The sequence below is a fragment of the Chlamydotis macqueenii genome, chromosome 1, assembly GCF_036417535.1.
Source record: "Chlamydotis macqueenii isolate bChlMac1 chromosome 1, bChlMac1.mat, whole genome shotgun sequence".
Taxonomy (NCBI): Eukaryota; Metazoa; Chordata; class Aves; order Otidiformes; family Otididae; genus Chlamydotis; species Chlamydotis macqueenii.
This window is the reverse complement of record NC_141556.1, coordinates 89664362-89786257: the sequence shown is the minus strand read 5'-3', so window position 1 is coordinate 89786257 and position 121896 is coordinate 89664362. Positions and strand designations below refer to the sequence as shown.

Here is a 121896-nt window from a genome sequence, read left to right as displayed (position 1 = left end):
CAAAATGAAACAGCCAGTGGAGCGGACAGCATACCCTGGTGTAAAGTTGGCTCCTTTGGAAGAGGAGCGAGGCGAGGGCACTGAACTTGTCCCTGTCCATCTGGGTGTAGCTGGTGTTTCTAGCCAGGTGGAAATGCAACACTATGAGCTGAGGTTTGCATGGATGCTGCTGTGATGATGGAAATCCTACCTAAAAGGGAGTTGAAGACACTAGCTGCCCCCAGAGCGGTCTCAGTCTTCTGTAGCTCAAGCATCAGGGACAGTTTGAGTTACCAGGTTAACACTTGGGGAAGTTTCTCCTCTGAAACTACTATGAAACAAGGGGTGGGAGGTATACAGACAGCATGGCAGGTTCTGTCTCTCCTTCTCCTCAGGGATGATTTCCATTTCTGAGTGAAGCTTATTGTACTGATCTAACTGAAGACTGTCTTTGATTTTACCCAGGTTGCATGAAGAATTAAAGATGGCAAAAAGTGATGATGGCATACGCATCTTGCAGGGTCTATTAGTCTTTGGGAATGTGATCATTGGGGTAAGTGAAATGAAACAAGTACAGGTGGAGTCTTCCTTCCAGCATGACACTTCTGAAAACAGCAGTTCCTAGCCATGAAATCCCTCTTCACGTGTGAAGTCCACACATAAATAGATCAGTAAAGCATGAGAGGAGGGGTGAAGGAGAGCTGTGCTATCTGATCAGTTGAGTGGGGAGGGGACAGCAAGGGCTGATTCACAAGACCAATATGAGTTCTAGTGGAAGAGCCCTTGCAGCTGACAAACATCTTTCCAGCTACCTCCCTCCATATAGTGATGGAAAAGGTTCTGTTAATTCTTTCTTAACATCCTCAAGTCCTGGGCCTGACCTCTCAGGTCCAGGCTAGGTGAGTTTTGCCTGCAATGCTTCTGTGAAGGCATGGTACAAGAGATTGTAGAATTGGGCAGAGGAGGAGTTGAGTACCTTCTGTTTGGCAGGAAGTTAAACGAAAGAAAAGCAGTCTCTGTCTCTTTCTGTCTCTGCTATTTCTTTGGGGAAGCTTGAGCTAATGGATTTCCCAAATTTGCCCTTCTCAGATGTGTGGCATTGCCCTCGCAGCAGAGTGCATCTTCTTTGTGTCGGATCCCCATGGTCTCTACCCTCTACTGGAAGCCACAGAAAATGATGACATTTATGCTGCTGCCTGGATTGGCATCTTTGTTGGCTTTGCACTCTTTGCTCTGTCTATCCTTGGTATCATTGGAGTCATTAAGGCCAACAGGACCTTGCTGCTGGTGGTAAGTGTAGCAAAGTTTGTCCATTTATTGTTAACAAACTGAAAAAAATTCCACCTTAGTTTCCCTGCTCACCTTGGTAATCACCCACGGAGCAAAGACAGCTTTCGTTAGTGATAAGGAGACAAAGTTTCTTCTTCCTGATGGCTGTGGTGTTCCACAAGGTGACTCCTGTGAGGACACAGGCATAAGAAGCCCCCAAACCAGGCTGAGGGAACTAATGGTCATAGCCATCATGGAGATTTAAGCTGACTGACTTGACCCTGACCTTGCTGCAAAGCAATGCAGAAGCACTTGTGCAATCAAATGTAGCTGAGATGTGGTTTAGATCCTTGTTTCTCCCCACCCCTTACGGCCTTTCAGCTGTCATATACCATTCAATTTAGGAGCTGATAAGCAATGACTTCTGTACAAGGCATTAGTATGTGTTAGTATACCAAATATGGGTGTAATTGAGAACATTAGACATCTGCAGGCGGGCAGAAATTACAGGGGTGGGGACAGAGAGCTTTGGATAAGCCAAGGGCAATGTTAAGATGTGAACAAATCTCTGCACAATTTCTTGCTTAGTCCTGTAGGCTGGCAGTGGTGAAACTTAATTGCATTAACAAAGGGTAGAGTCAAAAACTCTGGAATTGGCTCTCTCTTGGATTAATGTGGGATGGCAGGGTGTCTGTTTTAAAAAAGATACACTTAGAGATCTGAACTCTTGTGACAGGGAATTTGCCAGCAAACAGCTGAGGGAAGAGAATTCCCTTAAGTCTGAATTTTGGTGCCTTGGCTGAAACCCATGTGTGTGGTATAGGAGATAAGACAGAGTACAAGGGGCAGAAACCGGGGTAAGAAGGAAACAAATGCCTTGAATCTGAGAACATTATAAAATGTGAGAGGACAAATAGAGACATGAAAACGCCAAAGGGAATATGGGAAAGGTTAAAGGAATTTTGCTGAGAAGGGAAGAAAAAGAGTGAAATAGATTATGAGAGGTGATCCTCAGTATCTATTTCATGAAGGATCTTTGTTCACAAAGTAGGACCGCTGAGGCAATCTGACAATGCAAAAACAGGAGGATCTGACCAACGCTTTAAATTGCATCTTCTGTTTCCCCAAAGTACAAGCTCTCCTGCTAGGAGTGAACTAGTTTTTGCTGAAAAGTTTGTAGCTGGCAAGTGGAAGTGGAAGGAAGAGATATGGCACAAGCATAAGTTGCCAGTGAGATGCAACAAAAAAAAAAAAAGGGCAAATGTTATGCTAGGATATATCAGGCAAACTATTTTCCATAGAGATAGAGTGGTATTAATGCCATGAGGTTCTGAAATCTTGCCTGTGAGATGGAGAGCAATGCCGGCCATACACCTTCAAGAAAACAGATTGCAAACTGAAACGAGCACAGAGAAGAGCTATATGAATGTTCAGGGTCATGGAGAGGACTGAGGCGATTATGATAGCCTAGCCTCCTTTGCCTCAAGCAGGGTTTCAGGCTTAATCTTGAAAAAACTGCTTAAATGTTTCTCCAAGAGCTAACTCTGCTGTCTGTCTCCCACAGTATCTTATTCTGATGCTGATCACTTTTGCGTTTGAAATGGCTTCTTGCATCACAGCAGCGACTCACCGAGACTTTGTGAGTACTTCTTTCCTGATGTATTCTTGCAACCATGCTGGGAAACATTGCAGTTCTAGAGCACACGGCAGTCCTGTTCAGTGTACTAAATGGCCTGTGTGGTGGTACAGTGTAAACTCAAAGGACTACTTCTCAGTCTTTAAGACCCCACAAGGAAAGTTTCCAATACTATTATTCTAATAGAAGAAATAACTTTGTTCTTTTTAACATAGTTTTGTTATGTTTAACATTTTAAAATGTTTGCAACCTTGTAGTTAAGGAAATAATAGCGTGGGTTAGCTGAATCATCAATACAGTGTTTAGTCTTTCAGCTACAGACTGATTAATCTACCACACATGCAGAAGACAAATCTTCAGCATTGCTCCAGGCAGCATTGCTGGTGAGGGAAAGATTACGTGGGTTATTGGAGATATTGGTAAGGAGGGAAATTACTTGTGGCGCTTTAGTTCCAAGCAACGTATCAAATGTGACCTATAGCTTCTGCACGTCTCCTGTGATCTGACATCTGGTAGAACCTCCTTAAGAGTCGTGCTCAAGATCTACATCTTTGTTGCTCCTGCTCCTCAAATCTTGGTCTTTATACTCTTGTGTGTAAAACTGGGGGAAAAGCAGCCTTCCTGTTTTCCAGCAGGACATTGAAACAAGCAAACAAATCCACTCCAGATAACCCTGTATTTGCTTTACATGGCCACTTATTAACATAGTTCCTGCATCTTCTCCGTTTGGTTTGGGTTTTTTTTTTTTCTGTAGCTCACTCCAAATCTCTTCCTGAAGCAAATGCTGGAGAGGTACAAGAAGTCAGAGACAGACAATAACAATGACAAATGGATGACTGAAGGGGTCACAAAGACATGGGATAAACTCATGCTTCAGGTAATAATAACACTGAAAACTCTCCCTAATTACGAAATGCTCTGCAGCCCTGGAATTTCAAGTCCTTCTTGGGGCGGCTCACTAATAAAAAGGACGCCTTGAACCTTAGAGAAAGTCCTGCCACACTCCCCATTTTGCTCATTTATCAGATGGCAGACTGTCAAAGGCAAGGAACTTCAAAAATCTCTCCCATAAATCTGTGGTTAATGCCTAACCAGCTGTGTGCAGGGTCCAGCTATGTGGAGGGCTGTGTCCTGGGCCCATAAAGACCATTCCCTTCTCTCGCCCCACAGAACCAGTGCTGCGGGGTGCGGGGCCCCTCTGACTGGCAGGAGTACACATCCGCCTTCCGCCTCACATACAATGATGCAGACTTCCCTTGGCCACACAATTGCTGTGTCATGGATGCCCGAGGGTCTCCCGTCAACCTCGATGGCTGCAAGCTTGGAGTCCCTGGCTACTATAACAGCAACGTAAGATCCTCTCCACTTTTTCCAGTATGTTGGTCAAAAGGACCTTGCTGGAAGGGAAGGAAGCAGTGAATAGCCTTCCTCCTCCACCATAAGCTACAGGTGTTCAAAAGCTTTCTGAAGGTGAAGCAATGCCTGTAGGGTCCTGGGCATGTTGCTGAACACAGGATAGGTTGTAATAAAGGCGTTCCTGTTGGAGAGAGAACTAGTAAGAAAACTGTCCCAATGACACCAATAAGAAGTGACATGTCCAACATATAGATGGACAGTAGGTAAATCAAACGTAGCCCAAAGATGCATCCATACAATATGAGTGAGCAAGTCAGCAGTTCTCCTTCTCAAGGTAGAACTTTTCAGTAGACCAGCTTGTCCCTTTCAAACAGATTGCTGGGTGCCGAGCATCAACTTCTGCACTAGCAAGCATTTCTAGAAGGAGTTCAAGCTTCTGAATTTGCCTGCAGCTTCTTGATTCTGGAGGTCAACTTTGGTTGTCCGTGTTTGGTTATATACGTATACTTGGCAAGTGGATGGCACAGGAAGTTGTCCTTGAAGTGTCTGAGATGGGTCTACTTTGTATTTGGAGCTAGAAACAGGTAAACTATCTGCAAGTTGTCAATAAGCAGTGTAGCTCCAGCTTGTCTTCTTGAGACCCTATGAGCTACCCAAATTGCAATAGGAGAGGAGCGTGCCACCTCAGTCTCTCTCAGAGGTGGATAAGCTTGTCACCTTGTGGTACAAGCTCAAAGCTGATGTTGATTGATTCATGGTTGTCTTACAGGGTTGTTATGATGCTATCTCTGGGCCAATGAACACACATGCTTGGGGCGTTGCCTGGTTTGGTTTTGCCATCCTCTGCTGGACTGTGAGTACTTAATATTTGCCTTTATTTCCTCTTCTCTCGCTATTCCACACCCAGTTGGGTGGAGGTGGGTCACAGGACTGACGCATTTAAAATGTCTGTAGATTATACTTATTCTTCACCAGTCTGCCTGTAGCCTATTCCACTAACAGGGCTACATTTACAAGTTCCCCTCCATTCTAGCTTCCACAGGTGAGGAGTTAGATGGCCCTTCCATCTCAGCAATGCAACACAGCAAACACAGCTCATAGGTGCTTGTTTGTGAAGGGTGTTGGACCATCTAAACAGTAAACATGACAGATAATTCAGTTTCTAGTTCAAATACTTTGTAGGAGTGTTTAACCACTCACGGTTCAGCAGCTTCGTGGCAGATAATCCCCAGCAAGCTGAGTGATCCAGTAAAATAGTTATGGCTGCACATATCTTCTTTCTTCACTGTGAAGCTTCTTTGCAGATAAAAAGCTTTAAGCTTCCTCTGCCTGAACAGACTTTGCTTATCAATAATTTCTGTTGCTCTCTCCTACCTGTAGGACTAAATGAGGCTGGGAGAGAGGTGGGGAGAAGGAAATGGGGAGCAGAGAAACTTAGTAGTCTTGTCATTTCAGTTTTGCGTCCTCCTTGGTACCATGTTCTACTGGAGCAGAATTGAATACTGAAGGCCCGGTGTCCTCAGCACTGTCCTAAAGCACCATGTGAAACTGCATTCGTTCGTCTTCTGCTCCATTCCTCTTGTGCCATGGAGGATTTGAAGTTTTCCCACTACCTCCCCCATATATACTTTTGCCTCTTCAAACACTCGCCACACAGAGGTGATGACTCCAGGAAAGAATCTTCTTGTCCCTTCCTCGCCCCTTGTTCTGCAGCCTTAATGCCTCCTGGCTGAGGCACAATCCTTCTTTCACTGTGCAAGAAATCCTTGGAACATAAGATAAGAAGTGATGTGATTTGTTCTGTGATGACATCAGAAAGGAAAATGTCCATATACCCTTGCTCCAGAAAAATCTCTCCCTAAAACTCGGCTGAATATGGATGATAATGCTGAAGGCTCAGGCAAGGGCTATGTGAGCAAAACTGTAAGCTCCTCTGGCCAATAAAGATGGATGCTGCAAGGGAGAAGACTGCAGACCTTTTAATAAATTTATTATTTAGCTTCTGGTTTTGGTCTCTGTCATCCCTTGCCTTAGAATAAGGCAGATTCTCTAAGGGTTAAAGTATGTCAGCAGTAAAGACACGTCACAGATAAAAAGTCTGTTGCTAGTCAAGCCCGATAAAAGGCTAGCTCACTCCTCAGCAATATGCTGCCTATATTCAAGCCTACCTCCTGTCACCACTGAAACTGCTGCGTGCACTCCTACCTTCAGAAGTGCCAGTCCAGAAAAGCTTCTCTTCCTAACAAGGGACTCCTTCAAAAAGCTGTTATGTACTTCACACAAGATTTCACGCATCTATGGGCTAGAATTTGTGCAGAATACAAGGAGTCCTGTGCTGTAGTTGGCTTTGTGAAAGTGGCTGTCCCACATCCCTAGATTCTGTTTCTTGCTTCAGCTATCTGCATGTATATGGTCATGTCCTCTGTGTACTTCCACATCCCCAGATCAAGGGGGACAAAAGGCAAATAATGGCACTGAGTAACACTTGTGAAAAATGCAAGCAAGGAGCTAACTGAACCAAATCCAGCCCTTGCATCAGCAGTTACAGTTCTCACTCAGCTCAATAAAGGCTATTTACTTTGGCCCAGACTGAGATGATGTCTTTCCTAGTGAACAGTTCAGCAGTTACATGTGTTATGTGAAATATGCTCCTGTATAGTGTTTTAAGGTGAAGCCTCTTCCTAAAGTTTACTGGTTCAGGTCCTGATACTTGGCCAGCTGCCTTGATTCTTTGTTTTTGTGTATTCACCAAAATACTAATTAAAAAGAAGTGGAAGTGAAATTCTTTTCTTGTTCAAGATTGTGTGTTTGGGAAGTGGAGATAATAAAGGGGCATCTGAGGCAGTGCAAAAGCAGGTTTTAAAGTCCTGTAACCCTGTCCTGAAGATCAGAGCAGAAAGCACCGTGATGCACAGTGCTACAGACTTTGTAGCTGAGTAGTCCCTGGGAAGGGTACCGGGGGAGAGAAAGAGGCAGCTATGAGGGTGAACAGCTTGAAGGAAAAACAGGTCCCTGCAACATAGAGTGGTTTTTCTGTATCAGTGTACCTTCAGAAAGGAAAACCCCCATGGATCAGCCACTCCACTTGTTCAGTGGGGTGGTGACTGTTTCGGAGAGCCTGAAGTCTAAGAAATTTCCATAAGGAAACTAGTCTTCAGCAGTTTTTTGTGAGACTCGAGAACAGGGATAGACCACGGAGACTGTGTGCGGAAGGCATCTGGCCTTGGTTTTTAATTATTTTTGTGTGTGTGCACATATGTTGCTGAAAGCTACAATAATACCTAAACCTAAAGAAATCTAAAGAGAATCAGTGTCTGCCTAAGTTAGGCAGCAATAGCAAAGGCCCAGTTCTGTGCTACTTACTGTGAACTGCAAATCCTTGACAAATGGAACAGCAGAGAGCAGGGAAATAGGGGAGGAGGACAGCTTCTATCCTTGCTTGGCCAAACCCCTTCAATACCTCCTCAGTCACGGCAGCTGCACACCTGTGTAAAGGTCTCTTGCTCAAGTTCTTTCTGAAACTCAAGTAGCTCTGCAAATGGGTGAAACAACTGGCTATGGGACTTTCTAGAGACTAGCAAGGCCTTCTGCATACACATGTGGCTGTAGATATGCCCTATAGAAAACTTTATGACTACAGAAGCAGGTAAATTCAAATATTATTTTCCTCCTCTGGCCTTTTGCTTGAGACCCAGAGGTCTATTCCTTCCTGCTACACCTAAATGTTGTGTGATTATAGCACTGCACTCCATATAGAGAAAATGCTGCAGGATTTTGCAGAAGAAGAGGAACCGAGACTGCTTTGAACAGACTATTGCGGTATTAACTGCTCCAACCAGTTGCAAGTGATACCATTGACCTATTGCATAAATGGCAGTTTAAGCCAATTAAGTTTGCATTCTTCTAATTTGCCTTCTGCTTCATGAACCTTTCCTTTACATGGCACATTAGGATTTATGTTTTGCAAAAATAAAAGTTGTGCTCAACAAATGATCCGGGCAATGCTGGATCTATGCAGAAGTGCCGCAATGCAACCACAAAAAGCCAGCTTTATCCGCCTGAACTAAGGAGGAAGAAGAAGACTGGACTGATGGCAGAATTATGTCGAGCAGGCTTGTGAAAAATTCTGCATAGCTTTTTCTGGTTTTTCAGCTTCTGAAGGCTGATTCCAATCTCCGCAAGTTCCCTACCTGGGATGCCAGAGGAGGGTGAGGAAGGACTGGAGTCCATGACAGGAATGGTGGTGAACAAGTTCATGTGTTGGCTGAGGCTTGTAAAGAAATCCTGGTCATTCTCAGCTGTTTGGATTGCTGCCTGAAAGTATGGATGTATGTGGTCTTCAGACTAGGCAATACGCACAGACGCATGAAAACTGCTGGACTAAGACAGGATGAAGAAAAAAAAATTGCCTGGGTGGAAGCTGTGTGGTTTGTTTGCAGATTTGCTCTGTGTATTTCTTCTCTGTAGGTGTGAATTTTCACAGTTCTCTTCTGGCAAAAAAAAAAAAAAAAAGTGTGTTTCAATTCTCCCACAGAGGTACCAAATGTGTTTTTAGATTATTAATTCATTGTAATATTCCCAGCTCTGAGAAACTAGAGTCTTGCTGAGAAACATCCTCTGTTCATACTTGACAGAGAAGTGTGGCCTCCAAGCCAACAAGAATCCCAGACTTATCTGCTCCCCTCCCTTTACATGCATAAACATAGCCTGATGTCTTTCACATTGTTGGATGTTTGTGTCTGGCAGTAGCAAAGGTCTCTGTTCCTTCAGGCTATGGGGCTGCCTTTGTGTATTTTGTGCCTTGCCCCTATTTTTCCAACGGGCTTTCCTACCCATTTATCCTTTCCCCTCACTTGTTCTTCTTCTGTATGAGATCTCTTTGCACACACTCTCCTAGTCCCTGTTTCTCCTTACCTTATGGGTTCATCTATGATATACAATGCCCATTATATGCTGTGCTTGCATCTGGCAACCCACCTCACTACGAAAACCAGCAAGCAAGCAGGCTGTTGGTGGCGTTCAGTATCCTCTGACTCAGATGATTTATTCCCCATTCTGCTCACTGCCCTGGCATCTTAGTTTTTCACATTCCTCACAAGAGGGACTTGTGCCAAGCAAGTGTTTATTGGGACCAAGTACGACCTAAAACTAGCTCATAAACGAGGCCTCCTTCTCCCACCCCTTGGCAGCTCTGCCCTCTTTGGCAACTGGGGAAAGCCTCTGCAACGTGTGGTATGCTGGGAACCTCCTGCAAGAACTCTCTCTGTAATCTCAGGCATCTATCTTTAGGAGATCCTGCTGCATGAGGAGTTGAGGATGATTGCTGAGGGTTTATCCTCTACAGGAAAAAAAGGTGAGGCTGTTTCTGACTGTGTTAGCTTGCACACAAGGTGAAATTCCAGCACAGGCAAGGTCATCTGCAGTTCTTGCACGCTCGCTAGTTGAGATAAGCTCTGCAAGAGAGCTAAGTGATGAGCAGTGAGCTGCTCTGGCTACTCAGGGCTGTTACTGACTGTGAGTGAATGCAGGACTGGAAACCTCCCCTCTCCCTATTTTTTCTGAGGCAACGCTCACCTTTAGCAGGGTACTGTGGCTGGCATAGAGGCTGGAGAAGGTAAAGCCAAGCCACTTTAAATAACTCCTGAAAATAACCAGCCTAGTATTTTTACATCTCTCTTCTGCCTCCACTGTCTGCCCACTGATGTTTAAAGCAAATTATCTCACAATACAAAAAAAAAAAAGTAAAGCAGTTTGTGAGCACCTATTTTTTTCTGATATAAATTTCTTCCTGACTCTTATGAAGGAGGAGTGATAGAAGTAGTTACCTGATATTTTTCAGACTGGTCTTATGGATGGGTTTTTTTTTCCTTTTCCCTTTTTGGGTTTTACTTATCTGGAAATTTTCCCTGTTTAATAATCATCATGTGTGTTATTCACCTTTCTGCAGCTCTGGTCATTCCCACGTTCCTGTTCCTTGTGGTTCATTCTTAAGCAGCTACTAAGTTTTCTTTGAAGTCATTTCCTCTCACTGAATTCAAATCTTTCCTGGTCTTTTCAGATAAGGGATTTAAGTGATAGAGAGATATGTGCTCACTGTAGCAGATGTGCTATGGGAGAAAACAGGTCCAGTTTTAAGATGTATCTGGACTCAAAGTGCATCACATAATTCCTATGAATTTTCTAGGTTTGCAAAATGTAGTTCATCTCACACTGCAGTTTGAAAATAAGATACGAGAAAATAGCTACCCTTTTTTATTCTGGAGTGAACCAAATGTTCTTGTTTTAACACTTGTGCTCTAGCTCACTTTTCAGGGTATCAGGACTTTCCTAGTATCTCGAGAAGAGATATTAGGAAAAAATTTTTTACAATGAGGTTGGTAGAACACTGGCACAGGTTGCCCAGAGAGGTGGCAGATGCCCCATCTCTGGAAACATTCAAGGTCAGGTTGGACAGGGCTCTGAGCAACCTGATCTGGTTGGAGATGTCCCTGCTCCTTGCAGGGGAGTTGGACTAGATGACCTTTAAAGGTCCCTTCCAACCCAAACTATTCTATGATTCTGTGACTTGGCCAGCCCTGAGCTTCACAGTTCCTATTCACTTCTAATCCTTAGCTCTGAAACTGTTCATCCTTCACCCTTGCAGTGAGACACATTCTTTTAAAAGTTTGTCCTGCTTAGACAACAGAGATTTCGCTGTCTTTCTCTATCTTGGCCATTATGATACTTCTTTTTGCTGTTGTTGACACCTTGTGCCAGCTTGGCCTAGTCCCCCCACTGGGCTAAATTTCCTTCCATGCACTGCGTGCCTTTCCTTTGCTGCCAGTTGACCTTTAGCTCCATCCAGTGGGATACCAGCTATACATGCCTTGTGTCCCACAGCTGCTGGACTGCTGTGTTCCAAGGAGGATGCATGAGACCCTGGTATCAAATGCTCTTTGGTGATGGGTTAGCTTGTTTCCTGGTTAACAGTGACTTTGGGAACTTGCTTAATCCTGGTTTTGGTTTAGCTGAAAGTACTCAAGATGTTCTAGCTGTTGCTTCTAATACAACCTACACAGATATTTTTCCTGAGTCAGACTTTCAAACTCATAGTGATGGGAAAGCAGGCAAAAGGAAGTGTCTGAAATTGTGTTCAAGCACTTCCATGTGTTTACCACCCTGATTTAGGGCACAGTGCTGAGTGGAGCATGAATAGATCTTGCAGTGTGCCTTTTGCTTGATTTTCATGATCACAGGAATACTGGGGGTGGGGGCAGTTTGATATTCTCTTTTCTTATGGCTGAGTCATTGCTAGACTCTGTGGCACAAATAATACAAAAATACTCTTTCTCATACAGCAGTAGTAATTGGCTATGGCTAACAGCAATTACAGAGGTCAACAAACATAGTTTTCTCTCCCACTTTGTGTGCCAGTTGCCATGGTAAGCAGGAAGCACAACCCAGGCATTTTCCTTAAGGGAAACTGAAGTCATGAAGGAGGTAGGAAAGGGAGTCAAGCCCTGAATTCAGCTGCTGAGTAGGGGGAAAAAAAAAAAAGTATTTAATTTAACCTAACGATTCATCTGTTTTTTTAGGGAGAACAAAGAGCAGGCCAAATTGCAGGTATGCCTACTGAGGCTATAACCACAATAACTTTTTTTTTTCCCCCAGGGTAGAATAATGGATAGATACTAATAATACTCACTTCCACCCTATAACTCAGAATTTGGATCAATGAGAGCACTCCAAGAATCCAGAGAACTTTTTTAAGTTTTTGCTTGTCCTTTACAAATCAACAGAAGTGCATACACAATGCACCAAAGGCTTCGTAATAACTTCTCTTGTTCCAGCTTGGCTTCCCCTCTACAAGCACTGGGATTCCAAAGTATTTCTCTACTCTGCTCTACGTTGCTCTACATTATCACAGGCAAGGCAGAATTGTGCAGAAAATGTGCTAAATGGGGGGATGTGGTTGTGCATCACTGAAACTTCAGCCTGGAAGAACTAAAAATGGTAAGAAAAAAAAGATGAAGTTTTAAAGCATTTCAGATAATGCTAATTCTACAGAAGTCTCCAAGCTCTCACTTCATTTTCAGAGCAGTAGCCCTCATAACCTCTAATCAGAAAAATGTGTTATGGGGCTCTAACCTTCATCCCCATAGCCAAAACCCAGACAAACACAGGTTAGTGCCCTGGCCACTCACACAACAAAAGAAGGGCTCAAACTCCATGTCAGAGAAAGACAAAAGCATTTGCACTGCATTCATAAACCAAATCCAGGGAAAATAAAATGTTTCAAAATATCACTAGGGCACAGGTCTGTTTTTATAAAAACTCCAGTTTAATCTCATGGCTGAGACCTGGCAAAACATCTTCTTTTTGTTGTTGTTGTTTTTTGTTTGGTTGGTGGGTTTTTTTTAAGTAATAAGGCACAAAGGCAGGCAAGTCCACACAGAGAACAAAGCTTAACAAAAATACAATCCGTCAGAGCTAGCAGGAGAAATAATCACAAACCAGGGCCAGTGGGATGGGTACAGTCCTTTTCACAGTGTCTGATTTCCAGCCCTTGCCTTGACCTGGCAGCAAATAGCATTTCACAGGGGACAAGTGCCTGCAAGAACAAGATCTAAGGTCTGGGCTGCTGCACTGAGCCCTCAGGAAGCACTTGCCTCCTGCCATTCTTCCTTCCCAGGGCTATTAAATTCCTGCTCCATCTCCAGTTGAACGCAGTGGCAAGATTTCCATTCCTTCCTTGGAGCAGAATTATTTATTACCAAGATTTTACATTGCTTAGGAGCAGGCAAAAGTGAAACCAAATTGGGATCAACTGCAGCTTCTCCCCACCCCCAGGAGATATTTTTTTTTTTTTTTATAGATGGAGAGAAGCAAAAGGGACAACTGCAAAAAGCAGGCATGCCTGAAAGTTAATATATGCACCACTAGATTGTTTGCATTTTCAAGGACTGGGGAGAAGCTTGTGGGGGAAAGCTAAATCGGTGCTTGCACTCTGGTCTGCCCTGATCTCATCCCTCCTCTCCCAGGATATAATCTGGCTCAGGAAGGCGGATTCAGGCCTTCTGCCCACCACAGATTAGCCAGAACTCATTAACTTCTCCTCTGTGGGCAAAAAGCCAGTTGATCTCTCACCCTCAGTTGCAGCGTTAAACAGTTCCATACATTAGCCCAAGTTTCACAGATGTGCAGGATTCTATTTAGGCAATTCCTTCATTTTAATTACATTTTCTTTTTAATATATTTATATAGAATGTTCTTTTATATATATATATATAAATTTAACACAATATTCACCACTACAGGCATTTCAGAATTCATAAAGAAAGGAAAAAAATACTTTGATTGCACCATTTGGACTCTGGATGAGGGAGAACATTGCAGGGCTTTATGGAAGCTCTATAATACAGACCTAAATTCCTCTGAAGCGCTAAAGGTGAAAAAATAAGTGCTTCAGTCTTTCTGAAGTGATAGCATGGGATGGACAGCTCAGAAGAATGTGGTTTATAAGGTAAAATACAATTGTAATTTCTGTTTATCCTCCCAGGAATAAGGCAGCTCCCCCATGAGCTAACAATATCCGTGTCACTCCTTTCCATCAGAGGATTCCCATCTTTGCCAGCCCAACCATTTCACTCTGAGCTACACTTAACAGAATCTGCACAAACCCTCTGACTACATGGGAAGAATAAGCGAAATTTAGTCACTTGTCTCCCATTGGTAAAAGTCCACAAGCAACACATGCTGGAGATACCATATAATGACTGAGACTGGAGCCATCTGCAAACTTGGGAATGGTCTCTACACACTTCACAATCTCAGGAGAATTGAAACGCACTGCAGGGTCCCTGAAATGATACTTGCAGAGCTGCAAATGATGTGACAGTCTGTATAGGAAAGTCCTTTCCATAGTGCCAATAGCTCTCCTGCACACAAAACTTCAAATTCTGGGCCAGACCCATCTCCCATAAATCTGATCTATCCCTCTCTGCAATGCTTCACAGAAAACAAAACAAAACAAAACAAAACAAAACAAATCCCAAAACAGGTAAAAAAAACCAAAATCCCTTCTTAAAATCTCTAGTGTTGCAGGGTTGTGCTGAAGGGCAGGAGTTTGGTACCCACAATATACCACTGCAAAACCCTGAGCTTCAGAAGAGCTTCCAGTCTCAGGTGCAACCTGCTACTGCAGAGTGGCAAAAGACAACCTAAGGGCTCTGAAGCAAAGATGAGATTGGGTTTGACCCTGAAGCTGACCTCTGGAATGGCTTAGTGAAGCAGGATCTCAGGAAGCTCCAACCACACAGTCAGCACCAGTCAATGGGAGATGGCTTCCGTCTTCTGTCTCTGTCCAACAATCAAGCTCTGGTCCTTGAAGCTGACTGCAACTATGAATATCAACATGGATCTATCATAAAACATTAAAAACTCTGCAGAAGTCTGAGTCTGGAGTTGGGAATGGTGACAGCTGTGCAATGGTGCACCTTGCAACTAAAGCAAGTACTCTCAGCTCTGAAGCATGTAGGGCTTTATCTCAGCCCTCTTGATGCAAGCCCACTTGTGAACATAAAGCTATAGTGATGTCCCTGCATTAAGCACGCTTGGCTCTTGAAAGTCTGATACATCAACTGAAAGGTAGAGATTAAATCGTAGATAGAGATGGGATCAAGCTACAAAACAGAAGTGTCATTACAGAATCTCTTCTTAATTAAAATCTAGGACCTGGATCTGAGTTCAAATTCTGAAACACTCTTAAATTAAAAGTATAGTCTGTATACAGATTTTAGTTGAGGGTGATCTTTAATATTAAGTAAAGACTTCTAATAACTTTTTCTTGCAGGAGTTTCACCACTTATGCCAAAAGTGCTATTACTTAACTGGAACACTGTTAAGAGTTGAGACAGTGTATTATATACAAATTGCCAGACCTCATTTCTTGTTCATAGATCAGCTTATACGAGAATAAGGAGGGGGGGGGGTAGGGAAAGAATGGTTTTAAGGTGCCAAGGTTTCATCACATTTTCTTTTTCTTTTGATACATTACTTCATGAGCTTTGCTGACTCTGTTCCAGATGCCTTGGCAGTCAAAACTTCTAGGAACTGAGAGAATATAAATCCCTGCCCAAAGTAAACTATTTTGTTGATGCCAAAAAAAAAAACCTGGGCATCATTTCCACAACGTTTACTTTCTCTAATGCCTTACTACAATGCCTCATATCGCACCTTCCCAAGTCATTTGCCATTAACCCAGCCGTGGGGGTTAAAAGCTTTCCCATGAGGCAGTAAAAAAGGAATTTGGGTGCCATGTAAATGCAGCACAGAGCTGTGCTAACTATGAGGAACATGGAGGGCTGACAATCCCCTAGTTTTAATGGGAGGCTGCACAGGCACCTTATGATGACAATTGTCATGAAGCTGCATATTCTGGACCTGCCATCCACGGCTTGCCCAGGTAAAGCACAGACATCTATGAGAGGACATGGACCCAAACAAGAACTCCAGGCTCTTGACTGGTGTAGTATTCTCCCTCAACAAAACTGACAGCACGGACTTAGGTCTCTGCTCTGTTCCCTCTTATATGGCGTTATGCACAAACAAGGAGTACAGTGGGGAGGATTAAAGACTGCAACTGCTGACAAGGAAAAGCCCTCTTGTTTTTTCATGCTCTTTCAGATAGGGTGGGTGAAAATCCTGCTGAAGACATAATCCTTGCATTTGTGCACCCAGAACTTCTCAGAAGTACTCTGGCATCTCTCTCCTTTAGCAATCAAAGAGTGCAGAGAAAGCACCGTACAAGGTCTGGGCCCTCCAGTCACAGTGACACTAATTAAGTGATACAATCAGTACAGACCAGGAGCTCATGTGTTTAGTTTCCTAACAATGTGAAAATGCCAGTACTTCAGAAAAAAAGCCCTAAACATACATCCATTGGGAAATTCCGACTGACACTCATTGTGGCGGCTATAGCACTTCCTACCAGATGCTCAGTTACTGCTTACACTCTAGCCCATAATACCCATCCGAGGGCCCACAGACTCAGACATCTCCACGAATGACAGCCCCTGCAAACACCATTACAGGGAGGATCTCAGTGCTGGCAGCAACACCTGTGTTCCCTTCTCCTTCATAGCTACTAGTGACACTTAAACTGCAGAGACAGCATGAGCTGTACCTGACTTTGCAACCGCCCACGGTCACACACCAGGCAATGGATGAGCCTGCGGTAAACGTAGAGTTACAGGCTTTATAAAGGAAGCTTTAATTCTATCCCTGTGGCAGCTGTTGCTTATAAGAACGTGTATTTGCCTGTAACAATAATAGCCCTTCAGGACAGGGTTTAATTCACTTCAAATCCCCTTCTCAGGACACTGTTCAAGATCTGTTCTGCAGTCTCACAAATCATCCTCTTTACCATGCACTTAATCAATCTGAAAGCACTGAGGGCCAGGGAGGTGACAACCAGCCGTGCTCTCCCAGAAACAGTGTGAAATCACAAGGAGAGGTGGTTTAAAGGAAGAAGAAGCACCTGGGCACATGCCACACAGTGGCAATGAAAGACCAAGGGTCAAAGATATGTCAGTCACGGTGCAACAGAGCAATAGCCCAAGGACATGCAGATTAGAGGATCCTCTTGCTTTTCTCTGCTGTCGGCAGTGTGGAGCATAGCTGGAGATACTTGCAGAGGTGTCATCTGGCTTTAAGCAATGATGAAAATAGTTGATACTGGCCTTTGTTATAACTGTATCTTTGCTTTCATTAATACCAGCCTGACAGCCAGCTGCACACTCACTCCCCAGCCACACAGATCTTGTCTGCCCAAGAAAGGTGTGGCTGAGCACAACAAAACTCATGACTAGAACGTGGAAGATTAAAAGAACAACTAGGCGTTTCCTTTCCAGCTACTTTCATCCCAGCCCTTGCACATGCTGGAAAGGGCACAACTTGGATGCAAGGAGAGAGCTGGAGGCAGCACCTTCAGGTTGATGTTTGTCACTGGAACATCTTGGGGTGTTTCACACCCTGTACGACTTGCTCATGCCAGCTTCACCTTCCTCTTCAGCTATCCCTGGCCTCCTGCACTGTTTATTTACACTGTCTAAATCAGACAACAGAGATGGATAGGCATGGTCCTTCACTGGTGGCTGGGAAACAATGGAAGGAGGTCCCAAACATGTGGACTTACCTCCTCAGCAGATGTTATGCCCCTGCACCCTGGTCTGCAGTGCTTTGGAGCAGTGTTTCCTCCCAGCCCTATTTTCTAATTATACTGATATTTATTTTTCCTTTTTTTTTCCATAGGGAGGATGAGATTTTCACAGGGCTTGTTAGACAATAAGTACGAGGAAATGCAAGTTCCCTGGGACTGGCTTACAAAAAAAAAGCAGACAGTGAGGGACTAGGCAGGAGTGAGAAAGCGAAGGAAAAGCAAGACAAAAAGTCTATGACCCTCCATAGCAAAATGCTTTGCAGGAAACGGTAAAGGATTCAGGTCCATTTTGAAAAAAAAAAATAGTTATAACAACAGCAAAATGGCAACAGAGTTGGTCTTGGACACTCCCATCCCATCCACCAGGGAAAAGGAATAAAAGAAGCAGTTGCTATTCGATCTGCCTCCCACTTCGTCCATCCAGAATCACAGAGCGCCTCTGGGGCTGGTAAAAGCAGCTGGTAGAGGTCTCCAGTCTCTGGCCATTCTTGGGGATGGTCATTTTGTTCCGCAGCGTCACCCCCTCAGGAGTTGTCTGCGAAGTCTCAGACAGATCGCCACAAATGGGGCTTGAAGCGGTGGTCTGAGTGGGGCTCCTTATGGGTGATAACAACACCCTAGAGTCTGCTGAGGAGGAGGGGTGGTCCATAATGGGGAAAGGGGGACTGAAGAGAATCAAACTCTGAGGCCTCCCGGGCCTAGATCTGTAGGAAGGCTTGGAGAACCCTGATGGCCTCTCCATCTTTGAGGATTGTGGGTTGTCTCCAGCTGTCTCCCCCTCAGAGGTGCGCTTTCGGCGCAGAACAGGGGCATCCAGAGCAGGGTAAGGACTGGACTGAGAGGGCTCCAGTGAAGAGCCAAGGCTGCTGTGCCAAGGACAGGCTGAGTCCTTTTGAGCTGGGTCACTGTTTTCTTTCTCTGCTTTGGCTTTCTTCTCTGTCAGCGGGCTCTTGGGGGCCTCCAGGTGGCTCCATGGCACCCATTGAGTCTGCCTGACGGCCTGCTTGGCTTCTGCTTCCTTCTTCTCAGCTGGCAGAGCAGTGTTCTGAGCCTGCAAGGGCTGCGGGATCTGGGTGTACTGAATCTTGGGCGGTATCACGGGCACCGCTCTAGCCTGGCACATCTTAATCATGAAGGAGGTCCTGACCGCCGACACACTGACAGGGGCAGAGTTACGACGGCCAGTGGTGGCATGGGCCACAGCCAGGTAATCCAAGTCCAGATCCATGTGGGCATTGAAATGAGACCCCCAGGGAATGCCTTTACTGGCAGCAGGGCAGGCAGTCAGCAGGGATGGGACAGAATCACTGGTTTTTACTTCCTTTTGCCCGCATAGCAGGTTCCCAGGGGCAGAGGGCATGGATAGGCTCTCAAATGTGAAGAAATCTGGGGCTGGAAGGAGTGAATCCAAGTTGAGGGATGATGGCCTAGTCTTTACTTTGCGAGGTGTTTCTTCACCTTTATTACTCAGCTGTGACTCAGTGGCAGAGCACAATGCTTTGGTAACAGTCTCTCTTCCCAGGACAGTGTCCTGAGACATGGATAACTCCTCCTTTGTGTTCTTCACCTGTGAAGAATTGCCTGGGCTATTTTGGTATGGTAAAGACAGCTCAAGCTTTGAGCTCCAAGGGTTTTCTTTGGTTACATCCACTTTCTTTTCTTCTGACTCTGAAACGGAGATTCTGGAGGGTCCTTCTTTCTCAGCTGGTGCTTCCTGCCTGCTGAGAGGGTACCTCAGATCCTCAGGTTTCAAGGGTTCTTTTGAAGGCCTTGTGCCATTCTCATCTTGCTTAGCTTTGCCCAAACTAGAAAAAGAGATGGGTTGTGTTTTGGGTAGCTCACAAGTCACTGGCACAATGTCACTGCATGGTGGCTGCTGGTCAGTGGCGTCTATGAAGGAGAATGGGATAGTCCACAGACTCATCACCGTGTCTTTACTGTCCAGGGAGAGGCTGCGACTGAATCGTGGTCTAAGAGAAAGGCCTGTCTCTGCTTTCTGGTTCTGTGGCTGAAACTCCTGTATGATCTTCTCCTGAATGTCCTTAAAGGTGGGGGAATGGAGTGGGCTTGTAACCCACTGGTGATCCTCCCATGGCTCCACAAGTTCTAAGCTCTGCACATTATCTGTCCAGGTATCCTCATCATCCTGGTCACCAGCATCATGGGTTCTACTAACAGCATTGCCCTCCTTCAGCTCCTGGATTCCAGCTCCACTCAGCGCCTTGGAGGAGAATGTGTCCCTTTCATAAGCAGTCACTATCTCAGGCTTCTCCCTCTGAGACTGGACTCTGGTAAGTCCATCCTTTTCCCTCTGCAGCTGACAAGTGTTATCTTTTTCTCTCCCTGACTCTGAACATGCTCCTTTGGAACAAGAAAATTCATCACTTGGGGCAACCTCATTAAATTCTGTCTGACTATGAAGTTTCCAGTCCAGGGGAGGAGTAAGACATTCACTCCTGCTGTCCACCACTGGGTGGTGGTTCTTTGGAGCAGCTGTGCCAGTCAGAAGAGTACTCAGTTTGGGTAGGGCTGAAGCATAGCTCTGCTGTGCAACCACATCAGACTGGCAGTTGTGGAGACTGTCTTGTCGTTCCATGCCAGTGGCACTAAATAAAGGCACCTGAGTTTTTGTCGGTGGTGTTCTGCTGGCAGATTTCTGCTCAGACAGTGTTGGACTGTTCCCTGGGCTAGAGGAAGAATGATCTGTTTGTACTGAAGAAGAGGATTCAGAAATTGGGCCTGTCTTGGGAACAGGCAAAAGCAAGAGCTCCTCTTCAGGTTCAATAATTTTCAGTTCCTGTTGTATCTCTGGCCACAGCGGTTCTAGAAGGGCATTCGCAGGGTCCTCCTCAGTCTGAAAAACAGAAGAAATGCCATGACCTGTTGGCTCACAACTTACCAGTAAATACCCCTCCATTTTTCTCAAGCAGTCCTCTTAGAATAGAGAGGCTCCTGGATGAACACACTCATGGGTATAGAAACACAGACATGCATACTGCTACCAGTTCAAGGAAGAAAATACATCTATAAACAAGTGGATTTATGGAGGAGATGGTCCAAGGTGCAGCCAAAACGAGGCCTGGACAGATGTACTGAAAGAGTGAGGTGAATGAGTAGCTGAAATGTCTCAGCCTGTTTCTCAGCTCTTCCCATTCAGGCTTGCTTGGCTTTGCCAGAGGGTCTGCATTCCCAAATTGCACCTAAACCAGAATGAATAATCTATTCAAGAAGCTATGCCAACAGATCTTTAAGTAGCTGTCCAGAGGTGAGTATCACTGTAAGAAACTTGGTGAAAAAGCTCTGCTAGAGATACAGAGGAGGCAAAAATAACAATAAAAAAAAATATTGTGTAGAGAATGGAAGAAAAAAGGACTGTTCGTGCAGTCCAGGACAAAAGGGACAGAAAAAATAGAAGGGGAACTCAGAGACCATGGGTCAAAATGCTCAGACATCTGGACAGTTCCACATCTGGAGAGTCTCAGAGCAGATAGATTGTACTGATTGCAATCGTATAGTTACAGGAAAAGAAGACCACAAGGGGACAGTAGGTAGTTGTATAAAGGTAAATCGCCACATGGTGATGTGGACATAAGTGAAATCAGTACATGGTCAGTTCTTGACCCTGCTTAGCCTAGGTCGTAGACTGAGTTTTTGTGACTACGAACACACAGTAAAACTTTATACAACCTCCCAGTCACCATCATGACATCATTCTTCATCTTTTTTGTCATGCCTTCTTCCTTACCACATCTCTTAAGCGTGACCCTTCTTCTGTCTTAGCCGTCTCAATCTCCTGCTGGCCACAGCTGCCTTCCGAGGAGACATCCTTAGTCTTGAGCTGCCCTTGTTCTGCCTTGTCTGCAGGGAGCAGCCCCGTGTGAACCTCTGAGGCCGGTGTTTCTTCCAAGGTGGGACTCTGCTCTGAGGACTGCCGGGAGCTGCTGGTGCTGCTTGTGCAGCTGCTTTGCCCACATAACGTCTCCTGATTTCCTGCTGCTGGCTGTGGAGTTTCTAAGGACTCAGGTTTCCTGGCTACCGTCAGCTCCTCAGAGTGAGAGCCTGGATCAGAAACACAAATGAATGATGAACTACTTGTGACTGAAAACATGTGACCTGAGACAAAGCCATGCTGTTTCAACCCAATGCCAACTAATAAAGCTAAAAAGCTCCCTCTGGGCACAACTGGATGTTGCTGGGAGGCCACTCACCTCCCTGGTCTCATTGCTGCAACAAGCACCAACTCCATCTGCTACTGCCAACACCCACCCTGCTACAGATTGGTCACTTTTGTGCCACAAGAGCAGGCTGCAGCAACCTCCATGCCACTGAGCTGCAGGACCTGACAGAGGCTCTGCATCCCCCTCCTTAACACACTTTTACCTCTGGATGCTTCCACTGGTAGGGTGGGCCCTGGCTGTTCCTCCTTGTGTTCCGGCACCTGCTCTGTCCTCGTGTGGGTCCCTGCTTCCAGCGCAGAGGGGCTCGTGCTCTCGACCACCAGGGAAGACAGCTCCTCCAGGCTGGAGAGGGAAAGCTTCTCCTTGGGAGGCACACGGCACGGGGTGCTGTTGGTGCTGATGACCGCCGATACCCGCAGCGGGACAGAGACAGCAAAGGGCTCTGAGATGTTCAGGGCTTTCCTCTGGTGACGAGGGGATGCCTCCAAAGGAAAGAGGCTGCTTGGGAAGCCTGACTTGGTGGCTGTTTCAGAGGTGTAGAACATGCGGCCACCTTTGGGGGAAGTCTGCTCATTTTCAGCATCCTCTGCTGCCCGGAAGACCTTCAGCTGCTCAGGAGGTGACTTTGCCTGTGGTGTCCGGGGAGGACCCTTATCCCCACTCAGCTCTGAGCTTCCTTTGGCCCCCACGGCAGATCCTTCCCGCTCCCACTCATTCTCCTTGCTGAGGTCATATGAGCTGCCTGTGCCTCCTGTCCGTATCTTCATCACCGGAACAAAAAACCCTCCAGTAGTCACAGTGCGTTTGAATCTGCTCTTTTCATCCTCCCCTAAGAGGTGAGAAGAAGGGAGGGAGTCAGTGGGAGAAACAAAGCATCAGCAAACAACCTCCTCTGTGAGAAGCCCTCCACAGTCCCTCTAGGGATGAGTCTTGCCCTGGTAACACCCACATTTCCCCAGAGAGATGGGGACAGCAGGTATGGAAGACCTTTCAGGCTCCAGCCCTGGGGCCTCCTTCAAATTGGGCAGGCAGGGCTGGGTGGGGTTCCCTCCAATGGAAATCACCTAAGACTTTTATTAGAGGCCCCCCTCAGTCAGATACAGCCAAGTCAGCCAGCATACATTGCCCATGAAGATCACAGCTCCGGGCTTTGTTGGATTATTGCAAGCACTTTTCACTGCTTTATACTTTTCCTTATAAATGGGAACTTTGTGCCCAGAATAACCAAGATTGAAATCAAAGCAATCCCACTGCTAATAAAGATGCAGCTTGTCACAGTGGTGACTCTCAGGTGAACAAACATAAAAGACACAGAAAAATGTTAAAAGTACATGCACACAAAGGTGGGGGCACATATCAGCAGCCATGGCACAAGGATACAAAGATACACAATACTGCGAGATAGGCAAAGAAACAGCCCACCGCATCCATGCAGGCACTGGGGAAAACTGAGAATGCAGAGGTGCACTTCTTCGCCCTTATGGTACAGGTTATTGATGTCTCACCTTCCACTGGCAGGGAACAGAGAGAGTCCATGCTCTTTGCCGGCCGAATAGTTGCTTTTTCTGTGGAAAATGAGTTTTAGAAACAGGCTTCAGACCCTGCAGCTTTGCAGGTTTCAGCCCATAAAGACCAAAGGCTACATACAGATGGGCATGCCAGGCAAACATCAAAGTTATTTTCCATTTCCAAGCATTCCCCCCTGTGTCCACACCACATGGCTTATTACCCACAACACTTGTCCACACAGCTGGGGATCTGCTAGCACTAACAACAGCTTTGCACCTGCCAGACATGTGGAGAGCTATACTTAACGCAGCCAGTCAACACCATCTCCACTGTGAAGTGGTTAAGCATCCCCAAAGCTGTTATGCGCCACTGCCCTCTGCCATCAAGTCACGCTATTGGTTGCAGGGACTTTTTAGTTAAACTGACATAAATGCCTTCCCACCTTTCATTCCTAATAGCAAATGTTAGGTTATTTTTATGTGGAGCTCCCAGCTCTTTTGCTGGCATGACTATACCCTGCCTCCAGCAAGCCCTCCGGGAAATCTATGAGGGCAGTAAGAAACTTATTTTCCTTGTCATCCTTGCTGGACTAGCTTGTTCAGAAAAAAAGCTTCCATTTGTCACCAAACACTCTACAGATGTGTTCCTGAGAGGTTTTGGAAGTGTGTAGCTGTTACCGCTCTGAAAAGGGGAGATGGGGAGGAATGTAGCTGGCAAGGAAGACAAGTTAGTCTCTGGTAGCCCAAAAAGGGTCCGTGGAGCTCTGGAAAATGTCCGGGAGCAAAATTTGCTGTTTACAATATTTCATAAAGTAGGTAAAGCAGAAAGTGAGCAGGCTTGTTGGACCTCATTTGTTTATATAACTAAGGCTTCTGGGACCTACATGAGCATAGGAGAAACTCCAGCTACTTTTTGCATTTATGTGGAGTCCTGGCTACTTTTTATGTTCATATGGTATGATGTCTTGAGCACTGGCTCCACTTTTCTGGAGGAACGGAATTTAAGCTGTGGAGCTCGCGTTTCATGTGACTTGCAACTTGTGCACATGGACACAAACTGTGTTAAAGGATGTGCTGAGTTTCAACAGCAGGTTCATCTGTTTCCTCACATTAGGCTGTAAGCAGAGAGCACACAAAAATACAACATGGCAGCTCCTCAAAAGCACTACTTCAGTGCCTAAATCTCTGCACACGGTTGTGCGTTTGTGTTTCCTGGTAGTGAAAATGTCCAGCCTCCTGTTACTCAGTAATGTGCTTGGAGCAAGACTCGGCCCCTACAATCACTGGGCTCCAGTCATTGTTGGTCATCCTTGGGTGAGCACTATTTTGGGTCAGAGTATTCCTTATCAAAGTGAGAAGGCGACCCCATGATCAAAATAGGATGGAGAGCTATTTTGAGGTCTGCTACGGGCACCCTATGCGAGGCCATCTGTACATCCAAAACACAGGGGAAGGCAGGGGTCCAAAAAGAGCTGGATCCAGCATTGGGCTTCACACTCACTTCTGATCCAAATACAGACTCTCTTATACATGGTGGTAGGCAATGTTGCCAACATTAACTATTTTATTTTAAGTCTTGCAATGTTTGGTACTACTGCTCCAAACACCAGCTCCTGGAGTCATGAGATTGTCTAAAAAAAATATCTTCATCTTCTTTTTAAAAAGTAAATCTCTTGTCTTGGAGGTACTAAAAAAAATCCAGGACTTATACCCAAAGCACTTCTTTATAAACTCAGGGAAAAAAAAAAAAAAAAGGTATACTTTATTTTTAAAATTGTGATTACTTTTAAGTCAACTTCTTGATTTTTAGAACTTGAGTCATCTTTTCTGAACACTGGCAATTGGCACTGCCATGAGATTTTCTAGGAAGCAGAGTGTTTAAGAGATTGCAGCTCAGGAGAAAAGAGCTTGGGATTACAGCCAGGAGAAAAGACAACTTCTCTCTTGTAAATTCTGCAAAAGTAATAGCTTCTCCCAAAGTGCTGAGAGCCAGGAGTCACAGGAACTCCTAGTGTCTTGTTTTTCACACTGAACACAGGTGGTTCCTTAATGCCCTTTAGTGGAAGGACAGCTCGGAAGGACAGCCATTCACCCAGTGCCATGTAAGGAACATTAGGAGCCAGAGGCTGGCTGGGCTGGAAGAGTGGAATAATCCAAACCTACATAGCATTTCCTAGTCCCTAAGCTTGACAGCTGGGCAACGGGAGCCTGTTTATCACATACCAAAATGGAATACTTACTGTAGCTGTCTGGCATATCCTCCTGAAAGGGAGCTTCTCGCCATCACATCAAAATTAGATGTCGATGAAACCAGGCAACAAACACAACGCTATCAGACTACCTCAAGTCTAATGGTGTTAGTGTCACATGGATACAGGATGCCCCAATGCTATTGATATCTCAGGAGAAAGATGCAGAGAGAAATACTTAGCTGAAAAGTGTGTTCTTACCAGAAAGCTTCTGTGCCCTTACGAAGACACTCCCATTTCGACTCAGTTTAGACTTTGATTCTGAGCCAGAGCGGCCCAAGTTAAATATCGACTTCCATTTCTTGGACTTGGTAGATAATTTTCTCCTGGAAGGAAAAAGGGCTCAGGAGGTTACCAAAACCTAGAGACTTTTGTCTTTTTAATATCCCACAAAAGCCTCTGAGCTTTCTCCCATCAACACTGTCTCTCTTTTCTTCTCACATATCTTTTAATTCTAAGGCATGCAAGGCATAGCTACACAAACAACTCTTGCTTTTCTGTAAGAGATTTATATGTATTGCTGATTTAACTGGGTTATGGATGGAAAGACACCTAAGTCGATTCTTCAGAGAGTTGGATGTGGCATCATGCTACAGCAACTGTGGTTGACTAAGCAGTCAACCATGGTTGTCTCCAGGAAGGAGACGTTTCTGAGGCTAGAACTATCTCACAATATAGTATAGGAAAAAATTGTCTTTTTAACAGACTTTAATGACAAAATGCAAGGTAAATTACAGAGAACTGATCTAACTGGTACTATTGCTTGCTGCACAAAGCTATCCTTTAAAGTTGACATGTCTTATAGCTTTTACGAACTTGCAAAAATAAAAAGATCCCTTAATACAAACTAGCTATTAATGCTTCTTAGGTCAACATTAATTTAATCATAGGTGTTACATGATCATATGCAAGCATAATGTACTAACCAAAAAGGAGGAGGCTTAAGGGAATTAAATCAATTTCCTGTAACTGTCAGAGGAAGTGAGATACCAACTCACAGTATCTCTTTGGAAACCCCAGCTTTAAACAGAAAGAAGCTGCTACGCCTGAAGCCAGTTTTCTTCTGTGTGTATTACTGCATGAAGCTCTGTTTCAGTTCCTTCACATATTCATTCTGACTCCTCCTTCAACCTCCCTTCTTTCGGAGAAAGAACCCTCTTATCTCCCTCTTTCTCCATAATGGGCAGTTTTGCTTTTCTTTCAGATCAGTACTCAGAAGAGCACAAATGAGTCCTACAGACTGAATTAATGTCTTGGGAATAAGACTGTTCTCGTCAAGTGAGAAAGTGAGAAAGGAAAAGAGGGGCAATACACCCCTTTGTCTTAAGCTGGTTATCCTCTTGCCAGTATCCCGTTAGATGGCTCCTTTTTGCTTTAATATATCAAGTCCAAAGAAATATCTTTGTTCCGGTGCCTTATGGGTCAGTAGATTAACGAGCCTCTGGCTGCAGAGGCTATAATCTTTCAGAACCAGGCAGTAGAGTGGCCATATATTAACAGATAGATGGACCAAGAGATAAATACTTATGCTGGGCAGCAGTGCCAGCAACTACAGCAATCTCAGCCAAAACAGGACTCTTCTCCTGGCATACACATAGGTGCTATAGGTGCCACTATGTAAATATTTTTCCATGCTAGGAGTGAAAATTCACCATACTGCTTGGCTGTGAGTGCAGAGGAACCCGGAGAGCGATGAAGCTGAGCAGGTCTATGCCACCAGGTGCGCCGTGGACCAGCCTCCAGCAGGTGGAACTCGTAGGAGAGCTGTGTCCAGACCTGTTCCTCGTTCAGCCTATGTTTAGCCAAATCCTGAGCTGACACAAGGATGCAAAGACAATGAATCCTTCCTGCAGGAAGCCTGTGAGGTTCTGCCCCAATGGAGGGATGAGAACTAGTGGAGCTGTGAACCCAGCAACTGCAATGCTTCTCAGGAACAGCTGTGCCTCTTCTGAGAAGGGCACAGATTTTTCTCTCTATGGTGGCTGTAGATTTATGCATGCAGGTGTGGGAGTATCATGCTAACAAAAGTCTAATTCCCAGTCATGCTGGGGAACCTGCATTTTTTTTTTTTTTTTTTTTTGGTCTGCACTTTACACTCCTCTTGGCACTTACTTGCTGTCGGGGAGGTCAACAACTGTGTGGAAGAGAGACCCAGTAACAGGGACAATTTCAGGCAAGCTGTTCTCTCTCCTCTCTTTCCGAGCAGGGTGGGAAGCAGACAGACTCCGTGCCTGCGCTTCTTCCAGGCTCACCAGTTTCATTGGCAGAGAGGCTGAGGGGAGGGTCAGGCTTTTCACAACTGTTGCACTTTCTGAAAAGTAAGAAAATACATTCCAGCGTGGGGTGAGGAGAGACAAGAGCAAAAGCTTCATGTGTCTATTTGACTGGAACATCTCTTACGAGGAGGGAAAGGAGCGGCACGTGCAGGGAGAGAGGCTTTTTGTCAGATAAATCTTCCACCTCCCCAGCAACTTTATCCATCTGAGTGCATTCCCAGCAGGGGCCACACTCGCCAGCCAAAGACTGCATTGCACAGACTTGCTGCATCTGCTGTAGACGTTTTCGTGTGAAAGAAGCATCTATGAAATCCATCAGGATTCACACATTCCCTTTTCTCCTCCCTCCTTTCTTCCCTCCCCAGATTTTGGAGCAGTTCAGTCCCTGATCCAAACCTGGTGCCTAATTCTTTCTCTCACTTCCACATCTTCCTCCTTGTTGTGTTCCAGGAAGGGAGTCTGTTCTAAGCATTACTTTAAATTCCTAAGGCACTGCAGGGCTCTGGAAAGCAGTGTGACCAACAGCCCCAGGAACTGAAGGTCTCTGTTTACATGGGCAGTGGCAAAGCCAGCCTCCCATATGCCACTCCAATAAAGCCCTCTCCTAAACAGACCACCTCAAGGTGCATGAAAGAAGCACAGGCTGTGGAGTCCACTCAGTACTTGGCCCTACTGCTGAAGCAGGGTGCAAGCTACTGCCTGCACAGTGGGACTGGGTGAAGGGGCACTTTCCCACTAAGAAATCAACTGTGACTAACAGCATGTTCCTCTCTTGATTCAGTGGTGTTCAGCACTTACCAAACTTGGGCCAGTTTTGGGCCAGTGAACTGCAGTACAACCAGAAGCCTTGGAATGTACTAGCCAGTGGTTTTCTACAATGCTTAAGGCCATACAGGAGCAGTTCCTCACTCTGTGCCTTCTGCCAGGTCACAAATAAGGGCATAGGAACGGCACCCACACCAGCAGTGCAGGGGTGTTGCAGGTCGAGCAGGGCACCGCACTGGAAACACAGGCTTCAGGGACAGGCTTAGCAGAGAATGTCACATGCTAAGGGAAAGGTGGATGGATGAGCTGACATAGGGCTGGAAAGCAGAAAGGTGGTTAGACCCTCTCTTCTGAAGGTATTACGAGTCTTGCCAGTGTGCAAAACAGAAAGATGCATATTTCTGAAATTATGTGAGGTCACTGTGGATCCAAGCCCTACCACTTCCCAGACTTAAAAGCATTTTGACAACAAGCCTCTCACCAAATAACAAAATCAGTGCCTCTGAAAACTGTTGATGTCCTAGGAAAAAAAATAAATCTCTTTTATAAAATGTCCGCAGGTACAAGACGTAAGTTTTTAGACCACAAGCTTAAGTTTTATCCTGGAAGTGTGGCCTCTGACTTGAGTGGATGTGGTGGCTGCAGGGCAGGAATCATCAGTATGAGGAATTATAACTGGGGGGGCCTTAGAGAAGAACTGAGACTGTGGCTGACAGGCTTAGAGAGAAAGTTTAGACTGGGATTGAGAAGCAATCAGGTGGAAAGGGTTAAGCAGGGGCGAGATCAGGCAAAGATGAGCCATAGGGCAATCTGGGAGCACACTGAAGGAGGCTAGCAATTCAAAAAGAAAATGTTGGAGATAGGGATGAAGATGACAAGACAAATGAGGGATTGGGCTCAAGGTGTCTTTAGGGGAGTTTGCGAGGATGGGTTGATGTGCTTGAAATATTAGTTGAAGGGGACACAGAGCTGGAATACATGGCAAGTGACACATGGAATGATTTGGGGAGGTTGTTACCCATGTTCTCTGCAGAGCTGGCTTTTCTGTTGTTGTTGAAGATCTGATCCACGTGATTCAGGATGAACTCAATCACCAACTGCTGCACTCGCACCTCCAGGAAAGCTGCGTCCCCATTGCAGCCAACTGCCTCGATCTCCTTTGACCTACATAAGGAAAGAGGTATGCTAGTAGTCAGCATTGCCACACATAGCCCCTGGGAAGGAAAGACCAGCTTTCTTCCTGCAAGACTTGGAACAAAGATATTTTCTCAATTTTTGCTGCACCTCTTGCTCTCCTTCCCTCACAGGACCTCATGCTCTCTCTGCCTTCTCACTCTCTTAAAAATTGTTTTCCCTGTTTTCTCTGCCACTTCTGTTATTTTCTTTCCTACGTGTGTTATTTCCCTACTTAGCTTTTACATTCTTCAGCAGTAGATAAAACTGTGACTCTCAAACTCCATTCTTCTCCCTCTTTGCTCCTCTTTTAGCTATTTCAAAGTTGGGTTTGAAAGACAACACAAGAGCCTTCAAACACTGCATCCAGATCCCTACTCAATGCTTCAATCATCTCTCAGTGAAATCCCTTAGAACCGTGCTCAGGTTTTCCCCACGCCAATTTTTTTTCTAATACTTTGCCGTGTGCCACAGTAGTCTCTTCTCTGCCCCCCTGCACTCCCACATTCTCACTCTCGGGCTCAGCAAAGAAACATTCCTTATCTTGACATGTCAAAGTGTTGCTGAAGAAATTATCTCTGGGCAATGGATCCTTTGTAAAGTTAATGACTGGTGTGTTAGATAATAGCTGGGGCATTGCCAAGAGGATAACCGTGTAAGGAGACTGCAGTTGCATTGCTTGCTCCTTTCTTTTCCTCCCTGGGACTTGCACTTAGGAAAGATTGCAAAAGGAAACAGGCTTCAGGCTTTTTGACAAGGACAGATGCTAGAACGAAAATGTCTCAGTAGTAAAGGTATACTTTGTGATATTCAACAGAGTCAACATTTGATTCATTTTCAGAACCAGCTCTCCCTGTTTTGTGACTGAAAAGAGTGAGATACCTCTTTAGAGAATCCTTTTCAGGCCTGTACCTCTCTAGCCAATATCATAGAACCATAGAATAGTTGGGTTAGAAGGGACCTTTAAAGGTCATCCCCGCTCCCGCCCAGCTGCAGTCCTGGACTCTCCCTGCACAGTTCATTCTTCTCAATATGGGATAGGATGAACGGGGGAACAGAATTGCAACAAGACACAAAATACTTTTTGTTGTTGTTTTTTTTTCTTGTTCTACTTAGCTCTACAACATATGGGTTAAACTTCTGCCTGCCTCTTATCCAGGCATCTTCCCAGCAGAGTGCTAGGCATAGCAAACATGACAAATGAGCTGGTGATCTTGAGATCTGACACTAGCTGCCATCTTAAGCCCACCAAGCTCATCTCACTTTTGCTCAAGTAGATCTGGGCACGGGCCTGTAGTATTACTGCCCTGTTGCCCTCTTTTCCAAGCCTTTCTGTCTCTCACTGCCCCACTGCAGAAGCACTGGCAGTGTCAGAAATGTCATTTCCGTTCCACAGTGATGAGCTAACTCCTCATTTTTAAATCAATGTGCTCAGCTCGCAAATAACAGCTTTTTTTTTTTTGTAAGAAAAACTCAAAACCACAAGCTTCCTTGGATGCTGCCAGTAAAACCTCAGATTATTCAACCTGGAAGAATTTTTTTCTCCTTTTAAAAGCTGTTTGCTCTGCTCTACTGTTCCCTTTAGTTGTTCTGCTTTTCTCTGTCTTTGCCATTCCCTCAGGGGACATGTGTCCAGGATCAGGTGCTGGCGCTCCCCTCAGAGCACAGCATGGTGCTCTGGATGAGAGGACTCTCTACTGTACCTGAGGAGATTGGGAGCCCACACCAAGGCCAGGTTTCTGGTGTGCATGTTGGTCATGTTGCTGAAGGAGGCCAGGTGAGTCAGGTGCTTGATCAGGTATTCCAGCGTTCTGCAGTAGTTTCACATGAAGAAAGAAAAATGTGTCAAGTGACCAATGTCTGCCCACCAGGACAGCAAGGCTCAGACCCAGACCTAGCCTCAGAGTTGTCCCCTCCTCAAGGAAGGCAGTATCTGCAATGGCACAATAGGTCCCGTAGGACAGAATATTTACAGTACCAGCATTCACACGGGATGGCAGTGAACACTTGAACAACTATGCTCTGGGGTGATCAAGGATGGGGCACAAACCAAATAATACATAGCCTGATGGGTGCAAAGAAGATGGCAGACAAATAGGAAAGGGAGTGGGATGCTGCAAAGGCTAAGGGTTTAGCTCTTTCTCAAGCACCTCCAGCAGATCATCTTCTCCTCACCATACCCAGGACGCTGGCCAAGGGTGCCACAGGGGTCGTACCCAGGGAAGGAGGGTGATAGACTGCAGCAGGGAGAGCTTGTTCAATCTCTAATAACAGTTTGTTCAATGATATTTAAATGCCAGATAAAATGTTGTCAGATTTGGAAATCGTGAGTCAGCTTTTGGAAACTGACTTCTGGAAATTAACCCTAGCGCTGTTTCAGGTGATATTCCCTGATGGCGAGGGTCACCACACTGTTCCCCAGCACCTTAGTGGACACATTCTCACCTGTAATGCGACGGTGGGAGTTCCTGGATGACATTTTGAATTCGTGCCAACTGCTCGTCCTCGGGGAAGCGTGATACTGCTTCCTGTGGAGACATAAGGAAAGAGTTCACCCTGGCAATGGACTCAGGGGAGAAGGAAGAGGGATAAGCAGGGTCACATGAGACAGCCTGTCGCAGAGGGAATGCTCTCTTGTTACCTTACAGAGCTATTGGTAGGAGTTCCTTTGTGTCCCCAGTGCAGCAGAGATTTGCTGCACTGTTATTTCATGTCTTGGTACATCCTTCCCACACATTGGAACATGGTGGCCAGTGTTTTGGGGACAGGGGCTGAGATCTTCAGTTAGGACTTATGTTTCTTTTCTTTTACTTTGTTCTTTTTCATTTTTTTTAACTTGGGCAGTGATGAGTGGAATAGAAAGAGAGGGAAAGTAAGAAGTGAAAATAATGGAAAAAATGAAAAATAGTGACCTCCTCTTCCCTGAAACTGTGTTAAAAATAAAGCAGATCTTTCAAGACCTGTGTTATGAAAACAACTTGGATATACATGTTCCATATTCTTCAAAATAAGCAATATTTTGGCTGTCATATGAAGATAGCTATAGGGGTTGTTTATGTGAGTTTGTACCTTTTATGATGGGAGAAGCCTTAGCAAAATCACTATCCAGGTAGATTAATAAATTCTTATACTCAGAGTTAGACTAGGTTAGACAGAACCAAGGTTATACATCTTTGTCTTGAGCAAGTCAGTGTGGACCAAGAGCTTAGAGAGCCACAATAACCTTTAGTCTGCATTCTTAGGAGTTTACTGCATTGGTATTCATCTGTTCAGCTATTCTCTTTCAATGTTTGTGCTGAGGGAGGACTAACCACCGTCGAGTTCAAACAATGCATGACTGTCTGGGAACCTCCTGCCTACCCTACTGCCACTGCAGTTTGGAGAGAGATCAAAGAAAGATGCTGGGACCCACGCTGCCAGCAGAAGCTTTGCCTACAGACAGACATCATCACTGCTAGGAAAGGAAAGGAAGGAAATAACCCATCCCAAACCACCCGTTGCTTAAACATTATGAACCTGAAATTACCAGCCACAACTAGAGAAGCATCTTCTTGTAGGAGTCACTACAACATCCACACTGATGATGCTGTCACTGTTCTTTTCCCAGCAGACCACTTCTCATATACAACCACTAGCAAACCAAACATTGCCAGTTTCAAGGCCAGAGATGAATATGAATGATGTTTTATACCCTGGGAATGATGTTTTATACTGGGAAGTAAAATCTATGCCCTCTAGTTTGAACTTCACGCTGGTATGATGGCAAAGAAAAACAAGTGAGCTCACTATTTTGGTGTACATGAGATGTAGATGCACTTGTTTTGCCCAAATTAAAGGTAGATTAACTACTTCTAGTACTTTTTACTCATAACTACAGCTCCTTTTTTTTTGTTTTTTTTTTTTGTTTTTTTTAAAGGCCTATCACCATTATCCCATAAATCCTAAGTATAAGAACTCTTGTGATCTTCATACAAGGTTTCCAGCTGAATGGCATCGCCCAAAGATGGAGACAGAAAGAAATATGAACTTAAACTGGTGAGTCTAAAACATTGTTTTTCAACTAGTTTGTATACAGTATTTTCTCCCTCAGTGCTGATTTTCATTCCTGTATTTAACTTCTAGATCTCAAAGACCTAATGCTTAGACAGCAAGTGAATACCAGCTTCTCTGAGGTCATGACCCTTCAAACCTCCAGGTCACATTTCTGACCTGTACGTGTTGTGCCTTTGAAATCTGAGGCTCCCTCCAAAACTCAGGACTACAGTAGCAGAATACAGAATTCAAGGAAGAACCCATAACTCCATTTATTACATGTTTGTTAATCATGGTATGAATTTATGTCATTTAGAATTTTTTTTTACTCCACCAGTGATTCTGGCAGTGCACAATTCATAAGCCCTGGTTAACAAGTGGAATAGTCTCTGGAGAGAGAATGTAGGCTTGGTCTCCTACAGCTGATTTGCTCTGAAGGAGTACTTGGTTCCTCTATATCCAGGCTAGAACAAGCCAAGTAGAGTCAACTTATCTAACCTGTGAAACAAGCATCCATCACTAGAATACAAGATGGCAAGCTAGAGAGCATGAGAAGGTATCGTTTTGCAAAAGTTGATAGCCAGTGAGGTCAAGACTAGGATGTTACATCTCTGAACTTGACAAACTGATGACCAAAAGGCTGAGCCCTCCCTAGCCATTAAGAATTTTACTTTCCTTAGCCACAAATGACTGAATCACTCTAGTGACTCAAAGTGGAGCCTATCCCATCTCAGAGACAGCTCCAACTGAGTCAGGCTGGGATTAGCACTCATCCTTTACTCCTACTAACGCTCTTCTGCTGAGGCACAGCTGCCACCACTCCCTGTTCAGACGCCCCATACACACACTTCTAGCGGTTTTTCTGCTCCTTGGGGAATTGGTCTTTTTTCCTTTCTTTCCTCCTGGTATCTGACTGTGCTTCCTGTCAGCTGAGTTACCCATTATAAATCTCTACTGAGTAGACTTACATGAATAATGGATTTTGTGGCTCAGCGGACAAACTAAAAAGTCGGAGATTAAAAAAAATCCCTTTAGGTCAATCCAAAGTGATAACATTTTGGGCAACTGGCACAAGATTTTAAAAAACAATCATTCGAGGTTGAACAAAGCATCACACTCAACCATAAATGAAAGAAATGCTCATTTAAATTTGGAGTTGTTTAACCCTTTTCTGAAAGACCTTTTATTTAAGAGTTATATGTGTTGATTTAATGTTGAAACATTTCCTTTAGAAAGTATTTGTAAAAGAAACATTTAGACAGTTAAAGAAATGTTTTACCTTTTGTTTTTGAATAAAACTATTTACCAAATGTATCTACTGAAAATCTGCAAGTCATCATCCCAAAACTGCACTTTTCAGCAAACATTCTTTCCTTAAAAAAGTTTCCATCTAAATCTTCATGTTTCCTTTAGAGCACTTTTCTTTCATAAATCAGTAGTGATAGCCAGAAAGACACCAGCCAAATAGCTTCAACAAGAATGAGACTCATCAGTTACTGTGAATGGTTGAATAATACCCTGTATTTTCAAGATCCTATTCATCCTGACTGTCTCTAGTTTGGAGATCCTATCCTATATCCTCAGGATCCCTATATCCTAAGGATACAGGTCAACTTTTCAAATCTGCTTAGAATTTTGACTGAAGTTTTGACTATATATCACCTTAAAACACAGACTAATCTTATTTAAAATTTGGTATCAAAACAGTAAGACACCTAACACTATTGCATATCTGACAGGTAGCACAGCGAGCCAATTCCCACTGCATGCTCCCCAGCTCAGTTGCAATCTCTAACAGCTAACTGACTTCTTATAGCAGGTTGCTGCTTGGCTGGTCCTATCTGGCTTCGCCCTACAGCAAGCCCCCTTGCACGGAAGTGCCTGGCTCTTCCCATAGCAGGCAACAGGGAGACTTTGGAGAATGTCTTCTTCGTGTATGGAGCACATGGATCTCTCTCAGTCCCTCCTCTGCCATAGCAGCACCATGTAGAAATGCTTGATTCAGGAGAGGGGCAATGCAGACAGTAACACCTGAAGCTAAGGTGGCTTGCCACTTCCCATTTCATTCAGACGTGATTTTGCAAAACTTCCTCTCTGCGACATCTGACATTTTTGGCAGTGTCCCCTCCACCTCCCAGCAAATGGGAAAGAGTAGGGTGAGAGAAATTTTTAACAAAGGATGGATGTTTCTAACACTGAGAAATTAATCTTTCCCATGCCCCTACCCTAGTTGTTTTTAGAAGTTGGTGAATTATTTTAGCTGAAAATTCACACCTCTGACACGTAAGATTTCAGCCTGAATGACCGGATTTAAATTTGTTGGTGTCATAAACAACTGAAAGTGGATTTAGAGTAGTAAGAAGCAGGTAACCTTAAAAACAAGCACAGCTTGCTGCACCACCTTTTAATAAAATATTATCTGTCATCAAAATTAGCCAACTCTTTTAAAAATTCAGGTTTTTCTTCACCCCTGCAGTCTGCTCCTAGGCTCCAACTCTATCCATGTATAATCTGTGGTTGTTTTGCAGAACCCAGTAACTATTCTTTATTTTGTATTACAATCTCTTTAAACAAGGTTAGAGATTTCTGCTTGGCCAGCTGCCACTTTCCTCTGCCATCTGTATTTATGACAGGATCATGATGGACCTGATACGCCATAGCTGGCGTAACCTGTGTCATCATTTGCACTCTGACAAACTGTGAAAAATGCTACAGATGCAGAAAAGTTGGTGCTTTACACATGGGCTAAGCAATCAGTGTGTGCAGATGTCGGGGACTGACGGATCGACAGGGAGGAGGAAACTGCAATGCTTCTGATTATGATCAGAAGGCTCAGGTGACCCAGAAGACTCTCAGTGATGGACAGTAATGAGGAAAAGCAAGAGAATTAATAATTCTGGGAGGAGATGCACAGTGGGGAGAAAGAGTAACAGCAGGGAAGGAATGAGGTAAAAAAATGAGCAAGATGAAGGGGCGGAAATGGCAGAGAAACAGAGAAATAAACATGAAATGGGGGAAAGAAAGAAGGACAGGGACAGAGAGTCAGAGCAAGACAAGAAGGGAAGAGCACTGAGAAGTGTTTATACAGATAGATGCACCAGAAGCCAGGATATTGGAGTGAATCCCAAACAGCTGTCATGGAGGAACTTGCAGCACATCCACACTGCTGGAGACAAATGAGAACAGCAAAGGGTCTCACCGTGAATTTCTTGTAGAGCTCATAAGTGAGGAGAGGGTTGGGCAGTTCCCTGAAGTACAGCTTGCAGAGCGACCCAACACAGTGGATGTCCTGGAGGTAAACTTCCCTTGTCAGATCTGGGCATTGGTCAGAAACAAACTCTTGTCTGAAACAATATGGAAACATAAAAATGTAGGCTAATAAGAGCTGAGCATCCCAGTACTCCACCTTAAGTACTATTTTACAGCTAGAAGGAAAAACAAACTCAAAAGCAGAGATGTTTCTGCAGCCTGGCCCAGATTGTCTCCTGGGATCAGGCCTCAAGGTTTCAACTAGTCTCTGGTTTCCCTAACATAGTCCCATGAGTGGCCCCCTAACAGATATAAAGAGATTCCTTTGTCTGAAGTGAGAGAGAACAACTCAGCATTTGTGCTGAGACCCTCCAGGCCTTTCCCATTAATAGATGCAGAGGGACATAATTTTTTTCTTTGTCATGGACAAATCCCTGAAGTGTTGTATTTCTCTGTTACAAGCTTCACAGGCAGTTTATCTTCTGCATACTGTAGAGCTCTGTTGGCCCCAGTCTATGCCTGAGGGACTAACAGCAAAAAGGTACCCAGCAATGTGTTGGGATCCCTCTGGCGCTAAGACAGATTGCCCTTACCTCAGCTTTTGTATGTTGGATGTCACTCCAGAGAGGCGGTAGATCCCATCCACAATGCCATGAGTCTCAATGAACTCCGCACAGCTCTTCAGCACGTAGGGGACTAGGAGAGGAAAGCAAGGCAAGATGCCCAATGAATACACACTGAGGACTTCCACAAATCACCACAGAGGACGCAATTTCATGAAACAGCAGAGGCTCTCTGCAGATGCAGGGAAGGGTACAGCAATGGAAGAAATACAGGGCAAATCAAGAATAAACCCCACAAAGTGGCCATAGCCAATTTGCAAAGTAAGGATATGCTATGGTTGTGCCATGCCATGCTCATTGACATATGACAATGACTGACCCTGAAGTCACAGAAACATTGTGGGAAGAAAGGTAGAGTTTCTCTCTCTTCCTTTTTCTTTTCTTTCCAGAAAATGAAGCAATTTCTTTCTAATTGAAAGCATGAGGTAAAGTATGAGATCCTGGGAACCTCCCCCCTCCCCAAGATAGAGCTCCAGCCTCGCTGAATTTTGCCAAAAGGTCTGATTGGCTTGGATAAAAATCAGAGAAGCATTCGCACTTCCATATAAGCCTACATACTCACAGTTTAGTGCTCATAAACTCCCACAGAGGGGGTATAAAGTTTAAATATTGACTAGATCTGCATACTGACAAAATCTAACATTGGCTTCAAAAGAACTCTATCAACGTAACCAGCCAAAGACTTAAGCAGCCTTAAAGCTAAGAGGAGCCTGAGGCACAACGTTTCCATCCAGACCTGGAATCAAAGTGTGTGTTTATTTTTTCCCCACTATATAGGTATAGGAAACCCTCATCCTCTTGGTCAGACCAAGCCTCCCTGTCCCCAGTACTATAACAACCCTAGCTATAACAATAACAGTAAGACGGCCCTTCCTTATTAGGTGCTAGAAACTACTGTGTATTTAATGCAATGCTTCACACAGCCATAAGCAAAGAAGTCAGTAAATGCAGAAGTTAAAGTTCCCCGCTGTAATGCTGACTCTGCTCCACTGCGCATTCGGAAAGCTGTATGGAAGAAAACAGACTTAGCCACACATTTGACTGGAAAGCCAGGCATAGCAATTACTGCATCTTTGCAGCACCACAGAGATAATGCCTCTGGCTGGACCTTCCCTGAGTTCTTCTGCTCCAAGTTCAGGACCATAATGACATATTAACATGTGCTTCATCAGGCAGCATCCAAAGACAGCACTCTAAAGACAGTCTGAACAAAAAACAGCTGGTACATTATCATATTTCTCATGGGTGCCACTAAGACCAGAGACAGATAATGGATGGATTTGCCCCTACCAAGCAGCCCAGGGCATAGGCTCTGGTGAGGAGGACTCCCAAGCTGCTGCCTACCTCAGTGACACTACTACTGAGCCCAGGCAGTCAGGGAAGTGCTACCCTTCTGCCTCCTGACTCTTACTGAGGCAGGTAAAGAGGTCCTTCTTGTGTGTCCCTTCTTTTCTCTTTTGGCCAACCCAAATGCAGGAATACACAAAGTGCCTGCGATTACCTGGAAGCCAGAATGATCCAGGCTGATTTTCCTCAGTTAAAGGAGCCTCTCCAAAACAACAGGGAGATATTGACTTTATGTTTTTTTGAGCAGCGACTTATAATGCAGGTACGTTATCCATGCTGTGTCACACTCAAAGCCCTTGGGCTGACTTTTAAGACCCTCAAGTTGTTGGGCAGAGCTAACAGCGGAGCTTCTGTCAGGGGCCCTAACCTACTACAACAGCAATGTTTCAGTGCCTACAGTACCTACTTCCTAAGAGGACTAGATGATGTGGAAGGAGAGAGAGCAAAAGCAAAGCATGACATTTCCTTGAAATCCTGCCAAGAAAAGCCCAAGTGACACAGCAAGAAAGAGGATCTTCCTATCTCTGAGTAAGACCTGATTATCAGAAACTGCAGTAGGGAACTCAGATCATATGATGAGCATGCTAGAACTAAAAAAAAAAAAAGGAAAGGCAAATGACTTCAGGCCTCTTCTTCATTTCTGGCTGGTCAGGCTGTACTGCCTTTGTGGCAGAAGCTATGCATTCATGGCATATTAAGATTTCCTTCTTGGTAGGGATCTGGAAATAAATCTAATGCAAAGAGCAAAAATTAAAGCCAAGCAGATCCATGTTCACTTCTGATCTATTTGGGTGGGAGGATGGGTGAACCACTCCACGTGACCTAGAAAAAGAAGAATTCACTGAACAGAAAACCTGTTTGATCAGGACAGCCATGTGACAAGGTTTGCTTAAAAATTAAACAGTCTTTCATATAGACAAATTTCACACAATGGTGCCTAGCTGCCACAAAGATGAGATCCATCTCCACACTGCACTTTATTAGATACTTTTTAAAACCTCAATATTAAGAATAAGCACACCAACTAAAAATGTGTATACTGATGTTTGTTGTGACTAATTTGACCTCTTGAAAGTAAGACCTATTAAACCACACTAATTTTTTTTGCTGAGTTTTAAGTTTCTTTGGGTAAATTAGGTCAAGAGGCCTCAGGCAGGTAAGCAAACCTCTTATTCACAAACCAGAGAAGGCTAGATCCATCTGTTGAGGACTGGTAAGCAAAAAAGGGGACCCGAGGGGAATAAGCTGTAGCAAGTATATAAAATTAAACCAATTTTTAAAAGTGAGTGAAGACTAAACAGTAGAGACAATCTGTAGACTGCAGAGAGACAATGCGCATCAAGCTCTGCCAGTATCTCTTACTCCAGTCCTGCAGTCTTCCCTGCTTTTCCAGACCTGGGCTTCTTGCATATCTCTGCCAGTGCCCTTCACTCATGCTGTATATGATTTCCTACCATACCAGGTCTTTGGCTCTTGTGAAGAGAAACAGCCAGTTTCAAAATGTGTGGTGGTTTTGTGACGTAAAAAAAAAAAAAAAAAAAAAAAGTCCCACATAGGACACATTTCACTTGCAACCAAAAATTACAGACTTTGACCTCAGATCCCTGGAGGTGAAGGGACTGCATAAGCTTCCTGCAAAGCAAGCCCCTAAATGCAGCACTTGTATGAAACTGGAGCACAATAAATGTTTTCTTTGAGCACAACCTGCAGCTCTGAAATTCCTGAGCAGCTCTGATCTCCTACAAAGCTAGGTCTTTCGGGCACTTGGGGGAGGTGAGGTTAGAGCAGCAGTGATCAGCTTCCTCCCACTTCCAGGCATTTCTGAGGCAGTTTGATTATTTCACATGTGGCTCCTGATGAACCAAAACAAAGGCTGTGCTCAACCCTGAATGCGGGGAGGTACAGACTCTAGCATGTGCTTTACAACAAGACTCTATTGATGTTACAGGGCACACGTAAATTACGGACCTGGGTCACTCCAGAAGAAAGATTGGATCGGACATGGATGGGACTTTGTAGCAGGGGCTGTGTGTGTGCGTGCAGGCACAGAAAGGGGTGGGTGAGAGGGTGTCCAATCTTGACACTTCTATAATTAAAACTGTGCTGGAGGCTTAGAAGTTGGAAGAGGCAGCTGGTGTCACACAGACCCCGCTTGTTCTGCCAGACAGCCAAACTGTCCTCATTTAAAACTACAATAGAAACCAGATGGAGGAGGAGAAGGGAGCGTGGAGCAAGGCATCAGTCAGAAGGGAAATTGAGTTATAAACATACTGCACACAAAAGACAATACTTCTCTTCCCCTAGACAAAAATAAACCAGAAGGGCAGTCGCAGTAACTCATTCCACTCTCACTGGCTATCACCTCCGAGCTCAGTGTACACAGACATTCACCTTTACCAGGGTCTTTTCCATGACCACAACTTGTGCCACCTCCTTTACAGGTGTGTGCTACTCCTGCTAGGTCAGGTATTATGCCTCCCTCCCTTTCCGATCCCTCCAGCTTCCAGTGCCAGCGATGGACACTGTCTCACCTTCCAGCATTGCTGGGATGGTGGGTGGGTGCTCTCACTTCTCCTGTTCCTTCCCAGCCATGGTGCTACCACCCACCAAACCTCCCCACTAGCAAGGAAGGTGCTCACTCTTTGCCTGCCTGACAAAGCCTTCATCTGGCATAAGGCTGAGCATTTTGGATCAAAGCTGAAGAGACCTTTAAGTGTGCATCTAACCAAATCACTAAGCGGCTCAAGTAGGAGGGGACACTAGAGAGGGGTCACCCCACCTAACTACCGGTGGGAAGATGGCCTCTTGGCCTCCCACTAAAGCCAGCGAAGACCAAAAAAGACCCTAGTCCAGCAGGAGATGCAAGCAATGCCCTCTGGCCTTCAGTGCCGCCTTCTAGAAAAAACTCTTAGTCTCCATGGGCTACAGAAGGACCCTAGGGAGGAGGTTGCTAAATCAGCCACCCTAACCAGTCAGTGTGAATACTGTCCAGCAAGACTGTGCTTAAAGAAAGCTAACCTGGACACGGTCATGTGCTCAGGGTACACTGTACTGAACTGGGCTGAATAGCAGCAGGCTTCATTTTTGTCCTTATCCTTCTGTTGTTCTCTAAGAGGGCTCCTTGCAAGGATAAAAATGAGTGGCAGAGTTTCCCAGGTCCTCCTTCGTGACTGGTTTATGCCATATGGAGGAGGTTTCACGTCCTCTCTAATTTTATTTTAACTTTCATTCAAGTAACAGGAGGATAAATGTAGTCTTTTCATTTACCTGAAACACCAACTTTTTGATGTTTGACTCACAGGAAATAGTTTGGGTGTTTGTTTTTTATTTCTCTCAAAAATGAATCCTGTGCCATAAAAAAAAAAAAAGTTGTGGGCATTTTTATTTCACCATTTTGGTTTTGTTACGTATTAGTATTTTTTTTTAATTGTCTTCCATTGCCCTCAATAGCAGTGCATACTTCCTATCATCCTATGTCAATAGCATGACGATAAAGGTCAAAGTAGTCTCTTGTTTCAATTTAAATGACTAAAATAGGAAACATTTCCTCCTAAAAAATAACTGTTTCAGTCTGTACTAAGCACGAGTTGTTATTTTGTACAAACAAAAATAACAAAACAGTACACATTTTAGAACATACTAATACATTAACTTGGCCTCCTAATCACAGGGAAGGAATGGCATTGTATAAATGGCAACATACTTGGGAGTTAGTATCTCTGATGTGACAATTTTCTGCATTTCCTGAGGCTTCCTACTCTCTTACTGTAACTCATGAGCTTTAATGCTGATTCACTTTTTTTTTTTTTTGCTGATCTTGTCTGATTTTCACTAGGCGTAAGGTTGGCTGAGAAAGACTCCAGAGGAGATCAAACTGCACTCTCCTCCCTGCAGCTCGCTCTTCCAGCAGTCACGATTCCAGTTTGACTCCCAATGCGTAGCCCTAACCTGTGGCAGCTAAGGATAAATCCTGCCTTGCCCCCAGGTATCATCTCCTTTGCCTTCCACTGTCTCCTTTTCATCAGTGGCCAGGGATGGAAGGGGCCACAGCATCCAAAATCACTGTAGAGATGAAGCTGTCGGAGCCAGGGATGGGGAGGGTTTGCTCCGCCTGGACGCAACTCCTACAGTGACAAACGGAGGCCTTCAGTCTCCAGGATGTCTATGCATACTTTTCAGAAGCACTAAATTCATTTTATAGGAGAAGAAAAAACAAACTGTCTTACCATCAAACTCCAGTGTTTAGTTTTGCTGTTAGCACTGGCCTTCCACAACCCCTGCACACACACACCTGTGTTTGAATAGCCTGAGATACCTAAACAGCACCAAACAGGCTTAAAAACAAATCAACTTGTTAGAGTCCTCCTCGCCTCTTCCCCCTTGGCTGCCAGAGACACAGTTAAAAACAGACGAATAGCCAGCGCCAAGGTGATCCTGTCTGCACGGACAGCACAACTGAATCACCATGTAAGTCACACGCTGCTTTTTTATTTTTTTTTTTCCCCTCTACTTCTGTGGGAAATGTCCCTGCAGTATCACAGAGGTTAGCACAACAGTGCTGATCCCTGCGATGAAAGCACCATCCTGAATGCCGTTGTGATTCTGGTGGGCAAAGACAGCGGAAAAAGGAATCTCGGATCTGTCAGATGGTGTGAGCCATCACCCTCCACAGCCTGAGTGGGAAGTGGAAACGCTGAGCACTGTTCTGTATGTGACACGCTGATTTCAAGCAAATCCATTTCAACACAGCCTGCAGGCCCAGCATGAGTTTGAATGAAGTCAATGGCACCACTATCAAGGTTGTTTGTTTGGTTTTTTTTCCCATGAGTTTACATCTCACATATCTAAATAAGACATGTAGGAACACCTGATTTTCCAGAGCAGATCTGACAGCTGTGATGTTGCAGGCAGAAATTAAAAAGCCCATGGCTGGCTCATCGACAACACACGTCATAGAAAGCCTAAGAGGAAACACTGCACAAGCAGACGTTGAATGCTGACTCTCAACCTCAACGGTCACCGTGCCCCTCTGAAACGTGACTAGTACCTTGACATAGCTGGCAAATCCTGTCATGCAGCCACTTTTGAAGAGAGGTTGTACTAAATACTAGAATAGTTTTGTTAGGAAAACATCCTGCTGTGGGTTTCCTGCAAAAAAAAAAAAAAAAAGACCAGATAACCGAACAGGATATCTCCACTCCTAACTTTTATGACTCTGTGGTATAGTCAGCTCGGAAAACAGCAGCTTAGGTTCTGCAGGGCAGGTCAATGAGCTGTGCACGTCCTCAGCTAGCCATTTGAACCCGAACAACTCTGATCCACAGCAGATTAGGGTGGCTATTGTACAGAATTTTGTTCACCACAGCACAGGCAATTGGGGTAATTAATTCTGGAGGTAGGAGTAACAGGACAATTTATGCTGCCTCAGAAAAAGGACTCAGCTATAAGTATAGAAAAGATCAGAATAGTTGTGAAGCTGCATATAATGAATCAACCTCCGTATGGTAAATGCCTAGATACTAAGAGGATAAGTAGGCTGTGAGATAGGAATGCTACCATGAACTTTGTTTCTGATGACACATACTAAAAACACTACCAAATCCAAAGGCTGTGTCAGCTCTGATGGAGAGCAGGAGTGAGTAGGGCAATGCTGATGCTGCAGCTCAATGGAGCTGGGAGAAGCCACCTATAAGGGAAGAGCACAGGTAAGTGTTGAGCCTGGGATGGACAGCCAGTGATGTAGGCACCATTTGAAGCCTCTTGAGTGTCCACTGTCTTTCATCTATATCAATAAACAAGCTTATGGACTGTAGGTGTCACACTGTATCATGTTTTCCTTCTTTTCTCCACTCTCTTCTTAAGCATGGACACCAATGGAAGCCATGCTAACCTACTTAACTGCTGGCAACAAAGCAAGGAAAATATATGGACTTCATAAGTTTTTTCCTCCCCTCAACAAATTTCGACCTATGTGTTTTCATTCACAAGGGCTTCAGAAGCAAGTTAGAAAACTAATAGTGCACAGTCTCCATCTTTTACCTAAGCCTGGTAGCTGCTGCAGACATGTTCAGTTTCTTACAGTCCCAAAATTTCTCTAGAGGTGTCTTGTAAGCTATTACACCCATTTATTGACTCTAAACTAGTGTAGAAACCAATAGCTCCCCTGACATGTGACAACTCTTAGGTTTGTTAGGATCCCAGAATCTGGAGAAAGGCAATTCAAGGGGATCAACGCATACTCCCTATCTGGCTGTCAGTGTTAGTTTGCTCCTTATTCCTTTTCAACTCGGACTTTAGTGTCCCAGGCAATAGGTGTTCCAGGTTTCTGAAAACTTTTTGGGGCTGTTAAAAAGAAATTCTGGATGCTTAAATCTTGATGTGCATCTGAAGAATACCAGCCACTAGTTAAGCGATTTGGAAGTCCTTTGTACTGTGCCTTTCACAAATACCACCTCCATACACTGAAATCCATAGCAGTCTCTACAGGATAGAGAATTTGCCTGTAGTTTCCATGCTGTTCTGTCATGCTGTCTCACTGTTGGACAGATCCTTAGTCCACTGGCAAAGCAACTAATTCCCAAATAAATGCTCTTGGGAGATTCCAGGAAAAATTATGCTGCTGTTATCTTGCTAGTGAAGAGACAGGGTGAAGCAAGGAGCTGGGCAGTTGTCTCATGAACTCTGGTGCTGCAGCAAAGTGGGCAGCTCTGCAGTTCTCTCTGTCGTTCTTTCCCAGGAAATTTCTCTTGTCCCTTTGAACGTGCAAGTATAGGCTGGAGGTCCGTCAGCACTCGTGGTTCTCCTTCCACACTTGCTGCACAGCAAGTAATTTACAAGCTGAGGCGCTGCTCCTGGACCAAGCTTTCATATGGTTGAAAAATTGCATGGCTCAATCTCACAGCACATATTTATATCTTTTCTCCTCTTTTTATTTTGCCCTCTGTCACACTGATGGACTGATGCAAACTGACGCTAGATTATGCAGCAATGTTCTTTCACTCAGGCCTCTCACTGATCTTGCCTCTAGGGCTCTCCTAGTGAAGAGTGGATACAGCAATTTCCAGAGGTTATTCCAAATGGGCTGTTTTACAGATAGTCAACAACTCAGGGCAAAGAGCAGGGAAAATTGCTGAGGATCATTATATATCACAGACAGACAGATGAGGAGCCTAAATACAAACCCATAAAGGCTGCAAATGAGAAGTGAAAGGCAAATGAAAACAGACTTTTGAGAAAAAGTAAATAAGGCTTTATGATGTCAATCTGATTGAAAACAAACATGCCAAGGCACTAGCAATAATCAGTCATTACAGTTTGAAGCCAAGCAGCACAAAATCCATTCCATCTTTGCTCAGTTGCTGAGCATATATTTAGACTGAGTGTTTTCACTGCAAGGCTGTCTGGGCCTGACGCAAAGAACCGCACTCATACAAAAAACACCATTGAATTCAGCAGTATTTTCCACAAGAGAAAAAAAAATAAATCTGTTTGTTCTACTGTCTCTTACCTCTTACTATGTCACGCAAATACTAGAAAATAAGGTGTAAGGAATGACAGAAGCATTTTCACCGGCTTTACAGGAGCATAAAATGATGGTGTGAGGTTCAACACAGAGTGGAGAATTAAGACTGCTGCTGGCAGTGGAAGGTCACCTAGAAATGCTCCTCTCAGCCCTGCTCAGAGGAGGCTGAAAACAAGTCAGTCTTTATTTGAGAAGGATTAAGCTGTGGGTGATTCAAATTGCTGATGTTTGTCTGGTGAAGAGAGGTGCTGTTCTACCCATCCTAAGTAATGCCCAGGGCATACTGTCGCCAGAGCCTGCGGGCTCAGTTTCTATGTCTGAGCAGCAAGGAGAAAATTCTGCCAGAAGCAGCACCTGGTCAGACATGTATACCTATATACGTAAATAAATGTATAAGTATGTATACATCAGCATATATATGTGTGTGCATACATATATATACAATTATATTCATTTATATATATATATGTGCGTGTGAGAGGTTTCATGTGCATTACCATGAAATTCTTCTTAGAGAAACAGCTTTTTCTTAATAAGGTATCAATCAAAGCCTAATACCTAAAGGTGATATTTACAGAGTCAAAAGCCGCAAAAGCCTTGCTAGGCTGATGTCATAGGTCTGAGGATACATCACTGCATGCTGGTGCTCTTGCTTGTTGAACCTTGCTCACCCACCAGAGAATAAGCCATTGCCACAGACGTCTTCCATGTTCTCCTGTCCCAGGCAAAGTGCATTTAGGTAGTGCATTGCCCTTGTGTCTTGCTACTGTGCTGAAGGCCTTTCTGGGTGAAGTACTTACTCTCAGCCAAGGAAAGCTATTGGTTTGGAGGTGGATTCCTCAAGCATGCATGGATGTCTACATCAGTAAGTCCAGAACCAGTCTCAGTGGATCGGTTTCACTCAGTAGTTTAGTCAAGAAGGGTAGCCCATGGGATATGGGTCATTTTGCTTACACCTTTTCATCTCCAGAGGCTGTTGTCCACTAAAGCATACCTTACCGCCTTGGTCGCAGGGATCATATTTTGCTTTCCATACACCAGCGAGGGTAAAGAGCTGTAAAACAAGCTGCTATGCAGCCTGGCTTCAACATCTGGATGTGGTGTTGCACCTTCAGGGCTTCTTTCACAAACAGCACTGCTCCATCTGCCAGCCTTGTGGCAGATCAACACTTTGCATATGTTGCAAGAGGGCAGCTCTCTTGCTCTCCAAAGCCTGCGAGAATCATCAAGGACAGCAGAGGAGGCAGAACAGCATTGCAGATGGTGTCACACAACCTCCCAGCCTTCTAAAGGCTGATGCCGGGCTGGGATTGTTTAGAAGAAAATATTTCCTGTCCTGCTGTTGGTGTCTAACTCCACCCCAGGATGTCAGCACGTAACTACTGAGATGCACCCAGAGCGTACAGCATGCTTTCTCCATGGCTGACCTGCAAGGACTTTACTTCTGCCACTGCCTGGCAGAGGGGTAAGGGTGTCGGAAACAGAAACTAGTTCTGTCAGAAGGTCAGTGATGAAAGGAGGCATGATATGGCTTTTACAGGCCCTAATAGAAGGGGAAAAGAAACAAAACTGAACAAAATATTACAGCATGATGCCATCTTTGTATTCCCCAAGCAGGCTTCTATCACCTAGCAGGGACAAGCCAGGAGAGATATCTATCTATATACTACTACTCTTTGTATTTCCAAGGCCCTTCTGACTTCAGTGGGAACAGTTGTCCCCATGACTTTTCTCCCGCACAGAAAATCCCCTCAATTCCATGTGGGATACAAGCCTCCCTCTCCCTTCATCTCTCAATAAATATGCTTGCCAGGGGTTATCAAGCTGAGGGTCATTCTCAGTGCTAACAATGGAAAAAAAAAAGCAGTATCCAGCTGTTACTAAAGTAGTAAATCTAGTCACTTCACAATTGCGCTCCTCAGTTTCCAAGCCCCCCAACGGATTCCTGATACATTCCATATTTTACTCTTTATTTTGTTTTCCATTTGGCAAAGGACAGGCTCCGAACCAGCATGAAGAAAAACAACCTTTTTTTTTGCCCCCCCTCTGCTTTTTTTTTTTTTTTCACCACGCTATCTCTGCTCCAAGTCAGGCCAGGTAGTGCTTATCATTTCCTCTGCACAGCAAACACCAGCGTGCATGCGTTTCCTGCCGGCGACTCCTAAATCGCAAGCTGACATTGTTTTCAAGGTCCCCCTTGCTTGGAGGCAGGAGCAGCTCTGCCGCACAGCGCTTCCTGTTGATGTCGGGCCCCTCTTCCTCCCAAAGCAAATGGGCTTCCTGCCGGCATCTGTATCCTTTTCCATGAGGACTAGCAGGAGCCATTTTCCTATATAGTGGCTGGGGGATGGGAGGAGGAGGGGGAAGGTAGTGGAGACAGGGATAGAACGGGGAGGAGGAGCAGGGGTGGATTTTTTTTTTTCCTAGCAGTGTTGAAAAACATCTGGGCCCCCTCTCAATGAGGAGGAGGGAGAAGAGATAAGAGGTCAAAACAATAGAGCAATGTCTCAGGGATGCTGGTATTTGCAAGTACAAGAGAGATCACTTATTAGCAGAGAACATCAGAGACTAATTACAGCTGCCAATTTCCCACTGCTAAAGAATGTAAGCTCACAAAAGAAAAGCTACAATCACGGCCTCCGTGCTCCAGCGGCGCTGTCATAAGCTGTGGGAGATGCCAAGACCTTTACACCAGACCATTGCCTTCATTTTTATTCTCTCAAATGGAGGAATCTCTACCACTGCCAGCAGTGTTTCATCAACCGTGGAGAAACTGGACAACGATTGCAGAACACAGCTTACACCAAGCCGAAGCGCTTCAGCTCCACAGACTGCCATTGCATGAGCCACTGCCCCAGCAAAGAAGGGAAAACCTAAACAGACACCATTTTGGACCTCCTCTGGTCCATGGCATTCAAGGTTTGCATTTGTCTCATTAGAGAAGCTGATGGGAATCTTGTCCCAGCTCCCACTGGGAGGTTATCAGTTTGCTGCACAGTGTAAAGAAACAGCCCAGGAACGTGCGATTACATGCTCTGTCATGGTGGAGACACACAACAGGCAGAGTGTGAGGAACATAGCCAGCTGCCTGCCCTCTGCAACATTTCAGACATGTGGGTCCCATTGCCTAGCATGCAGGGCGAGGAGCCGGCTTGCACTAGAGCATGTTCCCCTGCAAGCAGAAGTTTCCTCTACCTGGGGAATGACTGGGGAAATAGTCTCCCAGTATTTTCTATACTACACCTAAAATTACATCCAAAACAGATGGGGTGAGGAGGGGGTTTACTAAGGGGTCCAAACAGATTATTAGGTCCCCTAGCAATACCCAAAACGGGACCTGTCCCTTAAAGTCTCAACTGCTGCCCCTAATGGTCCTCTGGGATGAGTTTCATGTATATTTCAATAAAATATATTCTCACAACAGGCTTTTCTCCTTCTTTTCCTATCTGTTGCCTGTTCACCATCCTATGTCACTGTAGGAATTAAGCAAAGGGTTACACGTCCAATCTCTGGCCCCAAATTGCCACAGAGGTTGACAAAATTACTCCAGCTTTATGCAACTGTAGCCAGCAGCAGATGTGGCTCCAAGCCTGGCAGAGCCGGTGGGGTTGCAATAGAGCGAACTGGGGCTTAGCTTTCCTCACAAAAAGACATTCTTACTCAAGGTGCAATTGTGAAATCTTGATGGCTGGCTTGATGGGTCTAAGACACAAAGGAAAAAAGCCCACCTACGTTCTCACAGCAGAAGTTGGCCAGGGCCACTGAAATTTGCAGCGCTGACATTTAGGCAGGCATTCCTGGCCACGGACAGATGCGTCCACATGCCTAAACTCAACTGGAGCTGTGCCACTGCCCGCACACCCCAGCAGGATGGGGGACTGGGAGAGGAGATCTCCCCATGCTTTTTTAGGGAGCTCCAGCATACACGGTGCCAGTGGCTTTTCTGGAAGGTGCCTAGGAGCTGACAGCACCAGCTAAAACCTGTGAGCGCTTTGCAGGATGGGATCCCATTTCCAGAACTGCTCTGGGAGTAAAATCATATTTTGATGAAGGAGTGTGCAAGAAAAACTGGCTCCACCAAGCTCACATTTTCCTGCCGCGCTCTCCCTCTCTTTTATTACGACTTGCTATTCGTGAATGAATTACCTCAATCCCTCTTAAGCAACGCACTGACCAGGAAAAGGGCGTGGGGATTATTAATGGAAAAATCCTTGAATCTTTTAGCCCTGTAGCATGGCTACAGTTACAAGGAAAACAGGATACCACACTGCATATGGGGAGGAGGAAGAGAAAGGGAGCAGAAACTCTAATGATCTACAGGGACTGACTCGCAAGGAAGAACAAAGTGGCGGTGGTAAATAGGCACAGATGGCCCAGATTACCCAGAGAGAAACGAACGCGCACAATAGTGGTCTGCGCGGGGCGCAAATACCATTGAGGGAAAGGGCTTGCTCTGGATGATCAAGGGGCTGTGACTAGGAGTGACTGAATGAAATTATGAGGGGAAATTTAGCTGGAATGGTAGGAAAAACCTCCTAAGAGTGAGACATAGTATCATGTTGTAGAATTGCCTTCTCAAGGGAGGAGGCAGGAGCTGTGCTGCCTGGATATTTGAAATTAGGCAGGAGAGATTACTCTGAAGGGAACGGTCCTGCACGGGCTGCTGTGACAAAAACAAAGCAATCTTGCCGGCCTTCCCTCTTCCCATGTCGCTATCAGGCGATGCCTTTTAAGCCACAGAAAGATCCTCTGGAAGAGGGGGCAGGGGGGATATTGCTGTGTTAATTATAAAGGGAAGCATATAGTGCCAGCACTGACTAGAAGAAGGGACAACCGCAACCAGCAGCTGGAGTTTAAAGTGGATACTGAAGCATGCAGGAAGAAAGGCTACTTGAAAGTCTTCCAGCAGAATGATTTTCCAGTGGGAAAGTGTGCATTTCACAGAATCAAAATGTTTCACCGGAACGCAGGGATTCAGTTTGACTTTTTTTCAACCAAGGAAATACTCAAATACATTGTTTTAGAAGGTGAAATATGTTCACTCCCATATAATTATTTTCAATGTAATACAACCTTTTGGATCATTTTTATTTAGGGGAAGTTTCTACTTTTTCATTCCAATTCTGGATGAAAGGAAGTCTTGCAGTAGGGGAAGATGGAGCACAGTGCAAAACAGGAACCAGCTCTAATGGATACCAAGCAATATCACCAGAGACTGGCTAGTGTTTCCTCCTCTCTGTACACTTCTGAGTGTGCAGCACCATTCCTTGCAAGCCAAAGCCCAGGATACTGTGTGTGTTTCTCGTCAATGAACAAAAGAAAAAGGAGGTGAGTGTCCTAGGGTTTGCTTTTCAACCCTCAGGATACAAAAAAAAACCAACCCTTATTTGAAATCTTTCTTGTATCTCACGTCCCCCATTGTGAGGATAAAACCCCAGCACAGTCTCACAGAATGTGCTTCGCTTCCGTCAGCAAAAATCTAACCCCTTGGCAAGGAGTCATGAATTAACAGAGGATAAATATCGTTCTCATCCCATAGGTGCAAAAAATGAGAAACAGAAATGAGTTGGCAGTCTGAGGTCATGCAAGGAGTTACTAGAAGAGCTAAGGCTAAAGCCCACGGCTTTGATTCCTGCTCTGTAACTAAGCCAGACAGACAGTTTTCTTGTATCTGAACTCCTGCTAAACCGAAACTTACCTTCAAAAGTTCAGAAGTTAGTAAAGCACGCAGAGTCTGCAACTTGCTTATCAGAGTCGCTGACCCAGAAAGTCGAGTTGAAAAACTCACACAGATGTCTCTTTCTGGGAGAGGCTCAATTCTTCCCAGGCATCTACCAAGACTCCCTACCCAAACTTCTAGCCAAAATCTAGACATACAGATTAAAACCTCAGAGGAGATTTAGGTCAGAGAGTGTTGATCAGACTCTCAGAGGAACCTTTTGGGTTGGTTGTCCTAAAAGTCAGCCTTGTACCAAAAGACCAGACTTCAGTACCCCTGTGCCTGGGAATGTTTGGAACTGGATCCACACTTTGCGGCTTGGTCTCACTTCTAATTATTTTCTTTTTTTTTCCTCTTGAATGGTTCTCTCATAACTAAATACCACAATAATGGCAAGAAGCTACCCAGAGGCCATCTGGGGAGACACTGCATTATTTCTGATCATTTCAGGGAAGGGAGGTTGGTGGGGGGTGGGACAGGAGGCCTGAATTCACTGGAAAAGATGTCCTGTCTGCTCACAGATTGGTTATACCAAACTTCTTGCATTCCCTGTCCTCTGACTTCTTCCATCTCCTCAACTATCCATTGATTTCCTTCCTTTACCTTTAATTTTCATTTCACAGGGCACTCTGTTTTCAGCATAGTTTTCTCCTCATGGAGACCAAATTCAAGCCTCACCTTTGGGACCTGGACTGAGGTTTAAAATCCCTTTCCAGCAAAAAGGCACTTGGATCTGGCATTTACAAATCAGGCCCGTATCTTCCAACTGTAGCTCTAAACTGAATCAAAGATTTTTGTTCCTAGCTGTAGTTCCCGGCTTTTGTTCCCTTCTCTGCTCCCTTGAAATGTCAGCAAACATGATGGCTTTGTTGATGCCATCAGGGTGGTCTGACCGCTTCCCACGCTGGGCATGCAGATTGGGTAGCTGTGGAGCAGTCAGCAATTCAACTGGGTGTCTCCTCTAGGATGTTGTTGTTCCTCACACCAAGGCAGTGGCCTGAAGCAGCAACACTGCCATGAAATCAACAGAAAACAAATCCACCTCCAGCTGCCCTGACTCACACAAGGACACGCAGGCTGCTTGTTCCAAACCAGCAGCTGCCGATGCTGCCAGGAGGACAGGAAGCCACGCTGGGAACTCAAGGCTGTCTTTGGATGTTGGGATGGATATCCACCCCTTCAGACATTCCCCACTTTGTCTGGAGAAAGGCTCAAAATGTGTGTGTTAACTGCTGTCTCCTGAGCCGACAGACTGCAGGGCTGACAGAGCTTACAGCCCTCACAGCTGTTCTAGCTCTCTGCTGCCTTCCAAGTGGAAATGGTTTCAAGCCCAAGTGGGGAGGGACACGGGCATGTCCTACCCCAGACACCTCCTGTCACCTCCCCAGATGTCCCCAGGGCCGCTCTGAGATGACCTGGGACCTCCTTAGCTATTGACTGTTCCTTGGTCAGCACTGGCTGCAATCCTGACCAACACTGTCCCCTGCAACGTTATAGGAGAGCCTATGCAGGGCCCAGCAGGCTCCACTTGAACTGTGGGAAGTACCCATAAAATGCATCTGCCTGCCACAGGGAAGTTCACAGGAGGGATGGGGAAAAAGATGAGTCAACTACCAACCACAGGCCAGGTTTCTCTGCCCCATCACAGGAATCACAGCCTGCACTGCCTGGAAAGAGTTGCCTTAGCCCACCTGAAGTGTTTGTACCAAGGGGGATCCTCAGGGCTCCCAAGATGTCGTCCTGCTCTCTCTGCTTTGCCTACCAATATGGTGCAAAATATCAGCCATAGCTTCTCAGCTGTTCTGAAATAACGTGCTTGGCTTCAGCCTGAAAAGCCCAAGTAGTGTTGCTCTCCTGGACTTTCTTGGTAGCCATCATGTTAAGGATGTGATCATATGTAGGAGTGAGCTGAGGCTCTTCCTCCTCTCTGCTCTGCTCTCCGGTTCAGTCAATCTTTTCCTACCACGATGCTTTTTATCACTGCTTATTACTAATTCATTTTCTCCAGTTACAGCAGAAAAGAGCCCTGGTCAAAGAGTAATTTTGCAACATGTCTCAAAAAAGGTCATATTTGTCTGCAGTTTGGCTTCATTTAAGAAAGATCATTCTGTGGTCAAGCACTCTCAAAACAGACAATTCCTTGTCTCCAGGTCTCCAGAACATCCCATCCAGGCACCGTCATGGAGGCTTTCAACTTGAGTGCTCCTCTGATATGTATCCAACCTCACCAATACTTTCTCAGCAGTCTGTCGTTCAAGATATTTAGGCAAACACGATCTACTTCTCTTGGAATTGATGTTACCACCATCTTCAATACCAGCTGCAGTAAATTACAACAGTGCTACCTGTTGTTGACAAATCTACCTAAAATGTAGTTCTTTTTTTTTCACTCTTGACACCAGTTGTGTCATGGTGGGTGCATTCCTTGGACTCCCCTGGAGCTAATTCATGGCTCACTCTGGTGGTAACAGGGAAAGTGTGGGTGTTGCAGAAGCACTTTATCACTTTTCCGCAAGTACCCACGTCATGTAGACATTGCTATTGTTCTGCTGCTTCACCAACCTAAATCATAAGCCCCTTTACAGCTGGGAACATTTGCTGTATAGGCAGATTTGAAGTCCTTCCCCACCAGTTGGCTGCAGCATCCCAGATTCACACTAGTGTTACTGCGGTCAGAAGCTGGCCCAATGCCACGCAGCCTGTGCCTCTGGAGGAGCTCCATGGTATGCTGAAATGGAGGCAAGGTGACAGAGTGCTGCAAGGTGCTGGAAAAACTTTTCAGAGCCACAGTAACAAAGTTAAGACACCCTTTCTCTGCCAGCATGTAAATCCCTTATACTTCTTGTGTCCCACTGTGAGAGATCCTGAGTGTCGGAGCATTTGAAAGGACACATGGGGTGGCAAAAGCCACATGGGGTGGCAAAAGCCACACGCTAGGGAAGGCTTGTGGTGCAATGTGCAGCCAAGGAGCATGTTCCTAACCTGGTCCCTTGGTTTGTACAGTCCTGCTCCATCCAACTTTGCCACACAGCCCTTCATGTTCACTTCTACTCTATAGTTTCATACACCAGAGGACAGCTGGGAAGGGGTTAGCCAGTCAGGCCAGCTGTGCCTCTGGTCCACCTGAGCAGAGTAGATAGGTTTTAGAGCAGGTTTTAGGATGGCTCTGGGTAGAGATGGGAGTCAGTTATGTGAATCCCACACATAATGCACTACCCTTGATCTGAAATGCTGAGAATAATGACATGATTTAGCAGCATAGCCTGGTTCATAACCCCCTTGGTTTTGTAGTATGCAAGCAGACATTTGAGTAGATGATGTCTTGTTGGAAGGGGAGATGGCAAAGCAGGTGGTAGTCACAGTCAGGTGTACATCAGCAAGCTTGTGCTGCTCAGAAGAAACAAAGGAAACATTGCAAAAGATAGTGGCATTCCCCGGGAATCCACTTTTGAATCTGGCTTGCCTGGCCATGACCTGAGACTCCTTTATAAATCGCATCAGGAAGGCAGCACTGGCCAACAGAACACAACAGCTAATCACAAAATCCAAAGAATATCCATTATGTGCTCAGCTAGTGACATTTTAAAGTCTATAATTTTTTGCATCTGTAGGCTACTCGCCTGTAGTATTTACTCTCCCTTACCTTGGAGCCAAGCTCAAGACAAACTCAGATAAAAACTCTGCAGTTGAACACCCCAGATTTTAGGAAAATTAAACTCAGCCATCTGTATTTCAAATTCAGCCCTGATCAGAGCAATCCAAGAAGGTCAGTATGAGCTGGGCTCCAGACAGACATCTTCATCTCCCACTTTGGGCAGGAGACAGCAGAGGCCAGTACCAGACATCCAGAGTGTGATCTAAGCAAGCTCTTGAGATATGCAAAACTCAGGTGCAACTCAAGTAAGTTTTGTAGACCTCTAGACCTTTGTAGGCAACAGACAGAAGGCATTTTTCTTCTGATTTCAGGTTTTGTTGGGGAAATTCCTTAACTTCAACTTGGTAGCACTTCAGTAACGCCAGTTCTCTTTTTACACAACAGCCTGGGCACTCTTGACAGGAATCTTTATAGAGGGTTTGACAAAGAGAATTGGAAAAATACAAATTCAGGCAAGAGGAATGTTATAAACTTGCTAGCGCAAAGGAAAAAGCCATGCGTGCACACAAATTCAGAAGCTGCAACAGCAAAATCCTTTGAAGGAAAACAGCAGTGATTTTTACTATTGCCTTATATGAGTTCAGAATGTTGCAAAGTTAAACAAAGCAATTATAAAGCTGGATATTTAAAAAGACTTAATGTTTCACAGTCTCCTTTGAGATTAATCAGGTATCCAAACATCTGGGGACTGCAAAATCCATCAGGAAACACAGACAGATGAGACACATCAAGACAGGAAGGTTCAGGGCTGCCATTGGAGAGACAAGGAACAGCAGGAGATTCCCGCAGCTTCTTTCGGGTAAGAAATGTTAGTACTACATGGATGTGTACACTAAACAAAAAGAGGAAGAAAAAGAGAGGGCTAAAAAAGGGGTTTTGCAAGTCTCCTGCTGTTCTGTGTCTTTCTCACTTTGCTGTGATCTCTCTGTACATGTCACTGGCTGGCAGGATGACTGCTTCCTGCTTCATGATTTCATATTTAATTCTTTCTATATAAAAGGAATTTAAAGGAAATTATTACAAACGGTTTGGCCACACTGCATCAAGTCACTGGAAACTATTTCATTACCCCTGACGTTTCCTTTTTTTTTTCTCGTCCTTTTTTTTTCTCCTTTAAGAGAAAAGTTAGATGCTTTCCTAAACGCTTTCCAGACTTGAGCTATTCACAAATCGCATGTGGAAGGCAAACACAGCCCAAACCTGGAAGAAAAAGGCTCTCATACTGGACACCCCAGTAGCTTGGGGCATTGCAGGCGGTGTCCTCGGCAGCATTTCTTTTCAGAGAGTTGTTGCTGCATTAAAATGCTTTGGGTGTAGCAATCCTGTGCTCATCCCACAGGCACTTCATGAAAGAGGCAACTGTTCCATGTTGGGAATTCAGAGAAACCTCTGGCCAGCAACGGCGGCTGGAGGCGCCCTGATTAAAGCTCCATTGTTGTGCCCTCTCCAGTAGTCCTCCTAAACTGCTCCCTGATGAAGACTCTGTCTGTCCAGTAGTTTGGGAAGAGGCAAATAAAAAAAATAGAATCATTGCTGGGAATAACAAAGATTGGAGGAAGCAAGGAAAAAGGAAGCAACAAAAAGTAAAATCCTTTCATGTACTATGTTTCTTCAAAGGCAAATACCAAAGAATTGAGTTTCTGGGTTGTGTTTCTTTTGTCTCTCTGACTCCTGGATCTTGCTGTACTAAGAGCTTTGAGACACTAACAAACACATTGCAAACACAAGAAGGGGTGTTGCAGGAAAAGAGCGTTGAGATCATACTTAATCAAACTTCCTTACATTTTGATAGCTACAGCACTGCCATATAAGTCAATCATCTCTTGGCCTTTGCAGTTCTCTGCAGCCAGCACAGCTGAGCCACACACTTCAGGCCAAGACCTGTATCCTGATATTAGGATCACAGAATCATAGAATCATCAAATTATTGGGGTTGGAAAGGACCTTTAAAGTTCATCTAGTCCAATCTCCCTGCAGTAAGCAGGGTCACCTTCAACCAGATCAGGTTGCCCCGTCCAACCCGGCCTTGAATGTTTCCAGGGATGGGGCATCCACCACCTCCCTGGGCAACCTGTTCCAGTGTTCCACCACCCTCATTGTAAAAAATGTTTTCCTCATGTCTAATCTAAATTTACTGTCTTTGAGTTTAAAACCATTACCCCTTGTCCTGTTGTAACACACACTGGTAAAAAGCCTGTCCCCATCTTTCTTATAAGCCCTCTTTAAGTACTGAAAGGCCACAATAAGGTCTATCTGGAACCTACTCTTCTCCAGACTGAACAGCCCCAACTCTCTCAGCCTGTCCTCATAGGAGAGGTGCTCCAGCCCTCTGATCATTTTTGTAAACTCACTCCAACTGGTCCAATCTTTCCTGTGCTGAGGACTCCAGAGCTGGACAAAGTACTCCAGGTGGGGTCTCAGAAGAGTGGAGTAGAGGGGAAGCATCATCTCCCTCGACCTGCTGGTCATGCTTCTTTTTGTGCAGCCCAGGATACGATTTGCCTTCTGGGCTGCAGAAGGCTCATATCCAGCTTTTCATCCACCAGTACTCCCAAGTCTTTCTCAGCAGGGCTGCACTCAATCCCTTCATCCCCTAGCCTGTATTTATACTGGAGGTTGCCCCAACCCAGGTGCAGGACAGTGCACTTGATCCTATTGAATGTCAGGAGGTTCACATGGGCCCACTTCTCGAGCTTGTCCAGGTTCCTCTGAATGGCATCCCATCCCTCAGGCATGTTGACCACACCACTCAGCTTGGTGTCATCTGCAAATTTGCTGAGGGTGCACTTGATCCCACTGTCTGTGTCATTGATGAAGGTGTTAAACAGTATGGGTCCCAGCATGGACCCTTAAGGGACACCACTTGTCACCAACCTCCATCTGGACATTGAGCCATTGACCACTATTGTCATCCACCAAACAGTCCACTCATCGAATCCATATCTCTCAAATTTAGAGAGAAGGATGTTGAGGGAGACCACATCAAAGGCCTTACAGAAGTTCAGGTAGATGACATCCGTAGCTCTTTCCTTGTCCACTGATGTAGTCACTCCATCACAGAAGGCCACCAGGTTGGTCAAGCAGGACTTGCCCTTGGTGAAGCCATGCTGGCTGTCTCGAACCACCTCCCTGTCCTCCACATGCCTCAGCATAGCTTCTAGGAGGATCTGTTCCATGATTTTCCCAGGCACAGAGGGGAGGCTGACACGTCGGTAGTTCCCAGGATCCTCCTTTTTACCCTTTTTAAAAAATGGGTGCAATGTTCCCTTTTTCCAATCAGTGGGGACCTCACCTGACTGCCATGACTTTTCAAATATCATAGAGAGTGGCTTGGCAACCACATCAGCCAGTTCCCTCAGGACTCTGGGACGCATCTCTTCAGGTCCCATAGACTTATGTATATTCAGGTTCCTCAGGTGGTCACAAACCTGATCTTCTCTTACAGTGGGAGGAACTTTGCTCCCCTAGTCCCCATCTTATGGTCCATCCACTCGACAGGTGTGGGAAGAGGGGTTACCAGTGAAGACTGAGGCAAAAAAAAAAGTTGTTGAGCTTTCTCCTCATCCATTATTACCAGTTCACCAGTCTTGGTTCATCAGGGGGGTATACTTTCTTTGACCTTCCTTTTGTGGCTGACACACTTGTAGAAGCCCTTCTTATTCCTTGCATCCCTTTCCAAGCTCGGCTCCAGCTGCGCCTTGGCCTTCCTGACCTCATCCCTACACAACCAGGCAGCATCCCTATACTCTCCCTGGGATGCTGGTCCCTGCTTCCTTCACCTCTGCATTTCCATCTTGCCCTTTAGTTTGAGCAGCTGGTCTTGACTCAGCCATGCCAGTCTCTTGCCTTCCTTACCTGAGTTCTTACACCTGGGGATCGAGAGCTCTTGTGCTCTGTGGAAGGTGTCCTTAAAGATCTTCCAGCTCTGTTCTGCTCCCTTGTCCCTGAGGGCAGTTTCCCAGGGGATCCTATTGACTAGCTCTTTGAAGAGCTGGAAGTTTGCTTTCCTAAAATTCAAGGTCCTGACTTTACTCTTTGCCTGACCCATTTCCCTCAGGACTGCAAACTCCACCAGTGCATGATCACTGCAGCCCAGGCTGCCTCCAATCTTGACGTCACCGATTAGCTCACTTGCATTGGTGACCAACAGGTCCAGTATGGCATCCCTTCTGGTAGGGCTGTCTATCACCTGGCTTAAGAAGTTATCCAGGAGTCTCCTGGACTGCCTACAGCTTGCTGTGCCACGTTTCCAGCAGATGTTGAGGTGGCTGAAGTCCCTCAGCAGGGGGGACCTGTAAGCCTGTGAGCGTGATGCCTCCCGTAGTTGGAGTAAGAAGGCTTTGTCAATAGGCTCCCCTTGATCGGGTGGACTGTAATAAACACCAACCACAAGGTTCCCTTTGTTGCCTGGGTCTCTAATTCTCATCCATAAGCTTTCAACCTGCTCATGGCTATTCTTCAGAGACAGCTCTTCACACTCTATCCATTTCTTGATGTAGAGGGCAACACGTCTGCCCCTCCTTCCTCACTTGTCCTTTCTGTAGCCATAGATAGCCACACTCCAGTCATGGGATTCATCCCACCAGATTTCTGTAATGGCAACTGGGTAGCCATTACAACTGGGTAGCTTTTTACGGTGGCTTCCAGCTCCTCCTGTTTGTTGCCCATGCTGTGTGCACTCGTGTAGAGGCACTTCAGCTGGGCTGTCAGCTGTGTCATCTTCTTAGAAGAACAGCCCTTAATTCCTTTGAGGTACTTCATTGGTGTTTTAGAATCATAGAATCATAGAATCATAGAACGGTTAGGGTTGGAAGGGACCTTCAAAGGTCATCTAGTCCAACCCCCCTGCAAGGAGCAGGGACATCCCTGACTAGGTCAGGTTGCTCAGAGCCTCATCCAGCCTGGCCTTGAATGCTTCCAGAGATGGGGCCTCCACCACCTTTCTGGGCAACCCCTGTTGGCTCCTATTGCCTCAGGAGCCCCTGGCTCATCTCAGTAAGACTTCAAGTTGCTGCAGTGTACCCAGTAGCAACAGGCTGAGGGCCCTCACTATTACCTCGTCCCTCTAACCTTGGCATGCCATCCCACAGCTTGTCACCGGCAAGCTTGATATTATCCCCCTTTGAGGGGATATAATAATATCATATTAGTACAAGGCTGATGGGTTTCAGAGGAAAAAAATACCAGTTAATTTCCTTGTACAGGTCTGTCTCAAAGAGGGTCAAACTGTATGATCTAAAAGCAGGAACTCACTGGACACTGTAAAATCAGAGAAGTTTTTATTCACAGCACAGGCTTTCAAAGCAGAGGAAGCTGAGGCACTGCATGCCCTCAGCAGGCAATGAAGCTGAGCACATTTAAACATTAAATATTGCAAGCTTATCCAAGCGAGACAAAGCTACTCTTGCTCACGCCCATGGACTCTGGAACTGATCAGAGACTGAAGCTCATTTTAACATCAGTTAGGCACCAAAGGGGGAAGGAAAAAATGCATCACTTGCTATGCTGTAACTCAATGGTATCTCCTTGCACTTTCCAAAATCAAGCTTGTTTCAGAGATAAAAGGAGAAAGAAATAATTCCCTCATCTCTCGCCCTGGCTCAGTTTTGGGTAAGAATCTGGAAGAGGAGTTTTGGATAACAAGAAATCTTGGCACTGTGAGCATCTTCGTTTACTCTCCACTGTTTCTGATGAACACTATTCCTGTCTATCCTCCAGCTGTCTGCACCCAGGAAAGTATCCCTTCATGTGTTTTACCTCTACTACCAAAACTGCCAGGATTTTGATTTTTGTTCCCACTTACAGCCCTCTCTCTTCTACCGTTCACTGGCAGTCTCCAGTTGTCCCAATATGGTCAGCTTTGCTCTCAGACTAGTTTTTCCAACCTTTCCCTCCTTCGTTTCAAGCATATTTGATTTCCTCATGTGCTTTCTCCACTCTACTTTTGCTTTTATTCCCTTTCCCTCTTTGTTCACTCTGGTCTTCTTTTTCATTTCTCTGCCACATTTCTTCCCTCCCAGTTGTTTCTTTGGATGCATTATCATTACCTTCTGTCAATAACCTAAGGTTGGGCCTGGTCCCAGAATGCAACTCAACTGAAATTGCTGCTGGTGACTTGTGAGGGACAGTCCTTTCCATGAGCCTGTAATGAACCATGTCCCATGGTATGCAAAGAGAAAGCTGTGTTATTGCATATTCTCCCTTCTAAATCAGAGACTATAAAGTGAATATTGCAGTCTTGCAGAAAATCTTTGTAGCATTTTTCTTCTTTTTTTGTCTTGTTTTTTTTTTTTTTTTGCAAGATCAGCACAACTAAAGACAGCATCCTGGCCAAATTCCAGTTTAGGGTAATCTCTTCTGCTATTTCAGCTAGATGCTGCATTGTTTTTCCATTTCCTAGACCCAGAGATTAGTTGGTAAATGGCTGTCATGTTCTCTTCACAGCTAAAACGTCACATAGCACGGCAAAGACATCACTAACTCAGAAGAAAATGCCAGCAACCTTCCTCTCTAGGTATGTAATGCCAACCTGGTGTTCCTCACATCTCCTTCTGATGCTCTTGGTATGGATCCTGCCTGAGACAGGCAAGCTGGGTGAGCGCCGTCCTTTTCTGCCCTCACTGCCACCCAATCTGGCATTCCCCACAGCTGCAAGAGCCCCCTTTTCAGGACTAGGTGACAAGAACAGTGCGACTCTTCACATTTAATAATAATAAAAAAAATAATGACAACTTTGTACCAAAAAGAAGATTATATCAGCATCATTTAACCACTGAGGGGCATAGTATGTGGAAAAAGGAGTGGCCTAAGGTCTGTCACCGAGTCAAGCAGTGGCAGAAGCAGAGCTTGCCATAGCCTGTGGCATGCCACCAGCATGACTCCTAATATCTCCTCTGCACTACACAATTTGAACTGCAATCTGAGCAACTCAGCCTTCATTTGTGTACAAACACAGAAATTTAAAGAGAAAAGCAAAGGGTGTGCTTTAAGCTGCTTACATCTCCACCAGGTCACTAAACCAGATGCAGGATAAAGGAAGCCAAACTGAGGGTGTAAAAATCTCATTTCACAAGTGAAGGTCCCCACTCCCTTCTAGCCAGTCCCCTGTTCCCTCCACACCAGTCACTGCCTTGGCGTGGGGTGTGAAGTGGACAGCACTGCCCAGGGTGCCTGTGGAGCTCTTCCTAATGTTTCAGACAACCGTGCCACTCGTAGCTCGCAAAAGTGCTCAGCCGACACGGCTGATGTGTCAAATCCCCCAAGCAACATTTCCAGCCCAGCCGAGTGAGTTCAAGGAGCCATCTGGCCATGGACGCAGAACCCACGTGCTGAGGGCCAGCCTCTTGCTCCCTGGGCTGGGATAATTGGACATTGTTCGGCTGCTGAATTGCCACTCTGTCAGGCTGCGGGCTTGTCTCGTAGGTATGAGCTAATTAACATGCAAACTGCCAAGGGAAGGAGAGGGTCAGAGATGGCCCTCACCCCTTCCTCTCCCCCATAATAAACAGGAGGTTTGTGTGCAACCAGAACGTCCCGCAGCAGAGAGGGCAGAATGGGTAGGGAAGGGGAGGGGAAGGGAGAAGACCCTTGAACACTTCCCATTCTAACTCAAATATGGGATCGCCCACCAAACATGGGAGAGGATTTTCCTGCCATACTCAGGGTTTTTTTTTGCAGTCAGTTCCCTGTGAACTTGTGAGCAGCCTCCAAAGCCCCCTCCATCAGTACCCAGTGCCACACTTGCTGCCTTCTCTCCCTTGTCCCATGTCAGCTGAGGTCCCGCTTTTCACCATCACAGCCCAACCAAGAGATGAAAGCACAGCAGAGACAGGACTACACTGAATGTACCAGCCTCCACAGCGGCATCACCGTAAGGTACAGCAAGTAGCACTATTGCTATCAATCTCTTTTCAAGGAGGCAGAAGTGGGGAAAGATATAGAAATAAGGCACTTTATAAGCACAAGAATTGATGTCAGGTGCACGTACACTGTCCCCTGAATCACAAGTATACAAAATCTTTTCATATCCTGCAAGCATTTTCTGTCAAGAGGCAGGAACACATTTTTCTGATTTTTCTCGTTCTCCCAAAGAAAACAGGAGTGTCTCCCCTTTTGCTACCAATGCTCATTTAAATTTGCTTCATAGGTATATAATGTCACGAAGAAAAGACTTGCTGTCACCTTTTGTCCATCTGCTAAATCCTTCCACCATCCTGCAGTGAGTTCAAATCTGTAGTAAGAGTTGCATGAAAAATCCAAAGTAGGGAACCATTATTAGGGCAGGGACAAGCCTCCAAAGCCCTTAGGATTCAGACCTGCAGTTCATGTCTGTCTTTAATGCCCAAGAGCTAACATCAATAATTTAACGAGTGCCTTACATCCTGAAATATTTCACAAAGTGCAAAAACAAGACTCACTCCACCCACCTCTAGGCTGGGAGGTGGCAGCTGTTGAGCTGGGCAGAGCAAAGCTACGTGACAGCTTAGGACACCGAGTAAAACAAACAAATCAAGCTGAAATTGCTCCTGGAAAGGGAAAGACGCAGCACAGCATGTACTTTTATTAAACAGTCCCTATCCCCTAGAAACAAAAGATAAACCACAACTTTTTTAAAGGATTGGGGCCCTTGTTTTACGCTGTGCCCAAATGACAACATTTCCCTAAGTGATGTCAAGGCAGCCACTTGACAGAATGATACTATGCTTGCCATCTTCTGAATCACCCACTCCATTCCTCCAGCAGATTATTTTGGGCAACTCCCATGCAAGCGCTAAGCAGACATAAACCTGCTTAGGGTGTAATTGCTGCGAGCACAGCTTAAGGCTGAACAGCAGCGCGCTTATTGAGCTGCCATGTTTAGGAGCCTAAGTAGTATCCAGTTAATCTTCTCAAATCTCATTATTGCAGCAGAGTGACAGATGGGTATTTTAGCAGGCTAGAAATGAGGACTAATTAGAACTCCTAGTCCCTCTTTGTATTTTTTATGCTGGTTCCCTCCCTGTCTCTGAAGCATGTTTGCGAGCCATGCTGGGGGCTGCCTCCACCGCCACGCTCTGCCTGCCGCCCCAAGGACAGGTCCCCTGCCGCTGGCTGATCTAGGGACGGGGCTCCAAAAGGGTGTCTAGAGGTGGACCCCAAACAGAAGCTGTTGGGATCTGGAACTGAATCTCCTGACTCAGACCCTGTTTGCGGCTTTACACAGCAAACCTTGGGCAGCAATATGTGACTGGCGCTTGCTATCGAGCCAGGAAGGAAGAATAATGGACTCAATAGATCAAAACCAGCTCTTCCCAGTTACCGCTCTTAAGCCCGCCTTAGGCGCTGACGCTTGATATATTGACTTTGGCAATGTGTGTGTAGTGCCATCCTGGCAAGAAAGTTATTGAAATTGAGGGGGCGGGGAACTAAAAAAAAAAAACCAACTAAGTAAGGGGAACTGAAAACACTTGAGAGAAGGGGGAATCCCGCCCGCCCCCTCTGTAACCCTGAGCTGTCACCTCAGGTCAAACCCCATGCTCCTTTTAGGGGTTCCAGCACATCTGTTTGAACTTTTTTTCTGCATTCTTCTACCTTGTTGTACTTCTGGTTTCCAGCCGGGACTGGAAGGGGAAGGGAGAGAATGGTATTATAGAAGGAAGTCTGTTGCTCTATTTTTCTGGCTTGATTAGAAGCAGAACATGCAATAAATCTCACAAGAGAGTTTGTTCTCATTTAGCCTCTCATGAATCTGAAACTACCTGACCAGAGCAAGGGTAGGGAAAATTAATACCAAGTGGGGCATACTAGGAAGATAAAAAGAGAAAGAGCAAAATGGTGAGGCTGTTCCCCTCTCTGATTTTGCATACGGAAAGAAAGCAATTCAGTCCCGCTGACAGCTTATTTATTTCACACAAATTGCAGCGCAGACACAAGGGATCCAGAAGGAGACTCACCCTGCCTGATCACACCTCTGAACCTCCTGAGGTGTGACTGCCATCACTACCAGCAGCACCATAACGAGAGATGAACAGAAAAACAAGCACTAGTTGCACATGGAGCGAAGGGTTTTCCACATGCTGGTTGGCCCTGTTGTGCTGCCAAGCTGCCTGTCTGCAACGGGACTGACAGTCACATTCACTGCTGAGATAGCAAATACAGAATACTAACAGTATAAAAAAAATCCCAACTGAAATATTCATATCCAAAAAAACAAACTCTTCCCTTTTCTCCTAGTGTTCTGGGTTTGCTAAATCAGCATTTTTCGATGAGCCAGTGAATACAGACGGTGAGATCAGGCACAGATCTAGCCTGGACTCTCAGCCCTGCATCCCACATGTAGAGAAAGTTTACGAGCATGTCAGCACCTTTCAGAAAAAAAAAAGGCAGTACCAATGCTGCTGTGTTCGGTGAAAACCACAGTGGTATCCTTTAAATGAAGCTTATACTGGAGAATCTGCCCTGGTCTTCTATTTGACACTCTGTGGAAAACAAGTTACATGACTTAGTTACAGCAGGAAAGTCTCCCGGCCCCTTGGATGTTGAATCCCTACTTTAGAGATGCAGGTACATTTCCTTAACCATTTCACCATGTGACAGTATTTAATCACATTGCAAAACCAAATGCACACACGTTCCCAGATGGGAGAAAGCAAAGAAAGGACATGAGATGTAAAGAGGGATTTGCATTTGGTTTGGGGTTTAGTTTTTGTTCTTTCTTTAACTGTTCTGTGCTTTACAGAACTAAACAAAGCCTCCTGTTCCAGATGATAAATCTTCAAGCTGCTCCTGGCCCCAGAGAGCGCAGGAGATAATAGCATTTCCAAAGGCATTTAGTTAGCTGAGCCTTGAGTGTAGAAGAGGGCAGAGAGAGGAGCTGGAGATAAATGGCTATGAACCCAGCTCAGCTGCTCAGGGCATATTTCTGAGAGCAGCAGCCACAGCTGAGAATCCTGCACAGGGATGCACATTTCCCCTCCCTTTGCCCAGTCCCCGTGATGGAGGAGGGCGTGTGACACAGCCACCACAAAAGGAAAAATTCCAGCCACGAGCCTTTATGAAAAGATAATTTCTTTGCAGCATTCATCAGGGCAAAAAGGATCCTTAACACTGTCCCAATTGCATGTTAGTTATTGACTGAATTGCCAGCCTAGGCTGGGAGACCAAGGCTAGTTTCTGAGAGAAACTGTACAAATTACCAGGAACATTACAAGAATTAGGAAGCAGGTTGCCAGCAGGTCAAGAGGGGTGATCCTTCCCCTCTGCTCAGCACTGGTGAGGTCACACCTGGAGTCCTGTGTCCAGTTCTGGGCTCGCCAGTACAGGAATGACACAGACTTACTGGAGCAAGCCCAGCTCAGGGCCACAATGATTAAGGGACTGGAGCACCTGTCATATGAGGAGAGGCTGAGATCTGGGACTGTTCAGCCTGGTTAAGAAAAGGATCATGAGAGATCTTATTGAGGTGTACAAATACCTGATGGGAAGGAACACAGAAAAGGCAGCCAGGATCTTCTCAGGGGTGCACATTGACAAGACAAGAGGCCCAAATTAAAAAATATGAGATACCATCTGGACATTACATTTTTTTTTCACTGTGACAGTAGTCAAAGGTTGAATCAGATTGCCAAAAGGGCTTGTGGAGTGTCCATCTGTGGAGATATTAAAAACTCAGGCAGACACAGGCCTAGGCAACCAGCTCTAGCTGACCTTGCTTGAGCAGGGAGTCTCGAGAGATCTCTGCTCATATTAATAATTCTGTGATTCTGTAACATTTTCTGCCGCTGTTAAGATAACACTTCCCATATGCATATTAAACTACCTAAGTCCAAGTGGCCATCCAGTCAACCTAGCATTGCTTGCAACTGGGGCTGTCATACACAGAATCAACTGTGGCACCAGGATGGAGGTAGGCTGGTTTGAATCTTGGCCGGGCTGCTGCTTCCAGACAGGAGGACAGCAACAGAGGCAGAGGAATTGAAGGCAAGTGCAAACAGCGTGGGTTTTGCTTTATCCCTTTTAGTGCATGGTTAAGATCAAAAGTGCATCCACCAGGCTGAAAAAGGGGAATCTTATCCAGCTGCAGGGTTGTATTCAAGGCAGGAGGGTGAGACAGAAGAGGACTGGGACTTCCCTGTCCTCTCAAGTGCGGTGTGCCAAAAGACTTATAGTCTTAGGGACTAAACTCCTCAGTCTCATACACAATTATAGCATAGATGTGGCACTTGAGTGAGAGTGAAGTTTAGTATTGGTGTCTATAACTTCAATGTATACAAGGGCCTAGACATTTGACAACAAGCTAGATCTTAAGCCCATGGTAAATACTTTCATATCTGCAATCATACTGGTGCAGAAGACCAGAAAGTCTGCTTGTGCTTTCAGTAAATGTAGAAAACAGAGGGTTACGTTATTGAATTAAGTATGACAGTTAATGATACAGTCAGCACAGCTGCCCTATGTTATTTAATTTAACACTAAATGCAATTTATGTTACACCGTTCTCTCTCTGTGTCCATTATAAACATGCTGCAGATTTTTTTTTTTTTTGACAATGCAAAACACGTTCACTGAAGTTATCAGCAGAGAAGCTAAAGGCTCTGGCGTACAAAAGACAGCTAGGACTTGAGGCTCTGGGAATGCATGGGAAGTAGACACTAGTAGGCAACTAACATTGCTAGTTGCCTTTAAAACAACCAGCAGTGGAGCCAATTAACAGCTTTTGTGTTGTAATAAGGTATCTTTAGGTTTCTGTGTCAAAGCTCTTAAGTGCATCTGGCACCCTGTTGGTGGCTCAGGACTGGAGGCAGACACTGGTAGCTCTCCATTCGTTCATCACCTTCCATTTGTACTTCACACTTAGGAAAACTGCACCCAGAGCGGGTCAGAAACGCAGTCGAAGCAGTGATGCAGGCAGTCAATCTGACAGCCACCCCACTCCCGGGCAGGAGTAGGTATACCCTTACTGACAGGCTGGTTTCATTTCCTCTATTACCATTAAAGGAGGAACACTGGAACACGTATCTTTGGCACAGCCCTGACTGCCAGCAAATGTTGCTGCTGCAGAACTGCGTCAGATATGCAAAGCCAGAGTTACAAACGCAAGCTTTCTAGTATTTTGTTTACGTCATGAGCTCTTCAAACTAGAACCAGGCCTACACCAACACTTTGGATCCAAGCACTGCAGACAATTGGGGATCTCCCAGACTGTCTATTCACCATGTCTACATCAGTCTATGCTGTACAACCACTCTATGCAGTGGCAGCATATCATCCACTGCAGTAATTTCCTTGAACCTTTGAGAGCTGTGATACCACAAGCAATGAAGTCCCTTGGTTTCCCAAGTCCAGATGAAATTAGCTGTTACCAACAAAGAGAAAATATTTGCTAAATCAAGATACATTTTCCAATCTAGAAACTGCAGGCAAGACATACGATTCGTGCTGTTCGCAGAGGATGGGGAGAAGGCAGGATCAAAGTGGGGCTTAGTGCATGCAAACGACACGTGTGCCTCCTGCAGTGCTCGGTGAGGGAAATGTAAAGCAGGAGGCGGCATGGAAGAGCTCTCTGCTAATCACACAACGCTAGCAATGGAAAGTCAATAGAGAACAAGGAGCTGAGCTCACAACATGAATGTTTAACTGCATTAACACTGCCACAGAGACACAAAAATCCAACTCCCAGGAATCAGAAACAGATTGAGGAAGTAACACAAACATCATCCAAAACAAGGAGGAACAGCAGAGTAACAGAAGCAGACAGATGGCTTCTGCTCCCGTTGTTCCTAGTGTCTTGTTCCTCTCACTTTGTTGCCATAGAGGCTGATATCTGGGACTCATAACGTGATGCTCCACTTGTGAAAGCGGGTGGAAAAAAAGCAACCTTTATGTTATTAATAATTTCCCCTACACTATCCACTTTGGCAGCAGAGTTTCTCACACCCCTGTTCGCTGGACATGCCTTGGTAGACTCTGAAAGGCCAATGAGCTGTTTTCCGCCCAAGCCCAACCCAGCTCCTCCACCTGCCAATTCACGTACTCAGCCCTCAGGGCTGCTTTGCCACAGCTGTCCTCCACTATATAATAATCCAGTTCCCCTTCTTTTGCCCCCAAACTTCAGAGTCCAACTGTCCCTTTTGCTCCCACCACAAAGATGAGGGGATGCAGCCTTAAGTATCCACACAGACTGCATGACTGCAGCCAAGGATAGATCTCACAGAGAGGTCATGGGGCTGCTTAGTGTATCAGCAGTGTGAAAATATAGAGCAGATTGCAGCAACCCATCAGATTTAAAAAGTGAACTAATGGATTTCAAGCCAGCCCAAGAGGCTGTTCTTGTCCTCTTTCTCCTCCAAGCCGCTGCTGCTTCCTTCCTTGCAGGAAGACAAGTGTTTGCATAGCCTCAGAGTGAGGTAGGTCAGGGAAGAGATCTGGATTGAAAGCAACCTGGCCACAAAGAGAGAAAAAAGTTTCTTTTCAGCTCAATCAGTTCTTGAGACAGAAATCCCCAGTGCCACAGTTTCTAATTTTGAGAGGAGGACGAATGCAGCTCTTCATTCTTCTGCAGCAGATTAAATGAGTGTGTGGCATTTTCATTTTTCCAAGGGGACTTCAAAAAAAAAAAAAAAAGGCTTTCCACATCGCCATTAATGATGCTTCAGCAGTTTTCCGAGGACTTCCTGCATGCATCGCTAACCAAAAGCACCTACTCAAAAGCATGGGCATGCATTGACTTGAAAACATCAATGGAGGAAAAGCAGCTTAAAAAAAAAAAAGTGGTCACAAATGCATCTTAGTGTGGTACACACATGTGCTATGGACTTGGATGCACCCTCACGCACATCTCTGCATGCTCTTAGCCCACAAACACATGCAGCTGCACATGCAAGTGTGAGGAAGGAAAGCCACACGACCCAGAAAAGCTGCTTCACATCTGGGTAGCAGGTTTAACGGCTGGCTCCGAACGGAGCCTGTTCTCAAAGCAAATTACTTTCTTCCTGAGTGACAGGTCTCCTCATCTATCTGAGCACAGATGAGGCAGCTCTACAACGAAACCCATAGCATCAAAATCAGGCAGAAGGTAGCGTGCTAAGGGGGCGTACAAACCAGCAAAAGAGCATCCAAGGCCACCTTTCCTTTGTACAAAGTATATTACTGCTGAATTATTGTAACTGTTTCCCCTGAGAAATACTTGCCTATACTACAGTAAAGTCTTGACCTACTGCAGCTCTCAAAAGTGGTTAAGCTCCTTTTTGGGAAGCCAGTGCAAGCCAGAGCTCCCATGTTTTTATGAGAGCACTAACACTAAATGAAAACTTTCCTTACTCTTTCATTCAAATGCAGTTGGGACAAGGCAGAAGCAGTCAGTGCACAGCAACACAGCATAGAAGAATATCGTGTGGGCTACCCATATTGTCATCTCCTTCCCCATGTTACAATCCAGGGGCTTGTAAGGGTCTCCTCACCCCTCTCCCTGTGCTACATTTGCAGACAGCAGCTCCCTTTCCCTCCCCAGCCTCAGGGATCGCTGCTGGCCGGCCCTGCTCTCCACCATGGCAAGAAGGAGCCTCGAGTAGAGAGAACAAGGGGGTTGGTGGCTTCAGATCTCCTCAAATGAAGCAGCTATATCTCTACAGCAAACAACAAACAAAGCCAATAAGCAGCGTTAGACAGAGAGACAGAAAGTGCTTTGGGTGCCACAGGCTCAGGATGAGAGGCGTTGAGGGAGCTGTGGGGAGTGTGGGAGGGGGTTAAGGGGAAAAGCTGATCTCATTGCATCCCAACCAGACAACATCAGGCAGGAAACAGATGTGCAACAAACCACAGACGGGTACAGCAACAGCAGAATTAACTCTCCAGCAAAGAGGAGAAGCTAGGAAACACAGAGCTGACCTGCACCCTGAGAACAAGGCATCTAATCTGAGATTCAGCTTTTTGCACTCCTGGTAGCATCTCCTATGTCAACATCTAAACACCATCATACTAAAAATGAAGGAAAAAATTCAGCCTTTCTCCAAGTCCTACCTGTCTCTAAGCAAATGAAGCAAAGGTAGGTCTGAATCAGTAGTGGTTCCTATGCAAAAGATTGGAGTATCTTCTACCAGCACAATCAAATTTTTCTAGATGCTCTGTCTATTTCCATCTTTAAAAATGGAAGTTGTACCTACCATCCCAATCTGAATCTCCCACAGTCAGAAGTACTGAGAATATTAAACTCCATTTTGACTTAGTCATTCTCACTTAAACAGCTTTGACATTTTCAGCCCCCTCTTACAACACTTCTGTGATATAATCAGAAGGAAGACTTCTCTTTGTAACTGTTTTCTTAGGCAGTTCAGATTGTCCTGCCCCGACTAAGGTTTGTGTACAACCTTGAGTCTTGGCTTCTCTGCTGTCCCATCCGCCACTAGAAAATTATACTGCTGTTATTACAGGAACTGGGGCCCTGACGTACAGCTCCAATTGGCTTCAGTAGAGGCACTATGTGCTTTTGTCCTCTGGAAACCAGGCTGGTTATCAAAAGGCCAAAACATGGCTCTAATGGTAATCCTTCAGGGCTAATATCTGTTAGCTACGTTGCACCCATGCAACACTTTAATAAAGTTTGACACAATAAAATGTTTTAGTAGAGGAAATCAGCACTAACTTCCTCTTGTATGGGTGCCTAACCATGCCCAAAGCCTGACATGGCTTTCTAGCCAAGCTCTGACACTCCAAAACATCATTTGCCTTCATGTGTGGATTCAGTGCTGGCAGCAACAGAAGAGGGACTATGTGAAATCAGACAAGTTTTACTCATTGGTATTGCCAGCCACCATACTTTTACATCTCCTGTGAGCCTTTCCTCAAATCTTCTGCTAGTAAAGTAATTGTTTGAGAATTTTAGTGGGAAGGAAGAAAAGCTAATTTTCCCCCAAGTTTCTAGCCCTCTTGCCAGTAGAAAGACTTGAAAACGTAACTCTGAAGTTTCAGAAAATAGAAAGCAGAAAAAGAACCCAGCACTGATTTTTATTTTATCTCACAATCTTTGTGGCCTGAGTCATGATTTTAAATGCTTGGGAGCACTGATAGCAGCCTGCCCCCATAAGGAGCGGGATCAGTCTCTGTGTAAAGACTGCCAGCAAGAAAAGGCCAAGTAGGGTCAAATGCAGTAGTGACAGGAACTGACTTGAAATACAGTAAATTCAACACATCTGACCTTCGAACCTGCCACCGGACAGCAACATCTGTCCATCACCACTGACCTGAGTCAGATCTGAAGGATCAACTTCGGACTAAAGGCTTTGTATCACATTTCCAGTCTCCTGAGCTACCCCACTGTACTTGTTAAAGTCTTTCAATCTACACTGCTCTTAAATACTTTGTAGTTCTGATGCAGCTTTTATTGTATTATCATAAAGCTCTTCATAACAGAGCCTTAGGTGCATCTGTCTGGTATGGGAGACAGCAGGATCTTTTCACCCTTCGCTGAAACTCAGCCATCTCTGAAGTGGACCATAGCAAGTTATTAAACAGTTAAATGACAGGAGAGGAAATGCTGATACCTTAAGCAGAATATAATTCTCTCCACTGGAATTTGGCAACAACACAGGGACTATGGTCCTTGCAGAAAGCACAAGCTGCTCTTCAGCAACCGCAAGCATGTAGGGACTCGAGTTGTGCTTCTCCTCCACAGAGCACCACACAAGTAGTGCAGCACCCCCTAACTGTAACGGCTGTGTACTAATCCAGAGGGAAAAAAAATAAATTGAATTGTCTACACTAGCCTTGGTCATCCCCCGTGGTCGCATTGCCAACCTCAGCACTAAAAAAGCAAGTCTTGGCTTCTCTTCGCCTGTGCAAGTGTGCAGGACCAGTCACACAAAGCGGCACTGCAGGGTGGCATAAAGAAGACCTGAACATGACAGCACCACCAATCTGACTTTTGTTCTGCCTGGCCTACAGCCTTTTTTTCTTTTCCAGTTAACCCTTCTGGGTGCATCTAAAAACTGCTTTAACAAAGGTCCACAATAAAACATTTTCTGGACAGCAAAGTACTCTCCCCCTCCTCATCTCTCCCAGATACCATGAAGAGTCTTACATCTTAATTGCTTCCAAGTAGGGAACAACCAGAGCCTGCATCTCACCAGTGAAACACATAGTACTATCTGAAGCAGGGAGAAAGTTACTGCTTTATGTCTCTACCAAAGCCCCTGCTTGCGGGAGCACTGGTTTGTCACTGGAATTAATTTTTAGCAGGACAATTCAACTATCTCAAAATTAACCACCTTCTCATACCTTAAATGCTCTTCTAATTTTGTTTCATAGTTACAGGTTGCAAGCTGGTGATGTCCTGGTGACATCTGAACCTTCATTTCTTCCCAAGACGTCACTTTGGCATACTTGGTCACTTTCCTATTGATCCTGAGAGCCCAACCAGAAAAAAAAAAATAGTGTCCCTAATTGTCTCACTTTTTCTCTCCCTGTCCTAACAAACTGAATTTCACCAATCTAACTTACACCCTTCCCAATAAACCTATAACAATTGAGTCTTTCATTTCTGGATCCCACGGCACTGGGCAACGGGATGTGCTATTCAGCAAATACCAATACTACATTAAGGGAAATGAACTTCATATTCTCCCCCACTGCTCCTCAGCACAGAGAGATAAGTAGGTTGGAACTGTGAACCATCCCACAAATGAGACTTGAGACAATGTCCTTCTTTCTTGTGCCTAAAAAAACTATTTTAAAAAACTATGGGATTTGGGGTAATAAATTTTGCCGTTCTGGCAAACTATGTTTCTCCATAACTATGTTTCTCCCTTTAAAATCCCCCTTGCTGCTTCAACTGAATATACTGCCTGTGCCTGCCTTCCCCGCCTTGTTTTTCAGTGTTCCTGTAAACAGCTGTAAATTGTTCCTCCACCGCGGCAGCTCATGTTAGCACTGGATGGAATTTATCTATCTGTACCTCCTGCTGGCAAAGTGGTATCAGTTCATTAAGTCTGTGATTTTTGCTATTTCAGTTCAATTGCCATTAAGGGTTATATAAGTTAAATGATACAGTAATTGTTACGGATGGCTCACAATGAAATGGAATGACTGGTTTTCCCCCGTACGTAAATAAATGCACAGGTATAACAGCTTAGTGATATACGTACTGCCCTCTTCATTCTGCCACAGAAAGGACTACCGTTATGTAGTCCATCCCTCTGCCAGGGCAGTTCCACACCGTACTTCATCAGAGATGCTCATCAGCAAATGAAAGACCTGATTGTACAGCCCTCTCTGTACAAAGCTGACATTGCTGCTAGAAGCTTTTTTCACTCAGAATAGCCTGACATAGGCAAAAGTTAGTTAATTCAGACTGGAACATAATGCTTAGACCTGGAACAAAATGCTCACATCAGGGATGGTAACGGGCGTGTATTTGTTTTTCCTCTTGCTAAACTGCAGGTCTTTCTGTATGCCAAACTCTCAACTGCTTCTCTCATCATTCAGTCCTCTTTTAAGAAAAATCATTCTGCTCCTTCCCTCATCCAGGACAGACCATATCAAGCTCAGGACCCTCTGATCTTATTGCAGTTAGCTCTTGTCTGAGCTACCATATTCTCATCCAGTATCTAGGAGCATGGAGGTCAGGGGAAGGAGGAGAGGAGAGAAAGATAACAGGCAAGGTAGTGAAAATATTAGCTCAGCTGCCCCCCACACCTCACACCCATCCCTACTCCACCCCATGCCCCAACCTCTATCCTGTCTCCATCAAGCAGTGCAAGAACAATATGGGAACTGTAGTGGAGACCAGGAGGGGCAGATAAGACATTTCCAGTTCATCCCTACAGCCCTGCAACCGTCTAGTCTTGTGGACTTTGAGAGAATTCCTAAGCCTGGGAGAAGACAACACTAAGCACAGTTCAGATTTCCAAACTTAGCTCCCTGAAAGCCTGCTACCCACTTCCACGGCCAGGTGGATGGGAGAGGGCATCACAACATACAGCTGGCCGCCTCTGTCCACACTTAGGCAGCCTGAGAACTCTAGCCCAATCCTTTCCCCACACGCAACACTACTCATGCAAGGGTCATGCAAACGCATCACGAAAGAAATCTTCCAATTGTTCATTCATTGTGAGCAACTGGGCAGTGACTCCACTTCCCGGGGATAAACCAGCTCCAGGTTGTCTAGCCCTCAGCCGTGGGAAAGGTCCAGTTTGCAGTCTTACCGGTAAAAAGAGGGGGGACGCGCGCTCTGCTCCTCTGCTATTAGAGTGAGAATAAAGAGGCATTTACCATCTTGCCCAGAGCTCTCCAGATACTCCGTCAGGTCACAGCCAAATGCACTCGCGGCTCCCTTCCTCTTGAGTTTCTGCTTGGCTCCCTTGTTCTTCATGAGGTTAGTCCCAAAAGAGGTTCACCCCCCTCCTGCCTTACCCCCCTCCCCCCGGCCTCACGCTGGGTGACAAAAATCTTGCTCTTCTCAGACCACCGCCCGTGTCCCGCTCCCAGAGAGTAACATCGGGGGTCCCGTACAGCGTCCAGCTGGAGAAGTAAACATTAATCCCCACCAGATGTTGGGCTGCTCCTGTGGCAAAGGAAAGTCAGGGCAAGAGGAGGCTCCGCAGTCGGCAGCAGCAGCGATCATAGCCCGAGCCCGGAAGGGTTCTCATCAGAGGGAAGTGGGTGGTGGACGGGTGCCCGCATCAGAGCTGGCAAGCTGGGGGCAGGCGATGGTAGGGGGGAACGTGTTTCCCTCAGCACGGTCCCGGGACACTCCACGGCCACCTTCTGGGATTTGTCAGCTGTGCTGTCGCCACTTCTCGCAGAAAGTGTCCCAGTCTGGTCTTCCTTCTTTTGGCTTTCAGAGGAGACTGGAAGTTCAAACGAACTAATGAAAAGGGATCGGGGAAGAGTCTGCATAAGGCTTCTCTTTGGCTCCCCCCCTTCCCCTCCTCCTGCCTTCGGACAGTTAGAGGAATGAGCTTCCTGTCCTAGTTCCCGCTCGCTCGCTCTCTCCTTTCCCCCCTTTTACAAATCCTAGGATTATCCAGCTCAGAAAAATGCTGAAAGGAAGTTAGCTGAGAAGGGAGGCGGAGGACAGTTTTTGGCAGTGAAGTGCATGTGTGTGTGTGTGTGTGTGTGTGCGCGCAAGAGGCTGAGGGAAGGCGGGGAGAGGAGTTGGGGGACGGAGATGGGGAGGCAGGGGAGGAAGAGGGAAAGCCTGTCCTGACAGTCGACAGATAACGGACTGCCTGAGAGGAAATCTCTGCCAGCCCAGTCGAGTCGTAGCCTGCAGCGCGGTCAGGCACTTCCTGCACTGCCAACGCTCTACTCTGAAAAGGCCCAAGGAGGAGCCGGCGAGGAGGAGAGAGACCAGGAGCCGCTCCAGTAAATATCTGCCTCTGTTCGTCGAGCCCTTCATCTCAAGGCGCCTTCCTGCTCTCGAACATGACTCTGTCACTTCAGGATTTGCCTTCCTCTACAGAGGTGCAGGCTAGAGCTACTGAAGCGCAAGAAGAAGGGGAGAAAGTTGGGAAAATAAAGAGAGGGGGGAGGAGGGAAACCTTCAACTCCCTTCTACCCAGCTCCCCGGCAAGCAGAAACAGATGCCGTCCAGGCATCTAAGTTCACATACTTTCAAGTCACAAAGCTCCCAAAGAAAGGCCCCCTTTGACCAATGAAGGAGTTTAAAGACAAGGAACAGAAATCACCCAGTAGCAGCAAGAAGGGAAATGGGACAGGTCTGCCCTCGAACACTGAGTCTTGCCGCTCCCTGCCAACACCTTTCTAGTCTAACCTTCAGTACACGCGTATCTATGCTCATAAGAGCAGTCACTTGCACTTTCTCCATTTTTTTATCCCAGAAACTCCACCACTTTACAGGGCTGGGTATGCTGGTGGGCCACACGCTTCACCTAGGGAGGCAAACTTAACTAAGGCTTCACTGCCCCCTCTTGCTCCACATTAAATATAACTCTGTAGGTCAGGGTGAAAAATAAACAAACAAATGAAAAACAGGAAATTGCAGCTTTTCACCAAAATTCAAACCAAAGACAGAGAGAGTAGTTTTTGTTTGGAGGAAAACTGGCCAGGAAATGAGGTGAAGGACTGCCTTAGCCCACCTCCCTCCTCAACCCTGGGCTCTGCACCCTCATGCAGCAGAGAAACTCCATCTTCCCCTATGGACCTCTGCAAACGCAGCACCTCACCGCTTTATTTTGACAAAGAGTCATTTTTCAGAAAAATGAAGCCTCCAGCTGTGATCCCATTGCTGCCAAAAGCCATTCAGGTTCTGTCTGTTGATACCATGACTTCTTTTTTTTCCCTCAAAAGTGTTGGATGTTATCACTTCACATACAAGAAAAAAAACATCAAGAGCCCTGGTGAAGGACTTTGAGCAATTATAACTCCTATTGTGTAGTTTATCACCGTAATTATCATCATTATCCCCATTTTACAGCTTACTGGCTGATGGGTCGAGAGGAAAAAGATTTACAGAGGGTGCCAGAGAGATGTCTGGCCTCTCGGCTCCCAGCCTCCTGCTCCTTCTCCAGGCTAAGGCGGGGAAATGGAGCTCTCACCACCAGATCGACGGTTGTTCTCAGGGAACCTCAGTGCTCACGAAACACGAAATTCACTTCCTTGAATTTATTCTGGGCTTCTCACAGCATCTTGATGTCAAGTCAGCGCACGGGATCCCTCCCTGTACCGGAGTGCTGCCAAACCCATTGCGTGCCGCAGCGCATCCTGCCTGCTTGCCAAGGGGCAGACTTCAAATGCGTCGGACAGACAACAGGACGCTCAGACTTGGATGTCTCACCAAGCTGTCCTGCCACTGCCTGGGCAGCTGGCTGCCTTCTGTAGGAAGAGAAAGCCCTCTCCTTGCCCCCCCGTCAGCCCTCTCCTGCAGGACCGAGCCCCAGCACTGAACCAGCAAGGGATACCTACTTCACTGAGTCGAGTGACCTCCATGAACCAAGCAGAACTTTTAAATGCCCCATGCTGGTATCCTATGTCAGATGTCATCACTGACAGGGTCTGTGTCCACAGCCCTCACCTGTCCCCTCTGCCTGTGACCCACTGCACCACACTCCAGCTCTCACCTCCATGCTCTCCCTCATTTTAGAGATGGTTTCCCCTCTCCTCCCTTGCAAGCCTACGCAAACAGGATATCTTCAATAGAGGATGGCTTCTTTTTTTTTAAAAAACCCCAAAAACAAACAATAAATAAAACCACTCCCTGCATGCACATGGCTTCCTCATGTCACCAGCAAAGGAGCTATGGCCCCAGGCACAGAGGGGAGTGTTCTGGCATGGCCTCCGTGCAGCACAGGCCTCCTCCCCTCCCTTGCGCAGCCCTGCTCCAAGGAGCCTAAATGGCCTGTGGGCCAGCCCGCTGGGTCAGCTCATCATCCTTGCCCCTTGGCATTTCTCACAGGCTGGTAGGCATTTTCAGCTGAAAGATCCATTGCTTGGAATAACCTCTGTGGCAGTTCCCTGCAGCCACTGAGGGAAGCACCATCTTTGGGAGCCATGGTGGTAGGTCCTGCTGGCCCATGAACACTGTGGAAATTGAGCACTGCTGTCTGATTTGGGTTATCTGGGGTCTGTGCAGTGCTGCCCTGACCTTGGCTGGGCTGCGGGTGGGTGATGGCTGCCCAGGGCCAGGCCACAGGACACCATCAGCCATTGCCACAGCAGTGCCACAGTGGGGCAGAGAGAGACTGCCATCCCCCTGCCAGTATTTGCAGCACAAATCCAGGGAAGAGAAGCTAGAAACAAAACAGAAGATTCCCATTTTATTCATAGAGGCTCTCTTTGGCATTGCAGTTTGCTGTCCCGCTGCCCCGTGCTGGGTACCCCATGGAGGGAAGATGGAGCCGGAGGAAGGAAATGGCATGGCAGGCAGAATGAGAGAGGCATGCGGGCAAGCAAAGGAAGGGGCGAGAAGCTCCGGGAGAGATCTTGCCTGACAGGCTGGGCTACGGAGGTGGCTTTCCCCATGCCAGGATGAGGTTCAACGAGAGGACAGAGGGGAGGTTGCTGCGGGATTGCCCGAGGAGCCCAGGGCCAGGAGGAGGAGGAGGTCAGGCAAGGTGAGCAGGAGCCAAACAAGGGAGGCTTTAGGAACAAAGTGCTTCATATCAGAGCCTGAAATTAGTGCTGAGCCAGGGAATTTTTTCTGAGGGAAAGGGGCGATGTTCTCCTCCACAGAGGAAATAATAAGTGGATTTGCACAGCCCAGGAGCCAGGAGAGGTCTCCGCAATTGTTAGGGTGAGCGGCAGGGCTAAGAAGTAAGCCAGTGTCCCCTCCTGGAAAAGCTTTCGCAGATGAGAACAGGCAAAGCCAGAGAGGAAAAGAGCTCAGGCCAGAAGTATGAAAAGCAAAAAGGAGTTCAAAGCTGAAACAGCTGGAAAAGAAGGGGGAATTTCTCTCCTAAAAAAAAAAAATAGAAAAAGAAAAAAGTGAGTCTGCAGAACGAGAGCAACACCAAGCCAAGCCAGAGCTCTCGCAGAAGCAATCTCTCCTCGGAGATGACTTCCTAGTCCGTTGCTGCACAAACAGCGTGATGGCCAGCTGCCCCACAGCACTGCAGCCCCAATCAGGAAGTCATGACCCACAGCACTTACTTCAATTCCTTCCCTTTGAACCTGTGAAAATAGGTCAGGATTTGAAGTTAGTCACAGAGGCCTCCCTGTCAGAGAGGGCTGCAGGTTCATGCAGGAATGTGGGGCGCCTTCCCATGCCGCTTCGCTGCTGATCTGCGGTGCCGCGCCCTTCGGTTTGAGAGCGGGTATGGCAAGCCAGCGTCTGTGTGTGAATGAACACGGGATGGATAATGACTTTACAGATCTCTCCGTTCTCACAGACAAGGTTCTGGGGACCCAAGAAGCAGTCAGAGAGCCTGGGGAACAGCTTTGGCCATTAGGCCTAAGTATTTCTTCCCTTTCTAAGAGCTGGGGCGGAGACGTCACGCCGGCTATTTCTGGGCACACATCTCTCCCCTCCCTGCTGCATTTCCTTCATTGTGTTTGAGCTCTTTCCTATCCCCGGCTTTAAAATCTCCACCAATCTGCCAGGCGCCACTCAGCACAAAAGAGAAGAGGGGGGGCGGGGAGTGGAAGATCCAGGGAGGGGGGGAATCTGAACCCCTAAAAATAGCCCTGCGGAGTACGATTGTTTTCCTGACACAGACGGTGCATTGTTAGACCCTGACATACCACTTCACCCTCCCTCCCCACCCCTCAACATACTCTCTTTCCTCTCCTGCCCCTCTCTGGCCCAGTTTCCTGTCTACTCCCATCCCCGTGGCCAAAGCTGGAGAGTATTGTGAAGCCTCAAGCCTGGTATGGAGGCTTTTGTTTCTTTGAGTACATGTCAGACAGCAGACTACGGGGCTGCCCTTCAGGTTCTGTTGTCACAGGGCACCCACCACTCTCAGTTACTAATTTCACCCCGTTCCTAGCCACAAACCCTTTCTCCCCCAGCTCCCACCTCCCTTTCTGCCTTCCAGAGGACCCTCTTGCACCACATCATGAAACATTTTCTGTGTGTCTGCCTGCCCCATGCAAGCTTTTTGTAAGCTGCTTTTGCACAGCCCAGCACTGCAGCTATAAGTGAAGGCAGCACCTCACGCTTGCACACTATTGAGCCTCCTTACTACTGGCTGCATACCCATGACACCACAATGTACCCAGGAGGTGCAACAGACCTATGACCAGAGGGTGCTAGTTATGAGCCTGCATGATGATGTAATGTTTTCACAGTGATGTCATAGAAGGCACCCAGAAGGCAACAAGTACCTTGTACTTTTCTCTCACTTGGCTGGTTAGCGCATAGGGCAAGGATCTACGGCCAGAGGACCAGGTGTGGTCACTGACATATTAAGAGCAGATGTATACTCCTGTACATTCCAGTGAAGTCTGAAGTACATAAGAAGCCTAATATGATATTCAGTTATTGGCTATACACACCACAACTACAAAACATGCAACTACATTTTTAGCCAAACTGCTTTCTCCCACTGTTGACAGTCATTTCAGAAGTATCTTGAATACAGAAAAACAGAGGAACAAATCTCCCTTCCCTTACACAGAGCACAAACTTCTCTGAACAGTGATGGTTGCTTAATTCTATGTTTGTACAGCATCTAGCACAGAGGAACTCTAATTCTTGACTGAAGACTCCAATTCTTCTTTATTTAAACAACATAAAGACCATTACAGAAAGGTTTTATGTCTCCCAGTGTAAAACTCTATTGATAGTGCAATAATATATGATAGTGTTATAAAACAAACATTCAGAGAAAAACTCCACCAGACAAGCCACACAGCTAGCAAAAGCTGCCTTCATCTCAGAGGCATGTTCTGAACCTTCTCCAAGCATCTTACCAACAAGATGACCCATTTGGTGAGGCAGGAAGGCCACAAACCTCACACGATGGAGCCATTCCAAACTCACACAGGCCCTTTCAAGAGTGTCATGCCAGAAGGTTTTTGGATAACATGGAAGAGGTAGCTCGCAACCCTGTACTGACTACAAGCAAGACAGCATGTCACAGAGAGAGAGGTGATTTCCTCAACACATTGCCTCACTGCAAATGACAACAATAAGGACTCCCACCAAACCAGGAAATGTTTTTGCTTCCTTTTTTTCCCCCTGATCAGGTAACCAGGAACTAAACCACTTGCTTAAAACTACATTGTGACTCTACAGCAAAGCAGAAAGCCAAATCAACAGCACCTATGAACTTGGGAAATGACTTAACCATAAGCCCATTGCTTCTTGTGACTTACCAGCCTGTGAACGCAAGCAATAACCAGATTCTCAAGCGCAGCCAGGATCTCTAGGAGCTGAGAAAACTTAATCAGGGAAGAAAATCCTAAGGAGATCTATATATCACTTCAGACACCCATTGCTTAGCCACTATGTCCAGAAGCTACATTACCACAGCTTCAGGGAAAGCAGAAGATTTTCAGTAACTGTCCCTCCACATTTGCACCCCGCTGGTTTTGTAGGAGTTTCCCCCACCTTTTATGCTATCCATTTCTGTTCTAGCAGAAATGAGAAACCTGTTGAGCCAGAGGCCAATGATGTGAAACGAGAAACTATTTATTCTCTCCTGCTCTCAATTCTGCCAAACAGCAGCATTGGTAGTATACTTTAAAAGACCCCACATGTATAATTTCTGAGAGAATACTGACACCAACACCCACTTCACTGCCTTTATTTCTACCTTCAGATGTCCCTCTCTTATTGTCTGTTCTGCTAATTATGTTGCGACAGGAGAAGAAAGTTGCGGCTTAACCTGACTGCATAAAAACAGCAGTCCATTGCACTTGCATTTTTTTTAATGGTGATGCAAGGCTAAGGACTGAGAAAGAATCTCTATTAATGAGAACTAAGCTGGAAGGGAGGAAATAAATGAGTTTAGGGGTTCACTGAAGCAATAATCTATTTTGATCACTCTCTGTAGAAGATAAGAGCTGTTTTGTAATAATTTTATTTGTTAAAAATAACCACAACAAATAGCTCAGGGGATGGTCACTATTTTAGGGATAAAAGCTATCTCGTTATATGCTATTTTTAGAAGTCACTTAAAACCTGACTTCTTTTATTCTGAGGTCTTCTCTTGATCACTTGTGAGAATCAACTTTTCTATGACAGAGTTATGTCTTCTTTTAGCACAAGCTTTGAACTAAGGCTCCTTTTCTTGTGTCTGAACATCTACCACCACAAGGAAGAGTTCCTATGAAGAATTTCTAGCTAGGATGATGGTCTCCAGCTAGGACAGACTGCTACTCACCCCTCCTCTCTGTCTTTAGCAAGGCAAAATATTATTTGATGGTGGGAAGGGGCAAGAGAGGAAATGCAAGTTTGTAAAAGCCACATGTCCCCTTTGCAAACACCTCTACAAGAGGGCTGTTAGCTGTGATGGGTAGAGTGCTAGCAGCTGTGGCAGGCAAGGCCAGGTGTTCTTGCAAGTGGCAAGCTCCGGCACATTTGTTATTTCTTATTTCTAGCGGCTGAGCTAAGTCCCTGTAGGGAAAGCACTGGTGGGTCTGTACAAATGATCTCCTATTGTCTTCTCTGCAAGGCTGACCATATCCCCTCTCCCTTCTAGGCTTTCTCTTCCTGCCTTGCACCACATCCCTCTTCATGGTCAGGCGTGCACCTAGGTTAAGTGGAAAAACAACTTGTTTTTCTGCTGTGCTCTTAAATGCTGATGGTGCTGAGCAGGGATATCAGCTATCTGGGAAGATTCCTTCTGCCTGAGATTTGAGTGACCCCTCTCTCAGGATGTGTAATATTAAAGCTCTCTGTATATTCCCTCAGGGAAAGCCACATTTCTCCTTTAACATTTCCTTACCTGCACCCTGGCTGTTCTAGCGGGATGTGTTTTCCGTGGGGATGTACTAGATTGTGGAGGATTTTTTAAACTTCTTCGGCACGTTTCCGTTTTATTTTCCTCTGCTTTCAGAAATGTCACCAGCCCTGCAGTGCTGTCAGCAATGTTATTTAGTTTGAAGTCTACCAAGTCCCAACACCTCCAGGCAAAGGTGGCACAAAGTTATCTTCTTTCCATCACAGGCCAAAAGGGCTTGGCTTGCCTTCCCTCTGACACCTCATTGTCTAAATCTGTAGTTCAGATTATTTCCTGACTCATGCTGAAGTTATATTGGGTGTGAATTATAGCAGAAAGTACTCCAAAGACTTCAGGCTGGAACCAATAATATTCTCTTTGTGCTTTGCAATTACTTACACAGCTTAACAAGCTGCCTTTCAACTTTTATGGCTAGTGTAGCATCGTCGTAGCTGGCCAATATGATTGGGACATCTGGGGAGCCCTTTCCTGTGTAACTGGGGTGCCTATGGCAAAACTGGTGTCTTTTCTGTAGACTAGCAGAGGGCTTTTGTTATCTTTAGTGTAAACTTTGGCGAAGAAGCTTGGCTCTCTAATGCTGCCCTGCTATATTTAGACCCTCTTCTGGTGTGCCCACCCAGTGCTGTTCCCCTTGTTTGTTTCCTACCAAACAATGAGACCTGAAAGAATTGCTTGGAAAGGGGCCAAGGCTCTTGCAAACGAAACTGTCCGACAGAGAAGCTTTGCAACAGCCCTTTGTAACATACTGTACTGGGAAATGGGAAGCAATTGTCCCTCTTGATTCAACCTCCAGCAGAGGCTTTTCCCCCATGCTAAGAGCTCTGTGGTGTGGCCCTGCCCCAGGGACTGTCTCTGAGGAGGTGTCAGAAGACATAGGGGGAATGCCAAGGGGCAACAAATCAGGGTGGCAAGGAGCAATGTAAGATCTGCTCTCTGTTCTGCCGCACCTCTAATCCCGTGTCTCTGCCAGAGCATGTTTTAGCAGCAGGTCATTCCTGGAAAGCCTTTGCTATCTGCCCTGATTGTAGCAGAAGCTGGTCATGTACATATAGGGTTACAGGTGCAGTCAGATGCCCTTCTCACTCACCTCATGTTTCTTTTCCGTGCTCTTGTGGTGCTTGGCTACCATTCCTACAACCTCAGGACTGGGGAGAGAGAAGAAAAGCAACCCCAGCCCTACTGGCGAGCAGAACAAGAACTGTGTTAAGATTACTTTTGCTTGTTGGGAAAAAAAAAAAAAAAAAAGGAAGCCAAAGGAAAAAACAAAGGAGAAGGAAAAAAAATTCATACAGGGAGAAGAGAGAGAAGAGAAATTTCTTTAAGACAGAACAGTCTGCCTGATCCGCAGGAGCCTAAATGATGAGAGCCTGGAAATTGCAGATTTGCATCCAAAATGGATTTTATTCCATTACCTTAGGTTCCAACTTTGTTGCTTCTTTTGGCCTCCTAAGCCAAACCCTCTCTAGCCAAAAAAGGACATGTGTATCCCTGAGGGAGATTCCAGGAACATCCTTCAGTTGGATATGGTTTGGGTTTTCCTTTAGGCTCATAAGTGTTAGAGACGTCAGAGCTTGCGGGGAAAAAAAAAAAAAAGATGCCAGCATTTCCAGCAAGGGAAGAAAGGTGCTGACTACCAGAATCACAGCAAAATTAAAATCTAGGGCAAGAGAAAGATCAGATAAAAAGGTGTTTGCCCAAACCACACAGGCACCTTCTGGTCCTGCCTGAGCAGAGGTGGGTAAATCGCCTGTGAGGAACAAGGGCAGCACATGTGCCCCCACTGCCAGAATGTCATACTCTCACCCCGCTGAACACCACGTATGCACTGCTCTCTGGCAAATTTAAGAGATGCTGGGATTAATCCAGTGCTTCAAGTTTTAGTTACGTAGCATCTTTATTGTGACTATACCAAGTATTTCCAACTTGAAAATTGAACCAACTTTTAAGAAAGGCTTAGGAGAACACATACTGGCAGAAAAAAATGCAGCTGGGGCTTGAAATGAGTAGATAATATTTTGACACTATGGGCACACAGCACCAATTGACAGGCATTGTAGGACAGCAGTCTTAGGCAGAAATCATGTAGATGAGTGGAGAATACAGGGAGCAGTGCAAGCATTACAGGAGGCAAATCAGGTAAAAGGAGAAATTAATGCAGCAAGGAAAGGCTGTATTTCAGACTGACCCCTAGCAGCCAGCATCTATAGGGTACAGTAACCAGGACTCTGCACTGCTGCACATCAACATATCGCAGAAGATAACTTGAGTAACTCAAACGTCACTAAAAAAAAAAAATGAACAAGTAAATTGGGAATGGCCCTTTTCATAGGAAACAAGGGAGTTTCATATGCATCAGTTTTTCTGGGTTGTAACATTATTGTCATATGTAGCACCTGTGAAAGTCCCAGCTCCTCGAGTTAGGGGATTTCTTGTAAGAATTTCAACCTTCAGTATAAACTAGTACCAAAAAATCTATATCCTTCATCAGTGTACAGAGAAATTTTAAAGATGCAGACCCTAAAAGCTCAGAAAATTTTGGATAGTGGCCTAAAAAACAAAGGCCTGTCTCTATAGCAGCTCCTGATTTGGTGCACATCTTGGCTGGCCAAGAAATCTACGATCCTCTTCGTTCCTGTTGCAGTAATAAAGGGGGTTATTTCATACTTGCTGTTTATTGCAGAACACAGATCCACTGTGCTCAGTGACTAAAGATCATTTGTGGAGCCTTAACAGTCAACAGGAAATTATATTCTCGTTTTGCCAAATCACTTTATCACGATGCCGTTATGAAAAGACTGTTCATCTATTTTAGTGGTTGCTTAGGAGATGCAAGAGGCCTGCAGCCACTTCCCTCTTCTGAGTTCCCCCAAGATAGCGCTGCAGCCCCTTACCTGTAAGAAAGCCACTGGGCAACTGCTTGAACGGTCAGGGAGATTTTACACTCGGGCTCCTTCCGGGACCTGTTCTGGCAGCAGGGCTAGATGGAGGAAGTCCTAAACTCCAGCTGAACGGGAAACAGAAAAGCTTACCAGCAGGGAGAATCAGGGGAAGAAGGTGGATTAATGACACTCTTAGAAGCTCAGGGATGGCAAGGAAATGGCTGCTGAGGTGCTGCTAATTTTCTGAGGAACCCATGGCAAAACCCTGCATTTGGTGGTTGCATGGTGGACTCTGTTCTGGGAGAAGCCTCTTGCAGAAGCTTTTGTTAAAATGTGAAATGGATTAGGAGGACTGCTGGGGGAGGAACCATAGCTGCCGGTTTTTCATTGTGTTTTCAGCCTTTAAAAGAAATGGATCTTCCTTTTAGAAAGTTACGCTGTTTGAAAAATGAATGTGAAATTTTGACACAGGGTGTGAAAGGCCTGATCTCACACCAGCAAAGTGAGGCAAGCCACCAGTGCAAAGTCTAAGAGAAGTTTGCTGAAGTACAAAAGCTCCTTTCCATACAATTTGCAGCCTTTTCAGGAAGTTCTAGGAGATTTTCTGAAATTTATTCATTATTATTATTTTTTGATTCAATATCTAATGTTTTGATCAGCACTAAGAAGTTCATAGCAAGTTGGAAAACCAAGGAAGACTAGATTTTCTTTCTTGGTCTCAGTATAAATGAGATTTTAAAGGCTGAGATCTATTAGCTCTAAAACCTTGTAAGACATATTGACCAAAAAGAAACAATTCAATTCACTGCCTACAAATAATACGTCCTTTCCTTGCTTAATCAGTTTTGATCAACTTGTCTTGTATATCCTGCATAGCGACAGTGTAGCTTCATTATCTAATACAAAGAAGAATTAAAATGCTGGCTTTCTACATCTTAATTGAATTCCAATTCTCATCCAAAAATAGCTTGACACAAGTCAAAGTGAAAAAATAATTATCATGTAAATAAGCAAAGCCATTCACTATTTTCTAACATAACTAAATGCAAATTATGGATCTGAATAAATGTGAGCAATTAGATTGTTCTATTTACATGTGGAGAGAGCCCAGGCTAGGAAAAAGTAGTAGAATTTAGTAGAAAGGGCTATGTTTAGTTTCAAATTAGTATGCTTTAATTACCAGCTAACAGGAAGCAACCTTTTTAGTTTTGTTTTGTTTTGTTTTCTGTTAATTTTTATGAGATTTTGCAAATAACTACAGATGTGAAGTATAATTAAAGTAGATTGCTCCAATCATCCTTTTTTGCTATCTGATATTTTTAAATCTCATCATCTTGAACAGACATTATCACACAGAAGTCTTGTGGAAACTTTACAAATGCTTTTCTGAAATATCCCAGTTCATGCCAACTCACAGTTATCTCCCTTTTAAACTATCTGGGCTACCCACAAATGAGTTTGAGCTGGACCATCTCCTCTTTTCAAGTTAACTTTTGCAAAAAGTAACACAGTTCCTCATGTGTTTACTGGTTTCGCTGGCGTTTTTGTGGCCAGCACAGTGGAGACACCCAACATTTTGCATGTGCTTAGCAGCCCCCAAACGAAAGAAAAAATATAACAAAACCACACCTTTTCTGTTTGCTATAATCTAACACTACCTACTGCTTATTACATGCATGTGAAACCACAGTCACTCAATACCTGAGGGTCATAAAAATTTTTTAAGCTTGCTGCTTAAGCTTTGAATTGCTACTGCATCTGAGTAGAGCTCTTGCGTCGGGGGTAGTCAGGCGCCGTATTTCCAGAAGACCTTGGAGTCTGTCACCCCTATCAGTCCTCTTGCTCTGCCCTTTCCTGGTACAATGCTTCCCGTAGTTCAGCTTTTCATGCTGTCCTTGGGTTCCCAGAGGCCGTTCGTAGGCTGCAGAACAATAGCAATTGCTGAAAATACGAAATGGAAGAAAAGAAAACATCTTGGTAAAACACACACACACTGGGAGTAGGATATAAAAACAAGAAGTGACAGCTCAGCTGTGGGGCCCCAGGATCTATGGGTTGTGGATAAAAATTGCTTCTATTTTTCTTCTAGAGTCTTACCTCTTGTTCTGCTTCTGAAAAATGCCAATAAGGAGACAGATCCTCTTTGTCATCGCTCCTAGGAAGTACATTCCTCCTGTGCCAATGCCATCATACCTTCTATTACCGTAACATATTCTGGAGCCTTCTCCCTCCTTTTATTTGGCTCCTAGAGCTCAGTGAATAATTTTGCAATGAATTGTTTATTCAGCAAATCTCACTTCTTATTTCATTTTTGAAGTATCCCAGGGCAGATTGCAATTTCCTCAGGTTCTTCATTATCTTAAATTATCTGACAAGTTTTCTGCAGTTTATTCCTCTCTTCCATGGAATGACTGTGAACTTTGAGGGAGATTTTTGACTAGTTGTGGTTTCAGGCATATGGGCCAGTTGTGATGAGTGAGACTGCATGGCTTGAGAAAAGTCAAGAGCATAGTCATGTGCTAAAGTTTGACTGCAAAAAGATTATAATTATTACTTTAAGTTGCTATTAACTGTATCTTTCACTTAAAGAAAGTTACCTGAAGGAAAGACACTGAAGAAAGAATCATTTAAATATTGCATGTCATCAAAGGGGAATAACTTTTTCATTATATTCAGAAGAGGATATAGCCTCAGATATAAAATCCGGAGAGAAAAATTATGATTGAGAAATGATACTGTCAAGCTGCCAACAGCCACTTCATTTCATTGCTATCCTGGGGCATCCTGGTGTTTTACATGTCCCCATCCCAGCCCTTGCCCATTTGTGGTTCAGTTGCAGGAGGTGACTGAAGGCAAGTGGAGCAGGTAGTCATACAGGAGAAAAAAAAACAAACAAAACAAAACCATCTAAACACCATGTGGGTGTGGGTTACCATAGTAAGGAAATCCCAGGAAAGAGTGTCCCAATGTTGGTATAGTATGAAGGAGGGCCCTTGAAGAGAAGTGCTTGTCTTGGCTGACCTCCTGGGTTGTGTGCCGGCCCCACCTTGCTCTAATGAGAGGGTTGGTGGAAAGCACAGGTTTGCTGCAGGCACGCATCATCCCTGAACTCCTTAATTTACCTTTCCAGTGAGGAAAGAAGAGGCAGGGAGTGGAGAGGAATAGTGACAGTTTCTTTGAACAGGCACTGACTGAGAGCCAAAGTACGTTGGGGAAAAAGGAGAAAACAAGGGAACTCCACCCTTTTACCACAGAAACGTCTCAACCACATCCCAAACCCTGGCTAGCTACAGAGTCCTTCCTCACATTGAGAAGCAGGCGGAAAGGGAGCCAGGAGAAGTGGGATGTACAAGGACCCAGAGATATTTTTAAACGCACTAGTGGTCTTCTTGCATAGTTTTGGCCTGGTTTTGTTGGCACAAGGCCCTTTCTTCCCTGATTTTGATAGATCACACTTGCTGAGGAGGCCCTCCGTGTGTGTCAAGATGAAGTTTTCTGGCTGATGACACAGCTCTGGGGATGAGTAACCAGACCCAGCAGCTTTTCTAACTGCACTTATTCTGTAGCCTGCTTGGTTGAGGAGGCTCTCCTGTCAGACGTGCTGCTCCATGCACAAAAGCAGTACTGTCAAGGGGGACCTGTCATAAGCCTTCAGACAATGTCACAGCTTTGACTGAAGGACTTCAGGCTGAGATAGCCCTTCCTTCCCACACAGCTTTTCAGCCAGAGCCTCCGTTCCCTATGCAGGAGGCAGACCACCACCATGCCATGTTTGACTGACCCTCTGTCCTTACAGAGCTGCACCTCAGAGCCTCTAACTGGCTTGCTGGTTATGGAAGAGGAACTTGAGAGGTACCAAGGAGCACCAATCCAATAAGGGTCATGAGCCATGACTAAATGTTGTTTTTTTTTTTTTGTACACTCAGCGTATGTGGAGAATGAACAGGGAAATAATTGTGGCTGGGAGGGAGCTTGGGATGCCTTACAGCTTTCAGAGATGTAAGGCACCATTGCTAGACAAGAAAGTCAAAAACAGGTGATGAAATCCTCCTGATTAGGCTGTGTTGGGAGCACACGCCTGTGCTGCTTCTGCACCCGGTGTACCTGGTCACCCGTGATCCAGCGGGAGATGCTGAGGAGGAACTGAGAGGCAGGAGGGTCCCAGCCACTTCCCCACACAAGAGAGGGCTGAGGTGATCTCAGCCCATGTCATGCTGTGGTGATGTGGTGTGTCACAGTGATGTGGGACATCCTGTGACACAACTTGTGACAAAGCCAAGAAGGATTAAAAGTGCTAGAGAAGAAAAGCCTTGGCGTGTTTATTTTTGGTAGAAACAGGAAGGATGCTGGTGAGGATAAAAAAAAGCCTGAATGGTGTCCTTTCAGAAGCCTACACCTACCAAACCATGTATTTTCCTACACAAGGTAAAGGCAAGACCTCATCCTTTTCATAATAGTTTTCATGGAAGAGGCATTTAGCTAAATGGGAATTTCTTTACCTTCGGCTGAGAAGAAACCCCTACCTGGGTAGGAACAGAGCTGTCATTTAACCACGAAGGTGATGAAAAGAAGCACACATCTGAGAAATCAAACACGTGGAAGGTAGTGAGTTCAAACCTGGCCAGTGTAGCAGTGCCATAGACCTTTCCTGGGGAAGGAAACGCAGGCCTTCTAATAAATACCCTTCTTTAAGTGCTTCAGTTTTCAGCTCTTCTGAAAGGGAGAACCTCCACTGCTTCCAAACAAAACCACTCGAATGCATCAGCTGCTCTTGTGGGTTTTGTTGCGTCCAGGGGGATCTTTGATCCAAACGCCGATCAGGACTTTTGTGCTTTCGCATATGAGTGCTGCTAGAGCTGCAGTCCTAAGCTAAAGTCTCCTCAGCTTTTTCTCTTACTGATTTTGGTTTCAAAGCAACTTAAATAGGCCAAGAGGGAATGAAGAAATAATACAGCCTCTGTTGCTGATAAGTTAACTTTTTCTCTACAGACCTAAATTAATTGCTTCTTTCATTAATGGTGTGAGCAGGCAGATTTAATTTTTGAACAAAATCATGGTTAGTAGCTGTTAGTAACACCTAAGCCTGCCTCTCTGGGCAAAGTAGCCCCTTAGAAATCCCGGTGTCTGCAGTAGCTAAAGCCCTTTAAACATGTCAATCATTTTCCTCGGAGGAAAAATTAAAATCTATGCTGACACTGTTGCTGAGATGGCTGCAACAGGAACAGCATGTAGGGGCCTCCACACTTGACACTGGAGGCATTTGTGGGATTTGGGACACAGTTTGACATCTAGTGGTAACGTGTAGTATAACCCCAGAGCTCAGGCTAGAAAGTGCAAGGGTCACAGTCCCGGGTCAGGCAAGCTGAGGGAGGATCCCTCCATCAGCCAAGTACTTGTATGCTGCAGATACAGCCACACACCTTGGTATTATGCATCCTCTTATCCTGACATTTGATTAAGGGAGAAAAACAACTAAGAGGTAGGTCCAGGTCATACTTCATCCAGAAAAGTGACATCTTTTAAGATTAGTGTTTTGATCTCTTTGCTTATGATCTCTTCGATCATTGTGCATGTTTTTACCATGCTAATGAAGCAATAGCAGGAGGGTCTTAACTCAAGAAAAGCAATAGAAGATGTCCAAATAGTTAATTCTGAAGTCTGCTAGGAGGCTAAGTTTAAAGAAATTTGGGATATTTCAGTTTCAGGTTTGGTGGGTGCCATTTATGATTGCAACCAGGAGAGTCTTGTGGAGCTGATCTGCTGCTAGGAGCTGAATAATGAATGCACAGATAGAGCCGTCTTTATTAAAAGAAAATGTAGGGAAGAGCAAAATTATTGCGGTAACATGAACAGCAGCACAACCTAACACAAAGAGATTGAAATCTTAGTTTTGTACTTCTCCACATTTCCTACAATCAGAATAGGAAAGTATCATTATCCCTTCAGAAACATGATTTTAGCCCAACCTATACGTAAAATCTCACAGGGAAATCACATGTTCTCGCAAGGTTTGGCCAGTTTCTAGCTCAAAGAAACTCATTTTGAACTGCAAGGGTGAGCAGCTCCTCTGAACTTGCAATATCTGCTTTTTACCACAAAAATCAACCTGTGCAGATAGATAGTGGTCAGGCAGTTGCTCTGTCTGCCTGGAAATATTAGATTAAGTATGTGTACAGGGATTAGTAACAATTTACCAGGGATTAATTTGGTCCACTGTGTACAGCTGTCAAAAGGAAAAGAATAAATGTTAATTGACAGGATGAGGAGTAACGGTTTTAAAATAGAAGGAGGTAGATTCAGAGTGGACATCAGGAAAAAATTTTTTACAATGAGGGTGGTGGAACACTGGCACAGGTTGCCCAGAGAGGTGGTGGATGCCCCATCCCTGGAAACATTCAAGGCCAGGTTGGACAGGGCTCTGCGCAACCTGATCTGGTTGGAGATGTCCCTGCTCCTTGCAGGGGGGTTGTACTAGATGAGCTTTAAAGGTCCCTTCCAACCCCAACTATTCTATGATTCTAACTAGAAATTACATTAAGAGTCCTGGAACATATAGAGTGATTCTTTTCTTTCTTTTGATTTTTAGAGAGCATATAAAAATAATGCTTAAATCAGAATAGCTATTATGGGTTACAGCTGATGAAATCACATACCCTGTCCTCCAGATATAGCAGAGTATAGAGACTCCATTCCCCCTCCCTCTGTGGGAAGTAAACCCTTTTTCTGAGCGCGTTAAGGCAGGGTGTAGTGCCTGGTCCCTGTAGTATCATTAAGTGAACTCACATTTGAAGTCCACTCTCTGATGCAGTCAAATGTTATTTCCTCCCTGGGGAGCAATTTCTCATTCTCTGGAGTCTGTTGAAGTGTGCACTTTTAACTCCCTCCCAGGACGTAGCTCAGCCGGTCACTGAAAATTGCCTTCTCAGCCTTTTCCTGCTAGAAACAAATCCAAGATTTGTGAGTGTCCAAAAGATACAACGAGGATGTTCAACCAAAAAGGCCAAAAGCTCTGACCTGCTTTATCGGCCTGCCTGCTTGGAAGTATTCCTCTGTTTAGTAAGTCAGGCAAAGGGCCTGGCTGGCTGAAGAGGCGGGGCGGGTTGATTTCCCCTGGGAGGTGGATGGGAACCAGCCTTCTCTTCTAAGTAAGTCTCCACATTGCAGAAGTCTCCAGGTGCAAGAGGTGGAAAGGAGTAAGCAGCATCAGCAAGCATTGGTTTGTGGTAAGGGAAATCTCCTATTTGCCCTGTTCTGGCTCTGTCCCATGGCCCATTCACACACTGTAAACAGCCACAAGATCTGAGTGCAAGAGTATCTCGGTCAAGGCTTCAGACTCTGCTCACAGCCCTGTTATGCACTTCGCAGCTGCTTGCTTCCTCAGACAGTCAGATGAGCTGGTACGGTTTCCCTAATGAGACCCTTAACTCTGAGGAGAGATACAGAGCATCCCTGCCCAGCGTGAAGCAGAGAAAATCTACACAAGCAATTCCCTAAAAGCCTTGCATTTCACTCTCTTCTCTCTATTATCAGGTTTCTATCTTTCTTTCTTTTTTTTTCCTTTTTGTTAATCTAGCTGCAGTCAAAAGCTCCTCAGGACAGGAACTGTCTCTGGCTATCTGCCAGGAGGGTGCCACAAACGTTTGTGGCACAAGACAAAAAACACAGTAGTGTTGCCTCTAGAAACCAGGCACTATTACAGAAAGAGGAGAAAATCTAGCAGTAATGAGAGATCCAGGGCAAAAGAATCAGCATGCTGGCCAGTGGCAGCTCTGGTGTTTTCTAGCTGGTGGGGATCCTGAAAGAAATTTTGTAGTAGATATGTTTATGTATGTATAATGTGATAGAAATTTAAAGGAATAATATCAGACAAGAACAGTGAAAGACTATTCACACTCAAGATATTACTGTCAAGGTGAAAGTATATAGGGTTCTTTTGGGATGTGGGGGTGAAAAAGAGAAAAAAAATGGCAATTACTTTGTAAAAGACCTTGTGGCTTTCTCCTACATGTCCCATCTTTGCAATCAGCCTGTGTTGCTGCATGTGCATCTCCAAGCCTGGGGACAGCCAGTGAAATTCCCACTGAGGACTACTCCACAGGCACAAATGCAGAAGTCTTCTAAAATGTTTAAGCATTATTTAGAAAGTGTATTAAACTCTGGGAACTCATTATGAGTACTCTTAACAAGTTTCCATGGATATATTTTTTTAAATAACACTTGAATATTTTGGAGAGTGGCAACTCAGATGAACCCAAAAAAGTCTGCGTAAGAGAAAGTTGTAAAGGTTAGTCCTTTACAAGGTAACAGCTACATCTTCTGTCTTCCAACACATAACAACAAAATGTTCTTGTCTTGTTAGTATTATCCTGATAATGATAACCAGTGTTGTTCTTGCTTTGTACAATATTGTTCTCTTAAACACCTGTTGCATTATGTTGTGAAGGTACATTGTGTTAAATTTGCAAGGAAAGGCTTTAGTGAAATTTATAAAATACTAGTGGGGCTGGGAGCTCTTGTCCCCAAGGTAAGAACTGTTCTGGTCTTGGTCTTCAAAACAGGATGAAGAAATAGGATTTTCATCCCTGCTGATACAAGTTCTCCCTTCCCCTTTCTTCTCCCATCATGTCTCCTCTAACAGCCAAATCCTCCAGTCTTCTCCAGCTGGGAAGGTGACATTCTGAATAACCAGGTGAGTGCTGGCTTTTGATCTCCAGAGAGGGGATCCTGGACCTGGTGTTTTACACTGCAAGTCTCTCGGCCTTAAGCATGTGCTGTATGGCCTGCACAATATCAGCTCTCCACGCTCTTGTTCCTCAGCTGACCTCTTACATCCTCCTGAAAAGCACAGTAAAACAAACAGCAGTTTATTGCTACGGAGAAATGGCTGAAAGAAACCATGTATTGCAGTGTACCAGCAGCTATGATGCCTTTTGCGGGGACAACAGAGCAGGGCTTTTGCAATCCATTTCTGGATATTGTTCCTGTTTATCACTAATGCCCCTTCAGCTTTTAGCTGAGCTGGCTTCCTTTTACTGCCTCAGGCTCCCCAAGCCCACACAGGGCTTGCAAAGCACAGGGCCAGGATGGCCTTGTACACAGCAGCTGGTGACCACTACCCATTGTGCTTCCAGCATCCCCCCACTGCAATCCCAGCAAGAGCTCCAGCATCACCACCATTTAAACACGAACCAAAGAGCCCGGTGAAGCCTGCCCACGTGTTTCTGCACAACAGTTTCCTTCATAACCCAGACCTGGGACTCTTGTCCTCTGCAGCAGTGCAGCTCACGAGCAGAGCCCATGCTGAGGTACCGGAGGAGCAGAGCTTTCCATGCCCTCTAGCAGATGCTCTCCTTAAGCTATGCCTTTGCAGAGGAAGCACCATTATTTTGCTCGCCAGGGCTTGTGCCCACCATGTGCCCAGCAGTCCTTCCCCTGAGGTCCTGTTCTCGCCTCATCTTTAAAGAACTAAACTGCAGCAGCTCCAGGGCTGGAGCTTGAAACGTTTTTCCTGACAGATCTTCAAAGTTGCTGTCAGGGGAGGATTCTTCTCCCCCAGATGTGCAATGCCTACGTCAGAGCTTGTCATCTACAGTATTTCTTCTTATGATCAACCGAAAGGAACAGGCACTTGAAGGGCATGGTTCATTTCATTTTGCTGACTGTAAAGGGAGTCCATTATGAGGAGCCTAGCTGCAAACGTCTGTATTCAATCAAGCTGAGGCAGATGAATTCCGTCCCAGTGCCCAAAATTTTTGGAGGCTCTAAACATTTAACCCTATTGCTTAACATTCAGAAATTATTCCACATTTTTAGGTTGGAAGCATTCCTCTCTTTTTCTGGCAAGCTCAGTCTCTCTCTTCTTGCACACTTTAAAAAAAAACCCACATCATCTTGGCAACATCTCAAACTAAAGTAGTGGATGCTAGTTAATTGTCTAACAAAATTGATTGATTAATTTTTTATCTATCTATTTATAAAATTCTTTTAACGCTATGAAGTGCTATAGAAATGCCATGTTGTTGTCAATAATTAATGCAGTAACATCTGGTGAATGCAAAGAGGGATCACCATCCCACAAATTAAGGCACATTGTGTTAAGTTGAACACTATTTTTAGGTGAGTGCAGCTCATTACAAGCCTTCACAGAACAGTTCTACTGAAAGAACCGTCCTTGCCTCTGACAGCTCTTATTGTTGTTCTTGCTGCGGCTAAAATAAACTAGTAGCCCAACACTTTGTTTGCATTGGGATCATTATAGGCGTTCTTTCCTCTCACTCCATTCTGCTCAGTTTCTGGAGCCACCCCAGGAACTGGGATACCTGGTCTCCTGCCAATGCACCGCCAAGCATCTGTCCTGTGTGCCTCTCCAGCACCCTTCCCAAGAGGTAACTTCTGTGAGTGGATGTGTGTGTGATGGTAATGAGAGGCGTGTGTCTTCGTTTGATAAGTCCAGAGAAATGTGTTGTGCATTTGGGTTCCAACCTATCCCTCCTTTTCAAGGCTGCAGGAAGTAAATCAGTCATGTTTTAAATGATCCCACGCTCCAGCTGCTGCAGATTTGGAAATTGTTAATGAATGCTGCTCACAGCCTTATCTGCTTGTGGCCATATGGCTCTGTAGGGAGAAACTTCCATCCTGAAGTATTCTGCACACCTTTCTGCTGTACTTGCAGCGCTGCTGGAAGACAACCATCACTGGGATGGAAGGTGACAAACAAACTCTTCAGTAGCCAGTACATTGCAGCTGTGCATGAGGGAGAATTTTTTTAATTTTTTTTTTTTAACACAAGCTACTGGGGCAATTTTTTTTTGTTTTCTCTGCCAGTGTAGAGTAGACTTTAAAGCCTTGACTCCTAATGATGTGTGGACAGCATTCTGCTTGGCATACTAATGTATGAAATTAATCCTTTCTGATCACATATTCTGACTTGGAAACTCTCTGATTCCCTTCTCAAGGCTCAGCAACCTTTGGAACAAATGTCCATTCCTTCTCCCCGTATTCCAGTGCCAAAATCCTATCCCCCGTGTGTGGCTAGTGTGAAGCTTTATCATATTGATTGTAGGCTAATAAAAAAAAATATGGATTAAAAGGAACGTCAAATATTCATTTTATCCATCTCCTGCCCAAAAGAGAATTACCTATATCTGGGCCATTCCTGGCAGATATTTATCTACGTTTACCTTGATGGAAGCTCACCCATCCCAGACAATCTACTTCAGTGCGTCTCTAGCCTTACCCATAAAATTTAAATGTCCAGCTTGAATTCCTTTTGCTGCAGTTCACTACATGTCCTTTCCCCAGCACAGATATAGGAAAAAAATGATTATTCCCATCCTTTTTCCAGTGGTCTTTTAAATGTTGAAGACTGCATTACATCCTCCTTCTCAGCCAACATCATCTTCTCTAGATTAAGCTAGCCCAGTGCTTTCTGTGTTTTCTCACAGATCTTGTTTTCTTGACCATTGACTTTTCTTAGCATCCTACTCCTAGGCTCTGCCCAGTTGATCCACAAATGTTTTGAAGTGTGATGCCAGTTGTCGAGCTGAATTCGTACCAATACTAGTGCTGAAGGATTTTACTTCCCAAGACTTAACAGGAGTCTAGCCATACTTCTTAGTATGGCCTTACACATTTTCACAACAGTGTGACATTGATGATTTACAGTCTTATTTTGATCTGGTGGAAACCCTTCCCACTCGTCCTTTTCTCAAGTCCCTCTACGCAGGTCTGTTACATAGGTGGCAACAAACTGTTGCTTTTCTGTGTCTAAGGGACTTGCTTCACTTTGAATGTTACGGACTTCCCCCTGCGAGAGATGAAAAATCCCCTATGGCTCCCAGATATACCTGAGAAGAGCAGTCTCCAGCATCCTTAAAATTATTACACTAATTTGCATAGCTGTTCAAAAATAGACTTTGCTATGTGAGGTCCTTTTAATCCCTATATGAAGCTTTCACCTCGTTTTGGCTGACACCGACTGGGTCTTCACCCTCCCTGGCAGCAGAATGGAGCTCCCTCCAGTGATGGGCAGGTCAGGAAGGGCTTGGCTTGAACTGGAGCATCCTATGAGTATGAAAGAAGGTTTTGTCGCCTGTCCTGCTGCAAGAGAGGACTTGACATAGTTTAGGAGGTGAACGCTTATGAGAGTGTTTTGTTAGAAAACCAGTGGCACAGTTAGTGTATTATCTTCTCTCGTTGCTTCATCGTGCAACGGAGAGCTGCAACGGCCCCTTTAACATTTCACTGCAGCTTCAAGGAAAGGCCCCTTTGAGAGCTGTTCCAAGGGCTTCAGAGCAGGCCAACAAAAACAGGCAGGGATGATTAAACTGCAGACTAGCTGAGGTGAGCTTGACACAACTGCTGATGTTCAGGTCAGCCAGTGCTTGTCTTCCATCCAGAGGATTTTCCCTTTGACAGAGAAGGGTCCTGCCTCCAGTCACACAACTTGCTAGGCTGAAACAGGGAAAGAGTGCTCAGGGAGGAACTCTTCAGTGGCCCAGGGCAGGCAGATAACATCCAAAGGGGCTGCCCCACTATTTTCATGGCTGTTAATGTGCGTATGTGGCTGGGGGTGAGCAGTCAGGGGAAGGTCCACAACAAACGCTGGCTCGGTGGCTGTCTGAGGAGGATGTGGCAATGCTCTGCACAAACCAATAGGTGGGTTACTCCTCATCTCCACAGTACCATGACACCACCAAGAGCTTCCTACCTGGCCGTGGCCCTATTCCCCTCCTCCTGTTGCTCAGACAAGTTATTTGTCATCCACGCTCTCCACTTGGCTGAGAAGAAAACAGCCCTGCAGCAAGGCCGAGGACAACGCAGAATTGTCAGCCTCCACTGCTGGTGTCAGGGTCAGGCCAGCTGGCAGACAAGGAATCATTTGAGCTCAACTCTTTGGCAAGCTAAATGAGTGGTGTGGGGATCCATCACACACAGGCCTATAGATATTCGTCGTGTGCTAGATGCACTGTTCCCAGAGGATGGGCATCCCTGCCTCAGTCTCTGTAGTTAAAGAGCTGGAGTTGGGGAAAAGACCTGAACGGTATGGAAAGACTTCGAGGAAAGTTAATGCCCTACTATGTTTCAAAAAAACCCCTTTTTTTCTCAATAGAAAATCTCTAACTCTTTTAAAATTAAGCTAGTTGCTAATCTAATTCCAAATGCTCTCTGCTTGACTTGAAAGTGATTTCAGCAATGCTTTGATCTACACCCGAAAGCCACTGGGAATAACACCACGTGCTCAAACAGGCCAAAGACAAGAAAGGAAAGGATCCCTACACCAAAAAAAAAAGCATCCTGGTTCCTTCCTAGGCCTTCACCAGATCTACCCTGCGCCCAGGCAAATTCACAGGCTCTTGGGAATGCTTCTGTTAAAAAAAAAAAACTATACCCTCTGGAGGTCGTGTGCTGTTGGGAATGTTTCCCTTCTCTTTCTAGATCACTCTATCCAGCCTCCTAATTACAGCTGCCTAGGTTATTTTTACAAATAAATTATCTGACTAATTCAACCCTTTATCCAGCTCATGAATCATTAGCAAACAGGCATTGCTTTTTGTTGCTCTTGGTAATTATTTCATGAACGGTTCATGCAAATAAACTCCAGTCTGCGGGAGATGTCTGCAGCTTGCTCCCCTCTCCTCTTCCGGCCGTGTAAGTGGCTCCCTCGCTGATGTGCTGTGCTTTACTGCTGCTCTTGAACTGCACGTCAGAATGCTTCTAATTACAAGATTTCTCCTTCCTCAGGCAGAAAATACCCCTGCCACAGCTGCGTCCCAAATGTTACATGCCAGGCAGCACCCCATTCACACCAGTCCTCATGAATAAGAAACAAAAGGGAGTGGGGGAGGAGTGGAGATGAGCAGCTGTGCAGATTCTGAATAAATATTCACTGATTCCCTTTTCTGCAGCATCTGTTGTCTAAGTTTCCTTCTCATGTGCAAATAACATGAAGTGTGTGCAGGGAGCGCTAGGAGACAGTGATATGGCACATTTTTCTAGGGGCTGGCCCACAGGAGTTAATGAGTCCTAATAATGTTTCCAGACAGAAATAAAGATCCTTCTGATTATTATAATCCCTGTTGCTGCCTCATCTTCACACCTTATGTTTTAGGGAAAACATTCTGTTGGGATAGGGCTCCACCAGCCCCATCTCCCTGGAGCATATCCAAAGGAGCCTGGCATATCCAAAGGAGCCAGAGGAACAGCAGAAGTTTTCATGCTAGAGCTGCCCTGTTCATCATCTATCATAGTATCCTCTCCTGAAAAATGATCAGACAGGTGTGTTCTAAGATGTAGAAAAATAGCTGATGACACATCTCATGCTTTCATGTATACTTTGGAAAGAAATGCCTTTGTGATGGTGACCCACTTAGACCCTGACACATGTCAATTGGCAGCTATGTTTGTTTTCACCTACTAGGTAGCCCTGCAAATTCTGTTCTTTTGCACAGGCTAACCTCTTCTTCTTCCCCTGCCCTTGATTTCCCCCTAATATACCTTGCTGTTCTGTGTTCAATTCACAGCTGTTCTGCTGAGTGATGTGTATCATTTGTGCTCTTGTATTACTACTTGTAGCCCAATGCAAAAAAAGAAAATGCCTTCTGCCCTTTACAAAATAAAACCCACAAAAAAATTGGAATAATCAATTCACGCTTAGCCCTACGGCAATTGTTCACAAGATGCTATGACCCAGCTCCCTGTGATTCTGTGTTCACATTCTCAATTTAATGGTGCTCCCCCCTGTTTACAACCTTTTATCAGCTGTGTCTTGAAGGCACTAACAGACTTTAACTTCCCTGGCTGGCTTACCTGTGCCCTCCATCCATGCACCCTCTGCCCATTAGCCCAGACCCGAGCTTAAGTAAAGCTCCTGCGCTATGTTGCCTGCGTACCTGTGTACCTGTGTTCAGGTCTGTCCTGGCTTTTTTTTTTTTTTTTTTTTCCCCAGAAAGAGGCTGGATCCACCTTATAGAAAGCCTTGTCTTGTTCCCTGGAGGGACCCTGGATTTGACTTATCACCTTGCATTGCCTGGGGCTGTCAGTGGACCCCGTCTCTGTCAGCATCCTGCCTGGTGCTGCGGGACTGTGCTTGCCCAGCTGGGTGCTGCGATCACCCTTGCCCTCCCTTGTATTTTCCTTCTGGCTGCCTCCGAGGGGTTGTTCACTCTCACTGTTGCACCGGGAGTTCACAGAGCAGAAAAGGCTGCATATACAACAACATGTGTGAAGCCTCTGACTTCCAAACAATGTGACTACCTCAAATCTCTTCTACTCAAAAGTAACCATAAGTGGCTACCATCTAATAATGGCTATCTCTTGTGGACAATCCTGTCCTGCTGCTCTTGAGGAGCTGTCCAGGTCACAAAACTGTCACCATAGTTGTCCCCTTTATATCCAGTTTCATCAGAAAAGTTACTGGAGCCCGTCCTACATTTGGAGTATTCCGCTCTCCTGTGGAAGACAGAGCATTTCGGTTTCAGCAGTTGTCAGGCTAATGTCTTTCACCAACAATAAACTCAACAAAGAGACTGAAGGGTGCTATTATAGACAATTAACCTGATTTCAGACTATATATAGCTCCTGTATGCATTGCGGCCATTCAGAGAGAGATTCCTGCAGTGGTGCGGGGATTTCTATTGCACAGTAGCCCTAAGCTGGAGGTGAGAGAGTGTCTTGCGGAAGCAGTGTAGGAGCTTGCTGTGCCAAGGTCATCAGTCCATAAAAAACCATCAGAGGCAGTTATCTGTTTTAAGAGGCTATGTGGCTCTTTTTGCTTCCAGAGGGTTTCACTTATTGTTGTGGTTAGTGTTAGCTACTAATATATTAATCAAAAGCTTGCTTTTGCTTTTTCTTTTTTTTCTGGACAAGAACAGAATTTTCAAAGGAAAAAGAGAGAAATGTTTGTTCCCTTAGAGATTTCAGTTCTTCAGAATTAAAAGAGCACTTGATTCTTCTCCAATTTTTTGTTTGTTTAGGTTGAGGAAGGGATATTAAAACAAATAAACATTTTTCTGTTAAAACTGAAATAGGATGAAATTGCTTGATATGACTGAAGAAAGATGGTCCACATAATACAAAACAGAAATTATGATTTAGTGTTCATTCCTATATGAAAGAAAGTGGGGGTGGGGGAAACTTTGGAAAAAAAATGAAAGCTGTTTATTTGTAGGGGGATATTGTGTGTGGAAAACAGGCACTAGTCCTAATGAAAGGTAAATGTGTCTGAGTAAAGTGACAGGAGTTTATATTTACTGTTCATCAATTTTAGTCTGACCCTTGGCTATACATTTCACAGCCACAGACTCCCTATTGATATTCTTTTTCTAGACCTTTGGCTTCATTGAATGCAGAATGCTTTCAAAGTGTATATTGAGAGGAGTGAAACTAATAGCAAGATTGCAGTCAGCTAAGAAAGCATTCCAGACTTTGAAGATGTTCTGGCATCAGAACACTGATTTGGGACTCTGGCAACAGCATCTGTGAGATGGCTCTTCCTGAGTTGTAAACTCTCAGGTAATGCAGATTACTCTTGTTCCAAAGGAAAAAAAAAAAAAAAAAAGGGTCATAGGGTAATTTAATTCAGGTTGAAAGGGACCTCAGGAGGTCATCTGGTCCAATCCCCTGCTCAAAGTACGATTGACTGTGAGATCAGACCAACTTGCTCAGGGCTTTGTCCAGTCTGATCTTGAAAACCTCCAAGGATAGACACTGCACTTGACTCATCAAACTAATGGTTAATGACCTGAACCATATCATCCTGAACCACATCATCCATTTTATGCATCTAATTATCCATCCATCTTGCTGCCACAGCAATATTTTTGATCATAGCAGGAGAACGTGATGCTGTTCAGAAAGGAATTGTCTCTACCAGATAACTACCCTGCTGACTGACCACCACTTCCCCACTGTCTCACTGCAGAAGTTGAAGGCGCACACTGTTAAATATTCAGACTCTTTGGTGATAAACACGAGCAAGATCAAATACCAGACTGAACAGCTCTCCATGTCCCTTTAAAATGCATCATGTCTAGCAAACTCTCTAAAATGCTGTTTAATCCACAGGCATTTGCATGGAGTCCTAACCTCCTTAGATATTACTTTTTTAGATCCGCGTCTGTTAATCACCTCTGCTGCCTGCAGATAGGTAGGCCGACATCAAATACATGCTGTGAGCAGCGTAAAATCCAGAGGCACAACTATTCTTAATCCCAAAGATACACTCAATGTTCAGGATTCATATTTCATACTCACAAGTCCATTATAATAGTTCAATGCTGTTACAAGCACCTGAGAAAGACCTTTGTGTATAGGAGACCTGTCTAACTCATGCGGTGTCACAAGTGAACGGTAAAGTTCTGCAAATTCCTAATGTTCATTTCTTTAGCCATGGCTATAATGGAGGCTGGGGCCACTGTCCAGGACTGGATTGGTTCACCATCAATACTAATAACTTTGGGTGGCTTTCAATAGCCAAAAAAGTAAATTAGGTGTGTCATTATTCACACAGCTGCCTATTTTTAGTAGAACTAACTCCTGCATTAATTAGTGGACCATGCAGTATGGCTGTACACTGAGAAACTGTAGTATTGGATGCTGGAGAGACTAATGGAAAGGTGGATGCAAAGTCAACATACTGCCTGTTTCATCATGCACTCTGTGAGACTGGGCTCCTGGTCAGTGAGGGTGATCTTAATTGTCTAGAAGACACTTGGTGATAATGACAAGTTACATTTTTCATTTATTTCTTGTCAATTGGCTCTAGCAGACAGCTTCAGCATATAGCCATATCCTCTTTTATCTACATTGGCATATGCCAAGATAGATAGAGTCTAAGTGCCTGTATGTCTACAAGCTTCATCCTTAAGTCCTTACAGGAGCAGAAAAATCTCCGAGTCAGCAGGAAGGCTGCCAGCATTCAGTCCAAAGCTGCCTGTGAGGGTGTCTGCATTGCTGCTTTAGGGACACAAGGAGCCTGCTCCCACTGCTCTTAAAGTCTGACCACACGATTTAGGGATCCAGGAGATGGTGGAGAAGAGCATGCTAAGAGGTGGGCGGAAGGAATCAGTGACTCTTGACTTCCTAAAAGTTCTCCATTTTTATTTTCCACAGGATACGGGGTGGGGGGGTTCTCCCCCCCTAAAAAATGTATTTTTTTAGGGCATAATAAACTCTTAGTCTGCTAATGTGTTTCGTTCCAAGGGCTGGTATATTCATAAGGGTGATTCTTACAGAGACAGAAATTTCAAAACAAAGGCCCTCAAGAAAGAGAGGTTTCTAATACCTCATCTGAGTGCCTCTGTACATATTCTGGGCCTGATTTCAGGAATCCCATTTTGGTATATATTTTTATGTCGTCATGTTTATAAGACATTATATTATAGATGACCCATATATCTTATATGAAAAAAGAATCCTTTGTTCAAACAGTTGCAGATGCCTAATGCTAAAATCCATCTACCGAAATGGTTACTGGCAGAGAAAAGTCCTTTAGCATCCACTTCCTTAACATATCTCAGTCCAATAAAAGATATTCACATTTTCAGCTAACTGAATCCCACCTTTATAAATAAGAAACAGGTACTTTGAAAGTGTGCAGTAACACAATAAAAGCCAACTTTCTTGAAAGTCACACTGAAAGTCAAAAGTTCACCTCTCTGAAAAGCCAAGATGGATTGTGCGCTTTCTGCAGCACAGAGGGTGTCAGATGTGTTACTTTTCCAGGCAGAAGGCAGAGATTGTGCTTGAGATTTTCCATTTTAGTGCATTTGAGAGACATTTTTTATCCATTTACTCTTCTAGCATCAGTAGCAGGAAAGTGTCCGTGAAAGGGATTACTGAAAATATAAAGCCATTCAATAAATCAATAATGTGCTTTCACTTGGAATATTGTGTTCAGTCCTAGTCACCAGCCATCAAGTGGTTGCAGCAGAAATGGAAGTTCAGAGACTGGTGACATGAATGATTATCTGCTTGGGAGGCTGCTGTTAAAGTAAGATTGGGAAGGATGCGATCCTTTAGTTTAAAGTAGAGACAAATAAGAATAGTTAGGTTAGGGGAATATAAAACAGCAAATGGAACAGGAGAAGTAGAGTTAGCTTTTCTTGGGACTCTTTCCATTAAGACAAACACTGTCAAAATTCCCAGCCTGGATCATTTTTGCAAGTGATTTATTATGTATTATTATAATAACTACTGTTTATTACAGCATCATTTAAAATTGTGTTCCTTATAGACAGGCTTAAAGACAAGAAGCACCCCCTCAGCATTCAGACTTGCTGTCCTGCAGGACTGTTGTAACCACTCTCGGTCAGCACAAACCACCACAGCATGAAAATTCTGCAATCACAAACATAAGTTTCCATTTCTACCAACATGTACAGAAGTGCTCTACCCTTTTTCCTTAGTTGTTTTTGACTAACACTGCAATGAAGCACAAGTTTTCAATAACCTGATCATTAAGGACAGCTAATTGAGGTCCTGTAACATTTAGGGTTCACTGAGACAATTCCTTTGGAAATCTGAACTTCCTCTGCCACTACGGCAGGTTTTACCTCTCTTTGTTTAGACGCTTCAAAGTCTTTCATAGTCTTTGGTCTCATATTATGTGGGGTCCAAGGGAGAGAGGGATCAAAGCACATAGTGACTTGGGACTTGATCAGTTTATAAGAAGCATTGTGGTACAGTTGCTTTTGTTAGCAGGGCCTAGATTAAGTCACCTTGGAGAACTCTTGCATTCATATGTTCCTAAATAGTTGCACATCTAGCTGCAGAATTTTTCAGCTAATTAGTAAAGCGTGTCCAATATGAAAGCCTGCAGCATTTCGCCCCATTGCAAGCTGAACTTCTGATCATACTCCTGCTTCTCCCTGCTGCAGGGAGAAAGAAACATCTGACCAAGAGGACAGTTTACTCACTGTAGTTTCCTTAAGTGTTATCTGCTATTTCTTTTATTCATGATGAATAATATCTTATTCCCTCAGCTGTCCTGCTGAAACAAAGAGAGCCACTAGTGATGGCGCAAAGTACAGCTACATGCTGGGGGAAGTAGTGGAATCTGTGAGACCTAGTTGAAAATGCAAATTTTTTGTATTGTCTCAGAGTCTGGTAGAATAAATCCTGACACTTCAATCCTGAAGGCATGGAGTACATTCGCACAGGGAGGCTTGGGGTGTAAATCATGCTTTGCTCTGAGCTTAGGCAGTGTGAACTGTGGTGCCCATGTCCTGAGGTGGCTCCCTGAAAGAGTGCTCTTTAAGCACCACCAAGGCACGTTGCTGTGATTTTTTTGTCCGTAGTCTTCCCTGGGACATCAAGACCTCATGACTCTGAGGGCTAGGAAAGATAACAGCCACCTAACACCATAACCCCATCAGCCCAGGGTTTCACTCCAGAACTCTCTGCCACCATCAGGGAGCCCTAAGCTTTTGTGACAAATATGTTTCTCTTCAGCCACACTACTGTTAAAACTTTTTGCCTGTAGCACTGCTGACAATCCAGCCATGATTAAATCTGTTCAGATGGAGCTGAGCTCATCTTCCATTTTATCATGCAGGCAACAGTATGAAAGGCTGAGGAAACAGCTGATGTGCCCCTTGCTCTGATGTATTTTCTTTTAAAAGCTTGACTCAGCTGAGAGGTGACCAAGCATCTCCTGAATGATTTGCATTGGAGCGGGCACCTGAGCTTTTCCTCAGCCCAGAGTGACACAAGTGCTGGTGCCTGGTGACTCGATGCTCACAATGCGTGGAATGTGACAGGGGAAGAGATGAATCACAGGCAGGCAGAGAAAGAGGTTACAATCTAAGGCAAAGGAATAAGGTACCTATCCTGACCCATGTTCAATGGCAATGGAAACTATGGCTTGAGGCAAGCTGGACAACAATATCCCACATGTTTTTTGCATAGAGATTGTATTGTGGACACACTGGATTCAGATTTTAGACCAATTGCTATTTCCCAGATAAACTGCTCATTACCCTCTTGGGTGCTTACTATTTGTTTGTTTATGCTGTACAAGAGCAAGCTGAGGCATATGAGCAAATAAGATCTCTGTCTGGTGTTGCACTTAGCAATAAAAGTGTCAGAGATTGTGGCTGAGAGTCTAAACTAAAGATAAGCACGGACCAAGAGCAAGTTTCTGATAAAGGTTTGTGTTGTGCTAGAGAGATTTGGGTTTTCCTGCTTTGGTTTGTTCCCTATCAGTCACTGCCTGAGGAACACCAAGCAGTGTAACAAATGAGTCTTTCCCTTAGGAAGGAGGTGAGGACACTGGTTGGGTAGATGCCTATCTTGCTCCAGGAAGAACCAATGCTGGCTCTCTCCCTGCAGCTTGCTCCAGGAGAACCCAAAAAGCCTGCTATGGGTTGGGAAACAGCTTGTCAATTGAGTCAACATCTTTTTCCTTGTGATCCCAAGGATTTGAAACTGATGAGTGAGACCACAGCATCTGTGGGAATGGCTCTTTACAAAAACAAGAAATATTTCAAGGCATTATACTGAAATTTTAATCTATATTATCACTCTCACTATGAAGGCCAGGTTGGATGAGGCTCTGAGCAACCTGATCTAGTCAAAGATGTCCCTGCCCCTTGCAGGGGGGTTGGACTAGATGACCTTTGAAGGTCCCTTCCAACCCAAACCATTCTATGATTCTATGTGTATATGACTATCAGTATTGCAAGATCTCCTGTCTCAAAATTTATTATTCGGTATTTGATGTCCTCTGCTGCAAAGATTTTTCTGCTGGCTAATTGTCTGTCTCCTGCTCAGCAAACAGTCCTTGTAACCCGTACCCCAGGGAGGGCAGAGGAGACATCCTGTTGTGATGGACAGCTGCTCATCTGCCTCGGAAGCTCCTGCCTGCCAGACTTAAAACACTACCCTCTGAAAACCCTTGGGAAGAAGGAGAGATGTCCGCTGATTCCCAGTCTATTACTGAACAACTAAGTATGTGACATGGCCAGCACCACTGGCCCAATTTCAATTAACCCTGTGATATTTAACTAAAGGGAAGAAAGACATTTAGCTGAAGCACATTCTGACTTATGGCTGCTAGCTGAGGGACTCCCTGCCCTCCAGAGTAGTTGCACAGATTCAGCTGTCCCCTGAACTCTTTGTTTCATCATCTTTGGACCAAAGTACAAGAGGTACCTTTTCCACTAACTCCCCACAAAACTCCCTGCAGCTGTAAATATGAGAAGCAAAGACATTTTTGCTTTCCTTTATTTTGTGTGTTTTGGCATTAACTATCATATAATGAGCTTACTGAAGACAGACAGACTTGACAGGTGCCAAGTTCCAATGCAGTAGTTTTTACGGTTCTTGCAGGCAAAAGAGCAAGCCATCTCCAGAGCTAGCCCCTAGCACTGCTATAAAACAAGGATGCTGAAACAATCCTGAGACCAGATCACATACTCCACACCCTGAGAGTCAAGCCACAGAGTGCAGGAGTGAAAAACTGACATTGAACTCTGCTCGTCACAGATAAACAGCACTGATGTGGCAGAATACATGGGAAGAAATGTTTCAGCTGCTCGTGTTGCAGCACAAAGAGACTGTGTAACAAGCGAAAGAAATTAGAAATTCTAGTTGATATAATTGGTATTGCTGAAACCTGGTGGGACAATGTGCATGACTGGAATGTTAAAATCCACGGGTTTAATCAATTTAGGAATAAGTGAGTAGATAAAAGAAGTGGAGGTGACAGTCTGCATTAAAGACATCATTACTTGATTTAGAGCTATTGATAATCCAGAACCAAAGGATGTTGAATGCATATGGATTAACGTGTTACCTAAGAAAACCCAGGAGGCAGGCTGGTACAGGGTTGCTCCAGACTGCTAAATTAAACCAGAAAATAAGGTGAGTCGTTCTTTAAGCACCTGTCTCTTCTTCATACCTACTGCAGAAGGAAAAAATAAAAGCCCTGTTTTAAGAAGCTTTGATTGTAAGGATATACACCGGAGCTGATAGAGTTTAAAGGTTTCTAAAGTTACAGCTGATAATGACTGCGAGATGATTACATTAAAAGTGGGCAAATAGAGGGCAGTTGCAAAGAGCTGATTTCTCAACAGTAGAAGAAAAATACAAGCTAAATTGGTGGAGGAAAAATTAGGCATGAAAGATGAATGAAAATTGGCAGGTCTTGCAGAAGAGTTTGTTAGAAAAAAGTATGACTTTGCAATCAACAAAAGGCATGCTTTGGCTGAGAGCTCATCATCCTTATTCATCTGCAAAGTCAAAGCAGCAATCAGAACTGGAAAGACATGTATGATAAATGAGTTATACTGTATCAGTAAACAGACAGCAGTCCATATAAATTAGAAGTTGTGAATATAGAAAATTGATAAAGGAAACTAAAGACACATTGAAAACAAGTGACTGGTAGAGCTAAAGACAATAAGGAGAAGTTTAAATGTCTTAGGAACTAAATACGTTCTCTCAATCACATGGGTTCATGACTAATGGATATAATATTTTATTATATATTGGAAAAAGGGAGACTGACTTAAGTACTTCTTCTTGTCTATATTGAAAACAAAGCAAAACAAAAACAAAACAAAACAAAACAACATTGTAAGAGGAAGAAGTACTTTCCAGTCCATTAGTGTCTGAAGATATTAAACATCACCTGCTAAGGTTAGATATTTTAATGTTTCCAGATCTGAATGACTTCTACCCAAGAGTCCTAAAGAGTTTGCTGTGTCACCTATTGATCAGAGACAGTAATCTGCAGTAAACAAATCTTAGCATGGAAGGAAAATCTCAGACTGGGAGAACTCTAATGCTGTGTTAACGTAACAAAAGATGCAAGTGGCTTGTTCCAAGTAATGGTAGGTCAGATAGCCAGATGTCAGCTGCTGACAAAGTAATGAGCAGAAATATAATTAATGCCAATCAACATGTTCTTACTGAAAGAGAGCATGTCAAACTTATTTTGATTTTCTTGGATTCGCAGGTTTAGCTGATGAAGATAACCACATAGATTTCTGTTCACTTAGTAGCACATTATATTCTGATTACAAAATAGACCTGTGATGATTTTACAGCATTCATAAAGCACATCAGAAATGGATTAAGAATAAACAGCTGTAAGACCTCTAAAAAGAGTTGTCAGGAAGAACAACTCTTCAAAAGGCGCACGGCTCCCCTTCAAAGGGAGCACAACTCTTCTCACATGGCTCCACAATCAGAACTGGGCCTGATGCCTAATGATCTGGAAGTAAATAAAAAATTGCAGCCAGTAAAGTTTATAGAGATATAAAGTTTGGCAGATTAGTAAATATAAGAAAAAAAAAAGTCTGTCATGGACCCTGAATTGCATTCAATAGCAAATGGTTGCTTACAAACAAAACACATTTTGACGTAATTCAGTGCAAACTGAAGAAGAAAGAGTGCAAGCCATTCCTACCAGAAGTGCCTCAGTACACATCGACTCTGAAGAGGACATAGTGGCTGTGCCAAACAAGAAGTTATCATCTTGTACCATCGTGTGATAAAAGGGACTAATAAGAGCCTTCACTGAAGAATAAAAAAAAAAGTGTTTCTTACTTCTCTGGTGTAGAGAGGTAATTTTATGTTTGTATAACACTTCTAGTGAAACTAAGTCTAGAATAATATTTTCAGTTCTGGTGTCCGTCCCTTAAAGGATGCTGAAAAATCAAAGAGAAAAGAAAATAGCCACTAGGATGTTTAGAGGGCTGGAAAAGTGCCTTTCAAAGGGAATCTCAGTGTTTAGTTTGTTTATCTTGTCAAAAAGAAGACTGAGAAGTTACTTGATTGCAACATAAAAGTACTTCTTCATGGGGAGAAAATGCCAGCTACTAAAGAGGTCTCTAATCTAGTGGAAAAAAACAGAGCAGGAGTCACAGACTGGAAGCTGAAGCTGGACAAATTTGTGCTGGAGACGAAGCATGATTTTCAACAGGGAGGGTGGTTAACCAGGATACAGCCACTGGCGTAAGATACAGACGTCCCATCCCCTGCTGTCCTTAAATCAAGACTAAATACTCATCTGAAAAATAAGTAGCTTTTATGAAACACAAGTTCTTCCTGTCATTATAGTGGCAACAGAATAAGAATATAAAAGACCCATGGTGCACAAAAGGTCAGACTGCTTGATCAAACTGTGATTCCTTTTAGCCTGAAACTCAGCAGACCCAGGAATTGCATTTAGGTTCACTTGGTCAAATGAGCCATGCTGTAAAAATTTGATCCCAAGAAATAAAGAGAGAGTCTGTTCCTGTCGCCTGCGAATGTGTTATTCCTCTCTACTGACAATGTGCCGTGGAGACAGATGGGGAGCTTGAAGAATCAAAACTAACCCTGTGCTGCTCCTTCACCGATCTTCTTCTTTGTTGCCTTTAGAGTTTCGGGTAGCAATCCCTAAAAATCAGAAAAACGTAAGTGCAAGGCCCTCTCTGGCATAACGTTGTGGAGAGTGTTGAACTCATTTCTCTCCTCTGGAAGATTGTCTTTAACCAAAATCCTTTGGTATTACTGGGTAATATTGTGTTGTGCTGTAGCATAGCACAGAAAGAATTTGTACAACACAGGACCAGCTAAAGGCAGCCGCAGAGCTACAAAAGGTCTTTAATTCCCAGGACAAAACAGCACTGCAGCCCAAGATAATACTTGCAAAACAGTTTGGGGCTGGTTTAGCCACTGAGTCAGACCATAGGACGGTAAGAATTGCCAAGATTTATGGGAGACCTCCGCCACTGACAGACCACGCTCTAGCGTCCACTAGCTGGAGGACACTGCACCTCGCCTCCAATTTGAGGTATGAACACATGTACTGGTTTTTTGCCTGCCAGCCCAGGGGCTGGCTCCTGCAGGTTGAACTGGCTTGCTTCTCCCTGCAATCTGAGCAAAGGGAAAAGAATGGAAAAAGCCAAAGGGAAAAAAAAAAAGAACTCAACTCCATTTTGGAGCTAATTATTAATCATATGCAGTTTCCCAGCATTTCCAGAGTAGTTCCTTAGTCCCCTCAGGGCTATGCCTTAGCCTTATGAATCAGAAACAAGCTTTTCTCTTTCTCTCTCTTTTGGCACGTATTTTTGCATTCTTTTGCCTCTTTTCCCCTCTCTATCATCATATACCTTCATTCCTTTTTCTGCTCTTTCTTTCTCCAGCTCCTACTTTCCAGTTTCTGTTCCCTGTATCTCCTTCTCTTGCACCATCTCTTTTGCTCCATACTGTTTTCTCTTGTATTCCCTCTCTCATAGCTCTACAACAGCAGTGCCCTGACACAGAAAAAGTGATCTGTTCCTATAAGAATAATACAGCTGCAGTCCCGGCCTATTTAACGAAAGCCTTGAGTATATGGCAAGAACAGCTTGTGAATCCCTGAGGTAGAGGTAATATTTTGTATTAATATTTGATATCTTATTTAGGATGCTAAATCAGATGCATGAAATCTCCTGAGAAGAATTGAAGGCAGAGTTCTGTTTAAATGATATCGTGCTAAGCCAGGCTGCTGGACCACCCCCTTGTGTCTTCCAGCCAGATCTCTCTGAGCTGCCCTGGTTTTAGATGGAGCACAACCTGCTGTCAGTCTGAGAACCAGGGGAATAGTATTTATTAAGCCCCTGTACTGCTGAGGTTAAAATTCCCTGCAACTGTGTCATCCTCCAACTTTTGTCCTGAGTTATTTCTATCTCTGGTGGAGTTCCTAACCTCAAAAGCTGAGTCAGACCCCTTCCCACATACCTTAGATCAAGCAAAGATGATGACTGTGTGTTTTTTACTCTCTCTCTCACACGCACACATATGCAGAGGGACTTCATCCCCACTCTACATCCACATATATGTGGCAGGGGAATTAAAAAAACTCCCTATCACTCACTGACTCAAAATGCATAAAGCCAAAGTGATTTGGCCCCTCTTGAAGATGAAGAGTTCCCAACTTTTCCTTCAACTCTTCATTCAATTAATGCTTGCACCTTCCCTTGTGTTACCCCCAAAACATGTATGTGCACCCTTGCCTTTCCTGCAGATGATTTGGAGACCCTCAGCTCCAGAGCAACCTCATTCTTCCAGAGCTGCTGCTGCAGATCCTGTCTGAGCTCTTCTCTCCCCTTTCTGAAACCCTTCATCTCAAGGTGGCACTAGCAACAGCCCCTTTCCCTTCCTAAGCCTAAAAGGGAGGTAGCTCTGGACACGTTTTGTTCTCACTGCATTTTTCTGTGCTTGGAGGAGTGGAAAGGAAGGTGGATGCATTCTCTGTTTGTCTCTCTTCTACCCCAACCTTGAAAAATATCTCCTTCTTTCCTGAGAGAAGATGACAAGATGTGAGGGAGTAAGGAATAGAAGGCAGAGGCAAAACTTGCCTCTTGCTGAAGCCTTCATTGCTTTTTCTGCCCCAGGAGGCAGGCAAGATTGGGGAAGATCAGTCCCCCACACCACAGACATGATTTGTGTTCAGACATCGATGCTGCAGGGCTTGTAGTCAGACAGGAATCACAAGGCTTTGGGAAAAAAATTATTTCTCTGACCTGGAGTTTTGGTCTCAAGAGGTCAGAGCTATAAGAAGCAATGATCTTCGTGTACTGCTTCTTGAAGCTAACATCTACTATACCGCAGAGAAGCCTTATTACAACAGCTCCTCACTGCCTGTCCACTACCCTTCATCTAGGCACTTTCCAAAAACAACATACCTGACTGGGTTCTTTTCTTCAGAATGCAGTATCTTGGCAAGAGCAAATGGGGCAGTGGGAGAAGGGAGCTTACCTGCCTCACAAACACCCAGAAGGGCAGTAACAAGAGTAGTGAGGGGGAAAAAAAAAAAAAAAAACCACCACACTTTTTTTTTAACTTCTGGGCTTGGGCAGACTGACAGGCACAATTAAATGTGTGGGTGTCACTTGGCAGGTGTGAATCGCTCAGGCAAGCTACAGTACACATATTTAGTTGTTTTAAACTGTCTTCATACATCAGACCTCGCTGCCCCTTATGCAGATTTATTGCTGCAATCTTTCTTTGAAAGGATTAATGTCATCCAGACCTGGCTGCTTTGGACATTTGCATCAAGGCTGCCAGCCTGGTAGTCGGCGTTTCCTCCATGGCCGTTTCTTTCCCGAGTGGTTTAGGAGAAGATCAATGCAGCGATGGGGAAATTCTGGCATCCTTCAGGTGACGCAGTGTCCTGTCAGTAAAATGATAGACTCTCTGTGGCCCTTCTCTGCTGGTACACAGCGGGTTGCCTCGGCTGAGCAGAGAAATCCCACCCAGGGGCTGGGGGCAGGTTTGGGGAGGAGGTATAGCCAGAGATCTGAGCACCCATCCAGAAAGTCACACGTCTTCTTATTAAACTCTGCGGCTGACTCACTTTGTGACCCTTTCAGGCAAAAGCACCTCGCTTTGCTGAGCTTGTTTTCCTGCCTGTGAGCTAGGGCTGATGGCAGTGACACAGCCAGGTGCAAGATGAGGGGTCTAAACTTAGTCCTGTGAGCAAAAACAACATTGTTGACGTTGAGCATGTGTTTGTGTGTAAAGTCTAGCAGAGTCCAGTGTTAGATCTGGCTTCATACAATCAGAGGATTTTTTTTTTTCCTGAGGAACAGCGATCAGCTTTATCTCAATAATACATCAGAATAACCTTCTAGTTCTTCTAATTTCCTTGTGGAAGCAACACAAATATTTTCCCACCCCAGATGCTAGCATTTCCTTCTCTCTCTCGTTCACCGCTGGCTACACAGAAGCTGGTAGGAAATTAGTGCTCTTCCATCAGGCTGCCTGCCGGTACAGTTAACCTACCAGCTCCTCTGCAGAACCATTACACTTTTGGGGAAGCAGAAAACCACTGCCAACAGGACAGACAGCCCTGCCTTGCTCACTCACGGTCGCTCCTGTATGCATGGATTATGTCCTCCCCATCATTAACTACTTTTTTTTCCGTGGCTTCTTGTTTGGTTTTTCAGCTCGGGACTGCAAAACCAAGTGGCACCTCATTATAAACACGTTCTTGTCTCTCTGTGTGTTTCAGCAAGCCAGAGGATGCTGCCCTTTCGCTACAACAAGCACAGACCTGAAGGCTCTGCAGAACTGTGTTACCGCCAGACAGCCTCTCTACAGCACTGTACCGCAACTCCCAAGGGGACATTTTCTTCCTGATATAAAATACACTGTTCTTCATGTCCTTCTCTTGGCTACTGCTCCCAGTCCTATTTTGGTCATATACATTTATGCTATAAATGGTCTCCTAAAATCAGAGCTTATCAACATTGGCTCAAGGCTTCTTTCATTGCATCAAAGGTGCATTGACATTCTTCCATCTAGTTTACCTCTTTTTTGGTTGTTTTTTTTTTTCCAGCCAATTGGTCAGAGGGACATAGTAATAAATAAAATTCAAAAATACAACTCTGCTAATAACCTTCTACTCCTAAAATTGTCTTGCTTTTCGGAACTAGGAATTCAGCACTTCCACTATGACTCCAACTTTAGAAACTACTTGATTTTTATTTTCCCAGTGCCCATCAGATACTCTAAGTACTGGCTCTCTGAACCAGCCAGCGTATGTTTAGCAGGGAAGGTAAAGAAGAAGAAGGTTGATACCCATCCCCACCTTGACTATTTAGTTTTTAAACTAATCTCGCTGAGGTTGAACATTGCTTCTACTGGTTCTGTAAGGGATCACGTCCCCTAACTAGGCTGCCATATCCTCTGCTTGGGACTGCAGAAATAAATCCCTAAGGTGCCAGAAGGCCACCTGTGGCCCCTGGAGTTCAGAGAACGGTGTAGCCTTTCAGAGGTAGCAAAGCAGGTTTGCGTTTGCATCCCCCAACACCGGGGCAATCAGCCATACACACTGGCAAAGTCTAGTGTGGCAATGTGTTTGGCTCTGCTTTGCAGATCTAGCAGATCATCTAGGTGGAGCAGAGGGTAACTGGTGCATCAGAGCAGAAGCTGGCTCTTTGGAAGCACCCAGTGTTCTGAACAGGCAGCAAAGGCAGCGATTCTGTTAGCTGCAGACACCAAAACCTGTGTTTCTTCCTTTCTTCACCCAAGGTTTGGAAGACTGTTTGTGGGGAGAAGCATGTCTTTTTTATATCATCCATTGCCCTGCATTGGTCTGCCTTTGTGTCCTGGTTTTGGCTGGGATGGAGTTAATTTTCTTCACAGTAGCTGGTATGGGGCTATGCTTTGGATTTGTGCTGAAAACAGCGTTGATAACACAGGGATGTTTCAGTTACTGCTGAGCAGTGCTTACACAGAGCCAAGGCCTTTTCTGCCTCTCACACCACCCCACCATGGAGGGGGCTGGGGGTGCACAAGAAGTTGGGAGGGGACACAGCTGGGACAGCTGACCCCAACTGACCGAAGAGATATTCCAGACCATATGGCGTCATGCTCAGCATATAAAGCTGGGGGAAGAAGGAAGGGAGGAACATTCAGAGTGTTGCCATTTTGTCTTCCCAAGTCAGCATTACATGTGACAGAGCCCTGCTTTCTTGGAGATGGCTGAACACCTGCCTGCTAACAGGAAGTGGTGAATGAATTCCTTGTTCGGCTTTGTTTGTGTGTGCAGCTTTTGCTTTACATACTAAACTGTCTTTATCTCAACCCACAATTTTTCTCACTTTTACTCTTCGGATTCTCTCCCCCATCCCACCAAGGGGGAGTGAGTGAGCGGTTGCGTGGCGCTTAGCTGCCAGCTGGGGTTAAACCACAACACTTTGCCTACATAGGAACACTTTGCCAAATTTGTTAAGGCTGTGAGCTCTTCTCACTAGCTGTCCCTTTGGCTGCATACCTCCGTTTTCCCTCCATGCCTGTGTGCTTCCACCTACAAAAAAAAAAAAAAAAAAAAAAAGAAAAGAAAAAAGGGAGGGTCTTTTTTTTTTTCCCATTTCTGAAGTACAGTTCAGAGCTTCCTGGGATTTCATTCAAGCCAGAGTCATAGTAAATCAACTTCAAAGATTCTCCTCAGACTGCTCCATCCCATAATCTTCACATCCCCCTTCCCTGCTCAGCCTAAACAGTTCTTGCTATTTTTCTAGTAGTTTATCTTCAGTTGCAGGTAGTAACAACAAAGCTCTTCCTCATTGTCAGCCTGATTAGTTTTATCAGTCAGCCTGCCTTGCTGCTTTTGTCTGAGATTTTCCCCTACAAGCTTCTCTCTCTTATCTCTAAACTGTGGTGGAAGTGTTTGGAGTTTAGCTTTGGACTAAGGTCCAGGAAGCTTCAGGCTGTCAGCTATTCAGCACATCAAATGGAGAAGGTCCTGCTGCATACTGCATGACTTCCCACTGGACAAACAAATGTAGGACAAAAATTATCTGAGCTCCATTTACCTGCTTATATTTCTTCTTACGGCCTGATTCATCCACTAATTTGTTCATCCAGTGATGATCAAAAGACATTCATAGAATTCTATAATAGTTTGGGTTGGAAGGGACCTTTAAATGTCATCAAGTCCAAATCCCCTGCAAGGAGCAGGGAAAATTTAAATAGCTTTTCTTGGGAAAAGCGTAGAAGTAGTCCTCTGCTCCATCAGAGTTTCTCAGCCTACTCAGAAATGTTTAACCAAGCCTTGCAGAGCTCTTTCTGCTGTAGTGCTGTGTAATGGAGCTCCCTCTGGCCATCAGATCATATTATCACAGACAATCAGAGCATATCAGTTTCACACAAAGCTCAGCCAGACAAGTAAGACAAGACAGTCTCCAATGCACCATGAATCTCTCACTCACATCACACATCATTTTGCTTTCAGCAAGACCACCCTGTCACAGCATATAATGTATAGTACCCATCTCACAGGGCAGCAGTGAAAGATAGCTATAAAATGTTTTATTGGTAAGGCCTATTTATTCTTTTTTTTCCATATTCTGAATCTGAACATCTCAATATCTATGTTTCTGTGTTTGTTTTAGGGTTTTTTTTCCACCATGCCTCAGAAAACACTTCCTTCTGCTCAGTAACAGTAGACAATAGAGTTTTCCAGACTGCAGCAGGGGAGGAATCAATGTGCCATAGTACAGATGATCATAAGGTAAGGAAACATAGCCAGGAACCAAAACAGAGTGAAAGAGGTTTCTTGCTTAAAGGAAAGTCACATGGAGGAACAGAGTGAACCTGCATCCAGCTTCCTCTCCCACTTTCAGACTGCAGTGAGCAAGGAAGGATCATGTGGGATGACAGAGACGTGGTGGGATGTTACTCACAACTGGAGCCGTGGTCATGGATGAGTTATAGGTTGTTTAGGAAGGACAGGAAGGGGAGAAGAGGATAGAGAGTTCAGTCCTGTGTAAAGGAGCTCCTTGACTGCACAGAACTGCAATAAAATGATCAGTAAAGGTCAATCAAGGTCAGCAGAGAAAGAAATGTGGGGATGTTGTACTGGGGTTCTGTCACAAACCACCTGACCAAGAGGAGGAAGTGAATGAGGCTTTCTAAAAACAGCTAACAGAAGTCTCCTTCTTGCAGGCTCTGATCCTCACAGGAGATATCAACCATCCAGATATGTGCTGGGAGGGCAACAGGAAACCTAGGGATTTCCTAGTGAGCTCAAAGTGCTACCAGGACAAATGCTCTTCTTTCTGCTCACAAACAGGGAAAAAATGGTGGTGAATGTGGCCACAGACAGCAGTTTGGACCACAGTAACCATACCATAATTGACGTTAAGATCTAGAGGATGGCTGGGAAGGTAAACCGAATTAATACTGCAGACTTTCACAGAGCAAACTTTGCCTTTTTTTAGAGACTTTCTAGGCAGAATCACCTGAGAAGCTGCCCTAAGGGGTTAAGATACCCAAGAGGGCTGACTGATTCTTAAAGCAAAATTATCGAGAGCTTAGGAGCAAACAATCTTACTGGGCAGGAAGACTGGGTATTTCAGCGTAAGACCCACTTGGGTAAGCAAAGAACTTCTTGATGAATTAAAATGCAAAGGGAGAGCATATAAGCAGTGTAGACAAGGATAGACATCAAAGGAGGAGTACAGAATCATTTCTTGCATCCTTGGGGATGAAATAATGAAGACCAAAGCAAACAAGGAACAGAGCAAGAGAGATTGGAAACCTCAGCAAGAAATGTCCAGATGGGATTCATTTTAAAAAGTCAAGGCTAAAATATTGCTAGCACATACTCAGCAAATAGAAGACATGTGAAATGTTTCTGGTAACAGCATAGGTCCTGGGGAAAGGAAGCACCAACTAAACAGAAGGTTTAAATACAAAAATGTACTGAAACTGGTGCTTGTTGCTTTGGGCACCTAACAAAGATGGGGAATAATCTGACTCTGGCAAGAGTTTACATCAGCTGTTTACTTGTAGCACTTCTGGCAATTTCTGGAACTGGAAATCAGAGAAAAAATGATGAGACCAGTCAGAGGGCTAGAAGGTCAAATTTACAGCAAGTATTACAGAAGTTAAATCTATATCTGTGGGATAATAGATGACCAAAAGCAAACACAGCTATTCATCAATAGCTAAAGGGCACGGCTGCTAAGGAGGCAGGGAGACACGCTGGCATGAGCAGGAACAAAATAGGATATTTCCAACTTGGTGTTGGGAAGATTACATGACCAAAGTTGCATTGGGTCATGGAAAAGTTTTCTGTGGGCTGAGATGGAAGTTCTCTCTACTTCATTTCACTCGTATGGTGGCCTCTGTGCTAGGTAGTGCAGAGTGATCTGTGCCAGCAACGGGTGGAAGTTTTTGGACTCAGGACGTGAGAAGGGCAAGGAGAAAATGGTGTCAGGTCCTAAGAAGGGAACAGTGCCAGTACGTTTGATTGGCCTGGGTTTCTGCCCACCATATGCTCTTCCACCTTCACCTGCACCAAAACATCCACCAGGGATTGCTGCAAGAGATCAGGGTTTGGCTCAGAATACAAACCTGATTTCTTGGAACCCTTATTTTTCTGTTGCATTGTAACGGAACTGGCTTACCTCTACCTAGAATGACACAGCACAGCAGGAGCTACAAGTATCTTGCATGGACTCATTTCCATTCTCCAGGCAAGAGTGTTAGTCAAGTCACTCAGTTCCTTTGCAGTGAAGTCCCATGAAAGGGACACAAACAGTATTTGTATTAAGAAGGTGTTGTAAAGAAGTGAGGGAAGGATGCTGGATGTCTGGGAGAAGTGAATCATTCCTCACTGGGGGCCATTTGGGGAGGAAAAATCAAAGTGGGGCCATATAGACGTAGACCCCAGGACCAAAGACCCGCACATCTGGGGTGAACTGAGTGCTATATAGGGTAGGGAGAGGCTGCATCATGGTTCCCCAATCCTGTCCCCTCTCCCCACCACATATACCTCCTTCCCTAGGGGCTGCCTACTAACTTTTTGCATCCTATCTCCTGGCTCTTCCACACTGGGCCTGCAACTGCAGATTTAACTCTTAACACATGCTTCAGAGAGAAGTGGCAGCTTTGGGTAGTTGTAGCCTGGTCAACTGGAGAGCTACCTCATCCGTGCAGACGGCAAAAGGCAGGTGGTTCCCCCATCTCTCCCAGCTGCCTCGCACCTTGTGGTGCCCTGACTGGGCGCCGAGCTGCCGAGACAGGAATCCCTCACTCACCCCTGATAGCTGCCAAGCTGCTAGAGAGAGGAGCGCTTGGTAATGATGTGTATGCTTTGCTCTGTCAACACGAAGATTTGTCCCCCTGCTACCCTCCCCGACCTCACCCCGCGGCTGGATTTCAGCCAGCGGAAGCCCTTTAGAAAATGAAAATGGATGCATCTTTCACAGTCATTAGTGTGGACGGTGCTAATGGGATGTCATGATAAATACTGACAGTTAGCTGAGGGCAGCAGTGTTCACTGCGAGACTCCAAATGAGAGGGCAGCAGATGCTACAACAAGCTCAAAGTGTGCCTGTGAGGGAGAGGATGCAGTGGGAAGGCGAAGGCAAGCCGGCGGGCGGGCAGGCTGGTGACGAGACAACAGAGCTTGCCGCTTCAAGGTCACCAGCCTGAGAGCAGTCCTGGGTGCTAGCAACACT

The 121896-nt window shown here is 45.0% G+C and overlaps 2 protein-coding genes across 2 annotated transcripts; one reads left to right on the top strand and one right to left on the bottom strand.

The window, feature by feature from the left end:
• The first annotated feature begins 449 nt into the window (after positions 1 to 449).
• UPK1B (uroplakin 1B) lies at positions 450 to 6150 on the top strand. Its single transcript, XM_010125051.2, has 7 exons — positions 450 to 532; positions 1069 to 1269; positions 2813 to 2887; positions 3639 to 3761; positions 4055 to 4234; positions 5010 to 5093; positions 5696 to 6150. The coding sequence occupies exons 1-7, from the start codon at positions 464 to 466 to the stop codon at positions 5744 to 5746; spliced, it is 783 nt and encodes a 260-aa protein (XP_010123353.1). The 5' UTR covers positions 450 to 463; the 3' UTR covers positions 5747 to 6150.
• Positions 6151 to 16466: 10316 nt separating this feature from the next.
• Positions 16467 to 76681, bottom strand: ARHGAP31 (Rho GTPase activating protein 31). Its single transcript, XM_010128116.2, has 12 exons — positions 75976 to 76681; positions 37462 to 37564; positions 36819 to 36963; positions 32033 to 32115; positions 31291 to 31398; positions 29433 to 29578; positions 27486 to 27684; positions 25575 to 25699; positions 23122 to 23181; positions 21819 to 22445; positions 21184 to 21497; positions 16467 to 20292 (listed from the first exon to the last, which is right to left on the bottom strand). The coding sequence occupies exons 1-12, from the start codon at positions 76073 to 76075 to the stop codon at positions 17830 to 17832; spliced, it is 4473 nt and encodes a 1490-aa protein (XP_010126418.2). The 5' UTR covers positions 76076 to 76681; the 3' UTR covers positions 16467 to 17829.
• Positions 76682 to 121896: the final 45215 nt, after the last annotated feature.

Excerpts from the sequence above, each read along its gene's own strand:
- UPK1B (XM_010125051.2), top strand. The coding sequence starts at position 464 with ATGGCAAAAAGTGATGATGGCATACGCATCTTGCAGGGTCTATTAGTC. Across the intron at positions 533-1,068 it reads TTGGGAATGTGATCATTGGG|ATGTGTGGCATTGCCCTCGC; the intron begins GTAAGTGAAATG and ends TGCCCTTCTCAG. Across the intron at positions 2,888-3,638 it reads CAGCGACTCACCGAGACTTT|CTCACTCCAAATCTCTTCCT; the intron begins GTGAGTACTTCT and ends TTTTTTCTGTAG.
- ARHGAP31 (XM_010128116.2), bottom strand. The coding sequence starts at position 76,075 with ATGAAGAACAAGGGAGCCAAGCAGAAACTCAAGAGGAAGGGAGCCGCG. Across the intron at positions 37,565-75,975 it reads GGAGAGCTCTGGGCAAGATG|TCCCCTACGTGCTGAAGAGC; the intron begins GTAAATGCCTCT and ends TTCCTCTCCTAG. Across the intron at positions 29,579-31,290 it reads TGGGCTCCCAATCTCCTCAG|GTCAAAGGAGATCGAGGCAG; the intron begins GTACAGTAGAGA and ends TTCCTTATGTAG.